Below are 135,491 nucleotides of genomic sequence, written 5' to 3'. Positions count from 1 at the left end.
ATCATAACGATAACTCCGAACTTTAACTGGAACGGAAAGTCCACCGCCCATGAAGCGCAATTAACTAGCCAACGTAGCTAAACTGTAGAAGACATCAACCGGAACACGGCATCTTATAAAGGAAGAAACTTCATCCTGGAAAATAAAACAGACCATAGGCCTAGGTGAAATAAACATGTCAGGACAGAATGTCCGGAAGCCATCTACGCAACTGACTCAACAGGTGACAAGTGACAGAAAACAATATAAATTGCAATAAATAACATGAAATACAATGGCAATGAAACAAACATTAGGACAATAAATACCTAAAACAAAATAACTTAAAAGGTTAATAATACATAGAGGTACTACCCCTGTAGTAAAAAAACCGCGAGAAAAACCCAAGGGAGGGAATAGGGCGGGCAATACTCGCCTCCGTGTCTTTAATAAAACTATGACTTTACGTCATGGAATAGGAAAATCATTTAGTTTTACAGCAAGACACGGAGGCTTCATATTGCAAGTTCAAAGCCTGTCTATAATAGAAGCAAACAGATTAGACGGAGGGCGAAAATAAAATTCTCTGAATGAATTAACACTCGACCAATCCGCCAAACGCATGACATCCTCTAATCTGGCCCCCGAAACCGCCAAGGCAGAGGCACCCCGTGCCGAGTGGGCCGTGAAGATAGAAGTTTCGATACCTGCAAGAGACATGACCCACTTAAGCCAACGCGCCAACGTAGGACTAGAAACTGGGCCAAAAGGATGTCGGATAGAAAGAAACAATTGGGAAACGGTAGAAGACCTGTGTGATAAGGTCCTGGATTCGTACTCCTTAAGGCAAGCCACAGGGCACAAGACCGGGGATGAAGGGAAACTGGGATAGGAGACAGATCTGATGTTAGTCTTAGTACGACGCGAAATGTTAAAGGTGACCCCATCCGGGGTAAACGAACGAGCGTCATAGTCCAGGGCTCTCACATCCGAGACCCTTTTACAAGAAATAAGGCAAAACAATGCCAACAACTTTGCGGATAATTGCCTAAGTGTAAGGGCAGAATTCTCGGGCCAAGAGGATAAAAAGGATGAGACCAGGGAGACGTCCCCTGTAGTGGAAAAACGAGGTCGAGGTGGGCGAGCCAACCGTGACCCACGCAAAAGGCGAGACACCGAAGGATGTTGACCAGCCGGCACACTATCGAACCCAGCATGGGAAGAAGAAATAGCGGACCTGAAAAGGTTGATGGTCCGATACACCTTCCCCGCCTCGAAGAGAGAGGTGAGGAACTCCAGTAGGTGGGCTACAGGTGCCGAAACGGGATCCAGGTCCCGTTCCACGCACCAATTAGCCCAAGTTCTCCAGGCTGCCCGGTAAGACTTTCTGGTACCGGGAGCCCATGCGTTATCCAGTAACTGTCGAGTTGCTGCCTAAATGCCCTCGACAGCCCCAGGTGTCCGGAGATCCGGCACGCCAACAACCGTATGGATCCGTCCAGGAGAAGTGGATGGTGTAGACCCTGAGGGTTGCGTAGGAGATCCAGACGGATCGGGAGGAGAAGAGGTACTTCCACCAGGATCCTCATCAGTGAAGGGAACCAGACTTGAGACCCCCAGAACGGAACCACCAACACCACATCCGCCAGGTGACGTTGGACCTGAAGAAGAGTCCTCGGGATCATCGAGAAAGGAGGGAAGGCGTAGAGGCGGGATATCGACCAATCCTGGAGAAACGCATCCACCGCTTCCGGATCCGGACGCCAGCTGAAAAACCGAGCGAGTTGTCTGTTGAGCCGAGAGGCAAAGAGATCGACCGACATCGGACCCCACATCTCCGAGATTGCTGAGAAAATCTGTGGATCCAGCTGCCAGTCGCTGCCATCCGCTAGGTAGCGTGAGTTCCAGTCTGCACGAACGTTGTTCAATCCCGGCAAGTATTCCACCTGTACCATGATGTCTTTGGACAGGCAAAACGACCAAAAATCCTTGGCCAACCGAGCCAAGGTTGCCGAGTGGGTACCTCCCAAACGATTGACATACCGGACCGCCGATATATTGTCCATCCGTAGCCTGATGCACGCGTTGGCGATCCCGTTGGAAAAACTCCAAACTGCAAACGAACCGGCTAGTAGTTCCAAGGCATTGATATGGAGGAGGGATTCCTCCGCCGACCAGGCACCCCCCGTGGAGACCCCCTGGGAGTGGGCGCCCCAGCCCTGGAGGCTCGCATCCGACTCAATGGTTATTTCCTGCAGAAATCGCTCTGCCGTTCCACGCCTCCAGATTGGCGATCCACCAACTCAACCCCTCTCGGGCCTCCGAGTCCAAGACCACTGCGTCCGCAAAGGAGGCACCGGTCCGCAGATCTTCAGCCATTGTAGAGCCCGGTAATGCAACGGGGCTGGAAACACGGCCTGAATCGACGAGGCTAACAAACCAATGATGCGAGCCAGGTGACGTAAGGAGAGGTTGGGCATGAGAAGAGCACGTCTCAATTCCTTGCGGATGGCTCGTAACTTCGCCGCCGGAAGGCTGAGGGATTCCGAGAGCGAGTCCACCATGAATCCCAGGAACTCCATCCTCTGGGATGGGATGAGAGAGGACTTCTTGTTGAGGAGGAAACCGAGGTCTGACAGCAGATTCCCTGTCCACTGGAGATGCTCCAGTAGACCCGTCCTGGATTCGTGCATCAACAAGATGTCGTCCAGATATATGATAAGACGCACGCCCCGTGTCCTCAACCATGACACGACCGGCCGTAGTAACTTGGTGAAACACCAAGGGGCGGATGACAGTCCGAACGGTAGACAGGTGAATCTCCAGATCTCGCCTCTCCACCGGAACCTGAGAAGATCCCTGGAATGACTGGCCACTGGGACCGTCAGGTAAGCATCTTTCAGATCCAGCTTTACCATCCAGTCCCCGGGGACTAGCAAATCCCGAAGGAGGTGGATCCCCTCCATCTTGAAATGCCGGTAGCGTACTACCGCATTTAGGGCGCGACGGTTGATGACAGGTCTCATCTGACCCCCTTTCTTCTGGACCAGGAAGATGTTGCTGAGCACCCCTCCCCCGAAAGGGGGCGCACGCTCTATCGCCTGTTTTTGCCTGAGAGAGACCAGTTCCACGTCCACCAACGCACAATCTGGGGTTGACAAGGGTATGGGTGGAGGGGAAGGGATTAGGGATGTGGAACCCGTGAGTTCTATGTGGAATCCCCTGACCGTTGAAAGTACCTATGGATCTGAGGTGATGAGGCCCCAAGCATGAGAAAAAAGATGGAGTCTGCCCCCTTCACAAGGGACCATAGAATCCCCAATCTGGGGAGGACTTACCCAAGGGTCTGCGGTAACTTGGATTTCCTCTGAAGGAACGCGACCTCCATTGATTTCCTCTGGTGGAGAAGAAAGGTGACGGGTTGCGGTGGTCCTGGAATGATGGTCGTTGACCACCAGCACCTCTGCTCGTGCCACGGGCCTGAAAGTTTGCACGGCCGGACAGGCGGCCCCTACCACTGCAGGCCCGATGAGAGACCCGTCCCTGGAATACTCTGCGCATAATGGTTTGGGCCTTGTCAAGCGCAGTAAAGGTACCCACAAAGCGGCTCATGTCTTTAATAAAAGAGTCTCCGAAGAGGAGACCCTGGGCGTCCTTACCCGCCTCAGTAAGAGACAAAATTTCCAACTTGGGGTCGATCTTGAACAAGATGGCCTTGCGCCTCTCGATTGCCAATGAGGTATTGGCGTTACCGGCAATACAAATTGCCCTTTGGGTCCAACCCCGTAGTTCCTCGGGGTCTATTGGAGAGCCCTGATTTCTAGCGGCTTCAGCTAATTCAAAAATCTTTGCCAATGGGCCAAAGACATCCAGAACCTTGTCCTGGCAGCTGCGCAGAGCTGAATCCAGACCCTTCTTAGGGTTCCAGCCGGTTTTGGCTAAGAATTGTGACATCTTGGGGTTAACTATGGGGGTGTCACACACTTTGTTAGGAACAATCGGCCTGGGGCACTTGGCCCTAAGCTTGTTCCGTGTCTCACGGTTAAGGGGGTGACGTACCCAGTGCTCTAAATAGGACCCCACGTGTTCAGTGGAGAGCCATTCCGCCGAGCGCGGATGATGCAGCGCCTCAGGGTCGAACATGGGTTCGTCTGACGCGTCAAGCAGAGCCTCTGAGCGAATGGCGTTAGAAGAGGATGCCGCATCCTTGGCAGAGGAGGCTGCAGTAGCGGATGCAGATGGACCCTGCACTGGTAGGGTTATAGCCTCCTCTGACCCGTAGTCAAAGTCCGCCATAGCCTCCTCGTCTGATGCTCTATCTGAGTCAGACATATCTGGTGATTGTGCTCTAGCGCACTTCCATGTCCGCGCCCGTTCTGCCTGGCGGGAAAAGGCTCTTTTCCGTGAACTATGCACGGTCTCTGGGGTGGCATGATGCGCACCAGTCAAAGTCCCCTGTGGCACAGGGGGTTCAATAAAGGTAGGCTGCGGAGACGTGTTATGGTCTGGCAAGGACCTGGTAGCTGGCTGGGTGGACAGAGCATGGGTAATGGTTTGTGACAGAATAGTCGACATGGAGCCCATGGCCGCCGTGATGGCGTCTGATACAGAGCGCTGCAGGGCCAGCGTCTGTGCATCCACATCCGAGTGATTGTGACCCTCAGGGGAGGAAGGGGGCATATTCACAGCAGAAGGGATAGGGGTAGACATGATAGTAATGCTACTAGCTAATGGAGCAAAGCGCAGGCTAAAACTAGATGCACCTGATGTAAGATGTGACCTCAGCAACACAGGCAGAGCAGGAGCCGCCGACCGCACAGGAGCAGACACAGGGCCGGAAGTGACGGAGGTACCGGAAGTAGCGCTGAGAAGCCCGCAAAATGCGGTAAGCTTAATACAGCACGGCCGCTGAGATCTCGCGGCCGGCCGGCCCACTGAGGGTATACCAATATGGCCGCCGAGATCTCGCGAGATCTCGTGGCCGAACTGACTACCGGAGGTGTTATGGAGATGTGCCGCTGGAATCCGAGGAGCCACCTGATCCAAAGGAGATTGCTCCGGTGAGTGAGGAGAAGGTGGGGGGCATGCGCCGCGCAAGCAATGACGATCGCCGCAGTGAGCGGCGCAAGTAGGGAAGGGGCAATGAAGCGCAAGCGGATGCAAAAAGGGCGCAGTGGATAAGCACAAGGTCCTATCGGCAGGGGTACAAGCGGGCAAAATCAAACAAGTTAGCGCTGCTAGCAAAGACAGGGTTAGTCACCCTGGGTACATAGCGCAAGCAACAGCAATAAATCACTGATAAGAAATCTCACAATGTACTTATCTGGTGGCAGCAGCAAAGAAAGAGGAAGAGCGGCCTATTATAGGGGCCAGTGGGGAGGGACATTGGTTGCTATGGTTCCTTGTATGTAAATTTTTTCTCTTTGCTGCTATTGGTGGTCAGTAAAGAAGGAGAAAGCAATACTCGCCTCCGTGTCTTGCTGTAAAACTCAAGATCAGTATAGGATAAGTAATGTATGTACACAGTGACTGCACCAGCAGAATAGTGAGTGCAGCTCTGGAGTATAATACAGGATGTAACTCAGGATCAGTACAGGATAAGTAATGTATGTACACAGTGACTGCACTAGCAGAATAGTGAGTGCAGCTCTGGAGTATAATACAGGATGTAACTCAGGATCAGTACAGGATAAGTAATGTATGTACACAGTGACTGCACCAGCAGAATAGTGAGTGCAGCTCTGGAGTATAATACAGGATGTGACCCAGGATCAGTACAGGATAAGTAATGTATGTACATGGTGACTGCACCAGCAGAATAGTGAGTGCAGCTCTGGAGTATAATACAGGATGTAATTCAAGATCAGTACAGGATAAGTAATGTATGTACACAGTGACTGCACCAGCAGAATAGTGAGTGCAGCTCTGGAGTATAATACAGGATGTAATTCAAGATCAGTACAGGATAAGTAATGTATGTACACAGTGACTGCACCAGCAGCATAGTGAGTACAGCTCTGGAGTATAATACAGGATGTAACTCAGGATCAGTAGAGGATAAGTAATGTATGTACACAGTGACTGCACCAGCAGAATAGTGAGTGCAGCTCTGGAGTATAATACAGGATGTGACCCAGGATCAGTACAGGATAAGTAATGTATGTACACAGTGACTGCACCAGCAGAATAGTGAGTGCAGCTCTGGAGTATATTACAGGATGTAACTCAGGATCAGTACAGGATGAGTAATGTATGTACACAGTGACTCCACCAGCAGAATAGTGAGTGCAGCTCTGGAGTATAATACAGGATGCAACCCAGGATCAGTACAGGATAAGTAATGTATGTACACAGTGACTGCACCATCAGAATAGTGAGTGCAGCTCTGGAGTATAATACAGGATGTAACTCAGGATCAGTACAGGATAAGTAATGTATGTACACAGTGACTGCACCAGCAGAATAGTGAGTGCAGCTCTGGAGTATAATACAGGATGTAACTCAGGATCAGTACAGGATAAGTAATGTATGTACACAGTGACTGTACCAGCAGAATAGTGAGTGCAGCTCTGGAGTATAATACAGGATGTAACTCAGGATCAGTACAGGATAAGTAATGTATGTACACAGTGACTGCACCAGCAGAATAGTGAGTGCAGCTGTGGAGTATAATACAGGATGTAACTCAGGATCAGTACAGGATAAGTAATGTATGTACACAGTGACTGCACCAGCAGAATAGTGAGTGCAGCTCTGGAGTATAATACAGGATGTAACTCAGGATCAGTACAGGATAAGTAATGTAATGTATGTACACAGTGACTCCACCAGCAGAATAGTGAGTGCAGCTCTGGAGTATAATACAGGATGTAACTCAGGATCAGTATATTATTATTCGTTTATATTTTAAAATTTGGGATTGTAGTGTATTTGATTACACTGTGATTTTACTACTACTACCTAAAGGGGTTATCACACGGAAAATATTCAACATTTTTCAAACCATGAATGCTTTTGTACTTGGATATGATTAAAAATTTAGTATAGTTGCTGAGTTTTTCCCTTACATGTATCTGTATAGCTCCCCCTGCCCAGCTCACTGAGATGGAAGCACATGCTCATTTCCAGCTTTAAAGGGGTTGTCCGGGTTCACAGCTGAACCCGGACATCCCTCCATTTTCACCCCGGCAGCCCCCCTGACTATAGCATTGGAGCAGTTCATGCTCCGATGCTCTCCTTTGCCCTGCGCTAAATCGCGCAGGGCAAAGGCATTTTTAGGAGTTCCGGTGACGTACCGGGGCTCTCCATGGGGCTGCCAGGAACCCTGGTGACGTCACCGGCACTGATGGGCGGGATTTAGCTCTGCCCTAGCCAGTAAAACAGCTAGGGCAGAGCTAAAGCCCGCCCCTCAGAGCCGGTGACGTCACCGAACACACTGCCGGGCGGAAGTTTCTGCCCGGCAGTGTGTTATTGAAAACAAAAAAGCCCGTGCCCTGCGCGATTTAGCGCAGGGCACGGGAGCGCATCGGAGCATGAGATGCTCCGATGCTAGCCTCAGGGGGGCTGTCTGGGTGAAAAAAAGGGTATGTCCGGGTTCAGCTCTGAACCCGGACAACCCCTTTAACCACTTCCTGACGAGGCCTAATTTTGTGAATCTGACCAGTGTCACTTTATGTGGTAATAGCTTTGGAACACTTTTACTTATCCAGCCATTCTGAGACTGTTTTCTCGTGACACATTGTACTTCATGATAGTCATAATTTTGAGTCAATATATTTCACCTTTATTTATGAAAAAATCCCAAATTTACCAACGATTTAGAAAAATTCGCAATTTTCAAAATTTAAATTTTTCTGCTTTTAAACAGAAAGTGATACCTCATAAAATATTATTAGGGTGAGAAGGTGAATAAGGCGGCACTGCTCACACTGAATACAGGGAGCCGAATCTGTGGTAAGGTAAACTTTATTCGTGGTGCTCAGCCTTAGAGAGGACAAGCCTGATCGATGCGCAGCAATGTAGAGAAATAAGAAAAAGATGCGCGGCGCTCAACGAAGTTGATAAATTGTTGCTGCTTTATTGTATCTTCATGAAGAAACAGTTACATGTAGGATCCTGGGGCAGACATTCTGTAGCAAGTGGTAGCGGCTATGGCCGCTTCGCGCGTATGATCGCGCTTCCTCTGGCCGCTGTGGACGTCATCGCGCATCCTCGCGCTTTATAGAGGCGGCGCTCAGTAGCCGGCATCACTGGCAACAGCTGTGCGCCGCAGGTTAGTGACAGTCCTACCCATAAAAATGCGAGAGGGGAGACAAGGTACATGCATATTCGCACAAGTGATAACAATTGGGGTCTTATTATGGTACATTATGCAGAAAGTGGTGAACGATCTATAGACCTGAATAAACCAGGGGCTAAGTAATGCATGAGAAGCGGATAAATCCAAAGACAAGTAACCCTATGGATCGCCAAAAGGTGCTGGCTGCAAACACGGACATTGTGCCCCATTAGAGGAAAACCGACATATCAACGTATTTTTTTTTTGCAATGTAATGTATAATGTCATGTTAATTCCTGTGTCCCAGGCCTGTTAGGGGTGTAATTTCTCCTCCCAAGCTGTAGAGGGAGCTAGGGAACCCTTTAGTATATATAGTTAGGCTTAGACAGGAAGGAGTTAGTTCAGTCTAACCCAGGAGGCTAAGTGGCTAGCCTGCCTGAGGTCCCTGAGCAATAGAAGCTCAGAAGTTAATCCAGGGGAAGACGTTCCCTCCTGAAGACATATAGCACCATATCAAGTACAGTGCAGCCAAGTAGAAAGCTGAAGGGCGGAAGGATATTTCCAGCAAGAAGATATATACCAGAGGAAGTTTTCCCTACCCAAGGATAAAGCCAGCAATAAGGCATACGGGCCTTGGAGGAAGACAGACAGGATCTGAGGAAAGTACAGCCTGATCTGTAAGTGTTATTCCCTCTGAGTATCTTGCAAAGATTTTGCCTGCCAATTGTATGAAGCAGGATCTGAGGAAAGTACAGCCTGATCTGTAAGTGTTATTCCCTCTGAGTATCTTGCAAAGATTTTGCCTGCCAATTGTATGAAGCCTGCCTGTATTCAACCTTATACATATGGAACTAACTAAAGACTGTACATGGTTGAACTGTTCAGTAAAATAAGTTCTGGTTCACTGCAACTGTTTGTACATCAATTCTTCCTACAATAAATCGGTGTGCCACCGTTACCGGCACTGGCGTCACGAACTTTAAGGGATCTTGCCACAGGCACACTAAACCTACAACACCCAGGGCACCTCACCTACCACCTGGCCTGGTCCCTGTACACAGAGAGTGACCCAGAGGATCCAAGTGCCAACCTCTCCATCACTGCTGTACGCCTGCCCAGGGAATATAAAAACTGTGAGTACCAAGAGCAACCCTCGGTTTGTTAACTACCCCTGTGACCTCACATTCGCTTACCCTGCAGGGCTGCGTACTGCAACTCTGCTTCAGGACTCAATGTGTGGAAGACTGGTGGAAGTGGTCAAAGTCCAGGGTACAAGAAGGCAGTGGTTGGCAAGCCACAAGCTCCTGTAGACTCTCAGGACAAGAGCATGGACTTTGCAGAAGTGGAAATGGCGAGCTGTGACCGCTCGAATAATCACCTGGAGGTGGCAGGAAATATGATAGCTAAAGTCACAAATGACAAGACCATTAGACAAGGTCAGGTCAAGTGGGTCCATAGTGAAGAATCCGGATCAAGGAGCGCAGGAAAGATAGGAGGATCAACATGAAAAAGTCAACCAGGCCTGGCATTGTACAAGGGTTGTCTAGAATCCACTAAAACATTGTTTTCACCTTTTTTCTGTCTATACTAATGTATACCCCCAGGATCAGTGGGTAAGTGCTCCATAGTGGAGTGCAGAGGCCGTCTGAGCAGCCGTGCGGGGAGGAAGATAATTGCAGTACAGCTTTGTCATTGTCTTCTCACTCAGGATTTTCAAGAGGGAAATTAATACCATAAAAATGACAGGACGATGCTCGGGAATTTAACCCTTTGTTGCTGGTCTTTAGAACCTGCATCTCTACTAGGTTTCCAGTCATTTAACATCTATAGGGCTCCTTGGCCTCCTGTGTCTGGTGCAGGACAGAATACTCCATGGATTAAGAGAGCATCTCATTGCTGTCCAAGGTCCTGAGCTCCCCTTGTGACAATAAGGACACCAAGCAGCACAGGTGGGACATCACTGTCTTCTCCAGCCAGAACAGTATCTATAAGTAGCCCACACAAGGTCAAAGGAAAAACGCAGAAGACATTTTATATTGGATTCTATTAATTTTTTGGAAACAACAAAAAGTATTGTGTGAAGAGAGGCTGGACTGCAGTGACCCGGAGCCATACAAGGGTCTAACATGGACCAGTGAAGTACCAGTAACTAAGAGTGGCATGGAGGTAGAGTAGTGCCAGTGAGTGAAGACGTACTGCTGTGACCTAGAGATGTACCTATGGTTAATCTTATAGCACATCACAGTACATTAATTGTTATACTGCAGTGATGTGAAGGCATCACCGGTGACTGAGGCTATACTGCAGTAATGTGGGGTATTACCAGTGACTGAGGTTATACTCCAGTGATATGGAGGTATTACCACTGACTGAGGCTATACTGCAGTGATGTGGGGTATTACCAGTGACTGAGGTTATACTGCAGTGATGTGTGGTATTACCAGTGACAGAGGTTATACTGCAGTGAAGTGGGGGTATCACCAGTGACTGAGGTTATACTGCAGTGATGTGGGGGTATCACCAGTGACTGAGGTTATACTGCAGTGATGTGGAGGCATCACCACCGACTGAGGTTATACTGCAGTGATGTGTGGTATTACCAGTGACTGAGGTTATACTGCAGTGATGTGTGGTATTACCAGTGACTGAGGTTATACTGCAGTGATGTGGGGTGTTACCAGTGACTGAGGTTAGACTGCAGTGATGTGGGGTATTACCAGTGACTGAGGTTATACTGCAGTGATGTGGGGTGTTACCAGTGACTGAGGTTATACTGCAGTGATGTGGGGGTATTACCAGTGACTGAGGTTATACTGCAGTGAAGTGGGGGTATTACCAGTGACTGATGTTATACTGCAGTGATGTGGGGGTATCACCAGTGACTGAGGTTACACTGCAGTGAAGTGGGGGTATTACCAGTGACTGATGTTATACTGCAGTGATGTGGGGGTATCACCAGTGACTGAGGTTATACTGCAGTGATGTGGGGGTATTACCAGTGACTGAGGTTATACTGCAGTGATGTGGAGGTATTACCAGTGACTGAGGTTATACTGCAGTGATGTGGGGGTATTACCAGTGACTGAGGTTATACTGCAGTGAAGTGGGGGTATTACCAGTGACTGATGTTATACTGCAGTGATGTGGGGGTATCACCAGTGACTGAGGTTACACTGCAGTGAAGTGGGGGTATTACCAGTGACTGATGTTATACTGCAGTGATGTGGGGGTATCACCAGTGACTGAGGTTATACTGCAGTGATGTGGGGGTATTACCAGTGACTGAGGTTATACTGCAGTGATGTGGAGGTATTACCAGTGACTGAGGCTATACTGCAGTGATGTGGGGTATCACCAGTGACTGAGGCTTTACTGCAGTGAAGTGGGGGTATTACCAGTGACTGATGTTATACTGCAGTGATGTGGGGGTATCACCAGTGACTGAGGTTATACTGCAGTGATGTAGGGGTATCACCAGTGACTGAGGTTATACTGCAGTGAAGTGTGGGTATCACCAGTGACTGAGGTTATACTGCAGTGAAGTGTGGGTATCACCAGTGACTGAGATTATACTGCAGTGATGTGGAGGTATCACCAGTGACTGAGGTTATACTGCAGTGATGTGGGGGTATTACCAGTGACTGAGGCTATACTGCAGTGATGTGGGGTGTTACCAGTGACTGAGGTTATACTGCAGTGATGTGGGGTATTACCAGTGACTGAGGTTATACTGCAGTGATGTGGGGGTATCACCAGTGACTGAGGTTATACTGCAGTGATGTAGGGGTATCACCAGTGACTGAGGTTATACTGCAGTGATGTGGGGGTATCACCAGTGACTGAGGTTATACTGCAGTGATGTAGGGGTATCACCAGTGACTGAGGTTATACTGCAGTGAAGTGTGAGTATCACCAGTGACTGAGGTTATACTGCAGTGAAGTGTGGGTATCACCAGTGACTGAGATTATACTGCAGTGATGTGGAGGTATCACCAGTGACTGAGGTTATACTGCAGTGATGTGGGGGTATTACCAGTGACTGAGGCTATACTGCAGTGATGTGGGGTGTTACCAGTGACTGAGGTTATACTGCAGTGATGTGGGGTATTACCAGTGACTGAGGCTTTACTGCAGTAATGTGGGGGTATACTGCAGTGATGTGGGGGTATTACCAGTGACTGAGGTTATACTGCAGTGATGTGGGGTGTTACCAGTGACTGAGGTTATACTGCAGTGATGTGGGGTATTACCAGTGACTGAGGCTTTACTGCAGTGATGTGGGGGTATACTGCAGTGATGTGGGGGTATTACCAGTGACTGAGGTTATACTGCAGTGATGTGGGGTATTACCAGTGACTGAGGTTATACTGCAGTGATGTGGGGTATTACCAGTGACTGAGGTTATACTGCAGTGATGTGGGGGTATTACCAGTGACTGAGGTTACACTGCAGTGATGTGGGGGTATCACCAGTGACTGAGGTTATACTGCAGTGATGTGGGGGTATTACCAGTGACTGAGGTTACACTGCAGTGATGTGGGGGTATCACCAGTGACTGAGGTTACACTGCAGTGATGTGGGGGTATCACCAGTGACTGAGGATACACTGCAGTGATGTGGGGGTATCACCAGTGACTGAGGTTATACAGTAATGTTTAGTATACTATTACCTATCCTCAGCTTCATGTTGGGGATATCCTTCATCCCACAGACCGTATCCAGGTCCTAATATCACAGTATGTGACTTCAGTCATCTTCATATAAAGGCTTCCTGCGTAGACGTCGCCCTATTCCTCCGGCAGGGAATATTTATACCGGGCCAGCAGTGTGGAGGTAATTAGAACAATGCTTCACCAGGAGACAGAGAAATAGGGTCATTTATTATAGCGGCATTTCCTGACCTATCCACACAGTTATCCTCCAGGGATGATGGGAAGTCATTATTGACTCTAGCACTTGCTGAACCAGCACCCAAGTAATGAAAACGATTGAAGGTGATTTGGTACCAGAGTGAAATTGACCAAAGCACAGAACATCTCCTACCCCCGGCTAGTCTTTTATCTATAAGAGCTTCTGGCTTTCCAGGATGCATCCCAAGAGCACACAATCCACAATAAGTGCCTGATAAATTAGAGGTATGTACGGTAGATATCGAAGGGACTGCTGCAGTGCCCACAGCCCACCATACAGTAGTCATTTTGGACACCCAGAAAAGCATATTTGGACCATTTTCTGCCATCAGGGGCCATTTTTTTATAACATGGATAAGACTGAGAGATGCCAGACTTCTATGAAAAAGTTGACCTGCATCCTATCGGTGCAGCCCAAACCAAGCCATCGTCATCCAAGAAGACTTTTTAAGGCCAAAGCCATGGATGACCAGTAACCCAGAAAATGGCATCTAAAATCCTCAAAGTATGGGCAGATATAGACTTATCCACAGACAGGTGGACATATACATTATACAAATTTTGGGCAAACCCAGCAGATCATGTCATGTGTATGAAGATGTCCCAAAATGGAAGAGGTAAGAACGATCAGCCATGTTGCCAAGAATCTGAGAGTCTCATTCCTTGCTCTATTGGGAACACTTGGAGTAGTATGTACAAAAATAAAATAAAATGGCTGAACGATCATTCACCTGATGGATGGCTATAGCACTGACCTATTCCGTACCACTTTACAGACATTATCATTACTAACTGTCCCCAATGGAGCTCACAATCTACGGTATGTCTTTGGAGTGTGGGAGGAAACCGGAGAACTCGTAAGGAAACGCACCCAAACACAGGGAGCACATACAAAGTCCATGCAGATGTTCAGACCCAAGACTCCAGCTCTGCAAGGCACCAGTGATAACCACTGAGCCACCATGTCTTCTAAGGTGTATGGCTGCTTAAAAGTTGGTGTTGGCTTGGTGGTCACACCCATAAGATTAGTAGCAGATGTTACCTAACCTTCAACATCACACTATAACAACCATGTTTTCCATGAAAAGCTCATACAGTGCAAAAATAGTGAAATTAAGAAAAATAGATGTAAGCTCATAAAATAGTCTTAAAGGGTTCTTTCAAGTGTTTGATATTGATGTCTACTCACAATATATGCCATCAATATCTGATTGTTGTCAGTCCAACACCAGGCACTCCCATCGATCAGCTGTTTGAAGAGGCTGAGGCGGTGAGCTTTGTGGTCTCCTCACACCATACCAGGAGCACTGTACATTGTATAGCGGCTGTGCTTGGTGTCACAGTCCAGGTCCATTCACTTGAATAGGACTGAGCAGTAAATAGGCCAAGTGACCAATGAATGTGATGTCACTGGCCTCCGCAATGCTTACCGGAGCGCTGCAGCTTCGTCAAACAGCTCATCAGCGGGAGTGCTGGAAGTGGGACCCCCCCCCCCAACGATCAGATATGAATGACCTATCTAGAGGATAGGTCACGAATATGGGAGCCCCTATATCTGCCCTGGGGCGGGTTCTTGACGATTTCAATACCTGTAAACCTAAGTACTTCACTTCTTGCTTCATGATCATGTTTTACATGTTGTATAAGGGGCGGGCAGCCCTTCTCAGAGGTGAGTGAGACCAGATGTTCTTTTATTCTCTCATTGAGACTCCTTATTGTTTTACCAATGTAGAACCTGCCACATATGCACAGTATGAGATAGACTCCGAATTTACTTTTGCAGGTAATCAGGGTGTCCACCGTATGTTGTAGACCCCCGAATACCAAGGTTTCCCATTGTGGATTAAACCTGCAGCAGGGGCAATTTCCACAACGGCGATTTCCCGTGGGACGCCACCCCGAAACCAGGTTTCTGTTTTTTTTCTCTAAAAAACGACTACGGACTAGTCTGTCTTTTAGTGTATGGCACTTTCTGAATGTTACTACACTGCGTGCAGAATTATTAGGCAAATGAGTATTTTGACCACATCATCCTCTTTATGCATGTTGTCTTACTCCAAGCTGTATAGGCTCGAAAGCCTACTACCAATTAAGCATATTAGGTGATGTGCATCTCTGTAATGAGAAGGGGTGTGGTCTAATGACATCAACACCCTATATCAGGTGTGCATAATTATTAGGCAACTTCCTTTCCTTTGGCAAAATGGGTCAAAAGAAGGACTTGACAGGCTCAGAAAAGTCAAAAATAGTGAGATATCTTGCAGAGGGATGCAGCACTCTTAAAATTGCAAAGCTTCTGAAGCGTGATCATCGAACAATCAAGCGTTTCATTCAAAATAGTCAACAGGGTCGCAAGAAGCGTGTGGAAAAACCAAGGTGCAAAATAACTGCCCATGAACTGAGAAAAGTCAAGCGTGCAGCTGCCAAGATGCCACTTGCCACCAGTTTGGCCATATTTCAGAGCTGCAACATCACTGGAGTGCCCAAAAGCACAAGGTGTGCAATACTCAGAGACATGGCCAAGGTAAGAAAGGCTGAAAGACGACCACCACTGAACAAGACACACAAGCTGAAACGTCAAGACTGGGCCAAGAAATATCTCAAGACTGATTTTTCTAAGGTTTTATGGACTGATGAAATGAGAGTGAGTCTTGATGGGCCAGATGGATGGGCCCGTGGCTGGATTGGTAAAGGGCAGAGAGCTCCAGTCCGACTCAGACGCCAGCAAGGTGGAGGTGGAGTACTGGTTTGGGCTGGTATCATCAAAGATGAGCTTGTGGGGCCTTTTCGGGTTGAGGATGGAGTCAAGCTCAACTCCCAGTCCTACTGGCAGTTTCTGGAAGACACCTTCTTCAAGCAGTGGTACAGGAAGAAGTCTGCATCCTTCAAGAAAAACATGATTTTCATGCAGGACAATGCTCCATCACACGCGTCCAAGTACTCCACAGCGTGGCTGGCAAGAAAGGGTATAAAAGAAGAAAATCTAATGACATGGCCTCCTTGTTCACCTAATCTGAACCCCATTGAGAACCTGTGGTCCATTATCAAATGTGAGATTTACAAGGAGGGAAAACAGTACACCTCTCTGAACAGTGTCTGGGAGGCTGTGGTTGCTGCTGCACGCAATGTTGATGGTGAACAGATCAAAACACTGACAGAATCCATGGATGGCAGGCTTTTGAGTGTCCTTGCAAAGAAAGGTGGCTATATTGGTCACTGATTTGTTTTTGAATGTCAGAAATGTATATTTGTGAATGTTGAGATGTTATATTGGTTTCACTGGTAAAAATAAATAATTGAAATGGGTATATATTTGTTTTTTGTTAAGTTGCCTAATAATTATGCACAGTAATAGTCACCTGCACACACAGATATCCCCCTAAAATAGCTAAAACTAAAAACAAACTAAAAACGACTTCCAAAAATATTCAGCTTTGATATTAATGAGTTTTTTGGGTTCATTGAGAACATGGTTAGAAACATAGAAACATAGAAAGTGTCGGCAGATAAGAACCATTTGGCCCATCTAGTCTGCCCAATATACTGAATACTATGGATAGCCCCCGGCCCTATCTTATATGACGGATGGCCTTATGCCTATCCCATGCATGCTTAAACCCCTTCACTGTATTTGCAGCTACCACTTCTGCAGGAAGGCTATTCCATGCATCCACTACTCTCTCAGTAAAGTAATACTTCCTTATATTACTTTTAAACCTTTGCCCCTCTAATTTAAAACTGTGTCCTCTTGTGGTAGTTTTTCTTCTTTTAAATATGCTCTCTTCCTTTACCGAGTTGATTCCCTTTATGTATTTAGCAGTTTCTATCATATCCCCTCTGTCTCTTCTTTCTTCCAAGCTATACATATTAAGGTCCTTTAACCTTTCCTGGTAAGTTTTATCCTGCAATCCATGTACTAGTTTAGTAGTTCTTCTCTGAACTCTCTCTAGAGTATCTATATCCTTCTGGAGATATGGCCTCCAGTACTGCGCACAATACTCCAAGTGAGGTCTCACCAGTGTTCTGTACAGCGGCATAAGCACTTCACTCTTTCTACTGCTTATACCTCTCCCTATACATCCAAGCATTCTGCTGGCATTTCGTGCTGCCCTATTACATTGTCTTCCCACCTTTAAGTCTTCTGAAATAATTACTCCTAAATCCCTTTCCTCAGATACTGAGGTCAGGACTGTGTCAAATATTCTATATTCTGCCCTTGGGTTTTTACGCCCCAGGTGCATTATCTTGCACTTATCCACATTAAATTTCAGTTGCCAGAGTTCTGACCATTCTTCTAGTTTTCCTAAATCCTTTTCCATTTGGCGTTTCCCTCCAGGAACATCAACCCTGTTACCTATCTTTGTGTCATCAGCAAAAAGACAAACCTTACCAGCGAGGCCTTTTGCAATATCACTTATGAAGATATTAAACAAAATTGGTCCCAGTACAGATCCCTGTGGAACCCCACTGGTAACATGACCTTGTTTTGAATGTTCTCCATTGACTACAACCCTCTGCTGTCTGTCACTCAGCCACTGCCTAATCCACTCAACAATATGGGAGTCCATGCTCAATGACTGCAGTTTATTGATAAGTCTTCTATGAGGGACAGTGTCAAAAGCCTTACTAAAATCTAGATATGCGATGTCTACTGCACCTCCACCGTCTATTATTTTATTCACCCAGTCAAAAAAATCTATAAGATTTGTTTGACATGATCTCCCTGAAGTAAACCCATGTTGTTTTTCATCTTGCAATCCATGGGATTTTAGATGTTCCACAATCCTATCCTTTAATAGGGTTTCCATTAATTTGCCTACTATTGATGTCAGACTCACTGGTCTATAGTTGCTCGATTCCTCCCTACTACCTTTCTTGTGAATGGGCACGACATTAGCCAATTTCCAATCTTCCGGGACGACTCCTGTTACTAATGATTGGTTAAATAAATCTGTTAACGGTTTTGCCAGCTCACCACTAAGCTCTTTTAATAATTTTGGGTGTATCTCATCAGGCCCCTGTGACTTATTTGTCTTCACCTTAGACAGCAAACTTAGAACATCTTCCTCTGTAAAGATACATGCATCAAACGATTTATTAGTCATCCTTTCTAGTGGAGGTCCTTCTCCTTTTTCTTTTGTAAAAACTGAACAGAAGTATTCATTAAGGCAGTCGGCTAGCCCTTTATTCTCTTCTACATACCTTCCGTCCTTTGTTTTTAATTTAGTTATTCCTTGTTTTAATTTCCTTTTTTCATTTATATATCTGAAGAATGTCTTATCCCCTTTTTTCATAGACTGAGCTAGTTTTTCTTCTGCCTGCGCTTTAGAAGTTCTTATAACTTGCTTGGCCTCTCTCTGCCTAATCTTGTAGATTTCCTTATCTTCATTGCTCTGTTTTTTTTTATAATTACAAAATGCTAGCTTTTTATTTTTAATGATTTGGGCCACTTCTGGTTGTTGTTCAATAATAAAATTAATCCTCAAAAATACAACTTGCCTAATAATTCTGCACTCCCTGTATAGGACGAGTGCCTCTGATGTCATTTAAACTCTTGTCACTCTCCAACAGATCCCAGTTGTCCTTTATAATCTTCTTAATTTGGTCAGCTAAAGGGCTAAACTTAAAGAGGACCTTTCAACGATCCTGACATTGTGAACTAAGCATACAGACATGTAGAGCGGCGCCCAGGGATCTCACTGCACTTACTATTATCCCTGGGCACCGCTCCGTTCTCCCGTTATGTCCTCCGGTATGTTCGGGGACTTGGTTATAGTAGGCAGAGTCTGCTGGGCGTCTCCTTCTCCTAGGCTGTAGCGCTGGCCAATCGCATCGCAGAGCTCACAGCCTGGGAGAAAAAAACCTCCCAGGCTGTGAGCTCTGCGCTGCAATTGGCCAGCACTACAGCCTAGGAGAAGGAGACGCCCAGCAGAACCCGCCTACTATAACCAAGTCCCCTAAGTCTCCGCCTACTATAACCAAGTCCCCGAACATACCGGAGGACATAACAGGAGAACGGAGCGGCGCCCAGGGATAATAGTAAGTGCAGTGCGATCCCTGGGCGCCGCTCTACATGTCTGTATACTTAGGTCACAATGGCAGGATCGGTGTAAGGTCCTCTTTAAAGCAAAACACAAAAGGATTTTTGTTCCTCTGTACTACTATCTTTTCTTCAGCCTGTTCTATTTTCGGTTTCTTTTTAAAGTCTAAATGAGTGGCTCTCATCATTGCGTCACTCAATAGACTACTAGGGTACCCTCTGATAATAGGCGATTTCTCAAATCCAAAGCCTGCTTCCTGTAATCCTCATCCCTTTTGTTGATGTGTCTCAACCTGATAAATTGTCCATAATGGACCGCTTTCTTCACGCTTAGCGGATGGTAACTGGAGTAATGTAGCAGCGAGTTGGAGGCTGTCGGTTTACGGTATCCCTCAGTCACCAATTCGCCATCCCTAGCAGATATGAGTACGTCCAAAAATTCGAGCTGCAGGCCTCCAAACTTATATGTAAACACCATGTTCATGTCATTAATCTGGTTGAGATGCTCAACAAACTGTTTAAAGGTATTTTCCGTGTCCGACCATATTATAAATATGTCGTCCACAATTCTATGGTATGTTTGTATGTAAGGAAGAAAAGGGTTAGTAACTGAATAAATGCATTTGTCCTCGAACCTAGCAAGGTACAAGTTTGCAAATGTGCATGCGACTGGCGTGCCCATTGCTGTGCCGAACTTTTGCCTGTACCACGCATCCCCGAACATGAAGGCATTGTGTTTGAGAACCAGACTAAGGCCTCTTTCAGACGGTCGTTGCGGGAAAATGTGCGGGTGCGTTGCGGGAACACCCGCGATTTTTCCGCGCGAGTGCAAAACATTGTAATGCGTTTTGCACTCGCGTGAGAAAAATCACGCATGTTTGGTACCCAAACCCGAACTTTTTCACAGAAGTTCAGGCTTGGGATCGGTGTTCTGTAGATTGTATTATTTCCCCTTATAACATGGTTATAAGGGAAAATAATAGCATTCTGAATACAGAATGCATAGTAAAACAGGGCTGGAGGGGTTAAAAAAAATATAATAATTATTTAACTCGCCTTAGTCCACTTGATCGCGATGCCGGCATCTCCTTCTGTCTCCTTTGCTGAACAGGACCTGTGGTGAGCATTCATTACAGGTAAAGGACCTGTGGTGACGTCACTCCGGTCATCACATGATCCATCACCATGGTAAAAGATCATGTGACGTACCATGTGATGACCAGAGTGACGTCACCACAGGTCCTTTACCTGTAATGAATGCTCACCACAGGTCCTGTTCAGCAAAGGAGACAGAAGGAGATGCCGGCATCGCGATCAAGTGAACTAAGGCGAGTTAAATAATTTTATTTATTTTTTTAACCCCTCCAGCCCTATTTTACTATGCATTCTGTATTCAGAATGCTATTATTTTCCCTTATAACCATGTTATAAGGGAAAATAATAATGATCGGGTCTCCATCCCGATCGTCTCCTAGCAACCGTGCGTGAAAATCGCACCGCATCCGCACTTGCTTGCGGATGCTTGCGATTTTCACGCAACCCCATTCACTTCTATGGGGCCTGCGTTGCGTGAAAAACGCACAATATAGAGCATGCTGCGATTTTCACGCAACGCACAAGTGATGCGTGAAAATCACCGCTCATGTGAACAGCCCCATAGAAATTAATGGGTCGGTATTCAGTGCGGGTGCAATACGTTCACCTACCGCAACCCCCCCAGCGCGGAATACTCGCCCGTGTGAAAGGGGCCTAAGAGAGTCACTGATGAAATCCCTAAAGACCTCACTTTTGTCTGTGTTACTAAGGATTTCTATGATGGCTTTTATGCCTTCATCCTGAGGGATGCACGTTGTGGGGATTCGCTCTGGTAGGCAGGGTAAGCGGACGCAGTACAGAGGCAAAAACAAGGTTGTAAACCAAAGTTCAGTGTTTATTCTCACACAGAAAAGAAACAAGCCAAAAGTAAGCGTTCATTTTTTGGTGCCACACAAAGTTCACAGTGCAAAAAGACTTCACCTGGTCAGCAGATGATTTTCACCCACAGTCCACAGCAGGCTTTAGAGGCCTGTTTCCCCAGCCTCAGTGTCTCAAACCACCGACTCCTCAGCTCCTCTGCCATGGAGGATAATCCACACCCAGCTGAGCTGCTGGCTGGGTTTTTAAACCCCAGCCCAAAACCTGGCCTGGACGTGGGGAACAGCCACCCACCCTGCTCTTTGGCTGCTCCCAATAAGAACCGGCCCGGATCGGCTTTTCAGCCACACTAAGAATAAACAGTGTCAGCAAGCACTAGCTGCAGGTGAGAAAATTAAATAACCGGTTCTTATCTCACCGAGGCCAGGAACCTCGGTGACACGTACCTTCCATCAATGACGGACCCTTGCGCCTTCCTACAACATGTACAGGCTTTCAACATCAAGGGACACTAATCGAAAATTCCCGCACCACTGCACGGACTGCAGTGTCCCTTTAAATAAAAAGGTGTGTCACCTCGGCTCCCGACCGACTCCAGCTTCACCGACTCACAGGACACCCTCCGCTCCGCTGATCACATGAAAGGTCGCAGGAGGAGACCCCCATCGACGCCCGCTCCGACACGCCGCAAAACGGGAGCGATTTCCCGCTTCTTCGCCTCCTCCAGTAAGACAGACGCTGACAAAGAAGGAGACGATTCTCCAAGGGTGGCGTCTAAGCAGGTCAGAGCAGCGTCCCCTATACAGCATAAGGACTCAGGCCCACAAGCCCCAGAGTCACCGCAGCAGCTGAGGGGTACACCTACCGGTTCACCGGCATCCCTTTGCTGCGGCAGCAAGCTCCGGCTCGTCGGCGGCTTCATCTCCGCCATATACAGGGTCGTCCTCAGCAGCACCTCAGGGACATTCCCCAAGAAGCCGCTGCTCCCAGGCCACGATCATTGAATCAGGGGCGTCCATGACACCACAAAGAGAAGATGAGGACTGGGACTGGAAGGTTCACCTCAAATCCCTCCCCACCAGGCATGAAATAGATGCCTTATTTTCCAGGCTGGAAACATCCCATAAAAGAGACATGGAGGCCTTGCAGCACGACTTGAAGCAGGTGGGTCAGAGGGTGGAGGAGGCTGAATCCATGCAAGATCAAGTACTGGGGGTCTTAGAATTACACCAGCAAGTCATCCAGACACACTCTGCTCAGATCCAAGATATCATCACACATCTGGACGACATTGAAAATAGAAATAGGAGGAATAACCTACGCATTAGAGGCCTCCCTGAAGATATTTTACCACAAGATCTTGAGAAATGGGCCATTTCTTTTTTCAATACATTACTGTCCAGAGATCTAGGACAATCCCTTAAAATAGATCGTATCCACAGAGCTCTCGGCCCTAAATTAAGCGATCCTAATCGCCCCAGAGATGTCATATGCCGTTTACATTTCTTTAAAGATAAGGAGGCCATCTTGAAAGCAGCCAGATCTGCAGGCAAAGTCATGCATGCTGACAAGGAAGTCATCATTCTACGGGATCCAGCCAGGCGCACCTTACAGCTACGCAAAGCGCTGAAACCGCTCTTGACAGCACTCAAAGCCAAGGACATTCCGTACAGATGGGGGCACCCATTTCAACTGTCTGCTTCTAAAGAAGGGAGGTCAGCTGTATTCAGATCCCTTGATGACCTCGCTAACCTCTGTGCAGCCTTTGATATCCCGCCCTTGGAGTTACCGGACTGGCCTAGTCCGAGGCAACCCATTCCCATTCCACAGAGGGAAAGATGGCAGATTGACTGTTGGGATATTTCTGCTCACTCACCTGAGGGGATCTACACCCTCTTGTTGCCTTCATTGTTCTATATTGTTATAGAAGTTATGTGCACACTATTATCTTGTGGATGGGTCTTCTAGACCTTCATTCACACCTGTCCTGTTACATCCAGCAAATGTTATGCTTGTGTTATTGTAAGCTGGAGTCCAGTAAGGAGACGGTCGGTCCTTGCTTTCTCCCTACCCCACTTAGGGACCGCGGCACACACCGCTGCGAACGACCTCAGTCGTCACTAGCACCTTTTGAACCGACGATGTTGGTTCTTCCAAATAATATTCACATGTTCTATATATGCACTACCTTGTGTTTTATTGTTCCCCTTTCTGTCTTCCCTCCCTTATGTGTTCCTCCCTATACCCCAACTGCATTCCTGATGGTTTTGAAAGGATCTGGAAGATTATGCTTTCCGCTCACTAATATTCCTCAAAATGGCACCCATATTGTTTTGCACTTTTAATGTTAGGGGCTTTAATAAGCCCGAGAAGCGTAGTCAGATTTTATACAGCCTCCATAAAAAGAGAGTTATGATTGCTATGATTCAGGAAACCCACTTTAAAGCAGGCGCTGTTCCCAAATATGCTAACCGTTATTATCAGAATTGGTTCCATGGTCCTAATCCCACCAGCAGGTCGGGGGGAGTTTCTATAGGACTCCACAAATCATTTAGCCATACAGTCTTATCTTCTGAGATAGACCTAAAGGGCAGGTTTGTTTTCATTAAGCTCTCTGTGGATCACTCTGTTATAACTGTAGCTAATGTCTATTTTCCTAACCAGGGACAGACAACCTATGGATCCAAGATTTTGAAAAAATTATCCAAATTTGCAGATGGTTCTCCGATCATACTTGGAGGCGACTTCAATCTAGTGATGGACCCGCTGTTGGATTCCTCATCTGGTAAGTCCTCAATCTCCCCGAGTTCTTTGCGCAGATTCAAATCTGAGCTCATGGCACTCCACCTGGTGGACTTATGGCGCATTTTGCATCCAGGTGTCAGGGATTATAGCTTCCACTCTCCAATCCACAACAGTTATGGTAGACTCGACCATATCTTTATATCTCAACAACTGTTGGATTCTGGGCCTAAATGCTCTATTGACACTCGCCTATGGTCTGATCATGCACCGCTGTGTGGTATTATTTCTTCCCAACCCTCCTGTCCCCGGCCCTTCTCATGGAGACTGAATGACAACCTGCTATCAGATATAGCCTGCTTAGCAGACATCCGGAAAGCTATCACGGACTTTACTGAAGATCATCTAACGGATTTGACTGCCCCCCCTATTAAATGGGAGGCCCTCAAATGCGTGCTTAGGGGGGTGTTTATTTCACATGGCTCCAGACCGAAAAAAGAACGCTCCCACAAATTGAAAGCTCTTCTATCTGATCTTGCCATAAAAGAAAATTTAAACAAAAATTCCCCTACTGACACCCTAAAATCAGATATTTCATCCAATGGGGGATCACACGTCTGGCCGTTTATCGGCGCTGTGACCCCCCCTTGGTGACAGGCCCACTTCCCCATATCTACCTACAACATATCTATTTACAACATTTTAGACTAGCCTGAATACGAATGCAAATGATGAGAATGGATTTACAATTCTGCTTTTTATATTGAATAAGACCTCAAATAACCTTTCCCTCAAATATATTTATATATATTTTATGTTGATTTTATAAGATGTTATGTATTTTATGCATTTTTACACATTTTTAAATTTAGTATTGCAAATCGACTTAGTAAAGACCTCTCCTTCACTGTCTATATTTATTATAATATCATGATAAAATGGAAAGAAAAAACGCATGGGTAACATAAAAAACGCATGCAAAACGCATTGATATCGCAATGTGTCTAAAACACATTCCAGTCCAGATTTTATAATGAACTCGTGGGGATATAAAAGGAAGTGATGTAGAACAGGGATTCAGCCACTGAGGAAGGGGAGTGAAGTCCCCGAAACGCGTCTGGCGTGAAACCCCTGTCTCAAGTATTAATCCGGACATGATAAAGACCATCTGATCGATTTTTCAAAATTGGAGCGCTCCATTTCTCTCGTTCTGCTGCGAGCACTATTACATCAGATACCGGAACAAAGCAGCGAAGTCCAGCGATATCTCTGGAGGAACACGTGACCTACAACAGAGAGCGAGGACGCCGGAAGTAAGTGCAGCAACGCGGTGCGGAAGGCTGGTGAGTGAAAGTGCCGGACACCTGGAGACACCGGTAAGCAACATCTCTCCACAGCCTGTGACCACCTTACACAATCCAACTACGGTGAGGAAACACCGAACGCTATATCTGGCGGACTTTATGTGTATCGAGATCTGAACACACAGACTCGAAAAGAGTCAGTACTATCCGGATGCTTACTGCCTGAATTTAAAGGAACATTGTCCCAAATTGATATATCTTACAAGCGGACATTGCCATTATAGCCAGTCATTAGGACAGGTTGCACACTATATATATCCAGGACTGATAGACAAGTGGAAAGCTGATTTGATTTTACTTTTTAGGGGGATATTTGATCTTTTATGTATTATTCTTGCATTTAGATATGTTATATTGTGGTGCTATAATTCTTGTGTTTTTATACTAATAAATGCTGATGTTGTGACCCACATAGTGAGTGCCAGTCCCTATTATCCAGATATTTCTTTAGTTCAGCATCAAATACTACAGATCCTCGACCAAAAATCCCTATGTTTTAGAGATAAAATTAGACACGGGTTCTTTGAATATGGTAATAAATGTGGTAGTTGGCTAGCTAGGGCCTTACATCCCCGAACTGCTCTGACTCACGTTCCATCAATCAATACAGGTGCAGGAGGTTCCGTACATAACCCAGTAGATATCACAGTGGAGTTTCAATCCTTTTATGCATCCTTATATAATCTCCCAGCATCTACTCTCCCACGGGAATCCTTTAGGGATGAAACTCGTGAATACCTAAACCAATTTGGCCCCACCCCCATATCTGATGAAGATGCAGCCACGTTGGAAGATGATTTTACCCTCCCTGAACTAGAATCAGTGATCAAGAATCTGAAGAATGGGAAATCCCCAGGCCCTGATGGATTGACCTCTCGGTTCTATAAAATCCTCCGAGAAGATCTTACACCCTTATTGGTGAAAACCTTTAATTCCATCTCACCGGATTTTCCATTTACACGGCAAGCTCTTCAGGCACATATCACAGTCATTCCTAAGCCAGGCAGGGACCCAGCTTCATGCTCTAATTATAGGCCTATTTCCTTGCTCAATGTGGATCTCAAAATGTATGCCAAGCTTTTGGCTTTGAGAATCCATCCACACATTCCAGGTTGTATCTACAAAGAGCAAGTAGGATTTGTACCAGGACGAGAAGCCCGAGATAATACACTTAAAACGCTAGGGCTGATAGCGAGGGCTCAGCAAACCAAAATCCCGCTATGCCTTCTCACTGTAGACGCTGAGAAGGCGTTTGATAGGGTAAGCTGGAGGTTCTTGGAGGAAACCCTGCGCCACATTGGCTTAGGAGACAAAATGATCCATAGGATATTAGCTCTTTACTCCTCCCCTTCAGCCTGTGTTCGTGTTAATGGGCTTCTGTCTGCCCCTTTTGAGATTCGGAATGGAACACGTCAAGGGTGCCCCATGTCGCCCTTTTTATACACTCTTGTGATGGAATCCCTTGCTAATGCTCTTCGGGCAAATCCTTCCATCTCGGGTCTCAAACTTGGTAATACGGAGCACAAACTGTCCCTGTTCGCAGATGACCTGCTTATATACTTAACCTCTCCCAGGATTGGCCTGCCCTCGATTCTCCGTGAATTTGATCTCTTTGGGCGCCTTAGTAACTTTAAAGTCAATGTGCAGAAATCAGAGATTTTAAACATAAACATGCCCCAACGGGAAGTAGATTCTTTAAAGGACTCTTTCTCCTTTAAGTGGACCTCCCAACATATTAAATATTTAGGAGTATACATTCCAGCAAACTTGACACATGTTTTTAAACTTAACTATTTACCCTTGCTTAGAGCTATTGAATCCAGTTTCCATAAATGGACTCCACTCCAGATCTCTTGGTTTGGGAGGATTAATGTGGTGAAAATGGACATTTTACCGCGCCTCCTATATTTGTTCCAGACGATCCCGTGTAAAATTCCTTTAACCTATTTTGCTAAGATCAGGAGAATGGTATCGGTTTTTGTATGGAAAACACCCAGGGCTAGACTTAGTTATAGCCTGATATCCCGTTCTAAAGCTTTGGGAGGTACGGGACTACCAAATTTTATCTCATATTATAGAGCGACAATCATGAATAGTGTGCTTGATTTATGTCACAACCGCTCTACTAAACTATGGGTGGAAATTGAGCACGAAATGACACCACATTTGGCCACTGGAATTTTTTGGTTGTCCCCTACTTCCTTGAATTTATTACCTAACTCGCAATCCCCGATGCTTCTATATACCTTGGCTAGGCTCTGGGCTAAATTTGCGGTCAAACTTAGTCTTATACATTCTCCTGGTCCTCTCATGACACTCTCGGGTCATGCAGATCTTCCCACAGGTTTAAGTCAGCTCCCAGCTCTGGGAGACCAGAATAGACATCCAATCAAATTGATAGATGTCTATAAGCAGAATGGTTTACTCCCTTTAGATGATCTCTCCCACATTATTCCTGCGGGCCCTGGATGCTGGCTCCTCTACTTTCAGTTGCGAAGCTTTATTAAATCCCTGATGCCTGGATTGCGGTCATGTCCCCCTTTAACTGAATTTGAGAAAATGTGCACAGCGAGGTCAGCTCCTGATCATGCTATATCTCTACTATACGCCATGTTGAACTCTGGGGAGAAAGAGGATTCTTCCACAGGCACTCAAGGAACTAAACTCAAATTCATATCTGATTGGGAATCGGAACTGGGATCTACCTTCTCTGCAGACCAATGGTCTAGATCATTTCTGTTCACTCATAAATTAACTGTGTCTTGTAATCTACAAGAACTCAACTATAAAATCCTTAGCAGATGGTATAGGACCCCAGTGCGATTACACCAATTTTATTCTCAGGTTCCTGATACATGCTGGAGGTGTCTTAATGCAAGAGGCTCCATGACACATATATGGTGGGACTGTCCAGGTGTGGCCCCCCTGTGGCGGGAGATCTTTGACTTATATAGTTTCTTATACAAAGCCACTATTACACCCTCACCTGCGATAGCTCTTCTATCCATGTTCTCAGGGAGGATTTCGCAGATTAAGAAGGGCGCACTTCGCTTGTTTATCTTAGCTATGAGACAGATAATTCCCCGTCAATGGAGGTCTACGGAGAGTCTTTTGAGAGTGACCTGGTCTAGCGCTCTGGATTCACTAGTTCATATGGAAGAGTTAGGCGCAGTGGATTCAGGATCTGCTTCGGCCTTCTGGGGGATTTGGGACCCATGGAATCAGTTTCGAACCTCCACATCTTTTCATGATTGGTTGACAACAGGTATTATCCCGGGTAATAGCTCCTAAATACTACACCAAACAGAATCTTCTATCCTATACACCTCCTTCCCCCCTTCCTTCTGTTTATGTCTTGTCTTGGTCTGTCATGTCTTGTGATGTCTCTCCTTGTCCTATGTGGTTGCTGGTCTGGAATTTGGAGAATATATACCATGGGTGCTCTTGGATTTATTTCCAGAAGTCCCCACGGGCTTGTTACTTGAAAATAATGTTCTGTAATGCTAATCATAGAATGTACTACTACCTCAGACTTATTTGTATGACCAGTTTTCGACCTTTGTAATTTTCATGTTTATGTATACATATTGGATATATTTATACATTACTCATTTATATGCTTTAATAAAATAATGATTGAACCGTAAATAAAAAGGTGTGTACCGCAACATAGGTCTGAGTAGCCAGTCGAGATATTTCGACAGTGGTTCGGTTACCGACCCAATCCCAGAGACAATGGGTCTGCCTGGGGGCCGGGTCAGCGACTTGTGCACCTTGGGCACAAAATACCAAGTAGTTTTTTTCAGAAAGAGGGGTATTAGTTTTTCAGCTACCTTGCGTGACAAGAAAAAACGTTATGGAGAGGAGATGTAAAAACAAAACAAAAAATTCATAAAAAATTGCAGGATCAGCCTCCTGGTGAAATTTTTCCAAAGACCAGCGCTTTAAAGGCACCGACTGAAGCATGGGTCAACTAGGCTGAATTATTTTGTCTACCTGTGATCATCATTGGGACCTTAGCTTTAAAGTGACCCTCTGGTTCAAGAAAATAAAATTAAAAATCACTTTACCTAGGGAACCAGCGGAACACTTCCCTCTTGTCCTCATTTTCAGCTGCAGATCCGTTCTTAGGCTCCTCTTCGGTCATCCAAGATGGCCACGCCACTTTTCAGATTACCTGGTGTACACTGTGCATTGGTAGCCCAAGATACTTCCTACTTTTCCCATCCTGCTCTTGGATTGGTCAGCATTGTTCAAGTGAACACAAGCACTGGCAGCAGAAAGTGTCTTGGACTGCCAAATGGACAGTATGCATCAGATAGTCTGAGAAGTGGTGCGGCCACCTTGGAAGGCAGAAGAGGGGCCCAAGAATAAGGGGATCTGCAGATGAAAAGGAGGTCACCATGGAAGTGTTCTGTTCATTCCCCAGTTTATGTGAATTTATGTTCTTGAACTAGAGGATGACTTTAAGGGTCCGTCAATTGATAATGTCCATCCAAAAACATTCAGTGACACTCATGGCTGAAGTTTTTTAGTGGCAAGGTTTGTTATATAGGATAATTTTGATTTTTTTTTTGTCTATACTAATTACTTCTTTTAGTCAGTATCAACAGTGTATCTGGACTTTTTCACCTAATCTGAAGCTACTGGTTGTTCTGGGGAAAGCTAAAGCATATTCTTTCTTAAATCTATTTGGCATAGGAAAATGGTCTAATTTTGATCAACCGGTTGTCCATTACTGTCCATCTTAAGAATTTTGAATTTTAATTACCCTCTCATTATGGACTTTCCTTAACTGTAGACGTCTTTGGTGTCAGAATGCAAATTAGCTCATCGTCCAAACAAGAGACTCCTTCAAAAGGAAGGAAAACCCACGTATAGCCTCTCGTAAGTACACGGCAGAATATTGGATGAGATGACTTAAGGTGGCCACACACATTAGACTAAAGTTGATTGAAACTGACTATTTCAACCAAAACAAACATTTGTTGGTTGAAATTTTATATCGATCAATCATCTTAGTCATCCATGTTTAATATTTTTGTCCGATAGTTAGACGAAAGATCTTTTGTGAAGGAAAGATCAGTCTTTGAAAGAACGTTCCCAGAAAGATCTTACATCCAACACCAGATTCCATTAAGCATATATCGGCAGTTTGAACAACTGTAAGGACTAAAGTGTGTATTGACAAGTCTGCAAAACGCATGTTCACCAGATGTTTGTTCAACTGGTGGTCAACCATCAACCAACTACCCAATGTGCATGGCCAGCTTTAGATGGAGCTCGGGGTTACAGAGTATTATTGAAGAGACTCACATGGAAACTTAGGCCTGGTCCAGGTGCCTCCAGATTTTGGATGTGTCCGGCCGACAGCAGGTTTAACTTACCCCAAACTCACAGCATCATAAATCCTTATGATTTTCCTTTGAGGAAAAAGTAAGCAAATTAACATATTTATTTATTTTATGCACTTATACAGCGCTGCTATATTCTGCAACGCTTTACAGACATCAGCATCCAACTGTCCCCAATGGGGCTCACAATCTAAGTTCCCTATCAGTATGTCTTTTAGGGTGTGGGAAGAAGCCGGAGAACCAGGAGGAAACCCACACAAACATGGGGAGAACATACTTTACTTCAGCCAAACCAGAGACTTTTCCAAAAGGAAGAGGGAAGCATCTTTAGCTCTTGTGAGATACTTGCCCCTTGTCAGTACAAGAACCCCCCAAAACAGCTGTCTACAGATGGGAGAGTCTGGATTTGGCTGACGAGTTAATTTGCATACTTTTCCCCCCATATAGCATTGCCCTGAAAATAAGTCACAGTAAAACCAATGGCTCTCATCAATGAGAACCAATACACCTCCAGAGTGGCTATTAGAATACAAGTACATATAACTTACTAATGACGGGGGCGTATGTGATCTCTGCACGGACAGATTACCATCTGTGGTGTCTGAGGCTAAGACACTCGTCTCACGCTGAGAAAATAAGACGCAACTTTATAGGCTTGTAAGAAGACTCCACGTTTTTGTTTTTTTTCATTTTCATAACATTAATGGGATTTTAGACGTCTTAGCAAAACACAACGTGATCCTGATGCTCGGAAACAGCTGCCAGGATTCTACGTGATTACATCTGACATTACTCCGCTTTATGGCTGATAATAGTGGAGATTACCATCGTGCGTTGGGCGGCAGCTGCTGGAGACAAGGACAATGATCTCGTTATTTTAATGGATCATCATTTTTCACAGATTTTCAGAGTTCTCAAGCTGCTCCACATTTTTGTGAAAATTGAGGTCAAAGTTCCCGGTGGTCTGAGCAATGAGGTTGCATTACTGTATCAACACAAGGGTAGGGAGCAGGTTGTATCCCGGTTATTGGGTAATGTTGGTGGTGGGCAAAGAGTACCTTCCTTAAAGCTTTGTGTTTTTTTTCTGTTTTTATGTAGTTTTTTTGAAGTCTCCAAAATTATAAAATATAGATCACTATAGGCTTCTCCTCATTTCAGACATGCAGTCGAGTAGTTGCACTGTTGTTAAGGGGCACACTCAATGGGTGGCAGTTTGTATGGCCACTTACGGGATAGCACTGCAGTGTATATACACTAGCATCAGTTGGGTGATTGCAAGTACTTAAGGGAAAAATATAAAAAAGGTGGGTAAAGGGGTTGGCCAACTTTTTTGGGGTTTATTAGCAGACCCCTCCATCCTGGCCAGACTAGCAAAGGGAAGCATATTTACCTGGCCCACCACTCCTTTGTTCCCTCTCGTATATCCCTTACTGTCAACACCAATGACTGGCTGCAGAGGTGACCTGCCCTTCTTGCATCGACATGATGCCAATGACTGGCTGCAGCGGCATCGAGGCAGGTGTTGACAGTGAAGGACCCGAGAGTGGCAGCCAGCGCGAAGGAGTCGGGACCAAGTGGTGTGGAGCACTTTAGTATGCTTCAATTTGCAGGTCTGGCCAGGAACACCAAACCCCCCATAAGGTGTCCAACCCCTTTAAGGGCTGCCGCTGGGGAAAAATAAATAAAAATAACCTGCAATAGGGCCCCTATAGACATAACTTTGCTCTAGCGTTTTTTTTCACCAATGAAAAAACACCATAGAAATTGCTTGCAGTTTTTGCTATACCGTATGTGTTTTTATGGCGTTTGTTCAATAACAATTTTTTTGTTCAGGTGTTTTATTCCTCTGTAAAGAAGGGGGTTAATTAAAGATGCCAAAAACCTCAAACTTGCTGTGTTTAAAAAATAAAAATAAATGGTAGTCTAAAAAAAAAAAAAAAAGACACTCTTGACACTAACAAATAAATTTAAAACCGTTAACGTGTGCGGAAAAGAAGTACTCTGTGTCTGGTCCTGAACTGCGCAATATGTAACTATGACAGGTAGGTAGTGTCCAGCAGAGGGATGTGATTGGAAGGTCAGGTTCACACAGTGCAGTAATGGATTTTATGGAAGTGCAACAGACGAGAGACGTTCAGTTGACTTTTATTTGTAAGTGCTTAAAAACATAGGAACAGTTCATGAACATTCGTAAACGTAAGCAACACTTATAAAATATAGATATACATATTTGGTAGAGCAATACAAGGAATCATTGACGACTCGTGTAAGTTCAAATACTGGCAGAAATTGGGCTTTTGCAGTTTTAAATTCATGACCTCTCATCAGATGACTCCCAACATTGCATCGCAAGGAGTAAAATGCTGAAAATGAGGATGTTCTGCAGATCTCCACGCTGACAAAAGACAACGCCAAAAGGGCTTAATGCTTAGTGGATGACCACTATGTGGTCTCAATCTCGTCTTGTACCTTATACCTATGTCTGGCTGTTCACATCAGATTAACGATGGCCAAATCCACAAATTTTGGTGGAACCTGCAGAGCATCTAAGGTCTATGGAGGCCTCTCCACTCCTCTGCTGGCAGACAGAGATGAGATGGTTCCGGTAGTTGTATATTCAACATGACCGATCCTTTTGTTCCCAGGAGACATGTCTCTTCTAGGAGTAGTATGGTAATGGCTTACTCCCCTCTCTCCAATGAGAAGGCATGCTAGCTGATGGCCAAACACTCATTCTAACCGTATCCTCCCATTCATATGTATGCATCTGTACTGAATGGGGAGAGGGTCACCTATGCTAACAAAAGGAATTGGGCAACTGAATCCAACATGCCCGATCCTCATCTTACCCGAAGTCAGCCACTGGGGAAGGGGAGTCTCCATACACATTAGATGGTCAGCCAGGTTTGGCCAATACACATCTAAGTCTTAAATAGGTTCTACCCACAAGATTTAGGAAATGGAGAAAAGCTTGAGATGAGTTGTACCACTAACCAAGCTTCCATGTGCCCACCTCCCAGTGCGAATTTGGCTTTGAGCAGAAGACTTGACTAGTCAGAGAATGGTTGCTATGGAGACATGGTCTGACAACCCTATAAAAAAGCTTGAGTTGTTAGGTAGAGGTAAAGAAGTTGTCGAAAGTTACACTGGGCCAGTTCTTGCAACAGTCTGGGGTGCTGATCAGATTTTTTTGGAGAACTTCTTTAATGCACTGCTCTGCAGTTTTCTCCTGCCCTTGTTAAACTTGGGTTTCATTACAAATCAATTGTAATCGCATGAGAACACAAAGCTACATTCACAAAAATACTATTTAGTTCTGTCAAATATATGAGCTACTTGGAAACAGCTTCTTTCTTTGATCTGCTACATTATGAGGTCTTGATTCAACCTCAACGGTTACCATGAAGTAGGAGAAGTTGACTAAAAATTGATCATGTGGTACAGAGAAGCCTATGCTGCACTGATCAGTGCCGGACTAGGTTTGTATATAGAGTCGAAAAATGGGCAAGAACTGGAACCATATCAGATACCCCAAAATGTCAATCTACAAGAGCTTCTACAACTTCTGGAAAGTAGGTAGTGCAAAAGGCAACCAAGTATACTTTTATACAGACAAGATTCTTAAAAGGAGTTGTCCAGGATTATAAAGAAAAAAGCAAGAAATAGGTCACAAAGCCGAACATAGTCACTACTAAGTGGCTACGTGAATGATGTGCATGATGTCATCGCTGCAGGACCAGTAGAAACCACCAGAGTAGATGCACTGAAGCAGAGGGGAGTAGAGGGGGGATTTAAAAGGGTGAGTTATGTTATGCCATTTCCTTTTAATCAAGCTTCCTAAAATCCCAGGCTACCACTTTGTTGGGACATGAGCTATGCTGGAGCTAGTATTTTTGTTCAGATCATCAATTCATTAGGTTTTAGTGAAAAAAATAAAAGATTCACTCTTCAAGTGATCATAAACAATCCTCAAGGAATACAAACTTTCAACATACTGCCAAGTCTTCCTGTCCTCTAATCTCAAAACAGACTGAAAATGAAATCCAACTTTATCATGTTCATGCCTACTTAGAGATATAACAAACCCTGTGGATTTCTTCTAATCATGGATGGATAGCAAGAACACCCACAGTGGTGCACACCGATCATACTTTTCCTACGAATGCACTGGTGTTTTCGAGCACCATAAATAAGGACCATCTATGAAGAAGACACTACGCGAATCCTTCAACTATTTCACCAAAGCCTCACGTCAACCAACTAAAGTTCTCGTTATCCTATTGTATCAGAGTTAGTATCAATTTCTGACAAAAAAAATCTGACTGTAAGAGGTCTCCAGTCACAGAGTTAGGGCTCATGCACACAACCGTAAGCCCTCCGAGACATACGGTCCGTGAGCGGGACATATGTCCCGGAGCGGCATACATCATGCGCACAGCATCATAAGTTACTACGATGCTGTGCGCACGATGTATGCTGCTCTGGGACATATGGCCCGCTCACGGACCGCATGTCTCGGAGGGCATACGGTTGTGTGCATGAGCCCTTAATCTAAACAGTATCTATAGTGAAAGAGAACAGTTTCTATACAATGATGGCGTTTGCTGTTGAATATCCAAGAGAAACCAAAGTAGTGTAATGGAGAACATGTGGAGTGGGCTGAGTGGAAGTGGACTTCAAGACAGAACCACTGTCGAAAAGAAATATACACTCCATTGAAAAACTGAAGACACTCCACATGGGGATTTCCTAGTGGATCCATCATCATCCCAAAGAGAAGGGACTTTTTGGCCCATAGTCAATAACTCGATTTTGCAAGAGGCTGCAAAAAATAGACTATGGCCTACAATTTCATAGTGGCAGATATGAATTTACCCATATGGACTCAAACATACAATTGCATAACATAGCCAAGGACGTAACTGGGGAACAAAAACTTGAATTTATTGTTAAGTAGACACTTTTAAACATCTGTAAACATCTTAAATATCAGATATCTACAGCCTGAAGGAAAAAAACAAAGCTTAAAATAAGAAGAACTCAGGAGAAATGACACAGTCTCCTTTATACAAAAGGTATAGAAAAAAAGGCAAGAGATATTCGTATACCGCCCAATATACACTACATCGTTAGAAGAAACTACAGTGACCTTGTAAATAGTGTTTGCTTTGTGCAACTAAAACACTCAAGGAACTTCCTATTCCAAATCCCCAATGTCCTCAAGAACGAATTCAGTCCCCAATTTCTGGACACGTTCATAAAACTTTTGAGCATAGCTCAGGATTTCGTACGGATCTTGAGTTGCCTTGTAGCTTCTACTCCAAATCACCTCCAGAGCTGCATTTACAATTCTGCTGGCAGCTGGTTGAATTTTTTTTTTTTGCTATATCAGATCCTTTACATTTATATAATAACTACATCTCCCAGAAAGCACCACAGCAAAACATGCATAGTACAGACACTGGACCAGCTGGTGGCAGTGGGGAGATGCTGTAAGGTCCTATAGCCTGAGAGTCAACAGGGCACCAGTAGAAGACTGAATGCAGCTCTGGAAGGGAGTAGAATATCATGGTATAATGGATGATTACGAGATATATCTGCAAAATAACCCAACATTGCGTGTACTGTGAATGTCAACTGAGGTCCATAGGTGGAGCTACAGTAGATCCCACAGGGTACATAATGGATTTGGAGAAAGCTCCTCTCCTCCATTGCCAATAAGATCTATCAATGAAGCCACAGTCACTCATGCACTGAAGATGCTGTAATACATTTCTTAGGAAAAGCTCCAAATAGCTAAGCTAGTAAAACCTTTGGTCCAGGTTCTGGTTGAAGGACAGATGTCCAACACGAGAAGCATGCCACTCTCTTCAGAGGACACTCCGATATGCTGAATGTATGAGAATACTTTTTGGGCGACATCACACTTTCAAAATATTAAAGTGGACTCCCCCCCCCCCCCCCCCATTAGCAACTACAGTCCGCAATCATCTATGTAGGTTCACCACCCGGGCACAAAACCAGTGATATAGAACGCTGCAAGATGACACACTAAAACCTTGCAACGCTTACCAGCAACCAATAGGTTTACATCAAAGAGGCAAGAGGGCGCCCCGAGGACAGTTGCAGGATGGTGCAGTGAGGTTGCTCCAACAGGTACACACACACATCATGAACTATGGTAGATGAACCTGCATGGTCCTCCAAGATAGTTGCCTGCTGCTGTAACATTTCTTGTATTGTTTTCAACCCCTTTGAATGACAACTCTGCTATTTACTACGGCACAGAATATTTACCCGAGTAACAGAGAAAACTGTGAGAAGTGTTGACACTCTTCAAACTTGTTGTACTGTCAACTGCCTGGACTGAATCCCAGACAACTACGTCACACTTGAGAAAGTTACTGCAAACACAATGGATGATCTTGCAACGATGATAGCAGTGAAGCAATGCGTGTATACCGAGATATGGAGAGTGTTTACGACGTCGCCTTCACACCTTTGTGGACGCAGAACGGTTCCCACTGTCTTTGGCCTGTGGAGAATAAGGAGCTGCTACAATCACTGCACCCAACGTGCATTAGCTGCTAAAATTAAAATATCAATGGCAAGTCATTCCTGGAAGGTTCTTCTGTCATATTCTAAGATGCCCAGCATCAGAAAAAGTTAAGACGTACGTTGGGAAAAGGGTTCATGTCAAGACTACAGAGCTGTTTGTCCTCTCTATACCCAAGATTTACACCAAGAGCAAGGAAACATGTCCCAGATTGTCCCAACATTGACCACGGATGGAGTCTACTTTTTCGTTTCCAGAGGGGCTTGGAGCAGAGCAGGTGCCTGGTCCATTATTCGCACCAGCAGCTTATCAATGTAGTCTTCTAACTCTTGTACATGGTGGTCCTTTTTCGACAACTCAGACTCACGTTGGAGCAGCATTTGGATCAGCTCATCGTGGGTAAGGTGGTAGTACTTGGCCGCTTGGTCTGGTAGACAAAGATCCTGAAGAGAAGGTAAAAAGAAAAATGTGATTACCAGAGTGAACCAAAGATACAAGATTCTTAACGGTAAGAGCAGCGAGACCATGGAACTCTCTGCCTGTGGAGGTGGTGAGTTCACTAAAAGAGTCCAAGAGGGGCCTGGATGTATTTCTGGAGTGTAATATTACAGGCTATAGCTACTAGAGAGGGGGCGTTGATCCAGGGAGTTATTCTGATGCCTGATCGGAGTCGCGATGGAATTTTTTCCTCTAAAGTGAGGAAAATTGGCTTCCAACACATGGGGGATCAACTTGAGGCTAACAGGCCAAACTGGATGGACAGATAGCTTCTAAGGCTCAGATAAGACATGTTACTAGGTTAAAGATGACACTGGGTGGAGTACCACCCCACATCACCTGTAGATAAGCACTGGTGGACTCTGGCTCATCTTAGAGATATTGGATTCTGAGAAAAAGGACAGAGTAATGATGTCAAAGAGATGGGAACAGGACCCCTCTATGTAAATTAAAACAAAAACAGAGCCACCCAATACTGCTGCTCCACGACATGATATATACGGCCAGGGCCCCTCTTTCTATCTCCATGACAGGATATATACACAGTCAGGGCCCCTCTATCTACCTACATGATATATACAGTCAGAGCCTCTCTCTCTCTCTCTCTCTCTCTCTCTCTACCTCCATGATATGATGTATGTGGTGAGTGTGCACCTTCAGACGCTCCTGCTCTTGTTTCTTAGGTGTGGCGTTCTGTCCGCCAGTCACAGACTTTAGCATTTCCAGCCCGCTGCTCAGCGCGGTGGTGATAGTCGGTCGCTGCGTCTTCTTTTCTGCCGTTGATGATTCGGAGTGAGTGGCGCTGATCGGTTTCACCGGGTGGGGACTGCAAGAGAGAAGAACCGCAGAGGTTTAATGTGATTTCCTATGGAGAGCTGTCACATATTTATACGTCTCCTTCCGGTGATGGAGATCTGATGAACACACATTCATGACTTTCCAACAACATCTCACACACGAGGACGTGGAAATAGGGGCCACTAAAATATATCTCCAGGTAATTCTACTGAAGTCACAGGGCTCACCGGGATTCCTCACTACAGATATACAGGGTAAGTGCACATTCCTTTAATTGTATATTGAACTATGCCATCATAACTGGTAGGGCCGCCACAAGGAGACCGCGGGAAGGGCCGCCGCCACAAGGAGACCGCGGGAAGGGCCGCCGCCACAAGGAGACCGCGGGAAGGGCCGCCGCCACAAGGAGACCGCGGGAAGGGCCGCCGCCACAAGGAGACCCCGCAAATTCACTGCACAGAATAAAACACATTTTACCCTTATTGACCGCCAATACGCCTTTTTACAGCAGTCACTAATGGGTCTTAGGCTAAGCCGCTATCTTTTTATGAGGGCCTAGTCTAAGTGCTACTCGCACATGAAAGCCGGGCTCCTGCTCTAATGGAATTAAATGGCAGAAGCACCAATCTGGACCGTGTGACCCAAACAGTGAGTGTGGCATCTAAGCAGTTCAGAGGGATTGAGATCCCTCAGTAAGGCATCGGCACCCCCAGGCCTGCCTACAGTGTAAGCCCATCAGGCTGTGCCTCTCCAAGTAAAAAAAATAAATATATGCATTTTCCATTAAAAAAAAATTCTGTGAAAGAAAAAAGGGGATCAAAAGTACCCCAAAACAGTACCAGTTCTGCAAAAATCAAGTCCTCACACAGCTCCATAGAAAGAAAAGAAAAAAAAAAAAAGTTATGGTTCTTGAGATGCAGCAAAGAAAAAAATTGAACAAAACATTGCTTGGTGACAGGTATTTTTGGATGTGTGGATACCAATGTTTATGTTTTTTCTTTATTTGTATTTGTGAAATGGGTAAAAGGGGGCAATTTGATAGGTGTTTTTTTTCACATCTTTTTTATAAAAATTTTCACTTTTGTTTTAACTTTATTTTTATACCCCCTAGGAGCCTTGAAGATGCAATTGTTGACCCGTTTATGCCATAGACAACAGTCAGGATTTAAATTCACCGGAATTTTTCGAATTACTAGCATGGGAGGAGACCTCGGCTCTTCTCAGTGGGAGTCTCCTTCACCCTGGCTGTGACGCTGTCCAATCGCAGCGGACTACTCCACGGCCAGGAATTAAAAGGCCAAGATCAGAGTAGGTCTCTGGATCACAGACACTGCGCGCCGTTTTCGACTGTATAAAACAGCAGTCACTCGCTGGCCACTGCACAGGCTCCGCTCCATGTGTAAGCTCCTGACTTCCGCCTTACATGTGCAGTGGATGTCGGGCTCATTGCCTCTAGCACAGGGCTGGCCAACATGCGGCCCTCCAGCTGTTCCAAAACTACAACTCCCACATTCCCAGTCTGCCTACAGCAGGGAATGGTGGGAGTTGTAGTTTTACAACAGCTGGAGAGCCACAGGTTGGCCAGCCCTGCTCTAGCACATAGTGAGAACATGACATTCTGATATTTGAAGGGGTTCTCCAAGACTGGGAACAGCAATAGTTGGAGGGGGCAGGCATGGTATGAAAATACTGACCTGCGAAGGAACAGCACATTACAAAGATCACTGCCGAGGCCACCGACGGGTTCGAAGTCGTGACAGATCACACTTCCAGTCTAAGTGATGGAGACCAAAGGTTGGTGCTGGGATGCTCTGAACAGGCAAGTGATTGTTATATATTTTAAGTTTAAACCCATGCCTGCCCCTTACTATTGGTTCTCAGTCTCGGAGCACACCGTAAAGTAGTCAGCATGTGATCCCTGTGAAAGTAGCATTTTCAGTGAGTGGCAGCACTGTGGGCAAACTGAAGTATCGCTAAAGGCCCCTTTACATGGGACGACAGAGCAGCAGATCATCGTTCCTTTCTGACAATCTGCTGCTCGCTGGTGGAGTAGACCGCTGCTATTACATGCGGCGATCACTACGCCATGGCTCTTCCCCATACTGACTCGTCGTTTGCCGACAGCAGATCGTGTTCACACAGCTCCATCTGCTGCCAGCAAATGATTTTTGTGTAAGCACAATCAGATTACCCGATGAACGAAAGTTTTTCTGCTCGTTTATCAGAAAATCGGCAGTACATTTACACCGCCAGATCGCTAATGAGCGTTCCTATGAGCGTTAGTTAGTGATCATCTTTAATATTCTCAGCCTGTGTAAAGGGCCCTTTAGTTCTTAGTGAAGCAAATCCTATTAGATAACTTACCACATTTCAATTAAAAAAAAAAAAAAATACATATAATTTTTTTTTTACGGGTCTGGTGTGGTCTGAGCTAAGGTCTGAACCAATTTACGGGTCTGGTCTGGGCTAAGGTCTGAACAGATTTACGGGTCTGGTGTGGTCTGAGCTAAGGTCTGAACCGATTTACTGGTCTGGTCTGGGCTAAGGTCTGAACCGATTTACGGGTCTGGTGTGGTCCGAGCTAAGGTCTGAACCGATTTACTGGTCTGGTCTGGGCTAAGGTCTGAACAGATTTACGGGTCTGGTGTGGTCTGAGCTAAGGTCTGAACCGATTTACTGGTCTGGTCTGGGCTAAGGTCTGAACCGATTTACGGGTCTGGTGTGGTCCGAGCTAAGGTCTGAACCGATTTACGGGTCTGGTGTGGTCCGAGCTAAGGTCTGAACCGATTTACGGGTCTGGTGTGGTCCGAGCTAAGGTCTGAACCGATTTACGGGTCTGGTCTGGTCCGAGCTAAGGTCTGAACCGATTTACGGGTCTGGTCTGGTCCGAGCTAAGGTCTGAACCGATTTACGGGTCTGGTCCGAGCTAAGGTCTGAACCGATTTACGGGTCTGGTCTGGGCTAAGGTCTGAATTGATTTACTGGTCTGGGGTCTGAACAGATTTACGGGTCTGGTCTGGGGTCTGAACAGATTTACGGGTCTGGTCTGGGGTCTGAACAAATTTACCTGTCTGGTCTAAGATCTTTATTGATTTACTGGTCGTGATCTGGGTCTGAATTGACTTACGGGTCCAGTGTGGGGTCTGAATACGCATGTTGCCTAGGGTCTGAATTGATCTGTCTGCCTATAAAGGGTAGGGATTAATGCAAAAACAAGGCCAAAGAACTTTGGCCAGCAAACTCTGCACTCATCAGAAGATGTCATCTTGGCAGTCTGACCATTGTGGTTGGAAAAGGAAAGAAACATCTGCAATCACAGAAGATGTCGGCTGTGAGCCACTGGCTATAACAGTAAGGCCAATTTCACACGGGCTTACCATCTGAGTTTAGAACCAACAGCACCCAGACTGAACACTGACCCATTCGGTTTCTGAGTGTAAAAAAAAATAAAATCATTTAAGTCTATATTTGCCCATTTTTTTCCCCTGCAAGACTAATTCATTCAAATGAACAGGTCTGCGGGAAAGACTGACCGTACACGGACTCAATCTGTGTGCGGTCTATTTTATAAGTCACCTGTGCTCACTTTGCAGAACATAGATAAGTTTGCTACCAACTTATCTGAAAGAGGCCTAAGGCTTTATTCACTTATCTGCATCTCAGGTACCATTTGGAGCCTCCGAAGATTCAACCAAGAAAAAAAAAAAACTTTGCACAGCACGCAACACAATTTTTTTTCAGTATAAATGACGGAAACCATGACGGATCCAGATGGACTAAGTCAATAAGGTCCGTCAAACTTTGTTGGGTTTTCTTCGCATCGGTCATTTACAGATGCAGCAAACAAGCTTGATGAGAGAAACCCATAGATATGTCCACCCTTAAAGACAACCTACATCTTTACAACCAAATTCTTTTTTGATTGTCGGAAAACATCTAAGATGAATAATGAAGCAACTTGGCAATAGATCCCAATTAAAATTGTTCTACTGGTTTGCTTCCACAGCTCCTATACAACAGAACTGTGTGTCTCCATGGTAACAGACAACAAAAATTATTTCCAGTTGCCCCCTACTTTATGCTAAGGATAATTTATGCATATACATTAGCAAGAAGATGGCAAATAGATCGGACTGTAACTGAAGAATCAGACTACACAGTTTGTTTGTTGTCTGTTACCATGCAGATACATCAGGTGTCTCCAGAAGTAGAAGAAACAAAAGAAAAACTGTAGTAAATTTATAATGAACACCTATTGCAAAGTTGCATCACCGTTAGTTTTAGACACACCAAGAGAATATATAGCCTTACCAGGTACAAGCAGGTTTCTGGGAAGATTTTAGCCGAGAAGACTGTAAAATTGTGAATTTCTAAATGTTTAGAGGTGGACATGAGCTGAAAAGATGCATTGGGGACCTTTGGTCGTAGGTGTTATTACTATGTCCTCACCGCACACAGAGCTACATTTTGGGGTGAATTTTTCATCGGTTGGATCAACTACACTGCAGTACAAACTACCAAGACGAATGTCCCTACGGGACTGAAGGCTTAACCATCTGTGTATCATTAATAAAAAGGTCTCATTTGAAAATGTAGCGGCCAGAAAATGAAACCTTCTTAAAAATATGACTAGAATTAAGTCTCCTTGGAGATAATGTCCACCTTTGCTAGGCAACGAGAGAGGTTAGAACTTTAGTGCAAAATTATCAAAAGTCACTGGGAACTTTTTGAAACACTTTAGCACAAAAACTAACCTAAATAGTTTAGTAAATATGGGTCAGAAGATCAGTGTGGCCTTGGTGCCTCACGTTATTTCATTTGAAGAACAAATTAACACCCAAGAATAAAAATTCTGTGTGCCACCCTAGCGCCGATGCAGTTACAGGTTTGTCCGTCCTGTCTTTCCTGATCCAGAGCTCCTGATGAACCCAAAGGTAAAATGCGTAGAGCACAGAAAAGGATCCTCATTGCAGACATAGCGCACCTTTTAGGGCAGATATAGGGCAATTAGTCGTTAAATTTGTTGCCAGGTGTCTGAGCACATGAAGGGGGAAGAAGGAACGTGTACACCATGAATGGCAGTACAGGGATTAAAAGGTCCTTCTGGTGTTTGAGTGTCCCGCTCCATAGCTCAGAGCACTCTGGGAACTCTTGCTATTTGAACATCTGTACATATAGTGGCTGATACCATCCCATTATCACTCTGCGCTACAGCAGACGTAATGGGTATCGGAGTTACAGTGGACTCTGTCTGTGCAGCTATACACTGCAGGCCATTATACATGGTAGCCACTGGATATTACATAGAGCTGCACACAGGACCAGTCTTTCGGCTATTATTTATATATGTTCAGATTCCAATACTATATCCAACTACTACGTGTCCACCCCAGACACATAGGTGGAGCACATATTCAGCTCCACCAAACAATGACTACCTAGAGACGTGTGTCCGAATGTCCAACTTTCTGGCCGCAGTTTAGAGAAGGTGCTTTCATGGTTCACCAAAACAATTTGCTATGGACAAACAGCAAGGTCTACGAGTAACTACGTTGGTTATATTCGTTCAAGCGCATGACAAAGCTTTATTTCAACCCAATCAAAACCTTTTGAATGAAATGGAACACCTACCATGATCCAGGACTTCATAGCCAACATCACTTGCCCACCTCACTGATGCTCTTGAATCAAAAAGATAGCAGCAAAGAGGAGGAAGAGTACTCCAAGTGATAAATATCTAGGGCATATCATTGGGAAGTCACTCTCAGGTAAAGTACTGGTGCTATCTTTCTAATTTTACTTGGCTTTAGGGTAGAAACAAAGGAGTACTTGATCGGTGGTGGTGGTCACAGTAGTTAAACCCCCACTGATAAGACATTAAAAAGGTATACCTTATGTATATATGTCTGTGCCATAAATGGCCATATTCATGCCATAACTGCTGGATCATACGAAAGTTCTTATTTCCCTAGAAATAAAATAGACAAGTACACAGATCCTCTAAAAAAGTATGGGTACAGAAACCGTGCATGCTTGCAGGAACAACAAGGTGAAAGATCTCCTTCTCAACTAGTTATGTACATAAGGCAAACAAACAGTCTACTGTTCATGTCCAAATCTTTAGTTGAGATGACTCCAACAAGTGTATTTTGCATTGCTGTGAATATCACCTATAATTTTTTTTATTTCTAAAACATACCCCCGACATTGTCTGTGGGACCTGAGCACTTGCCTGTAGTCATTTCTCAATTGGAAGACACGTCTTCAAATTGTCCAGAAATGTGAACTCAGGTCTGATTTTCGAGCTTCTTTTCATATTTTTTAGCGATTTGTATAGACAGAACCCAACACTCTGCTTAGACAGGATATATATAAAAAGTATGGCCACTACTGTAACTAAAAGCAACCCACCAGTCCAATCCTAAAATGTGACTATTCATGACAAACTTATAGTCAACATAGCTAGTGTCCTTCATCATCGTTGCCTGTCTGTCCAAGGGTAGTGAAGAGGGGTTGTATTTGACTTTCCTACAAAGCTTTGGCTGTTGATGTCCGAGATGGTGGTGGCCATCTTGAAAGGAATCAGATGGGCACCAGAATGTAAGAACGAAAGCAGCATGGTAGCACCAGAGGGCAAAAAGGTATGTTGACTATACATGTGCCATTTACAGGTTCAGCCTGTAAGGTTCACGTTAATTGTTGCCTTTTAATTACGGAGTGGCTAGCTGTTACTTAACACCAAGCTGTGGGAACCTGGAATTACTGCAATTTTTATATGGTTCAATATTTAATCCTAGTGTCGTCACATTGACCAAGCGCAGACATGTAGATAATTAACCATCTTCACTGAAGGAAAATATACACACAGCAATTCCTGCCTAAGACTACTTGCATGCTCTCCACATACTCAGCCACGCTTTGCACAGTCCATATTCTCATCACACACAACACAATCCAAGTTTCCCGATAGCTCACCTGATCTTTAGTGGCATAAATGGATTGTCAGCTTTCTGTGTCTCCAGAGGCAGAATCGGAGGGGCAGCTGTTGTCACACCACCGGCTACAGGAGAGAGCAAGCCCGACAAAGTTGCTGTGTGGGTATTGGTTGTTGTAGTGGCACCAGAGGTTGTCAGAAGCATGATTGGAGAGGGGAAGTTTGATGGCTTAGGGTTTGGGGCTATTGCTAGGGAAGGAGTGGAGAAGGCCAGAGGTGGACTGCCATGCAGGTAAGGAGCTTTCATATCAGATGGGGGAACAGCAGGTGGAAAATTTCTAAGAGCTGCATGAGCATGAAGGTCTTTGAAGCTTGTATCTTCTTGTAGTGAAGACTCGGAACTCTGACTACTTTGAGGGCGTTCATCCATAGTAAATGGGTTTTTGTAACTTAAAGGTGTTCTGTCAACTGGGGTAAAGGGATTTCCTGGTGATGGCAAATTTTCTACATTATTTTGGTCTAACTGGTCAGAATTTGTTCTCCAGAAGTCCTCATTCTTAAAGTCTACAATGATATCTGCTGACCAAGAAGACTGTTGGCTATCATCTCTTAAAGCTTTAGCTTCATACTCAAGCCTAGCATCTTGTAACTCAATTGGTAGTGGACTATTGGATTCTACCCCCATTAGGATTAGTACATCTTCGTTATTATTCTGTTCTGGCTCAGTTCTTTCTCCAGTATTCATATTGCTTACATTTCTGCCATCTGAAAGGGCAATATCACCCTGACTCGTTGGCACATTCTGTTTGGTGCCCACTTTCATCCTACGTGAAGGTATCTGTTCCTCTAGGGCAGACCAAAACACAAAGTCAGACTGGTCACCCTTTTTAGAGAGACTAGACAATTCAGACCTATATACTTTTTGTATTTTTGACGATGGCATCGGTTTTTGGAAGTTGAAGTCATTGTCATACTGTTTGGTGTCCCCCAATGTTAAGTTGAATGGCTTGGATGAACTATGGTTAATTAACTCCAATTTATCAGAGCCTTCATGAACACTTGAAAGGTCTGTGCCTAGTGAGACACTCGATGGGCAAGTCCTGAACTGCTCTGTTGGCGTTACTTCATTTACATCTAACAGGTGTTCCCCATTAAGAGCACCCAAATCATTATTTTCTTCCCTTAGATTAGTCAAAAGGCCCTCAGTGGTGGATTCGGTGTCTTCAGTAAAAGCTCCTAACACTGGGCTCCTTATCTCAATTACAGGACAACAGGCCACTGGAGAGACCATTTGTTTGCTAACCCCCATGTTTTGCTCCTGCATATGTTCCTCTGGGTTCTCCATTTGTTTTCCAGTGGTGTCCTGATGGCTTGTTTGTTGGTAATTATAATCTTCAGTCTCTATCTGTTCAACCGAAGATGACAGCATGAGCCGAGGGGGCTTGGATGGTGCTACAGACCCTACATTGACACTAATGGCCTGTTCTTTAATTATCCCCTCAACCTTTTCAGTAACCATGACTTCTGGCTCATCCCTTATCCTTTCGGGATTGTGTACGGTTGAGAATTGTTCAACTGCCTCTTTGGACACCTGCGTGCTATATACGTCAATACCACTTTCTGCCACTTCTAGAATGAGAGCCATGGCAACGGTGTCCTTTGTTAGGATCGGAGATTCTTGCCTTGCCATCTCTTCCACACCAACTATATTCTGCCCCATCTGTAGAAGAGGTTGGACAGATGCTACCCTGTTCTTGGAAGAGGCAGGTAGTGGAGTATCTACATGCTGACAAGAATGGTTAAATGTATTCTGATCTTTACATGTTTCTGTAGGCAAATTATCATATTCTTTAAGTCCCATCGACCTGGTAAATGGAATATTTGTTGGAGAGAAATTGGTTAAAAGGGGAGATGGTTCGAGTTCACTAGATTTCTTTGCATCATTTTTCAATAGGTCTGGCCAACATGTGTCAAAATTAGAGTTATTTGACTTCAGTTTATGCCATTCATTACCATCAGGGGGTGTTAACATGCCAGTCATGGTTTCCAGTTTGCCAAAAGAAGACAATGGATAGTTCTCTGAGGCACTTGTGATGGTGATGTTAGAGTCTTCAGGTTCTGGGGACTGTTGGCAACTGCTAGATGAAGGCTGCAATCGACTTGAAGCAAGAGCATCAAATTGTTCTTCCCATCCTGTGAACATTGGAGGTTCTGATGAAGAGCTTTGGGTCAGACGCAATTCAGGGCGATCAACGACCACTTCGAAGTTGTCACTTTTTCCTTGGTACGAGTATATATTCATATCTTCTGTAGAGCAGGAGGTGGTCAATGGACTGTGTTCCTCCACAAGAGAAGAGCCCCATTCAGCAGCTTCTGAGGTAGCAATAGACCCAGAGGGGAAACTAGAGAAAAAGTGAGTAGGTGAAGAAGTATTTAGTAACTGGTCAGAAAGGAAGTCCTCAAAGAAAGGGTTGTTCTGTAGAGAGTTCAGAAATGGGTTGCTAGCAGACAGGCTCCCAAAGACACCACTAGGAGAAGCTCTATGAAGGTTAGTTCTAGGCAAAGCAGATGCATCTAATAAAGATGTAGGTTGGGCAAAAAGGCATTGGGAATACTGGGAAGAAGCAGAGGAGCTGGTTTCTACCTGAGGAGACACATCCAGGCTGTGGAGGAAGACAAAACAGTCCTCCGGGTTAGTGCCAAACAACAACATGGACTATGTTACGCTTGCACAAACTTATGTTTGATTGGAACTTAAGTATGTAACAGGTTCTGAAGAGTAGGGAGTGTAGTCAGGTGTCTCTGAACATGAGTGGTTGGGGTATAGTGCAATTAACAGTGCAAGCCAATCAGAGGCCTCATACAAATGTGCCTTCAAGTACAGTATATACTCTACTAGAAGACAAATCTTGATTAAGCATGAAAAAAAAAAAAAATCACATACAACAGCAGGAACATGAAATACCATGGTAACATTATAATTCTCTTTGTGCCAATGTAAAGGGGCCCATACGCTATAGATGGCAGGAATAGCTAGGACAACAGCTGTCTCCACCATAAATATGCAGGGGAATAGAGGCACCATACACATTAGAAATTAGTTGATAGATCTTTTGTCTGGTAATAATCGTTAAGGACACCATACACATTAGACTATTGTTAGCCAAAAATGTAAATCGTATGCTCCAAATCTCCAATCTGACATGAAGTCAGCAGAGAGAACTTCAACGCCCAATCCTTTTGTTTTCTCACTCTTAGCTGAGCCAAGTATGTACAGCAGAGTTGGGGGAAATGGCTCTATTTTGGCTGACCACTATTGAAGTTGTATGGGCACTTTTAGAAGCTGGTTCATGCTACTGTAAAGATCTCATAAATCCACAGAAGGCTGTTGGTAAAGCTATTCCTCTTGTCTCCACCACAAACATATCTCCTGACTCACCCTGTACACGTTTGGTTTGGCAAAGTGTGTACATGTTAATGGAAGAGGAGAAAGCGCTGGCCAGACACTACTGGTGGTGACTTATCTCCTAGGAGAACATAAGAATCAGTAGAAAATATTCAGTTTGCCCGTTTCTTCTCTGCACTGACATATCATCTGTCGGTGGATAATTGGGAGCTCCCCGTACACATTACATCATGGGTGTCAAACATGCGGCCCGCAATGAATATCTTTGCGGCCCGGCAAAGATGCAGCATCGCAGACTGCTATGTATGAGCCGGGAGAGAGGAGGGGCTGGAGTCCGTAACTAGGGGCGGGGCCCGGTGCAGTCACTGTACTCTTACACCGGGCCCCGCCGCTCACCAAAGTATTTATAAACGTGAATCCTTATCCTGTTATTAAGTTGGACTAACGCTGCCCTCTCCCATGTTCCCATGTATCCCCATAGCACTTATAGCAGGCAGAGCGGACGGCAGCAGTAACGTCACTCACTGACGTCGAGCGCCTGCTCCGCCCACTTTATGAATGAAGCAGGCGGAGCAGACGCGCGACGTCAGTGAGTGACGTTACTGGTGCCGTCCGCTCTGCCTGCTATGGAAGCGTGTTCGTAAGTGCTGTGGGGATACAGGGGAACATGGGAACATGGGAGAGGGCAGCGTTAGTTCAACTTAATAACAGGATAAGGATTCACGTTTATAAATACTTCGGTGAGCAGAGGGCCGGTGTATTGGGGGACACTTATGAGGGGGATCTGTGGATGACATATAGCAGTGTCATCCACAGATCCCCCCCATAACAGTTCCATCCACAGATCCCCCCACCTCATAACAATGCCATCCACAGATATCCCACCCCATAGCAGTACCATCCACAGATATCGCACCCCATAACAGTTCCATCCACAGATCCCCCCACCTCATAACCATGCCATCTAAAGATATCCCACCCCATAACAATGCCATCCACAGATATCCCACCCCATAACAATGCCATCCACAGATATCCCACCCCATAACAATGCCATCCACAGATATCCCACCCCATAACAATGCCATCCACAGATATCCCACCCCATAACAATGCCATCCACAGATATCCCACCCCATAACAGTTCCCTCCACAGATCCCCCACCTCATAACAATGCCATCCACAGATCCCCCCCATAACAATGCCATCCACAGATATCCCACCCCATAGCAGTACCATCCACAGATCCCCATAACAGTGCCATCCACAGATCCCCCATAACAGTGCCATCCACAGATCCCCCATAACAGTGCCATCCACAGATCCCCCATAACAGTGCCATCCACAGATCCCCCATAACAGTGCCATCCACAGATCCCCCATAACAGTGCCATCCACAGATCCCCATAACAGTGCCATCCACAGATCCCCCATAACAGTGCCATCCACAGATCCCCCATAACAGTGCCATCCACAGATCCCCCATAACAGCGCCATCCACAGATCCCCATAACAGCGCCATCCACAGATCCCCCATAACAGCGCCATCCACAGATCCCCCATAACAGCGCCATCCACAGATCCCCCATAACAGCGCCATCCACAGATCCCCCATAACAGCGCCATCCACAGATCCCCCATAACAGCGCCATCCACAGATCCCCCATAACAGCGCCATCCACAGATCCCCCATAACAGCGCCATCCACAGATCCCCCATAACAGCGCCATCCACAGATCCCCCATAACAGCGCCATCCACAGATCCCCATAACACAGTGCCATCCACAGATCCCCCACATGACAGTGCGTCATCCACAGATCCCCCATAATAGTGTCATGCACAGACCACAATTAATTCAAAGCCCACCAAAAGCACAACTTTTGGTTAAAAATATTTTTTTCTTATTTTCCCTCCTCAAAAACCTAGGTGCGTCTTATAGTGAAGTTTAATATTTGTATATATATATAGGTCTCACTTGTGTTATTGGGCAACGGGATGTTGGGGGTCAGCAGTCATGAAACAACAATGTTGTTCTATGAAAATGTACGATTTTTTATTTTTTTTTGATGCGGCCCACAAACTTAAATTTTGTTTTTTTGGCCCATGTTGCCTTTGAGTTTGACATGCTTGCATTACATTGTCAGCTGACACGAATCTTCCTGGTCAGTTCAGCAGACAATACACTTGGTGACATTTAAACACAGAGCTATCCCTGGTAAGTAAAGGTGGAGATACACATTAGAAGTAGGCTGATGGTTGACCAATTACTGAAAGGAGCAATGGTCCGGTGAACGATCGTTTTGTAGATTTAGACAGACCTATTCTAGTCCATGCTACCACTACAGCCGTTCACATTGACCATACACACCAGGTGAAGGACAAGGGTGAAGGACCAGGTGAACTACCAGTCTCAACTATTGGGCAACAATTATCTTCTTTTCAACAATCGACTAGTGAATGATGAATATGGCCATCTTTGTGAGAAGAGACATTTGTTATAGAAGGATAAATGTTCCTTCACAAATAATCATTTGTATATCGGCCGAGTGACCTGAATACAGTCAACCACAAGCAACTACCAAAGGAAAATTTCAACCACGGCTGCCTTCAGGTGATGACCATCTGTCGGATAGAAAGATTGCTGGCTGCTAAATTTCACCCGACGATCCTTCATTATGGTTGGACATCTAAATCATCTATGTACTTCCGTGTATGGCCACCTTAAAGGCTATGTATACCTTCGGAGGCAATTTTTGTTTACGATTGCATTTTACTCATTTTTGGCTAAAAATATTTTTATATAATATTGGCCTTTTCTATTAGTGTGCCTGATACTTCCACTTTGTGTCATCTAATAACTCCATCTCTAAACTACTGAGAGGTCATAAACACTTATAGAAGACACATTCTTATCAGTAAGATAAGAACTGAACTATAATGAATATTTCTAATGTCATAAAGAAGAGATAAGGAGCCCCTCAGCTCCAGAAAAGACAGAAAATCCAGAGGCTGCTAGTAGAGCATCTCAGCTGTGTACAGAAAAAAGGGCTCCATATTTTTTTTAATAAAGACCAATTGAAAAAATTAGAGTTCAAAATGAGTACAATGCAATAATAAAATAAAATGCCTCCAAAGGTGTAAATAGCCTTTAAGCTGTGACTAATCAACTGCGGGAATAGAAGATTGGGCATGGAGAGACAGAGAGCGAGAGAGAACACCCCCAAACACATTGCCAGAGGGTTCCAACAACTTTTATCCAATGTGTATGGACACCTTAAGCCATTAGGCAGTGGAATACCACCCACAAAGAGGATTGAGCATGTTCATGAGGGACAGAGAGGACATCCCCATACACCGAGAGCTCGGACAACTTTCATCTAATATGTACGGGCAACTATTGACCAGATCGAAGACTGTGGAAATCAATGGCCGAGCTGGATTCACAACTGGACCCTTACAATTTAAGAAATGTGTTGTTTCCTAGTCGAGGCTGAACTAGTGGATATAACTGCACTCAATACCTGGTGTCCATTACAACGCTTCCACCCACTTCAGCACCAGGACTGCAGAGAAGTCTCCACATAATAGATGAGGATTCCGCCCCCCCCCCCCCCCCATACAAAGCACCGTATTTGTCCATGGACTGTCCTGCCTCAGCCTGAACGGGGATGATGTAGACCACCAGACAAAGCCCATGGACCGTGACTCAGATCTCCTAATCCTGGACACCTTCACCAGATACACTTGTGCCGTCTCGTCTCCATCTGGAAGACGTAATAAAACAGGCCTGATCCTAAGTGTATTCAAATGTGCGTTAATTAAAGGAAGCGGATGCCGCGTTCTAATCCGGTAATTACAGCGGCGTTCCGTAAATGACATCCTCCCTTAATGGCCCTGCTCTTTGTGTGACTGAACCCTGCAATTACACAATTGTTACTGATAATCCGACTATTCCACAGCAGCTTCCCGCGTACACCAGGCCTGTAGTAAAGCCGCGGCGCAGCATCTCAAGAACATTTACGCCAATCTTGTGTCTTAAGAAAAGCCTCGCTTGTGCTAAGTGTTGCTACTTCTAAGGGTCCGTTCACATGACGGGTTTTACAGGGTAACTTTATGCCTCCCATACATCTCAATGGGGGACAGCGCTGAGGATTAAAGCTGTGACGGGTCGTGTCCTTCCATTGAGATGTATAGGAGGCAGAGGGCACGTTTTCGGCACCAAAATTGTGCTGTCAAATCTGCTGTGTGAACGGCCCCTAAAGAGTCTTTCCAAAAGCTGCAGTTTTCAGTGGGAGAAGCTTTTGGAAAAGTGGAAGAATAAGAACTTTTCTATAACTTCACTCAGAAAGTGGCACAAATTATAGCGCATTAACCCCTTGAGGAAAAGACAATTTTCCCTATTCGTTTTTTTAACTCCCTGCCTTCCCAGAGCCATAATTTTTTTTATTTTTCGGTTGATCTGAGGCCTTGTTTTCAGCAGGACACGTTGTACTTTCCGTTTAGTCCCCGTTCAGGATGCATCGGATGTCTTCCATTCTGGCAGTATTCCGTTTTGGAACCGGAGCCAAAACTGCTGTAAGGTGCGGTTTTGTGTCCGGTCATAAAAACGGATCCATCGCTGAAAACATTTTAAGACCATGGTGAAGGATCAGGGGTTTTTTTTGTTTAAAAAAAAAAAAAAAAACACGGATCCATCACCCATTGGACTTTCAATGTATTTAGTGACGGATGCGTTTTTTCCCCCCCCCCGTTTTGATTGCACACAATCGCATCCTAACGGAACGGATGCATCCTAATGTGCAAAATCAAAACAGATCCGTTTAATTCCGGTATTGAGATCCTCTGCCGGATCTCCATACCGTAATTAACAACGCAAGTGTGAAACAGGCCTAACAGGAACACTTTCTATTGCATGCGATGTAGTGGAAAGCTGGAAAAAAAATTCCAAATTGGGGGAAATTATAAAAAAGAAAAAATATAAAAATTCCACCATAGCTTTCTGGGATTTGTTTCTACGCCATTCCGCATGTTGTAAAACGGACCCGTTTCCGTCATTCTCTGGGTCGGTACAATTACAGCGATACCACATTTTAGGCCCCTTTCACACGTGAAGTGAACGCGTAGCACCCGCACGGAACCCTGACCCATTCATTTCTATGGGTCTGTGTACACGAGCGTTGTTTTTCATGTATCAGTTCTGCGTTGCCCAAGAATCGCAGCACGTTCTATATTGTGCGTTTTTCACCAAGCCCCGGCCCCACAGAAGTGAATGGGGCTTCCGTGAAAAACGCATTGCATCCTGATGGAATGAGATTTTCAATGATAGTTGCTAGGAGATGTTGTTTGTAAACTTTCCGTTTTTTTTCTTTGCATCGCCATATTGTGACCCCCATAACTTTTTATAGTGGTGTCCATGGACCTGTGTGAGGGCTCGTTTTTTGCATAGTTTTTATTGATACCATTTTTCACCATATCTGTCAATTAACCCTGTGCGCGCTCAGCGGAGGGGCTCAGTGTAATCAATGTGCCGACATTTGTGAGGCTACTAAAGGGTTAATGAGCTGGAAAACAGGGCAGAGGAGGATGTGAGTAATGGAAGGGAAGTGACATCAATGCGGGTGTGGTAACCAGCAGGTAGCGGGGTGCGGACAATAACAGAACAGAGTCCAAAATCATCATCACTTTAGCGCTCCAGCTTCTGTGACACTACAACAACCAGCATGCCCACTTGCTCAGCCGTTTTCGGAACTTCTATAGTAGTGAATGGAGCACCAGAGGAGTTGTAGTTTCACGACAGCCGGAGTGACAGAGTTTGCTGTGTAACATATCCGCAGGAGACACGGATGACTTTCCTGGAGCCCGCCGCGGCATGTACTCTAGCGGACTGAAGCCGCCCATAGACGGACATTTATCTGAATAGCAGAATCCATTCTCAGCACTGACTGAACACGCCAACATTTATAAACTGCTAAGAGGAATAACAGAGGAACGGCCTAATGCAAAGCTCTAAGAAAAGATGCTCCGGAATTGTCCTTTCACAGCAAACACAAGGAAAGCCGACTCATTCCCACCGATTTAGGGTTTGCCAGCCCGAGTAGCAAGAAGTAATTCTGGATACACGGAAATATCTCCGCCAAACAGACCAAGCCAATAGAAAACAACCCAGCTATACAGGTAAGGCATGTCCAAACGTTCCAGATCGCTGTAGATTTCAGGAAGGAAAACCGTGGTGGAACACAGCAGCAGCAAAGCCGATGACATTTCTAGAAAACGTCATCAGAAATTTCCGCACTACAAATGACTTCATTGATTTAAAAAATTGGTAGCAGGTCCATTTCTGACCGATTGGCTGCAGAAGACTTTGACAAGATCGATCTTTCAGATCTTGATGCGTATCACCGGTGTGTCCACAGCAAAATAAAGAGACATCTCCTCACCCACCAATCCTCAGGAGCTCCGTGGTAACATCTCCATGGTCCTCGGTCAGTTTTTTGTTTCCCGAATGCCAACAGCAATGTGTCCGCGCACACACACACACAGTCACGTGTCGACACATTGTCGATGGGGGCCAGGAGACAAAAATAGGCAGGGGACCACAGAAACATCACCACGGGAGCACCAGGAGGGCACATAGCGTCAATGACGTTCCACACAAGAGAAAACCGCAGCAAAATCTGATGTGAATTTGGTGATGAAGATCCTCTGCCAGCTCTAGAAGTTGGAGGACAGTTTTGACCTTTTCACTTGTCAACTACCCCATCAATTTCCAGAATAGAGGTTCTTCAATGCTTTCACATTGAAGTGGGATAATGGAAAATACCAAACCAATGTCCACGGGGTAAAGAAGCTTTAAAAAATGGCGCAACCCGTTTGTTAAAGAAATTGGTGAACATCGTATCACAAGGACCCATATAGGCTTTAGTCTTTTAAAGTGTTTCTAGACAGAAGGTGGAAAGAATAAAAAGAATAAGAACTACCCACCTTGGTTTTTGTTGAGTCTCCTTGGCATCTTTTGATCCAAACCAGGAGCCGACCTTGCCTCTCTCCTCAGAGCTTGTCGACACATACGGATTTGGTTCATCGAGACTCTTGTTACCAGGATCGTTCTTCCCAATTCCAGGCTGAAGACCGATCTTGGGTTTCTCTTCTTTAGCCTTTGCTTCTTGACTTTTATTCTTGGACACATCCTCGGAAAACACCATAGGGGTCGTAATTTGAATTGGTTTGGTCTCCACTCGTACTGGGTCGTTCGTTGGCTTTGGTTGAGGCAACGGTTTCGAGGAGACATTTTGCCCCTCTGCAGTAGGACCTGTTGGTTTATGCTCCAGTTTCTCTGAGCTATGGCTTGGTCCTCTGATAACTTCTGTCACCTCCTCTGCTTTCTTCGCTATATTCTGAAATGACATGGATGCAGGGGAAGATTTCTCTAGAGAATGGACTGGCTTTGGAGAAGGCACTTCTGCGTAGACATGGCTTCCGTTGATGCATACAGAAGACTTGGAGATGGGGCTACCCTTTGGCTTTAGGTTCTGCACAGACTTTGGTTCTGGGAAAAGCTTTAATTGGCTGACTTCGTCACTGAATGCTCTCTTGTGCTTCATCCTGGGTGAAGCTTCATGATCTTTAACTAAGATATAAAAGGCATCAGGAGAATTATACCATTGGTTAAGTAATTTTTACATTCCTATCATTTTATACAACGCCAGTACATATACACTGATCAGCTATGACCTTAAAATACCAGCAGCCAATTAGACATGGACTCCACAAGATCTATGAGGAGCCCTGTGGCATCTGGCACCAAGTTCTCCAAGTCCTGTAAGTAGCTCAATGCGGCCTCCATGGATCAGACTTGCTTTTCTACTACATCCCACAGATGACAACCAGATTGAGTCATCACCTTGATCTATTTGTGATGTTTCTTATTCATGGACAGTTTTTGCAGTGTTGCCAGGGCATTATCCTGCTGAAAGAGGCCACTACCATTAGGGGGCACTAGTGCTATGAAGAGGGATACCAAAGCAGGTGGTGCATATCATCTCCATATAAGGCCCAGACTCAAGGTTTCCAGCAGAACTTTGTCCAGAGCATCACACTGCCTCTGCCGTTTTTAATTTTTCCCATAGTGTACGGTCATGAAATCCCCAAGGTAAGTGATGCACACGCAACCGTCCGCATGATGTGAACTTGAGTTACCAGACCAGGCAACCTCCTTCCATTGCTCCAGTTCTGGTGCTTATAGGTGATTTTGGACATGGGTAGGGATAAGCAGGGCCCCTCTGATCGCTCTGGGGCAACATTGCCCATTATACAGCAAGCTGCAGTGTCTTGACACCTTGCTCTCATAGACAGCAGTAACATTGTCAGGAACTTGCTCTACAGTGGGATCGGAGCAGCTGGGCTAGCCTTCTTTACCCCACACATGCCTTTGAGTCCATGAGCGCTCCTTCTTTGGACCTCTTTTGGTAGGCACCAACAACTACATACAGGGAACGCCCCACAAGACCAGTTGTCCTGGAGGTGATCTGACACCACTGTCTACAGTAGTGTTCCTCAGCTCCAGTCCTCAGGGCCCACCTGCAGGTCATGTTTTCAGGATTTTCTTAGTATTGGGCAGGCGTTATAATTAGTGTCAATGCATCCGGACTTACTCCAGGTATTCATTCTGTGGGATATTCTCAAATCTGGACTGGCAGGTGGGTCCTGAGGACTTGAGTTGAGGAACTCTGGTCTACTGTACAGATCACAATTTGGCCCTGGTAAGAATCCCTCAGATCCTCAAGCTTGCCAATTTCAACTTCAAGAAGTGCCTGTTCGCCTGCTGACTAATCCCAACCAGCCTCCCCCACCCAGACAGAAGCCATTGTCTCCAGATAATCAATGTCATTTCCTTCACTCGTCTAAACTAGTGGTTTTAGCGTTATGGCTGATTGGTGTATATAGTGCCATATATGGCAGGGCTTATAGGACACCACGTGGATCCACCATCTAATGCATCCACCATCTAATGCATGAAGAACATAGACAAAAAAAAATGCACCATTTGCGAATTTTTTTTTTCCACAAAAAAATAAAAAAAACACATAGGATCAATACTAAATTGTCATCAGTTCTTCTTAGGAAATTAGGACAGCTCCAGGAAATAGCCAAATGCTGTTAAAAAAAAACTGGGTCGACAGAGGATCCAAGACGGACTCCAAGCAGCAGCTCCATTACTATGTAATACGTACATTTTGGACTGCAGAAAAGAAGACTGCCATACCCATACCTGCAGTTAGAGGGCCACAGACAGTACAACAGGGCCTAGCTCTTCTGCTAGAAGTCTCCTAATGCCACAGATGAAATACCATAAGTGGTCCTTCTCCACAGATCTCGTCAATGCGTGAAATGCATCGTCATTATGAAAACAGATTTACAATACCGAGGTTCTCAAACTGATTAAAATCTGATTAATATGGCAAAAAGGACTTTAGAAAAACAGGATTCCAAAGCCACCTCAAAACCAGAAAGAGATCCAGCAAGTAACATAAAGACGTATAAAAAAAACAACACACAGATTCTTCTTGAAGCGGTTGAATTAAAGAAAGTTTTTATGCTACTCTCTGGATCTCTTTCTGGATTTTGAGAAGTCTTGTATGTGAACACACCGAGGTGGATCCGTGACAAGTCTACTTTTTGGTGCAGGAGCACACAACTTCATTCCAAAGCCACCTCCTGCACTCAGACATAATTTGTCAGTAGGTTAAAAAAAGGGTATCCAAGAGTATAAAGTGTCCCCCCATGTAATATGCTTACCCCGCTCCCTGCGCCGCCGCTTCTCCCTGTACACAGATGAAAACATCCGGTGTCGGGGGGAGCAGCTAATGGCAGGCGGGGATGGGGACGAACCTCCCTAGCATCGCGGGTGACGGTAGAGAGAGGCTCGTCCCGGTCCCGCCTGCCATTAGCTGCTTTCCCCCGACACCGGATGTTTTCATCTGTGTACAGGGAGAAGCAGCGGCGGCGGTGCGGGGACAAGGACGGCCGCAAAGAGGGGGGGGGGGTAAGTATATTCCATGTGGGGGGCCCGACACTTTATACTCTTGGATAACCCCTTTAACAGGATCAAGCTAAAGACCATCATGTCGGACAGGGTTCTAGCAGTTGTGTGCACTATTAATCAGATTTTTCTTCACACAAGGACATTTACCAGTAGGTTCGTTGGAAAGGCTGCCGTTTCTGGAAGCAGGCTTTTTGACGATATCTGGAAGAACTATCGAGATTCCAGCACTGGTGGGAATCGTGCCACTTGTTGAGGAGATGGTGCTATCTGACCCCAGAGAAGTATTGGACCTTGTTAGAGAGCTTTTCCTTAGCCGTCCTTTAAAGAAGGCAGCTGCCTTGGACTTTGGCTTCTTCTCATCCTCCTCGTCACTGTCCAACCGGCCGATGCTGCTTGGCACGATGGCTGAAGAGGATTCCATTTGGGAAAGTTTCTTGACTTTCAACTTGTCCTTCAGTTTCCCAAAAGGAGTCTTGGGTTTGTCTTTGATGGAAAGGTCAAACATGCTGGCTGTCAGATTGTTCCTGGTGAACTGAATGGACACCTGGATCTCTCCACGTTCCTTTTCTTTTTTTCCGGGCTTTGAACGGAGCTTGTACCACCTGCGATAAGGACACAAAAGGTCAGCGGTTGGAAGTGAACACCGGCTCTCCAGAAGATGTCGCCAAATCTTGGCAAACTAGTGTTAGTCTCAATTTACAAAACATAAAAACAGGCCGACTGTAACCTGGATGACACTGACACAACAGAGCCACCGAGGTATCAGGAAAAATTCTATGGCATCAAATAACAAAAGGTTAACGACTGTTACAAAGATCGTTACCTCAGTCACACAGCAGTACCGTACACCAGCTATAGAGGTATACTATAGATACCCCGGTCACACAGCAGTACCGGGCACCAGCTATAGAGGTATACTGTAGATACCCCTGTCACACAGCAGTACCGTACACCAGCTATAGATTTATACTGTAGATACCTCAGTCACACAGCAGTACCGTACACCAGCTATAGAGGTATACTATAGATACCCCGGTCACACAGCAGTACCGTACACCAGCTATAAAGGTATACTATAGATACCCCGGTCACACAGCAGTACCGTACACCAGCTATAGATTTATACTATAGATACCCCAGTCACACAGCAGTACCGTACACCAGCTATAGATTTATACTGTAGATACCTCAGTCACACAGCAGTACCGTACACCAGCTATAGAGGTATACTATAGATACCCCGGTCACACAGCAGTACCGTACACCAGCTATAGATTTATACTGTAGATACCTCAGTCACACAGCAGTACCGTACACCAGCTATAGAGGTATACTATAGATACCCCGGTCACACAGCAGTACGTACACCAGCTATAGATTTATACTGTAGATACCTCAGTCACACAGCAGTACCGTACACCAGCTATAGAGGTATACTATAGATACCCCGGTCACACAGCAGTACCGTACACCAGCTATAGATTTATACTATAGATACCCCGGTCACACAGCAGTACCGTACACGAGCTACAGATTTATACTGTAGATACCTCAGTCACACAGCAGTACCGTACACCAGCTATAAAGGTATACTATAGATACCCCGGTCACACAGCAGTACCGTACACCAGCTATAGATTTATACTATAGATACCCCAGTCACACAGCAGTACCGTACACCAGCTATAGATTTATACTGTAGATACCTCAGTCACACAGCAGTACCGTACACCAGCTATAGAGGTATACTATAGATACCCCGGTCACACAGCAGTACCGTACACCAGCTATAGAGGTATACTATAGATACCCCGGTCACACAGCAGTACCGTACACCAGCTATAGATTTATACTATAGATACCCCGGTCACACAGCAGTACCGTACACGAGCTACAGATTTATACTGTAGATACCTCAGTCACACAGCAGTACCGTACACCAGCTATAGAGGTATACTATAGATACCCCGGTCACACAGCAGTACCGTACACCAGCTATAGATTTATACTGTAGATACCCCGGTCACACAGCAGTACCGTACACCAGCTATAGATTTATACTATAGATACCCCTGTCACACAGCAGTACCGGACACCAGCTATAGATTTATACTGTAGATACCCCTGTCACACAGCAGTACGTACACCAGCTATAGATTTATACTGTAGATACCCCGGTCACACAGCAGTACCGTACACCAGCTATAGATTTATACTATAGATACCCCTGTCACACAGCAGTACCGTACACCAGCTATAGATTTATACTGTAGATACCCCGGTCACACAGCAGTACCGTACACCAGCTATAGATTTATACTATAGATACCCCTGTCACACAGCAGTACCGTACACCAGCTATAGATTTATACTGTAGATACCCCGGTCACACAGCAGTACCGTACACAAGCTATAGATTTATACTATAGATACCCCTGTCACACAGCAGTACCGTACACCAGCTATAGATTTATACTGTAGATACCCCGGTCACACAGCAGTACCGTACACCAGCTATAGAGGTATACTATAGATACCCCGGTCACACAGCAGTACTGTACACCAGCTATAGATTTATACTGTAGATACCCCGGTCACACAGCAGTACCGTACACCAGCTATAGAGGTATACTGTAGATACCCCGGTCACACAGCAGTACTGGATTATATAATGCCTCTGAAGCCATCAGACAGCACAGGCCACATATTTACCTTTAGGCCCATATTTACCTTTAGTCTATTACATGTCAAAGGCTTTTAAAGACTGAGCCAAGACAAGCACAAGAATCTCCTGGTAAATGGCACGTGCTGTGTGCCAACCTATCTGTGGGCAACAACCTATAAAGGGTTAAACTGCAAATTCACCACGTACGCAAAAGGTCCACAAAATCTGCAAGAATTAAATAAGGTGAGGGTTCTGAGGTGGGTGCATACACCCCCCCCCCCCCCAGGGGGGGCATTCACACAGCATTCTGGGCAGTCAGAAGCAGCGGCTGCTCCATGAAACTGCTGATGCCACTGGGTGAAGAGGAGTTAATATTTCTATACAATTAATGATGACGACTATCCCGATGACAGGTCGGTCACATGTGGCCACAACTGCTGACAGCACAGGAGATAACTTCTGCCGAGGACGGGGTATTGCTGAATCAGCCCGGCCAGATGGTGAGCTGCAGCCAGGATGATAACATGAAGACCGCAGTAACGTAATGGGTGCAGGGCATTTACATCAGGTTATGGGGGGCCCATATACCGTACAATGGCGATAGATCAGGTTCCTGCTGCACCAGTGGACTGCCAAAACACGGGGCAGTGAGTGTTGTCATAGGGATAGCGCTGCTCCAGGAAGATCTTAGAGGAGCCCGATTTATTCCTGGCTCTCATCACCAGTTTCCAGATACAATGTCCGTCCAGCCGTCCATGGTTTAGTCGTCAGTTCCTGCATGATCAGCACTGAACCTACGCCCTCAAAGTGTTTCCCACCCCGACAAGCGGCATCCGGGGACCTCCCACCCCGACAAGCGGCTTCCGGGGACCTCCCACCCCGACAAGCGGCATCCGGGGACCTCCCACCCCGACAAGCGGCATCCGGGGACCTCCCACCCCGACAAGCGGCATCCGGGGACCTCCCACCCCGACAAGCGGCATCCGGGGACCTCCCACCCCGACAAGCGGCATCCGGGGACCTCCCACCCCGACAAGCGGCATCCGGCGGTCCCACCCTCGCAGCCAGCATTCGGCTCCCCCACCCCGACAAGCGGCATCCAGGGACCTCCCACCCTCACAGCCGGCATCTCCACCCTGACAAGTGGCATCCGGCGCCCCCACCCTCGCAGCCGGCATCGAGCGCCCCCACCCTCGCAGCCGGCATCTGATGAGGCACCATCATAGGGGTAGTTTTTGGCACTGCAGTAAAGATACGTTTTATGATATCAACCCATCTTTATACAAATAAAATTCTAATATCCGGCCGCTAATCATCGTGCAATACATTCACAAACATTTGACATGTGACCACACCTAGGAAAGCTTGTGAGCTGCTCACCCCAGTTTTATTTTACTTTGCATGCTATCACTTAGGGTTGGGCGATATAGACGATATGCGATATAAACGATATAAACTATATAAATCTGGCCAACGATAGAGATTTTGTTTATATCGCCATATCGTAGTAGAACATGGCATGCGCCGCTCTCGGCACTTACCATGTTCTCCTGAGCCGGCACAGTGGAGAAGGAGGGAGTCCCTCCCTCCCCACTGTGTGCGGCTGCCGCTGACCACCAATGAGAACAGAGAGGAGGAGGAGGGGAGGGACTGTGGCCACTGCACCACCAATGAGCACAGACTAGGAGGAGGAGGGGGGGGGGGGGGGGGGGGACTGTGGCCACTGCACCACCAATGAGCACAGACTAGGAGGAGGAGGGGGGGGGGGGGCCTGTGGCCACTGCACCACCAATGAGAACAGAGAGGAGGAGGAGGGGGGGGACTGTGGCCACTGCACCACCAATGAGAACAGAGAGGAGGAGGAGGGGGGGGGGGGGGACTGTGGCCACTGCACCACCAATGAGAACAGAGAGGAGGAGGAGGGGGGGGGACTGTGGCCACTGCACCACCAATGAGAACAGAGAGGAGGAGGAGGGGGGGGGGGGGGGACTGTGGCCACTGCACCACCAATGAGAACAGAGAGGAGGAGGAGGGGGGGGGGGGGGGGACTGTGGCCACTGCACCACCAATGAGAACAGAGAGGAGGAGGAGGGGGGGGGGGGGGGGGGGGGACTGTGGCCACTGCACCACCAATGAGAACAGAGAGGAGGAGGAGGGGGGGGGGGGGGGACTGTGGCCACTGCACCACCAATGAGAACAGAGAGGAGGAGGAGGGGGGGGGGGGGGACTGTGGCCACTGCACCACCAATGAGAACAGAGAGGAGGAGGAGGGGGGGGGGGGGGGGGGACTGTGGCCACTGCACCACCAATGAGAACAGAGAGGAGGAGGAGGGGGGGGGGGGGGGGCTGTGGCCACTGCACCACCAATGAGCACAGACTAGGAGGAGGAGGGGGGGGGGGGCTGTGGCCACTGCACCACCAATGAGAACAGAGAGGAGGAGGAGGAGGGGGGGGGGGGGGGACTGTGGCCACTGCACCACCAATGAGCACATAGAGGAGGCGGAGGGGAGGGACTGAACACAAACGTAGCTTCCATGTGTCCCGGCCATATCCCATACCAGGCCTCTATTACCTCTATTACTGCGCACAGTGATCTGCCGCAATTAACCCCTCAGGTCCTGAGGGGTTAATTGCGGCGAATCACGGCGTGCAGTCAGAGACCAGGTATGGGATATGGCCGGCACATGCAGGCTACGTTTGTATTCGGGCATATTAACTATATTCATTGGTGGCAAATTTTAACCCCCTCCCCCCCCGAAATATAGAATATATTGCCATATATATCGCACATGTTTAAAATTATATCGCAATATAGATTTTAGGCCATATCGCCCACCCCTACTATCACTCCATTAGGCTGGTTTCTCAACCATAAGAAGCTGACTGGGATCTCATAAGCATTGAAAATGAAATATAAAACATGCATCTCCATGGTAACAGACAACAAACCCCGTGTAGTCTGATACTGCAGTTTCCCTTCTGCCCCCATCTCTTTCTTAAAGTTGGCTATACAGATTGGATAAACGACAACCACACCGGTCGATTATGGTGGGACTGGCCAACCATTTAATATACACAGCGGCCACCTGACGGCTGATGTTGGGGGAGATAAAGGTCAGGCAGTGGGATTTTAGCTGCCTGATCATTTTACTTTCATGGAGGTTAGTGGCTGCCAGGTGTGTCTGGCAGCAACTTTCACCCCTCTCCTCATACATGGGCATGTGTGTGGGTGGGAGGGGGTGGTAGAGACAGCCGTCCGAGAGCAAGCCATCTAATGTCTAAGACCAAACCTTTAGATGAGCTGATTTCAGGCCAGAACGGTATAACAAGTCGAATGGCACACGTGTAAGGGATCTTTTTGGACAGGTGAAACACGATAGCTAGTATGACACTTTACACTAGGCAACGATTGGGAAAGAGCATTGCTATGGATAATCGCCCGGACGATCATTGGCCCTTGTAAAAGGGCCCCAACATACAACTGGTCTATTAGCAGGAGGAAAAGGTATCAGTTAGAAGGCAGTTTGACTGCTGGATCAGACTACACAGGTTTGTTTGTAGTCTGTTACCATGAAGACAAACCAAGCACAAAACGGTAGGACATTTTTAATAAAGACTATTTGCAAAGTTGTTTTATTTTTCATTTTAGATGCTAAGAGATGGTTAAGAAGTGGCAGGGCCTTTAATACAGCCAGTGTCCTGGGCTAGGAAGACTGCAGAACCTGTCATAAGATTATAGGTATTGGGCTCATCTTCATGATAAAGTAGGGACTACTCTATGCCCCTCTTTCTTGCACCAGCCTGCCCTTCATAACCTCCCACCACAGGCAATCCCATAAAGAGGTCTCCACCCATGATTTCAATGGATGCCTAACATTTTAGGAAAACAAGGACCAAGCTCAGCTTGCCTCTGGAGAAGCGGATGGACCCTATAGTAGACTCAAAGAACTGAAGAACCCTTATTAAGCCTCATATGGCTGATAGGTAGAAATAGAACACAACACCATGATTACTTCCACACACGATCCTTCCCAAACAAACGGCATCAACAAGAGCTATGCATGACGCAGCTCCCGTTCGCTCTATCTGGGTCACACAGCTACCACTCTGTGGTCAGAGGTCGGCATTAGACACTTCCTTCACAGCACACTTACACAACTACTAATGACACTGCACAGGAAACCTCTGCAAGAAGCAATGACCCATATGTCACAATTCATGTGATGGGTGCTTCTTCTGCAGAACTATTACTAGTAAAGGGATTTATTGTAACTTCCCTCAAAGATCATGATGGGAATCTCCTTGGCAGTAACCATAGTAAACGGGGACAGCATCCATACAAAGCAAATATCAGACCAGCAGGGCTCTGGCTGGGCCACTCAAGGACAGTCAGTTGTCTTGGTTGTGCGCTTAGGGTCATTGTCTTGTAGGAAGGTGAACTTTTGACCTAGTCTGAGGTCCAGAGCACTCTGCATCAGGTTTTCATTAAGAATATCTCCATTCAGCTTTCCCTTAACTCTGACCAGTCTCCCTGTCCAAGCTGGTGAAATACACCCCCACAATATGATGCTACCACCACCATTCCTCACTGTAGGGACCTGATTTCCTCCAGAAGTGACGTTTAGATTTGAGGCCAAAAAGTTCAATCGTGGTTTTATCAGACCAGAGAATCTGTTTTCTCATAGTCGGAGGTCCTTTAAGTGCTTTTTGCAAACTCCAGGCGGCTTTCATGTGTTTTTACTGAGGAGAGGCCACTCTGTCATAAAGCTGAAGCAATGGTTGACCTTCTGCAAGTTACTCCCATCGGCACACAGGATCTTTGGAGCTCAGCCAGAGTGACCATTGAGTTCTTGTTCACCTCCTTTACCAAGACCCTTCTCCCCCGATTACTTAGTTTGGTGGGCAGCCAGCTCTAGGAAAAGTCATGGTTGTTCCGAACTTCCATGTAAGAATCATTGAGGCCACTGTGTTCTTGGGACCTTTCAGTGCAGTTTTTGTCCCCTTCTTCAGATCTGTGTCTCCACACAATCCTCCTCATGGCAGTTCTCTCCTCCTCATGGCTTGGGGTTTGCTCTGATATGTATTGTCAGCTGCGAGGTCTTATATAGACAGAGCTGTGTCTTTCCAAATCATGTCCAGTCTACTGAATGTACCACAGGTGACTCCAGATCAAGGTGTAGAAACATCTCAAAGATGATCCAGAGAAATGGGAGGCTCCAGAGTGAAATGTCAAGTGACATAGCAAAGGGTCTGAAAACTTATGTCCATGAGAATTTTTTAATTTATTTTTTTTTAAGTGCAGAATAGTGAGGGAACTAGGCAGCAACATAACTCCCTCCATAATCCTCTCTGCCAATCAGCAATCCAAGAGGACCGGTGATGTCACCATTGGACAATACAACATACATGGACCGAACTGATGTCACCTGCTCCATAAGGGTCAATATATCAGTCATGTCCCAGGATATCGGGGGTCACCCCATACAGAAGAGATAACACAGAAGAGGTCACCATCTGGACCTGTGAGTACCATATTGGCCAAGCCAATATAACGTGGACATCCTACCCATAGTAATTACAGACTCAAATTTGATTGCTGCCTGCCCATTTTGACCCGCAGCCATTCCTCCTAACTTCCCAGCTGGCATGTGTTTTCAACGGGAAGCGGTTTACCTCCTGCAGGAACGAAGGAATAGACATGTTGAAATCCAACATGCCCGATTCTTCAATTTATTCCCATGCAGATCCTCCTGGACGCTGTAAATGATGTGCGGCCGCTCGTCGACCAGCGGTCAGATCTGACTGCAGTGAGATACGTTCACCCCATCCACCGTCCTCCAGCTGATGTTTAGGTTTGGTCGCTTCCTGTGGTCGCCTGTAACAGGAAGATCTGCAACCTAAAAATAGGATCCTATAGATAGCAGATGGGGAAGACGGGGAGGACTCACTCTCTGAACATGTGCCCAGGACACAAAAAACAAATACCTAAAAGAGAAGCCATGGACGATCCCCAGCAGTCACACACCACACAAGATCGGGAAAGTGGTCACCACTCAAAAAGTAACAATCACTGATCCACAGGTTACATGCTGGACCACTGGAGGCCGACTGATCCCCAAAACAGAGGCTCCCAAAACCCTCAAGGACAATCATAGATTTTCCTCTAAAAATTTTTTTCTGGCAAACACTTATTTTTCTGTCGACAGACGGGGTGCACTGTATATAAAGGGGTGCTCTGTATATCCTGAAAACCCCCCCTCTTCAGAAAAGCCTACCACCTGCAATGAGCATGCTGCCCCCATACAACCAGATGGGCAACTTTTACCTTCACCTACTGTGTCCTTCCCTTGTAGATTGTAAGCTCTTGTGGACAGGGTCTTCTCCCCACTGTACAAGTTTCATGTTTACTGTATTTGTATTTCTATATTATTTATGTGAACCCGCTCCATGGAATTAATGGCGATTTCAAATAAATAATAATACTTTTAATAATCTGCCATATTGGATTTGTAGATAGTCTTTAGGTGTTTTAGGAGAAAACTCATTTGAGGTTATGGCCTTCACAGACTAACCATGAACGGCAGGCCGCCCAGGAAATGGCTCCTGAACTCCCTAATGTATGGCCACTGTGTACACAGGACCGCTGCTGAGTAATGCCCCCTCCCCTCACCCAGCGTGTCAGCATTATTTCAATTTACATAAGACGAAATCTGAGGCGCGGGATAAAATGTACCTCGCACCTCAGCCCAGTGCACTAGGACGAGGCAATACAGTGGTATCTCATTGGGGTGCACCTAAAGGCCCCGTCCACCTTCATAATTCATACCTTCAAATGTTTCTTTAATAACATTTTGTAATTTAGCACAAACCAGTAAAACAGCACGACCAGGACGGGTACAGAGGTAAGTGACCAGGGGGTCACCAATGGGATGGGGGAGGGAGAACAAAGCAAGATAATGTCCACTGCTACGTGATGCACTTTAATAACCTGATCCATGTCCACGACACAAGTCCAGGCCTGGAGAAAGAAGAGATGTCACCTGAAACGAATCTGTTGTGTCACCAGATTTGACTTAGGGTTAATCCTAAGAACGTTATCCTTGCAGCTTCCTCGTCTTCAGGGAAGGGTGGTCAGGGTGGCCCGCTCAGGGTTAGGATGGAGATCAGGCAAAGGTCAGGTCAGGGGTAGCAAAGGATCAAATCCGGGAAACTGGCAGAATTTGGTACATGGGCAGAGAAATTTGCCTGTGAGGATGAGAGGAACGCTGGCAGACAGGCCCACCATGGAGGAGGAGGAGGAGGAGAACACCGGTGGGTTTGAGCCGCTGGGAAACAGAGGTGGCCATGGACCACCGCCATAACAATGACATCATCACCATGTGACCAAAGAGCCCTTGTACTACAGCTTCCTACGACCCAGAGCACAAGGAGTAACGTCAGCATCCATGAGGGACATGGCAAGATGTGTGATTGTCAGGGGTTAAAGGGGTAGGCCGATCTCACACATTGGTGGTGTATCGCTAGGACATAGGTGCAAGCAAGAGGTGGGACCGGCGTCTCTCTCTCTAGAAAGCGAAGGAGAACATACCGCACATGCATGCCAGGCTCTCCAGTCACTTCTATCGGCGCTCGGGTGCCGGCCGGGCCCGTGGTGCGGCCCACAAATTGCAGTCCGCATTGCACAGGCACTGACTGTAGGGCTGCCGCATGCGGAGCGCGGACCCATTCACAGCGTGCACTACTTTTTTGTGATGTGGAGGTACGGACACCAACCCCACGGAAGCACTGCGTAGTGCTTCCGTGCCTCCGTTCCGCACCGACCTTCCCGATTTCGGACCCGTGATGGGTGCACACTACTGGTGCCCATGTGCTGTGGACCCGTTGTTTGCAGGCTGCAATAAGGACACGGCCGTGTGCACAAGCAATAAAGGCAAATGTAGATCTCACTGCGCAAGCGCAGCCTCCTCTCAATTCACCTCCATGAAAGTTCCGGAAATCGCTAAGCCAGCACTCGCCTATGTGCAGAGGCACCTCCATAACAAATCTAAACAAGAGGAGCTGCAGTGTAGAGCATGGGGGAAAATGGACAAAACCCAGACTGCGATTTGCTGCCTTATACTCCAGACACATCTAGAGCTGCAGCAACATTTCATCGACCTTCCTGTTACTAGAGAGAAGCACATTGTGGAAGCTGAGAAGACAGTTTAGAGCTGAGCCATCGGGTGATGTGTCTGACATCAGGGCGGAGCTAAACCGCGGTCTGTTTCCATGGGCAACCAGAAGAAATTTTCAATGCAGCTCTATATGTGACTGGAGAAAAAAAAAAAAATTCAGGAAAAAAAAAACAAAAACTAAAAATAAGCAAAATTACTTGACAATTCTTGTGGTATGACGCCCACTGCTGACTTCTGCGCGCCCCCCCCCCCCGCCCGCTGTATACTGGATCAGCAGGATTCCCGGATTAAAAAGGAACTTTGGCCCCATCAGACCGCAGGAGCGTAAAGGCTCGGCACCATTTGAAAGATCTCCGCTTGCTGTCCAGCAAGGTTTCCAGCATCTTTGCAAAAAATTCTTTCCAGGGGGCACGTCCCCGCTCCTGTGGACCCCCGTAATCAGCGGTTAAGCTCTGCTGGCTATGAGAGTCCAGGTAAAGGTCTGGGAAGGCATGCTTAGACTTGTAGTCCTCCACGCACTGCAAAATCACGGGCAAGGAAACATGAACGGTGTGAATTCCTCCCCCTCCCCCCAGTCCTTTTATTAGCACCATGCGGTCAGACCAGATCTCTACCCCCCCCCCCCCCAAAATACGTCCGTCTTAAAGGGCAACTCCACCCGAAACTCATACTCTCCCCACAGCTTTATTAGCAGTTACTTTCCATAAAATCCCCACCCTTAATTCAGTACAGCAAGAGCCGGAGGAACTGACGGCAGTTGTCAGAGTTGTCGGAGACCCCCTCCCCGCCCACCTGGTAGACAGTACTAAAGTCCCATCATCTGATGGTCCAGAACTTTGGAAGTGCATTAGACTTTCTGTGCTTTTCGATGACGTCTGGTTATCAGATGATCCGGATTATCTGGCAGGCGATGGGTGTAGGGTCGGGCATTTCGCCCCCAGGCCTGTTTGTTTCGTGTTTTAGGCAGAGATCACACGCGTTTCTTGGCTGGAAGCAGCAGGTATGCGACACGGGGCCTGGGAACGCTTTACGAGCGATGGAACTTAAAAGGGAAGGAAAATAGGAAAAACCTGCGGAGACAGCTGGAAACAAAAGGGAGCGCGCCCCTCCTAACCTATCAGTCCCCAACACCCGGCCGCTGGGGGGGGCGCAGGGATTTACCAGAAAGTCCCACATTTCACCCTGCAGCTGCCAGAAAATCCAAAGTGATCAGCAGCGGGGGAGGGGGATGTGCTGACATGAGGGTTGTAGTCCCGGGGCGGACGTGTGTCATGGGCCCGGAGCGTGTAAGGACGAGCACCGTGTCCTCTGATGCATGGATCCGGTTACTCGCGGAGCCCAAGGGCGCAGGGCGTCATCCACATTCAGGGTTAATCCAGCGCCCTATACGACAACGTACGCACAGTTGTAGCAGAGCGGAGTTTGTCATTGAACTTGTTTACTAGGCTGACGTGCAGTCCTGTGTAACACCACATAGCACACAGCTGCAGTCCCATGTAAGACGAGGCGATACCAGTGCAACATGATCCGGACCATAATAGTAAAAATGACACTGTCAGCTCTGCTACATCTGAACCATTAGAGTCCACAGAACCCATACTGCCACCTCCTACTTAACCGTGGGGGGGGGGGGGGGGTGACCGCCACATTGGATATATTATCAAACCTTAACCAGACCTGTCAGGTGCCGGATTATCGGACATTGCGGATTATCAGACCGCCATTAAAAAGGAAAAAAAATAAAAAAATAACTTGTGAATTACCGGGGTATTCCACCCATTGACGTTGATGGCACAACCCTAGTATAGGAAGAACTGGGGTGCAACGAACTCAAGCGTCACATCTGCCATAACAGTCGGTGGTCGGGATACCCCTTTAACCCCCGTGTGGCCATGCAAGGGAGTCACATTTGTTCTGCTCGGTCCAGGTCATGCGACATCCTGAATCATCATGCAGCTGAATGCAAAGTGCCGGATTATCAGGCTCTCTGCAGACCAAGGCCAGAATTAGGAGGATTCTGAAACCCATGAACATTAGTGAGGCGTGAGGCACCTCGAAGGGAGGTAAATGGTTGAAATTAGAATTTCGTCCCAAGAACTACAGCCCCCCCCACTGCCTGATGCCTGACAACCCTGAGACGTGTCTTTACAGGTCAGGAACAGTCTGTTTCTGGGAGGCGCAGTCTAAACATAGGGAGCGGGAAGGCGCCGCACAGGAGCGAGAGCTCGGAGCCCAGTGTGGAATGTCTCAGGAGGACGAGAGACGGACTGGAAAATTCCAGCCGAGTGCAGAAAGACCGACACCAGTAACAAAGGTTATTGCACAACCAGGACTAAAAGGGTTTGGTGGAGTGCCCCCTTCTAGAGACCACAAATGAGACTCCAGAAGCCCAGAACACCTTCCATATTACAAGACCGTCTGATAATCCGGCACCGCTTAGACCCCATCGATGCCAGATTACAGGAATGTCACCGCTTCATGGATCCGAGGTCCCAGGGATTAGTGTGACCTCTTTCATCGCTTTTGAAAATAGAGAAGAGAAAGAACCAGCTGAAGGGGAGAAGACGAGGAAGAGTCACGTGTAAACCCCGCCGCCAGGGAGGAAAGCCCCCGACTTCTCAGCAGACAAGAAAATCCTTCCCAACGATCAAACCCAAAGTGCGGAGTCCTCCCTGCAAACTCCATCAAGAAAAGTCATCCTCCAGTGACTGCTGAGATACACGGTGGAGGATATTAACACAGGGTATCCTAAAATCACAATGACCCTCCCATTAGGTCTCTATGGGGAAGGGGGGAATTCCACGTACTCACAAACAAAGCATAGCTCTACAAATCTATGACTGATTATACTGCCCCCCATGTCCAAGAATATAACTACTATAATACTGCCTCCTATGTACAAGAATATAACTACTATAATACTGCTCCTATGTACAAGACTATAACTACTATAATGCTGCTCCTATGTACAAGAATATAACTACTATAATACTGCCTCCTATGTACAAGAATATAACTACTATAATACTGCTCCTATGTACAAGAATATAACTACTATAATACTGTCTACTATGTACAAGAATATAACTACTATAATACTGCTCCTATGTACAAGAATATAACTACTATAATACTGCCTCCTATGTACAAGAATATAACTACTATAATACTGCTCCTATGTACAAGAATATAACTACTATAATACTGCTCCTATGTACAAGAATATAACTACTATAATACTGCTCCTATGTACAAGAATATAACTACTATAATACTGCTCTTATGTACAAGAATATAACTACTATAATACTGCTCCTATGTACAAGAATATAACTACTATAATACTGCTCCTATGTACAAGAATATAACTACTATAATACTGCTCCTATGTACTAGAATGTAACTACTATAATACTGCTCCTATGTACAAGAATATAACTACTATAATACTGCCACCTATGTACAAGAATGTAACTACTATAATACTGCCTCCTATGTACAAGAATATAACTACTATAATACTGCTCCTATGTACAAGAATATAACTACTATAATACTGCTCCTATGTACAGGAATATAACTACTATAATACTGCTTCTATGTACAAGAATATAACTACTATAATACTGCCACCTATGTACAAGAATGTAACTACTATAATACTGCCTCCTATGTACAAGAATATAACTACTATAATACTGCTCCTATGTACAAGAATATAACTACTATAATACTGCCTCCTATGTACAAGAATATAACTACTATAATACTGCTCCTATGTACAAGAATATAACTACTATAATACTGCCCCTATGTACAAGAATATAACTACTATAATACTGCTCCTATATACAAGAATATAACTACTATAATACTGCCTCCTATATACAAGAATATAACTACTATAATACTGCTCCTATGTACAGGAATATAACTACTATAATACTGCTTCTATGTACAAGAATATAACTACTATAATACTGCCACCTATGTACAAGAATATAACTACTATAATACTGCCTCCTATGTACAAGAATATAACTACTATAATACTGCTCCTATGTACAAGAATATAACTACTATAATACTGCTCCTATGTACAAGAATATAACTACTATAATACTGCTCCTATGTACTAGAATGTAACTACTATAATACTGCTCCTATGTACAAGAATATAACTACTATAATACTGCCACCTATGTACAAGAATGTAACTACTATAATACTGCCTCCTATGTACAAGAATATAACTACTATAATACTGCTCCTATGTACAAGAATATAACTACTATAATACTGCTCCTATGTACAAGAATATAACTACTATAATACTGCCTCCTATGTACAAGAATATAACTACTATAATACTGCTCCTATGTACAGGAATATAACTACTATAATACTGCTTCTATGTACAAGAATATAACTACTATAATACTGCCACCTATGTACAAGAATGTAACTACTATAATACTGCCTCCTATGTACAAGAATATAACTACTATAATACTGCTCCTATGTACAAGAATATAACTACTATAATACTGCTTCTATGTACAAGAATATAACTACTATAATACTGCCACCTATGTACAAGAATGTAACTACTATAATACTGCCTCCTATGTACAAGAATGTAACTACTATAATACCGCCCTATATGAAGAATAATATAACCTGTATGACATGTATACCCTTTCTTTGTAGTATTGCTGGCGGTCAGAAGAACTTGGATAGGTAATAAGTGTATGGCCTGTGTCCGGTAAAGTAAAAGTGCCGCCCTCCGGCTGATCACATAAGTAGGTTAGAAGGGAACAGACAACTGATTGTTTGTGCGGATTATTTCTGTATGTGTCATGTGGGCGGCTGGTAACGGACTGCATCATCTGGGAAAGCTGGGTTAATGGACTTGATGTGGGAAAGCAGGCTGTAATCAGGTGTCACTAAGCTTTCCCAGATACAGATAAGCCGGGGGTCAGAACAGGCTGGGCCCTGAGCAGACACACACACACGGGTTTGGTTTTGCGAGCGCGCTGGCTCGGTCAGCAGACATTCCTGGCCCCGTCCTAATAAATAGCCAGACCAAAATAGAGCGAGCATCTCCTCTCCGCTTCCTGCCCGCTCCAGTCACATAGGAGCAGGGCGCAGGCAGCACAAAGGACGCGCTCCAAGAAAAGCAAGGCTCCCTCGTCTCCTGAGCCCTTCCCAAAACCACTCACCGAGGCCATGAGGGGGTCGACCAGACCAACCCTGAGCAAAGGATTCTGGGATGGACGCTGGAATCTACGCTCAGCCCACCCCAGGTACAAAACGAAACCTCAAACAACAACATGTAACCTAAATTCAAGATGAGGGATCCCGCGACACAACACAGATGTGAACAGAGTCTTCGGGTACTTTCACACCCGCGGCAGAGGATTCCGGCAGGCAGTTCTGTCGCCGGATCCGTCAAAACGTATGCAAAGTGATGGCATTTGTCAGGCAGATCAGGATCCCGATCCGTCTGACAAATGCATTGAAACGCCGGATCCGGCTCTCTGGTGTCCTCCGGAAAAACGGACATTCAGAGGAACGGCCGCCCCCATCACACATGGGGCGAGATTTACAAAACTGGCTTAGTTACTCATAGCAACCAATCGGATTCCACCTTTCATTTCTCAGAGCTCCTTTGGAAAATGAAAGGTGGAATCTGATTGGTTGCTATGGGTAACTAATTCAGTTCTGCTTTACACCAGTTTTGACACTCCTACAGGGGCTCTCCTTTCTGGTTCGTGGGGGTATGAGCCTCAAACATGGGCCCCGTCCCTCCATGACATCCATACGCCCCAAATTGGGCATATGGTCAGGGGTTGTTTGCATGAGAGAAATAAGCCTGATCTCATCACCCATAGCAACCACAGTGCAGCTTTCACTTTCACAGAAAACTGGTTGCCATCAGCAACCAGTCTTGATAAATGAGGACTGGCCACTCATGGCACCAATGAAAATCAGAGGGGAATTCATCAAAACCGATTGAAAAGGAAAAATGGCTTAGTTGCCCATAGCAACCAATCAGATTCCACCTTTCATTTACCAAAGGAGCTGTGAAAAATGAAAGGTGGAATCTTATTGGTTGTTTTGGGCAACTAAGCCAGTTTCCCTTGACACCAGTTTGATAAACCCCTCCCACAGAGTCCTCTGCTCCGCCCTGCATCACAGCCTCCAATGATAAACCCCTCCCACAGACCTCTGCTCCGCCCTGCATCACAGCCTCCACTCTCCTCTCCTGGGTGGTCACCCCTCCAGACATGTACTACTTGTAGGTGCAGCCTGAAGATATTTAGGGCGATAAGCCCTAAAATGGACAGCAAATCATTTCATTTTAGGTCGAGGGGGTTCCACAGAGACCCCTATAAACATTAAAAAGCTGAACTGAGTTAACCCTTTAAGCCGGGACTCTATGGAAACACTGCATGGGATACAGGAGAACTACTATTAAAATATTAATGACTGAGGGCCTATAGACGCCCAGGAGGACAGTCACCTGGAACGATATGATCATTTCCCCCAAAAAGGGAAATCAAAGAGACATAGATCATCCTAGTTTCATAAGAAACTCAGCTCTGCTACATCCCCTGACACAGACTATGATCCAGTGTCACGCACTGCCCCATCTTCACGATTACTGAAGATGATGGCAATGAACAGCGGCCATGTTGACATGAGTCCACAAAAGATTAAGGAAACACTGTAGATTCCAGGGCACATCCTGGTCCATAGAAAACCTATTTAAAGGGGAACTCCACCCTTCATAAACCTGAAACTTCTGGCTATTCTGATCTCCCAACCCTCACAGGGTTAACGCAGCAGATGGGGGTGTTCTTATAGACAGTGGACATATTGGCCAGATGGGAGTGATAAGAAATGAGGTTGTCCCTCATAAGGCCGTTGGATTTTGAGACAAATGTTGTCAGGTAACTAGTATCATGTAGGTTAGATGACTCCTACAGACACATCATAATCGCTTGGTTCTAGTGATGTCACCAAGGTAGATGGGGCTTGGCAACAGCTCTTCTGAGGGTCACCAGACCAGAGATGACCACAATGTTCTTGACTGTTACAAAGACCAACATGGTGGTGGTTGGTTTTGCCGATACAGCGACAGGACTTCCGCCCCCTTTATTTTGCCACAAATCGGTTGAGTTTCGTGGACCAGCTTCACACCTGAACTCTGCCTCTAGAAAGGACTATGGACCACAGGATGGCAGTAAACCACCATGTTGGAGTCACTATGAGGAACATTCGTCCCTCAGAAGTGGTGGCCGAGGTTACTTGTAGCCTGATAGAGTTATAAGGGGCAGAGATGCTGGTTGATACCGCCTGAAATGAGCGCCAATGATGAATGGCTACTTACTGGTTCCTCTGCGAGCGGCCCTCCTGGTACACCTCCTGTAGAGGAAGGCTGACCTTCCCCAGGAACTGGTCCATACCAATGAGGGCTCGATGCATCACTATAAGCTGAAGCTCGCAGTTCTCCCCTCTTTCCATGGCTCCAGGGGAAAGCTCGAAGGAACATTCCTCCTTCCATTCTGGAGATCCCGTGGTCTTCTCTACTACTGAGGTGCTGTACTTCTCACGTCCAACCTGGATCAAGGTGTAGGCATCACTGGTGCCATGCTTCCCCTTAGCACGCAGCCCTCGGGCTTGCAGGATAGTGACTTGCACATGGGTGGGGAGCCAACCCAATTCGGGTTCGGGTCGTAGAAACATCTGGAGGATGGGTGTAAGCGAGTCCTGGAACCAGATGTACCTGAAACAAGAGAGGGCTAAGGTAAACCATACAAGATGACCATGTCGACTTACCTCAAAAATCGCTCCACAAGTTACGCAAGATTACTTGGTTACTCCATGTCACAGTGCACTATGGAGACATGTCTGTGTGTAAGGTCCACAAGCCCACAATGAATGGCACATGGGACAATATTACTAACATGTGAAGTCCACTGGGAGGCAAGTCCACCTTGGAACGTCCATGGGGCAAAAGGACCACCATTTTCTTCTAGTTTATGGTCAGTTAGGTAAGGTTTCACATATGACCAGATTCCACCCCCCATGTCCACTACTGCAAGAGCCTCAGTACCTACCCCCAGTGCACTGTGTGTATAGCGGAGGCCCACCACCTACCCCCAGTGCACTGTGTGTATAGCGGAGCCCCACCACCTACCCCCAGTGCACTGTGTGTATAGCGGAGCCCCACCACCTACCCCCAGTGCACTGTGTGTATAGCGGAGCCCCACCACCTACCCCCAGTGCACTGTGTGTATAGCGGAGCCCCACCACCTACCCCCAGTGCACTGTGTGTATAGCGGAGCCCCACCACCTACCCCCAGTGCACTGTGTGTATAGCGGAGCCCCACCACCTACCCCCAGTGCACTGTGTGTATAGCGGAGCCCCACCACCTACCCCCAGTGCACTGTGTGTATAGCGGAGCCCCACCACCTACCCCCAGTGCACTGTGTGTATAGCGGAGCCCCACCACCTACCCCCAGTGCTCTGTGTGTATAGCGGAGCCCCACCACCTACCCCCAGTGCACTGTGTGTATAGCGGAGCCCCACCACCTACCCCCAGTGCACTGTGTGTATAGCGGAGCCCCACCACCTAACCCCAGTGCTCTGTGTGTATAGCGGAGCCCCACCACCTACCCCCAGTGCTCTGTGTGTATAGCGGAGCCCCACCACCTACCCCCAGTGCTCTGTGTGTATAGCGGAGCCCCACCACCTACCCCCAGTGCACTGTGTGTATAGCGGAGCCCCACCACCTACCCCCAGTGCACTGTGTGTATAGCGGAGCCCCACCACCTACCCCCAGTGCACTGTGTGTATAGCGGAGCCCCACCACCTACCCCCAGTGCACTGTGTGTATAGCGGAGCCCCACCACCTAACCCCAGTGCTCTGTGTGTATGGCGGAGCCCCACCACCTACCCCCAGTGCACTGTGTGTATAGCGGAGCCCCACCACCTACCCCCAGTGCTCTGAATGATGCAGCACTTATCGCAGGCGGCACCAGCACCCTGCCGGCGGGGCTCACCTCTCAGTTGCAGCACATTGCGCCGGTCTGGCGGGGTCCGGGGGCACAGCAGGCGGGTCCTGCAGCTCCTACTGCAAAACTTTGTTGTGTGTCTGCTGCTCAGAAGAAGAGGAGGAGGAGAGAGGGAGGGGGAGGGGAGGAGATCTGCAGCAGAGGAGGGTGCTCTGCAGTGCCGGCCACAGCTCACTGCAGGAGGGGCTGCTCATTACTGCTGCACCCGTCACTGCACCTCCCCCTCCTGTACCCCAGTCACTGCACCTCCCCCTCCTGTACCCCCAGTCACTGCACCTCCCCTTGTACCCCCAGTCACTGCACCTCCCCCTCACTGTTTCCTTGTCACTGCACCTCCCCCTTGTACCCCCAGTCACTGCACCTCCCCCTTGTACCCCCTGTCACTGCACCTCCCCCTTGTACCCCCAGTCACTGCACCTCCCCCTCCTGTACCCCCAGTCACTGCACCTCCCCTTGTACCCCCAGTCACTGCACCTCCCCCTCACTGTTTCCTTGTCACTGCACCTCCCCCTTGTACCCCCAGTCACTGCACCTCCCCCTTGTACCCCCTGTCACTGCACCTCCCCCTTGTACCCCCAGTCACTACACCTCCCCCTTGTACCCCCAGTCACTACACCTCCCCCTTGTACCCCCAGTCACTGCACCTCCCCCTTGTACCCCCAGTCACTGCACCTCCCCCTTGTACCCCCAGTCACTGCACCGCCCCCTTGTACCCCCAGTCACTGCACCTGCACCCTAATCGCTGCACCTCCTCTGCATGCACCCCAGTCACTGCACCTCCCCTCCCTGCACCCCAGTCACTGAACCTCCCCTTTTGTACCCCAGCCACTGCACCTCCCCTCGCTGCACCCCAGTCAATGCACCTCCCCCTCCCTGCACCCCAGTCAATGCACCTCCCCCTCCCTGCACCCCAGTCACTGCACCTCCCCTCGCTGCACCCCAGTCAATGCACCTCCCCCTCCCTGCACCCCAGTCAATGCACCTCCCCCTCCCTGCACCCCAGTCACTGCACCTCCCCAACATGTAACCCTAGTATCACTAATACCGCCCCTATACTGTTATGTGGGCCTATACCTCATACTGTACGGCCTCGTGCACACTGCTGTATTATAAATCCATGTTATATATATATACACTGCTCAAAAAAATAAACACAAAAATAACACATCCTAGATCTGAATTAATTAAATATTCTTCTGAAATACTTTGTTCTTTACATAGTTGAATGTGCTGACAACAAAATCACACAAAAATTCAATAAAATGGAAATCAAATTTTTCAACCCATGGAGGTCTGGATTTGGAGTCACCCTCAAAATTAAAGTGGAAAAACACACTACAGGCTGATCCAACTTTGATGTAATGTCCTTAAAACAAGTCAGAATGAGGCTCAGTAGTGTGTGTGGCCTCCACGTGCCTGTATGACCTCCCTACAACGCCTGTGCATGCTCCTGATGAGGTGGCGGACGGTCTCCTGAGGGATCTCCTCCCAGACCTGGACTAAAGCATCTCCCAACTCCTGGACAGTCTGTGGTGCAACGTGACGTTGGTGGATAGAGCGAGACATGATGTCCCAGATGTGCTCAATTGGATTCAGGTCTGGGGAACGGACGGGCCAGTCCATAGCATCAATGCCTTCGTCTTGCAGGAACTGCTGACACACTCCAGCCACATGAGGTCTAGCATTGTCTTGCATTAGGAGGAACCCAGGGCCAACCGTACCAGCATATGGTCTCACAAGGGGTCTGAGGATCTCATCTCGGTACCTAATGGCAGTCAGGCTACCTCTGGCGAGCATATGGAGGGCTGTGCGGCCCTCCAAAGAAATGCCACCCCACACCATTACTGACCCAATGCCAAACCGGTCATGCTGGAGGATGTTGCAGGCAGCAGAACGTTCTCCACGGCGTCTCCAGACTCTGTCACGTCTGTCACATGTGCTCAGTGTGAACCTGCTTTCATCTGTGAAGAGCACTGGGCGCCAGTGGCGAATTTGCCAATCTTGGTGTTCTCTGGCAAATGCCAAACGTCCTGCACAGTGTTGGGCTGTAAGCACAACCCCCACCTGTGGACGTCGGGCCCTCATATCACCCTCATGGAGTCTGTTTCTGACCGTTTGAGCAGACACATGCACATTTGTGGCCTGCTGGAGGTCATTTTGCAGGGCTCTGGCAGTGCTCCTCCTGTTCCTCCTTGCACAAAGGCGGAGGTAGCGGTCCTGCTGCTGGGTTGTTGCCCTCCTACGGCCTCCTCCACGTCTCCTGATGTACTGGCCTGTCTCCTGGTAGCGCCTCCATGCTCTGGACACTACGCTGACAGACACAGCAAACCTTCTTGCCACAGCTCGCATTGATGTGCCATCCTGGATAAGCTGCACTACCTGAGCCACTTGTGTGGGTTGTAGACTCCGTCTCATGCTACCACTAGAGTGAAAGCACCGCCAGCATTCAAAAGTGACCAAAACATCAGCCAGGAAGCATAGGAACTGAGAAGTGGTCTGTGATCACCACCTGCAGAACCACTCCTTTATTGGGGGTGTCTTGCTAATTGCCTATAATTTCCACCTGTTGTCTATCGCATTTGCACAACAGCATGTGAAATTGATTGTCACTCAGTGTTGCTTCCTAAGTGGACAGTTTGATTTCACAGAAGTGTGATTGACTTGGAGTTACATTGTGTTGTTTAGGTGTTCCCTTTATTTTTTTTGAGCAGTGTATATATATACAGTACAGACCAAAAGTTTGGACACACCTTCTCATTCAAAGAGTTTTCTTTATTTTCATGACTATGAAAATTGTAGATTCACACTGAAGGCATCAAAACTATGAATTAACACATGTGGAATTATATGCATAACAAACAAGTGTGAAACAACTGAAAATATGTCATATTCTAGGTTCTTCAAAGTAGCCACCTCTGGCTTTGATTACTGCTTTGCACACTCTTGGCATTCTCTTGATGAGCTTCAAGAGGTAGTCCCCTGAAATGGTTTTCACTTCACAGGTGTGCCCTGTCAGGTTTAATAAGTGGGATTTCTTGCCTTATAAATGGGGTTGGGACCATCAGTTGCGTTGAGGAGAAGTCAGGTGGATACACAGCTGATAGTCCTACTGAATGGACTGTTAGAATTTGTATTATAGCAAGAAAAAAGCAGCTAAGTAAAGAAAAACGAGTGGCCATCATTACTTTAAGAAATGAAGGTCAGTCAGTCAGCCGAAAAATTGGGAAAACTTTGAAAGTAAGGGCTATTTGACCATGAAGGAGAGTGATGGGGTGCTGCGCCAGATGACCTGGCCTCCACAGTCACCGGACCTGAACCCAATTGAGATGGTTTGGAGTGAGCTGGACCGCAGAGTGAAGGCAAAAGGGCCAACAAGTGCTAAGCATCTCTGGGAACTCCTTCAAGACTGTTGGAAGACCATTTCAGGGGACTACCTCTTGAAGCTCATCAAGAGAATGCCAAGAGTGTGCAAAGCAGTAATCAAAGCAAAAGGTGGCTACTTTGAAGAACCTAGAATATGACATATTTTCAGTTGTTTCACACTTGTTTGTTATGTATATAATTCCACATGTGTTAATTCATAGTTTTGATGCCTTCATAGTCATGAAAATAAAGAAAACTCTTTGAATGAGAAGGTGTGTCCAAACTTTTGGTCTGTACTGTATATATATCTGTAATACCGCCCCTATACTGTTATGTGAGCCTATTCATATGCTGCCCTGTGCAAGACAATAACACAAATTGAATTTAGGCTTATCTTACTCCAATAGTCGCCGTGGCCCCTGTCACTTCTGTGACCACCCTCAAATTCATCAGCACCCCAGACAACTGCCAATGAAACCTCCAAGGCTCCTGATTGGACAAAAACACGGGAAGCCGCACGCACCTTATTACACCCTCCCCTAACAGCAGTCACTCCCTCAGCACCATGAGGAGCGACAGACACATTTCATCCCCGCCCCCTGTGATGACAGTATTTATTACATGGGCAACTGGTCGTCTACATGTAGTACCTCCACCAGTGTGTCATACCGCCTATAGTGCCACTGTGCAGTGCCCATATATACAGAATAAGAGCAGATACTGAGGATTACACCCAGTATACAGGAGAAGTGCCACTGTGCAGTGCCCATATATACAGAATAAGAGCAGATACTGAGGATTACACCCGGTATACAGGAGAAGTGGTACTGTGCAGTGTCCATATATACAGAATAAGAGCAGATACTGAGAATTACACCCAGTATATAGGAGAAGTGGTACTGTGCAGTGTATATATATACAGAATAAGTGTAATGACCGGTGTCACGCAAAGGGAGGGAAATGGGAAGGCCCTGTCCAAGGGAGAGGGAAAGGTGGTGACCCCTAACTCACCTTGCGGCTGGCACCTGACTGCCCTGACGTCCCTAGACGGGTTCCTCACCCGTACGCCGATCACGTGCCTAAACCCTGGCTTTCCCTAAGATGAGCCCTATGTAGTGAACGGGGCGGTGGGATCACTTGTCCGCACCACTGACAGTAAGAGGGAAACACTAGGGAGAAGACAGACAATACAGACAAACATATAATCCCAGGTGGGCGACAACCGCAGACCACAAAGGCCCAACAGGGATCCGGAGGGTAACGTTCTGGAACAACAACCAGAGAACGCAGCTACTCAGCTCCAGTGGGTCAGTATAGAAGTCCAGGCAGGAAGCTCTATATCTGGCAACCAGAGAAGTGGGAGATGGGAATATAAGGAGGTTGGGAGTGCTGGACAAGAAACAGCTGAGGAGAAGAAGCTACGGATCCCTGAGTGAGCCAAAAAGGATTGCAAGGCAAACCCAGAAAGCTACCATTACGAAACAGCACTGTCTTTGTACATCGAACGCGCAGCCACCCGCTGCGACTTCCTGACCCTGGGTATAACGGAGTCAGGCGTGGCTCTTGACACCCTCGTGACAGTACCCCCCTCTCTACGAGGGGCCTCCGGACACTCAGGACTAGGTCTCTCAGGATGAGAGGCATGAAAAGCCCGAACTAACCTGTCGGCGTTTACCTCAGACGCAGGAACCCACATTCTTTCCTCGGGACCGTAACCTCTCCAATGCACCAGATATTGAAGAGAACGGCGGACCCGACAAGAATCAACAATTTTGGATATTTGAAACTTTAGATTACCATCCACAACAACAGGAGGAGGTGGCAGCGGTGATGGTTCTAGAGGTGGAACATACTTTTTGAGTAACGATTTATGGAAGACGTTATGAATTTTAAAAGTCTGAGGTAGCTCCAGGCGAAAAGCCACGGGGTTGATGATGGCTACTATTTTGTAAGGACCAATAAACCTAGGACCCAGTTTCCAAGAGGGAACCTTTAATTTAATATTCCTAGTAGACAACCACACATAGTCATTCACTCCTAGGTCCGGACCTGGCGACCGTCTCTTATCAGCCATGCATTTATATTTATCGGAAACAGGCGTCGTTCCACTAGAGAACAAAAAAGAATGGCGCACCATAGGGTAATAACGTTAAAAGATAAATAAAATAGGTATCTCCGCTGGGGAGGCTCACCTGATGGAGTTGTGCTAGTTTAGGCACAACTCTAATGAGGACATATATCGAATTGCCATAAGCTCCTTGCAATGGATGGTATGCAGCCCGGGATGGATGCTCCTGTTCAGGGATGCCTGGAATCCCGCAGAAAGCCAGTAGTTCAAATAAAAGAAAAAAGTATCCCACGGCGCAAGATCACCCAATGGTTGGAGTAATAACGATTCTTGTTTATTTAGGCAAGTGGTACAACGCGTTTCGGGGTTTAACCCCTTCTTCAGGTACAATTGTCTTGCAAGACAATTGTACCTGAAGAAGGGGTTAAACCCCGAAACGCATTGTACCACTTGCCTAAATAAACAAGAATCGTTATTACTCCAACCATTGGGTGATCTTGCGCCGTGGGATACTTTTTTCTTTTATTTGATGCATTTATATTTACCTCCCATATTTTGGAAGACATATATATGGGAGGGACACATATATGTTGGAAGACAGCAGGAGCATTGGTCAGACCGAAAGGCATGACTAGATTTTCATAATGCCCCTCAGGGGTGTTAAAGGCTGTCTTCCACTCATCCCCTTCCTTGATACGAATCAGATTGTAGGCCCCCCTAAGATCAAGTTTGGAGAACCACCTAGCACCCGCAATCTGGTTAAACAGGTCAGGAATGAGAGGAAGAGGGTATGGGTCTCGGATGGTTATCCGGTTAAATTTGCGGAAATCTAGGCAAGGACGCAGGCCCCCCATCTTTCTTTTTAACGAAGAAAAACCCTGCAGCCATGGGTGAAGAAGAGGGTCTGATGTGTCCCTTAGCCAAGCTCTCTGAGATATAATCTTTCATGGCTTGTCTCTCCGGACCCGAAAGATTATATAACCTGGTCTTGGGTAATTTTGCACCGGGAATCAGGTTAACCGGGCAATCATAAGGACGGTGAGGTGGTAACTTCTGACAACCCTTTTCAGAAAAAGCGTCCTCAAAGTCCGAAACAAATGTAGATAGAGTAGCTATGGAAGCGACTAAGCAATTGCTATTTAAGCAATTTTCTCTGCACTGCTCACTCCACTCCAATATCTCCCTGGCCTGCCAATCCACCACTGGATTGTGCGCTACCAACCAGGGAAGACCCAACACCACCGGAGTGGGAAGCCCCTCCAGAACATAACATGAAAGCCACTCGTTATGGTGGTCCCCTACCCGAAGGTGTAAGTTATGGACAATGTGAGTGAGGTTTCTCTGAGACAGAGGGGCAGAATCAATAGCGAATATGGGAATAGGTCTCTGTAGCGTACAGAGAGACAAACCCATAGTGTGGGCAAAATGGGCATCTATCAAATTTACTCCTGCTCCACTGTCTAGAAAAAGAGAAATAGTCTCCGTCTTAACGCCAAAAACAACAACCGCTGGCAACACAAATTGCTTCGTATGGAGGAAACGTATACCCCCCGGCTGACATCCTCCACACAGCCTGGGGTTAGTAGTTTTCCGACGGTCTTTTGTTTTTGAGGAAGGAAGGACAGACATTAATAAAATGACCCCTCTCCCCACAGAAAAAACAAACCCCACGCCTACGGCGAGCCTCAGGAGGACGGACCTGACGAGTAGTTCCTCCTAGCTGCATAGGCTCGTCTAAGTCCGTACAGACTAACTGCTGCTTGGGAGGGGTTACCAATTGCTCCGGATTTTTCAATCTGTTTCTAAGACGTCTATCTATTCGGATAGAAAGGGACATAACAGCATCCAGGGAAAAGGGGGTCTCATACAGCGCAAGCGCATCCTTAACCCTTTCGGATAACCGAGAGCAGAACTGACTCCTGAGAGCCGGGTCGTTCCATTGGGTATCCGTAGCCCACCTACGGAACTCTGAGCAATACTCCTCTACTGGCCGCTCTCCTTGTAAGAGTCTCCGTAATCTTGATTCAGCCAGTGCAACTCGGTCAGGGTCATCATATATGAGACCCAAGGCCCCGAAAAACTCATCCACTGACCGAAGAGCCTGGGAATCAGTGGGTAAAGAGAACGCCCAGGACTGCGGGTCCCCCTTCAGCAGGGAAATAACAACCCCCACCCGCTGTTCTTCATTACCAGAGGAGTAAGGGCGCAGTTTAAAATATAATTTACAGGCCTCACGGAATGTCAAAAACTTGTCCCTTCCCCCAGAAAATCTGTCAGGGAGAGGGACCTCGGGTTCCGCAACAACTTGGTTACCAGTAGCAACCGCTGGGCTTGCGGTCAGTTGTAATTGCTGCTGTTGCTGGAGGACCGACGCCTTCAATCCTGCCACCTCCAAAGACAGGCCTTGAAGTTGCTTTGACAAAGCAGCAATTGGATCCATACTGGATTCTAAGTAGGTAGAAAGAAAAAGGTTTTGTTTTTGTTTTTTTTTGTTTTTTTACCTACACAAAATAAGGGCCAGATATAATGTAATGACCGGCGTCACGCAAAGGGAGGGAAATGGGAAGGCACTGCCCAAGGGAGAGGGAAAGGTGGTGACCCCTAACTCCCCTTGCGGCTGGCACCTGACTGCCCTGACGTCCCTAGACGGGTTCCTCACCCGTACGCCGATCACGTGCCTAAACCCTGGCTTTCCCTAAGATTAACCCTGAGTAGTGAACGGGGCGGTGGGATCGCTAGTCCGCACCACTGACACTAAGAGAAAAACACCAAGGAGAGGACAGACAATACAGACAAACATATAATCCCAGGTGGGCGACAACAGCAGACCACTAAGGCCCAACAGGGATCCGGAGGGTAACGTTCTGGAACAACAACCAGGGAACACAGCTACACAGCTCCAGTGGGTCAGTATAGAAGTCCAGGCAGGAAGCTCTATATCTGGCAACCAGAGAAGTGGGAGATGGGAATATAAGGAGGTTGGGAGTGCTGGACAAGAAACAGCTGAGGAGGAGAAGCTACGGATCCCTGAGTGAGCCAAAAGGGTTGCAAGGCAAACCCAGAAAGCTACCATAAAGAAACAGCACTGTCTTTATACATAGAGCGCGCAGCCACCCGCTGCGACTTCCTGACCCCGGGTATAACGGAGTCAGACGTGGCTCTTGACACCCTCGTGACAATAAGAGCAGATACTGAGGAACTCTTTTAATTTTATACAAAAATACAAAAACTTTGCCATAAAATTTCCAAACAAGATATAAAACAAGGTATAAAGTATATACACTTACCCTACTGGCCCAGCTACATGCATACTATCTCATTCATACCTACTAAATAGAGAAAATGAAAAGAGAAAAAGAAACCTAGCCTAACCTAAACATCCGATCCGGCTGAACCCTGACTATATACAAATTTATACAAATAGTTTATAACCGAAAATAAATTACAACTTATCACAATAAATAATCAACACAAATTAAATAATCATAATAGAAATATCAAATAACAATTTTTTTTTATATATATATTTTTTTATTATTTTTTTATTTTTTTTTATATTATTATTATATTTTTTTTAATATTTTTTTTTATTTTTATACACACACACACACACATTTATGAGAAAACCTATACTATCCCTACCAATCTATCTATCCCATCACCTTCACCCAGGGCCAACCTCCGCCTCTTGTCCCTCCATGAGGCCAGCCCTTCCACCACCACCCACACCCAGCCCCTCGTCTCATGTCCTCCTATGTCCGCATAGTCCAGGGCTGGATGCAGGCCTCCCCACACAAAAATATGAACCCCCCCACCCCATCCCACCCAACCTAACTACACCCCACTTACCCTATCATACAATATATACATCTTATAACAACCATATCAATCTATACAAACCAATATTAAAATCCACCCGAAGGCCCAAGTTCAGTCATTTGCAAACCTTTCTTCAAAAACTCATCTTAAATACAAAACAAAAACCTAATGTGAAAGCCTCAGCCCAACACCAGGAAAAGTGCTACTGAGGCTAAGGCACATCAAGGGTGAAGCCTCTCCAGAGGTAAGAGACCCCATCCGTACCCACCTTCTCGCACTCAAGAGAGCGAACCTTCGCCAGGTCACCTAGAATGTTCCTACACACCTCTTCCACAGGGAGGACTTTCTGCTGGGTTGAAACTAAACACTGTGCGTTCCATGTGAAGTACCTGATCACTATGCTAACTATAAAAGCTGTGCATGGGTCCCTTCCTCCCAAACCTTTGAATGCTCCATAAGCCCATTCCGCATAGGAGAGGTTGGCTAGCCTAGGCCAGCCAATGGATGCACCCACCCGTTTGTATACCTCTGTATTAAAGGGACACTGAAGCAGGAAGTGCTCCATACTTTCCAGTATGTCGCCACACTCCTCCCGGGGACAACCCCTTTCATCAGAGTTCCTGTACTTCAAGTTGTCCCTTACATACAGCTTCCCGTGAAAGCAGCGCCAAGCCAAGTCCCAAAACTTCAAGGGGATCCTTGCCGAATTTAACAACTGTAACCCCTTGTCTAGATCCCGGCTTGGGCAATCCTTAGGGGCCAGCGGCTTCCAGAAGCGGGTCAACAAGACCCTCTCGTCAAGGGATCTCCTTGACTGGGTCTTGATTTCCCTCACTCCCAAACCCCACTGGAGGATCACCTTCAGAATCGGGGTGACATAAGCCGGAAGATATCCGTGAGGTGTACGCAAATCCTTCACTTGCCCTCCTGTCTCCCACTCCTGGAAGAAAGGCCGAAATCAACCCCTGCAAGAGACTACCCACGGAGGAGCCCTCTCTTTCCAGAGGTTTGCCAGGTTGATCTTAACAAAGGTGTTCACAAGGAACACCACTGGGTTGACCATACCCAACCCCCCTAATCTCCTCGTACGGTATGTCACCTCTCTCTTGACTAGGTTCAGCCTATTCCCCCATAACAGTTGAAAGAACAGACTGTAAACCCGAGTCCAGAGAGGTTCTGGCAAGACACATACACTGGCCAAATAGATAAGCAAAGGGAGAAGGTAAGTCTTGATCAGGTTCACCCTTTCCCTGAGGGTCAAAGACCAACCCTTCCACTGGTCAACCTTCTGAGCGGCGATCGTGAGCCTGCTGTCCCAATTTTGGGTGGGATAATCCCCATGGCCGAATTGAACGCCTAGGACTTTGGCTGACGACTGGGGCTCTGGGAGGGTGTCCGGGAGACCGAAAGATGGATCACCCCCTCCCAGCCAGAGACTCTCACACTTATCCCTGTTAATCATGGACCCGGAGACTTCCGAGTAGCGTTCTACCTCCGACATCACGTATTCCGCCTCCCCTCCCGAGGACACGAAAACAGTGACGTCATCGGCATACGCCACCACCCTCAGAGTGGCTTCTGGCTCCTCCAGACTCATCCTGACTCCCGCTAACGGTCCCCGATCAATCCTCCTAATAAAAGGATCAATCGCAAACACGTATAAGAGCGGGCTCAATGGACAACCCTGGCGGACTCCAGACCCGACCTCAAAAGGGCTGCCAGACCAACCGTTCACCAGCGGGAAACTCTCTGCCCCTGCATACAAGATCTTTAGCCAATCGACAAACCCTCCCGGCAGGCCATATTTCAGAAGGACTGCCCAGAGGTATTCGTGGTTAACCCGATCAAAAGCCTTTGCCTGATCTAAAGCCAGCATGTACCCCTTCCAGCTACCCGCCCTACTCTGCTCCACTGCCTCTCGGATACCGAGCACAGCACTAAACGTGCTTCGGCCTGGAACTGAGCAATGTTGGGTCTCCGAAAGGAGCCGGGGTGCAAACTGCACCAACCGTTTAAACAGTATCTTGGCCAGGATCTTTCTGTCCGTATTGAGAAGCGCTATGGGACGCCAATTCTCAATACGGCTCGGATCTTTACCCTTTGATATAAGGATCAGAGCTGACCTCCTCATTGACTTCGGCAGAGCACCCGAGGAAAGGCACTCATTGAATACCTTAGTCAAGAGGGGAACCAAGGAGTCCTTAAAGGTCTTATAAAACTCGGATGTTAAGCCATCCGGGCCTGGCGACTTCTTTAGGGCAAGCCCTTCGATCGCCAGGCTGACTTTCTCTTCTCCTATTTCTTCTATCAAAACGCCAAGAGAGAGGTCTACTCTTGACTCAGGGATGGTTTCAGCCAGGAAAGCCAAAATCCTGTCCCGATTCAGATCCTTCTTCCTCAAGAGGCACGAGTAGAAGGACTTGACGATTTCCAAGATCCCTGATCTGGACCTATCCAGAGATCCCGTACCATCGACCAGTCCCGTCAGCAACTTACTTTTCACTGACATCTTACAGTTTCTGTAAGGGTCGGGCGAGCGGTACTTCCCGAAATCCCTCTCAAAAACCAAAGATGTGTGCCTATCGTACTGGCACCTCTTAAGCAAAGATTTCACCCTGGAGATATCCTCTCGGCTACCTCCAGTCGAGACCAGTTGTTCGAGTTTCCTCCTCAGACCCTGATACAAGCGGTACCTGTCCGGGGACCTGAGGCTCGAGAACTGGCGGAAGAATTTTGCCACCCGATCTTTGAATATCTCCCACCACTCAGACTTAGTGTCACAAAGATCCAGCAACTCTACCTGACTCTGAAGGAAGTCCTTAAAGGATTGTCTCACCTCTGCTTCCTCCAGGAGGGCCGAATTTAGCTTCCAATAGCCTCTTCCCATTTGGGGGGATTCTGCAACATTCAAAGAGAACATAATCATACAGTGATCGGAGAATTCCACCTCTACCACCTCTAAAGGTGAAAAGGTAGTCTCCTCCTTTAAATAAAACCTGTCTATTCTAATCTGACTACCTCTATAATAAGTGAAACCACCGTGGCCTGGGGTGTGCCTAATGTGGACATCCACCAGGCGAGCCTCGCTAGCTATGCTATTCAGGGATACACTATCATAAGCCAGCCGGTTTCTGGCGCCTCCCCGGTCTTGGGACCTTGTGACTGTATTAAAGTCCCCGCCAAAGACCACCTGCCGACTCGTAAAAAGGAAAGGTTTGATCCTCATAAAGAGACGCTTCCGATCCCACCTGGTTTGGGGACCATAGATGTTTATCAGGCGAAGCTCTTGACCCTTCATGAGGACATCTAGAATCAAACACCTCCCCATTTCTAACTCAATCACTCGTCGGCTTTCTACTGGTGCGGTAAAAAGAACCGCGACTCCGCTATACGGCTCAGCCGAAAGAGACCAATATGATGGACCACACCTCCACTCCTTTTTTGCTTTATACACAGCCGCCAAATCTGGCAGCCTGGTCTCTTGCAAAAATAAAATGTCAGCTTCAACCCGGCTGAGAAAATCAAAGGCTGCAAACCTAGCCGCATCTGATTTAATACTGGCGACATTAATGGTCGCCAGCGCCAACGGAGTGAGTGCCGCCATACAGAGTGATTAAGTTAGACGGCCTTCTTCCTTCCCTTCCCCTTCTTGTTCTTCTTCTTACCCCTCTTGGGGCTACCCCCTAAGGTGGCACGATCTCTTTTGAGAGAGACAGTGGTGTCCATCTCATTAGTCACCACCGCCTCCCCCTTCGCACCACCCTTGTCATTCCCATTCCCAGTGTCTGGACACGCCCCACCTCCCGAGGACCTTGCATCCTCACCGGAGGGAGGCGCGGGCCCTTCCAGAGGCTCCTTCTCTTGCCCCTCCGGCCACCCACCTTGAACCTCCTCCCCGGAAGAAGAGGAGGCGGAGATCTCATCCAAGGTGAGGTACCGGTTGGAAAGATCCAGGGGAAGAGAGTCAGGATTAGAGAGGTCCAGGGGGGAGCTGGCTTTGCCTTCCACAGGCACTCTAGTCGGGCTAGATCTTTTTTTGGTCAGACGTTTCCTTCTTATTCTTTTAGACTCTGTCTCACTCCCCTCTGTTGCACTCTCGTAGCAAGAGGACAGAGTCACCTCGGAACGGTCTAGTCTCCTGAGTTCCTCATTCCCCTCGATATCCCCCAGGGTCTCAGCTCTAGGAGAGGCATTCTCCTGGGAGGGCCTCCCGGCTCGCCTCCGCGCGTGCACGAGCCACGTTGGCGATAGAGCGAGGGCAACGACTGAACGGGTGCCCTAGCTCACCACACAGGTTGCATCTAATCTGCCCACAAGATGCAGCTAGATGGCCTTCACCCCCGCACAACGCGCACCTCTGCACTTGGCAGCTGGCGCTGAAGTGCGAAGGGCTGCCGCACTTGTAACACAGCTTAGGCTGCCCCCTGTAGAACACCATGATCCTATCCCGACCAAGGAAAGCAGATGATGGTATGTGGGAAACCGACCCCCCTGAATGTTTCAACTTAATCTGAAACGTCCAGGCACCCGACCAGATGCCAAACTCATCCAGGTTCTTGCTAGGAAGACCCTGGACGTCCCCGTACCTGCTCAACCAGGTCAAGATGTCAACACAAGAAAGTGACTCGTTACGGGTGAGAACGGTCACCTTCTTGACCTCATTCTGGCGGGTTATCGCTTGCACAAAAAAACCCTGCCAGTCCGGCTGGTCTTTTGCCAGTTCATACCCAGACCAAAAAAGTTCAAGACCCTCTGGCCGGGCAAAACTGACATCAAACTCCCGGGTGCCATACGGATGTATCAGGGCAAAGATGTCACATGCCCTGATGCCCATCCGAAAGAGAAGCTCTTCCACCATCTTCCTAGTAGGGCACGCTTCATTGCCTCTCCACTTCAGACAGACAACATTCCGCCTGGTTGACCCGGGGCCGGTTGTGGGTGAGTACCAGGTGGTCTCGCCCCCGCCTTGCTCTCGGAAGGCACGCAGGCCATGCCTGTCTATCCAGAAGGATAGATCCACCTGCTGCCCCCCTACTGTAATGGAAAACTCCCCTCTCCTAAGAGCCTCTAGAAGTTGCCGCTGCAAGTTACCGTCACCAGACATTGGTAATGGGGAGGACAATGGGGACCACTCCCCTCCCCCACTGCGCCGGCAACCACACCGGCATAACTTCTGCCAGGCGTAACCGACGCAGGAGGGGCAGCCGGACCGGGCCCACCCCCACCCCCCCCAGACCTATCTACAGCAGGTGCCACTCCAGACCCCTCTGAAGGGGCTACATGAGGCGCACCGACAGTGGGCGGCCGACCTCCAACATTCACCCCTCCATCAGGGCCCAGGGCAACACCACTAACAGAAACTGCATTTACACAAGTGACCACTTCTTCAGTGGCCACTACCGCACTCTCCCCTCCCCCCACACACACTGCTGGGCCAGAGGGGACCGAGGTCACATTATTTGTTTTGTCCAGCATTTCCTTGCTGGACACATTTTTAACAGTCTTTCCTGATTTTTCGGGCCGGCGGGCTGTAGAACCACTGGTCCCAGCCACGCCGGCCTTATCCACTTGACAGACAGTGCAGGAGGGAGGGGCGGTGCGCACCACACTCGCATCAGGACCGCCCCCTCCCTCTCTGCCTACAGACACACTGCTTTGGGTTCCTTTGTGGATATCCGAAGCCCCACCCGCTCCACCCCTGACCACTCCCACTGCGCCTCCACTCCCCGCCGCCACGACAATACCAGCGGAAGGGACTGAAGCGGAGCAGACCGGGGCAGAGGAGACCGGAACCCCGGCAGGGATTTGGGCATACAACCTGGGAGGGGCGGAGGCAGCCACCTCGCACCCTCCCCCTGCAACTCCGGATCGGGACACCACTGTACCCGCGGCCGCACCCCCCCCACCCACAGCCATCTCCACCACCCCCAGCCCCCCGTCCCCCACCGCCATGCCAAAACCGACAGGGGGGACTGCAGGGCGCACGGGAGCGGCAAAGCAGACCGGGGCAGAGGAGGCAGACCCCAGAACAGGGATCCCGGCAACGACCTCTGCAAGGGGGGCAGTGGCAGCCACACCGCCCCGCCGCACCTCCACCTGGCACTTGTCCAGTGCCCCAGCAAAGGCGGGCGGAGCCATCCGACCACCAACCATGTCCCCCTCGCCGCCCGCCCCGGGAGCCTTCCTGTCTGGCCCCTCCTGCTTCTCCACACCGCCCCTGTTACCGCAAACAGGGACGGCGTCCTGCACCATCTCTGCCACGTCTGTCTCCCCACTCCTACGCACCGATCCCACAGCAGAGACCGGGCCAGGGAGGATGGTGGGGCTCATGCCCTGAGCTGGCTTTTCAGCTGGCCCAGGGCACGCAGGGTGGGTCACATACACATACCTCACCTCTGGCTTTAATGTCTTTGCCTTTCTCTTCTTTCCCATCGGCTCATCTTCGGGTAATTCATCACCAAAGCAAATGTCCTCACGAATTTTGGGGGACTCCAGGTGGCGTATTTCGGCCATAAGCTGCCCCCCAACTCCGCTGTTCTCACTGTACTCGCCTTCCTCGTCAGAACTAGTGGAGGGCAGGCATACCTGCTCTGCGGTGATGCCAGTTTCCGCAGGTTGCCCCCCCATGTCCGACTCTTCCTCCTCACTAGAGGAGTCATCTTCTTGCTGTTTTTGGTTTCCAGCCATTTCATTAAACCTTTGATCATTCATGAGTTTTTCCTTAAAGGGACCACTGTTATCCAGAATGGCCCCCATTCTTTCCTGCAGCTCTTTAATCACTTCTTTTAAGACTTTTATATTTCTTGATATTTCTGGCCTGTTTTTTCTGGCTGCTTTGTCCACCTTCCCCCTCTCAAGCTTTAGGTTCTCCCTCACCATCTTGAGGGTCCTATTCGCTTCCTCGTACTCCCGGAGGTAGGCCGTGATCCGGGAGCTGTAAACGGCGATTAGTTCCCGGTGCTTCATGTTGCCCCAGTCAGCCTCAATCGGAACCGTCCCATCCCCAGGAGCACTCCGCCTACCTCTTTGAGGGCTACTGTCCGCCCTCCTGGAACTGCCGGCGATGGACACGGCTTCACCTCCGGGGGCTGCAGGGGCCGCTGCACCACGACTCCTGCTGGATCTTCTGACCCCCGAGGCGGAAGATGGAACTGAGGCCGGTAGCTCACCTCCCCTACCTCCCGCCGGCCTACCCCGGGAAGCAAGATCCTGGGTCTTCAGTCGCTTCATGGCCCAGGACCCTACCAGCTCCCTGGGGAGAGAGAGGCAGGGCCTGGGCTGGGAAAGGTGGAAAAATCCCTGGAAGTGGCTGCACAATCAGCAGGAGCTCCTCCAAACACGACCACACCCGTCCACTGACTCCTGCACACTGAGGATTACACCCGGTATACAGGACAGGAGAAGTGGTACTGTGCAGTGTATATATATACAGAATAAGAGCAGATACTGAGGATTACACCCAGTATACAGGAGAAGTGGTACTGTGCAGTGTATATATACAGAATAAGAGCAGATACTGAGGATTACACCCAGTATACAGGACAGGAGAAGTGGTACTGTGCAGTGTATATATATACAGAATAAGAGCAGATACTGAGGATTACACCCGGTATACAGGAGAAGTGGTACTGTGCAGTGTATATATATACAGAATAAGAGCAGATACTGAGGATTACACCCAGTATACAGGACAGGAGAAGTGGTACTGTGCAGTGTATATATACAGAATAAGAGCAGATACTGAGGATTACACCCGGTATACAGGAGAAGTGGTACTGTGCAGTGTATATATATACAGAATAAGAGCAGATACTGAGGATTACACCCAGTATACAGGACAGGAGAAGTGGTACTGTGCAGTGTATATATACAGAATAAGAGCAGATACTGAGGGTTACACCCGGTATACAGGAGAAGTGGTACTGTGCAGTGTATATATACAGAATAAGAGCAGATACTGAGGATTACACCCAGTATACAGGAGAAGTGGTACTGTGCAGTGTATATATACAGAATAAGAGCAGATACTGAGGATTACACCCAGTATATACAGGAGAAGTGGTACTGTGCAGTGTATATATATACAGAATAAGAGCAGATACTGAGAATTACACCCAGTATACAGGAGAAGTGGTACTGTGCAGTGTATATATATACAGAATAAGAGCAGATACTGAGGATTACACCCAGTATACAGGAGAAGTGGTACTGTGCAGTGTATATATATACAGAATAAGAGCAGATACTGAGGATTACACCCAGTATACAGGAGAAGTGGTACTGTGCAGTGTATATATATACAGAATAAGAGCAGATACTGAGGATTACACCCGGTATACAGGAGAAGTGGTACTGTGCAGTGTGAGGACAGTCTGTCTAGTTGTTGAAGCCTTTGTCCTTTCCTTGCAGATTGATCTTCAGTACATGCTAATCCTTGGTGCACTGACCTTCATCTATGATGGGTGACACTGAATAAGGACACAGCTAGTGTTTGCTGACTGAACATAAACTCCTCAGTATGAAGCAGGTCTTGATAGATCTGTTGGTGCATTGGGTAACAGAAGGGGCCCAAATGGGGAGACCCCCCCCCCCCATATTAATTAAAATATTCCACTTATATCAGTCAGTGCAGCATCTATAGCACTGAGTGTAAGCCCCTTTGGGGCTCGTAGTCTAATCTACTAAATAAATCTATCATGTGGTTGGAAAGACCCAGAAGGAACCCTCAGATAAGAAGGGGGAGTATATACACAGTATATACAGGCCATGCAGATCCATGTTTATGACATCCAGTCAGGAGTCCACAATGTGTCATGCAGCATGGTCCGGGGACTACCCTGGTGTGCAGGTACATGTCTATAGATGAGTAAGCCCAAAGTCACCCAACAGAGTCATTATCATGCCCTGGACTTAAAGGGGTTTTGTATAAAGGAGTAAATCTTAGACTTGAAACATTACATAATTTTAAAGGTTTAAAAGTCTGTGCTGGTTCATTACTTTTTGTATCTTTATAGTGGTCACTCCTCTATGTTTCTGATACAGATCTTCAAATTTCCTGCATAGAAAAAGCATAGAATTTTGCTTCTTGCGGCAACCACCAAGGGGAGCTCAGGAGCTTACTGTATACAGTGTGACACAGTGAGGGGTTGTGTCTGGCAAGGCAGGTATTTTCCTCCCAGCATGTTCGGCTGTGCTGGTTTCCAACCAGGTGAGGTCAAATACCGGACTGGAGTCTAAGTGCCGGTCCGGGTTTTGACAGCACCTGGCTGTCCTTAAATAGGCAGCTGGGCTCAGCAGAGATGTCTCTGTTTTTGGGCATCTAAAGCTTTGTGCCGTGCTGGAGGCTGAGAGCCACACGCTGGGAAAACAGGCCCCCTAAAGCCTGCTGTGGACTACTGGAGGCAGAAATGTCAGCAAGGTGACTTGTGTTATATGAACTTTCCATTGTATGTGAATTAAAACCAAGACTACAAAGTTACGTGCTGTTTTGTGCAATTGTCTCAATTGTGAATAAACACTGACGTTTTGAGTTAAGTACTTCTATTCTGCCTCTGTACTGCGCCCGCTTACCCTATCTACCAGAGCGAAACCCCACAATTGGTGGAGGATGCGGGCAAGAGCAGTGAGGCTGGCGTGAATGCCAATATTTTTGGTTTATGCATTTTTCAGGCACGGTTGTATGTCGTACATTAAACCAGCTGTATTTCAACCCGTGCCCCACGACAAAATGGAGGCTGTTGTGAATGTCCTCATGGAGGCTAATCTGCAGCAGTGAGAGACCAACCTGCAGCAACGCGAGGCTAATAAGCAGCAGCAGGAGACTAACCAGTTGCTGCTACAACACGTGATGGCTTTGCAGACAGCAGGAGCAACCCCGGGCGTCCACGATGCCCGGAAAGCCGTCCGTGCCGCAATTCCTAAGATGACCCACGCAGACGACATCGAAACCTACCTGGCGATGTACGAGAAAGTGGCCATCAGGGAAAAGCTACCCCGTGACCAGTTGGCTGAGGTCGTCACTCCAATCCTGGCATCTGATTCCCAGCGGGTGTATTTCGACTTGCCGGACGATCAAGCGGCCGACTGCCAAAAAGTAAAGGGTGAGATTTTGGCAAGACTGGGGGTGAATGTGTTGCTCCAGGCCCAGTGTGTGCATCAGTGGGGGTTTAAGCTGGCTGAGCCAGCATTATGACTTACTCTACCTCTTGCAAAAGTGGCTACAGCCTGATGTGCTGAGTCCCACGGCTATGCTGGATAGACTACTGGCCGATATGTTCTGGAGGGCTCTGCCACCCCCTCTCCAGCACTGGATCGGCCAGGTGTCTCCTGGCAACTCCCTAGAAATGGTGGATCTGGTGGAGCATTATGAGGCTTCTAAGACTGTTACAGGGGGTTCTTTTGGGAGGGGGGCAGTCAAACCCCATAAATCTCCATCCCAGACCCGGCGACCAACCAAACCCACCCGGGGTGTACCCTCTACGGACCCGGCTCCTATAGTCTGCTGACAGTGTCAAGAGCTGGGCCATGTAAGAGCTGACTGTCCCCATCAGGTGGAACCCAAGGATACTAACTATGGCCTTCATCAGTCGCTATATGCCATGAAGCTGTGTGCAGCAGGTACCCCAAAAACTCTAAACCACCTGTGCCAGGTGGAGGTAGGAGACACTCCAGCGGAGGCTCTGCTAGACTCAGGGAGTCTGGTGTCCGTAGTAAGGGCTCCCCTGGTACGGTTAGCGGAGTATACTGGCCGAAAAGTTCGGGTCATGTGCATCCATGGAGGCTTAAAAGACTATCCCACCGCCCTGGTATCTCTAACCACAGGGGCTGGCAGATGGACTCACAAAGTGGAAATTGCCCCAAATTTACACTACGAACTTATAATAGGGAGAGACTTCCAGGGCTTCCCGGCACTGTAGCCTGCTATGAGAGTGACTAATACCCATGAGACAAAGGTAACCCTAGCAGAGTGGCCCGGCTCAGGGGGGAGACCAGAACCCTTGGAACCTGAGACCGAAGGGCCAGCGGTAGGGGTGATGGTGGGGGACGTGGAGGACTTGCCGCCGGGTCCTGAATTGGCAGACCTCAATGTCTCCGGGGATAATTTTGGTAACGTCGGCACCCAACCCTATCCTGCGCCTAGTGCAGTACGCAGCCCTGCAGGGTGAGCGAATGTGAGGTCACGGTTAATAGGCAAAACGAGGGTTGCTCTTGGTACTCACAGTTTATAGAAGACCCTGGGCAAGTGTACAGCAGTGATGGAGAGGTTGGCACATGGATCCTCTGGGGCACTCTGTGTGTATAGGGACCAGGCCAGGTGGTAGGTGAGGTGCCCTGGGTGTTGTAGGTTTAGTGTGCCTGTGGCAAGATCCCTTAAAGTTTGTGACGCCAGTGCCGGTAACGGTGGCACACTGATTTCTTGCAGTAATAAGTGAGGAACACACGTTGCAGTGAACCAAAACTTCTCTTTACTGAACAGGTTAACTATTTACAGTCTTTTGGTCAGTTCCACAGGTAAAAAGTTGTGCAGCACGCCAGACCTGCAGGGTATTGCGATTGTGAGGTCACGGTTATGGGCAATCGAGGGTTACTCACTGTATTGGAGAACCCTGGGCAGGCATGCGGCAGTGAAGGAGAGGTAGACACAAGTTCCTCAGGGGCACACTCTGTATGTAGGGACCAGGCCTGATGGTGGATGAGGTGCCCTGGATGTTACAGGTATTTTGAGTGCCTGGGGCAAGGTCCCTTTAAGGATCGTGACCCCAGTGCCTGTAACGGTGGCACACCGATTTATAGGAGCAGTAATTGAGGTACACAGATGGTATGATGAACCAAACGTTGCTTTACTAAAAACAGTCCAAACTTTGTACATACAGTTGGTAATGATGCAGTCCCTTTTAGCATATGTTCCACAAGCAGGCTTACATTCAATAATGGCAGGTATAATCTTGCAAGATACTTGGAGGGTATACAATTAATGCTTCACAGACCAGGCTGCACTATCTCCACAGCTATTCTGGCTGGCTGTATCCCAAGGCCCGGATGCCTAAATGCTGGCTTTAATCCTTGGTAGATAAATCTTCCTCCAGTATTGACCCTTGCTCTCACTTTATAGTACCTCTGCCCATCAGCTTACTTATCTGAGCTGGTTGTACTGGCCTTGCTTGGCTTGAGGGTGTCTGCAGGTTTCTCCCAGGAGGCAAACTCTTCTCATGGGGTGACTCTTCTGAGCTAACTGTGGCTCACTTTATCAACAGGCAGGCTATCATTCTTCACTAGCCTCCTGGTAGCAACTAGCAGCCAGGACTATCTAGCTGCATGTCAGGAGGAGGCCCTCAGCATATCTCTGGCTAAGATGCCCTCTCACTTCTGTGTCCACAGACTCCTGACTACAGACTGACTCCTCCCTGTCTGGGTCTGAACATTTATACTAGGGGCTCCCTATCTCCCTCTAGTGTCTAGGATGCCTAACTACACCGTCATCGGCCTGCTATGCATGTCACAGGGGAACAATATACACAAAAGCACATAGAAAATACATTAAAGTACATGGTTAAATATAATATAACTGTCCCTTAGGAGTAGGAGTAACACGTGACCCAATTGACCCTTGTGTAGTGCCCACCCCTACCTAGTGAGACACTAAATACCCCCATGCTACAACGTTGCCCGTCCTCGGCGCAACATAAAGGGGCCCTGCCCAGCTGGAGACTGCATCTGGAAGACAAAAATAATGCAAAGCAGGAACATACATCTACATTTGCAAATACATATATATATATATCAGGCAGTTCTGCTGGCTTAGGAGCAAGTACGGTGAAAAGGGGCGTCGCTCTCTTCTCTCAGGATAGTATAAGGGAACAGGGGGCGCTGACCTGGTGCAGCGTATCAAGAAATACCAGGATAGTCCATAATAAAATTGAAGTGCAATTGTCCTTAATAAAACACAGTAGTCCATAGAAAATGCAAACATCAAATAACAATTCTTGGAGGCTCAAGGTATATAAATGAGTCCGTGCCCAGGTTTCCTTCTTGTGATTAGTTAATGCAAGTGTTAAATATAGTTACCCTCCAACCATGAATATAGTGCAGAAGAACAGAATCTAAGAGGCTCACATCCATTGGAGTCCATCTCTGGGTGCATTTCCTTAAAGTAGAAAGATCTCAGAGGCTCATGTGCATTAGAGTCTATCCCTGGGCGCATTTCCTTGGAATTTAAGTTGCATAATAAAAGTCACAGCACATAAAAGTAATCCACATTATTTAAAATGCAATGTCCCTTAATCAACCTAAAAAGGGGGTTAAAAAGGGTTAAAGGTGCAAACAAGAATGAGCACAACTTGGCTTTTTAGTTCTGGAAGCAGGCAGGAAATCCTGTTAACAATATGGCCTTGATGCCTTTGGTATTTTCAGTGGCTGACCACTACCACTGAGCCGTGGGAAACTAGCAGCAGCAAACATGGGCCAAAACAAAGGACTCCTGTCCTGAAAGGGTTAATCCACTTTGATAGGGTCCCTTGGCAAAAAGTAATCACGTAGTGGCCTGGCAGGCCTACTCACAGGGGCATGTCAAATCCACTTGGCATAACAGTGGTATTCTCTGGTTCCATTTGCAAATTGGGCCTGTATTGGGATTCGACAGACGGATGGGCCCACAAAACGGTCTTGGGGGGCAACTGCAGCATAAAGGACCCCTAATTAGTATTGGCCCCATAGGCCTAGGGGTAATTACAGTTGGTGACCGCATCGGTCCAGGCATAATAATCGTGGGCTGCTGCACTGGTCTGGGTACCGCTGTTGCAAGCGGTTCTGTGGGTTCAGGGGTGACCGCTTCTACACGGCGGTGCACGGCATAAGAGGGCCGCCTTGGGGGCCTTACTGCAGCTGCAGACACTATAGGTGGCCGACTGGCAGGGACAGGTACCCTTACCTCAGACCCAGCGATGTCCGAGTACTGGAGTCTCCTTTCCTCCTTCTTCGGTGGAGTCCGGATCCTGGCGGTAGCAAGCCGGCGCAGGCCTCGCAGCTGTTCCTCTAGTCGGACAATCTGGTCATCCCGTCTCTCGGGCTCAGCGTCGCTGTCTTCCGATGACGCTGTCGGCACAGGTGGAGTAGTTGGCACATCCGGCGCAGCCGCTGTAGTTTCAGGTGAGGCGTTGGGTCTTTTCCCTTTTCGGATGTTATCCAGGGTAGCATAGAATTGCTACAAGTTTTCTAACTCTATTAGAGTCTTCTCCCGGCGGGGCAGCAGGTTGCCAGAAGACATTAGGGCCGATGAAGGAGCCTCGCTCCTGAAAAGCGTTATGGGCCGGTTCTAGAGAGCGCTCAGGTTTGCGCTCGCAGCCAGAGTAGTCTTCTTCTTCTTCCCAGTCCTCCGGTCTCTTCTTGGGATGGGTCACAGCAGTGGTGTAGGGGCCTCGCAGGTCCTCGGCAGGGGTAAACTCCACCTCCTCTCCCTCGCGGAGGTTGTGCATGTGCTCCGGGAGGTAGATCCGCTTGACGGACCTCCGGTTAACATAAAGATCCCTGCCGGTAGTGTAGTCCTTAAGGAAGCCGAAGCCTCACGCCTTGCCAAAGACCACTACCAGCCCCTTTCTCCTTTCCAGGTGGGGTTGGTTGTCAGTGTGGCGCTTACTTTGCCAGTTCCTCGAAGTAAATCTTAGTTTTAGTCGTCTTCTTTTCTTCTTTATTGCGGCCTCCCGTATCTCCGCCATCAACGCCGACCATTTAAACGAGGGCTGGTAAAAGTCTCTCCATGAGCCATAGTAGGTCTCGGGCTGCGTCCTTGGTGGCGGGCAGGTGGGTTTCTCCGATCCCAGAGAGTAGGCCGGTGGAGCGTCCTCTTGCTCCATATCAGTAGGATTCATTTTTAAATCGCCAGGTGCCGACATCCCTGCAGCGCAGTCTTCACTGGTCAACATGCTCGATCCTTCTCTGGAGAGCGATAGGGCGGCACCAATAATTGTAGTCAGATCCTCCCATTGCTCCTGGAGGCCGCCCCCCCAGGTACTCTAGCATAGTGGAGGCGGAGTCCATGTTAGCAGACATGCAAATGTCCAGACAGGGCGGTGGCGCGGACATATAGCCTTTCCCGCACTTTTCAGCAGAAGGCACCAATTTTTACCGCCAAGAAGATATGAAGATGACGCAGCAGTTAAATCCAAGCAGGTTAAGCGGCCATCTTTAAGCAAAAACGCTGTCTATTCACTGACAGCAAGCGGTGGCTTAAATAAACGGCAAACAGTCCGTGCAATATACAGTTCTTCACACCGCAAATTTTACAGTCCTTCGGCCCAGCAATTTCAAATAAACAAGTCGGGCTTAGTCACTTTATGGGTATATAACACAGTTTTTATATTCCACAATGGCGCAGAAATGATCGCATCCTGTTCGTGACGCCAATTTATGCAGCACGCCAGACCTGCAGGGTATTGCGATTGTGAGGTCACGGTTATGGGCAATCGAGGGTTACTCACTGTATTGGAGAACCCTGGGCAGGCATGCGGCAGTGAAGGAGAGGTAGACACAAGTTCCTCTGGGGCACACTCTGTATGTAGGGACCAGGCCTGATGGTGGATGAGGTGCCCTGGATGTTACAGGTATTTTGAGTGCCTAGGGCAAGGTCCCTTTAAGGATCGTGATGCCAGTGCCTGTAACGGTGGCACACCGATTTATAGGAGCAGTAATTGAGGTACACAGATGGTATGATGAACCAAACGTTGCTTTACTTAAAACAGTCCAAACTTTGTACATACAGTTGGTAATGATGCAGTCCCTTTTAGCATATGTTCCACAAGCAGGCTTACATTCAATAATGGCAGGTATAATCTTGCAAGATACTTGGAGGGTATACAATTAATGCTTCACAGACCAGGCTGCACTATCTCCACAGCTATTCTAGCTGGCTGTATCCCAAGGCCCGGATGCCTAAATGCCGGCTTTAATCCTTGGTAGTTAATCTTCCTCCAGTATTGACCCTTGCTCTCACTTTATAGTACCTCTGCCCATCAGCTTACTTATCTGAGCTGGTTGTACTGGCCTTGCTTGGCTTCAGGGTGTCTGCAGGTTTCTCCCAGGAGGCAAACTCTTCTCAAGGGGTGACTCTTCTGAGCTAACTGTGGCTCACTTTATCAACAGGCAGGCTATCATTCTTCACTAGCCTCCTGGTAGCAACTAGCAGCCAGGACTATCTAGCTGCATGTCAGGAGGAGGCCCTCAGCATATCTCTGGCTAAGATGCCCTCTCACTTCTGTGTCCACAGACTCCTGACTACAGACTGACTCCTCCCTGTCTGGGTCTGAACATTTATACTAGGGGCTCCCTATCTCCCTCTAGTGTCTAGGATGCCTAACTACACCCTCATAGGCCTGCTATGCATGTCACAGGGGAACAATATACACAAAAGCACATAGAAAATACATTAAAGTACATGGTTAAATATAATATCACTGTCCCTTAGGAGTAGGAGTAACACGTGACCCAATTGACCCTTGTGTAGTACCCACCCCTACCTAGTGGGACACTACAGTTGTGACAGGCAGGCTTTACATCAAATGGCAGGCACAATGTTCTTTGCAAGATACTCAGAGGGTTAAACACTTACAGATCAGGCTGCACCTTTCCTCAGAATCCTGTCTGTCTTTCTCCCAAGGCCCGTATGCCCTATTGCTGGCTTTATCCTTGGTTAGGGAAAACTTCCTCTCGTATATGACTCCTTGCTTTATTTAGATCCTTCTGCCCTTCAGCTCTCTGTTTGGCTGGAATAAGCTTGGCTCTGCACTGTACTTTTCTAGGAACTTGTTTTTTTCAGGAGGAAGGCTCTTCTCCTGGTGGCAAGCTAGAAGCCTGGGCTATCTAACTGCATGTCAGAAGCTGCTCCTCAGCTACTCTCTGGCTAAGGTGACTCTTGGCTTCTGTACACACTGTCCTATCTCTCTGGTCTGGACCTGGCTATTTATACTAGGGGGTTCCCTAGCTCCCTCTACTGTCTAGGAGGAGGAACTACAACCCTAACAGGCCTGGTACACAGGAAATAACATAACATGACAATTCACATTAAAATGCAATATAAAATACAATAACAATGTTACGCAGGAGGTGGAGAACAACGTGGCCCAATTGACCCTTGTGTAGTGCCCACCCTTACGTAATGGGACACTACACTAGGAAAATGTGTTAATACTAGAAGGTGAACCACAACAACCTGGGGCAGAGTCAGTGTTTCCCCAGTTTTGTGGTTCATCAGGATATATTGTATCGGGTAAACCAGCTACGGGGTGAGCCTATTGAACAGTTGGTTTTCCCCAAGGCTTATCTGTCACGGCCTTTGGTGTGCGCCGTGACACGGTTGCCGTGCATGCTGTTGCCAGCGGCAACCTGTTGTGGTTACAGCTTGTAGGTGCCTCCTCTTTTTTCTTTGGGCCTTCCCTGTCTGGTGCCGGAGGGGTTAATTTTCTAGCTGGTTGTGATTTAGGTGTGTCCTGGGTGTGGAAATGAGGTTTATGTTACCTGTGGCTTCCTGGCTGGAGTCAGTGGTACTCCAGCCTTGTTTGGTGATGGAGCTCTGCTCCTTTCCTGGGTGAACCTGCCCAGTCCTTGAGGGCCACCTTGTTGGACATAAATTGTCTTCCCATTCTATCCTCCATGTTCCCCTTCCTTACCTGTGTGGGTTTATATTTAGGGTGTGGTGTCTTGTCTTGTTTTTGTAACATGTCTGACCAGTTGGTGTTTTATGTCTGGCATGTATGCAAGTTGTACCGTTTGTTGTGCCTCCGGAAAGGGGCTCCATGGTTTCCCGGAGGGGTGAACCAGAATTCAAGTCTGTGAGCTGTTGCTGGAATGCTGGTTCCTGTGTGTCAGTACATACTGCATCCGTTTGGTGTTTGGATTGCAGTACGTTTGTATGGGTTCCAGTTTACCTTGGTGTGGTCTTCTGTTGTGCCATCCAGCAGCTGCGGCAGGTAAGTTACCATGCCATCCTGGGTTCTTGGTTCAGTGGTTATCCCCGCCACTGGATACTTACCTGCCATTCCACTTGGCTTCCTCTCCATGCTGTTAGGCCTGCAGAGATTCCTGCTCTTCCATGTCTTGGAAGAACAGGTTGTCTCTCCCCTGCTCCTATGTGAGGGATTATCAGGGCGACTCAGGGTCCTAGGTATCCTGGGTATGAGCCGTCCTACCATCCAGGTCCGCTCATACAGTGAGGAGTTAGGGCGAGGGTTAGGGACCCTTTAGGAGGTGACCTGCTCCCTTATCCCGGCATCCTGGCCTAATGCTTCCCCGCATTCCCATTATCATATGGTGGGGAGTTTCCCCCACTCCCCACCGTGACATTATCGCAAGCTTGTATTAGATCTAGCCCACAAACACGTTCTCGGGGGTCACCTGGGGCTGCAGAAAACTCATGATCGTATTCTACAGCGGTTTTACTGGCCCAGCATATTCAAAGAAGTGGAAGAGTTTTGCAAGTCTTGCCCGATCTGCCAGATAACTAGCCCCAGCCACATTTCCGTAGTCCCCTAGTACCTCTCCCGATTATCGAAGTACCATTTGACTGAATAGCTATGGACCTCAAAAGCCCAGTACCGAAGTCCGCCAGAGGGCATTAACACATCTTAGTCATTCTAGACTACGCCACTCGGTACCCGGAGGCGGTGCCTCTGCGACATACCTCGGCCAAACTCATAGCTAATGAGTTATTGGAGATGTTTTCCTGAGTATGACTACCTAAAGAGGTTCTGACCGACCAAGGGACCCCTTTTATGTCCAAGGTGATGAGGGAACTCTGTAAGTTGCTGCACATAAAACAACTACGGATGTCTGTTTACCATCCACAAACGGACGGTCTGGTAGAACGGTTTAACCAAACATTAAAAAATATGTTGAAAAAGTGTCTAAAGATGGGAAGGACTGGGACCTCCTTCTGCCTTATCTTATGTTCGCAGTGCGAGAGGTACCCCAGGCCTCTACTGGGTTCTCGCCCTTCGAACTGGTATATGGCAGACACCCTCGCGGTCTCTTGGACGTGGCCAAAGAGGCGTGGGAACAACAACCCACTCCACATAAAAGTGTCATTGAGTATGTTACCTAGATGCAAGATTGGATAGAGACAGTGTTGCCTCTTGTTAGGGAGCACATGGAGGCATCGGCAGGCTTGGGTCCGGATCTTTAACCCGGGTGATCGGGTTTTGGTTCTGGTGCCAACCGTGGACAGTAAGTTCCTGGCTAGGTGGCAGGGCCCCTATGAGGTACTCGAGAAAATTAGAGATGTAAACTACAAGGTACACTAGCCAGGGCGGCAAAAGCCGGAGCAGGTGTACCATGTGAATCTGCTCAAACCTTGGAAAGATAGGGAGACTGGTACTGACAACAGCCCGCGGCTGGGTTTTCTAGGAGAAGAGGTACCAGCCCCTCTATTTGATGCAAGAGAGGCAGCTGCCACAGTAAAAATTGCTGACAGCCTCTCCTCTAAACAGAATCAGGAGGCCAGGGAGTTCGTTAGTTGGAACACGGATGTGTTCTCGGACCTCCCTGGACACACTTCCATAATCCAGCGCGAAATTGTCACTGAGCCTCAGGCAAAAATCCGATTAAAACCATACCAGGTACCCGAGGCTCGGCGACAAGCCATATCGGAGAAGGTGCAGCTAATGTTGCAGCTAGATGTCATTCAGGAGTCAAAAAGTGAATGGGCCAGTCCTATAGTATTGATACCCAAGCCGGACGGGACGTTGCGGTTTTGTAACGACTTTCGAAAACTTAACAAGGTTTCCAAATACGATGCGTATCCCATGTCCTGGGTGGATGAGCTCATTGAGAGGTTAGGACAAGCCCGGTATTTTTCTGTTTTGGACCTCACGAAAGGGTACTGGCAGGTGGCATGAACGGAGGCTGCCAAAGAGAAAACTGCCTTCATCATGCCTGAGGGGCTGTATCAATATAAGGTCTTACCCTTTGGTCTGCATGTGCCCCACTTTTCAGCGACTAATCGACATCGTGCTTCGTCCACATCGTCGGTACGCTTCATCTTACCTGGACGATATTGTCATCCACAGTACCGACTGGGAAAGTCACCTACCCAAAGTGCAGGCTGTAGTGGACTCCCTTTGGAAAGCTGGCCTAACCGCTAACCCAAAAAAATGTGCGATAGGGTTAGTATCTGGGGTACGTCATTGGGTGCAGAGTCATCAAACCCCAAGTGAACAAAATAGAGGCGATAAGGAATTGGCCCGACCTGTCACCACTAGGCAAATAAGGTCATTCCTGGGAATGGTGGGCTATTCCATAAGGTCTGTTTCCCACTTTGATACTCTAGCCGTGCCCTTGACAGGCCTCTTTAAGGGACGAAAATCAGTGATGGTTCGGTGGGATGATTGGGCGGAAGAGGCTTTTGCCGCTTTGAAGTTGGCCTTGTGTGGGTCACCGGCTTTGGTTACGCCCGCCTTCAAGAGGGAGTTCGTAGTACAAACGGATGCCTCCGAAGTAGGCCTCGGTGCTGTACTGTCTCAGGAAGTCAACGGGGAGGAGCATCCCGTTGTCTTCCTAAGCCGCAAGCTCACCCCAGCGGAGACCCGGTACAGTATAGTGGAGAGAGAGAGTGCCTGGCTATCAAGTGGGCACTCAAGTCTCTCCGCTACTATTTGTTGGGGAGAAAGTTCCACCTGGTGACCGACTACTCCCCTCTCAAGTGGATGAGCCAGGCCAACTTTGTGCCTTGCTGGAGGGCTGAGAGCCGCACGCTGGGGAAACAGGCCCCCTAAAGACTGCTGTGGACTACTGGAGGCAGAACTGCCAGCAAGGTGACTTGTGTTATATGGACTTTCCATTGTGTGTGAATTAACACCAAGACTGCAAAGTTACGTGCTGTTTTGTACAATTGCCTCGTGTGAATAAACACTGACGTGTTCAGTTAAGAACTTGTGTTTTGCCTCTGTACTGTGCCAGCTTACCCTATCTACCAGAGCGAAACCCCACAACAGATATATGCATCCACCTCTAGAGGGCGCTCAGGAGATTACTGTATATAGATATATGCAGTATTATTCACAATGCAACAAAACTGCAGCGCTCACCTGTGTACTTTGTTGGGAGGCATGGAAAAAGCCTGGACACCGCTGTACAGCAAATTGAAAAAGGTTGTAAAATCCAGCATCCCATATAAAAGATGATCTTTATTAATTGCGGTAAAATCCAGACATCAAACACTTGTACAGTCTACGCGTTTCGGACCTCTGTATACCGGTCCTTCATCATGACATATTAAAGTGAAAAGAAACCCCTTCCTTTTAAGCATGTGTTGGACCACAGCTAATTAAGTGTTCCCATCACATGCTCACTATGGGAGGGGAAACCACAAACACCTGAAAAAAGCCGTCCCGAGGGATCTAGCATTTTATTTATATTGTAAAACGAAGTCATGTTTTTTTATTCAGACCGTTGGGAGCAAAACTCCATAACTTAAACATCCAAAAAGCCTCCCTGCTTAAGAGCTTTTGTTTGTGGTCACCCCCTCTAATCGGTGCGAATACCCTCTCTATTCCCTGTACCGCAAACACCGATGTATCCCCGTTGTGAATAGTAGCAAAATGCAGGCTTGCAGCTGAAACATTGCGTGTCCTGAAACGGGGAATATCGGATAGAGGTTTCAGTACTCTAACTTTAATCTGTTTGGTCGTACAACCCACATAGTGTAGATGACAGTCTTTACACGTGATCACATATATCGCAAACTCCGTATTACAATTTCGATATGGTCGAAGCACATGGCTTCCTCCATTCACTGTGGAGGCAACGTCTGACAGACTGGAAGGTGATTGCAACAAATGCATCTATTACTTCCACATTTATAACGGCCTTTGTAAGAAAGCCAGGTATGGTTTGGTGTTGGACGGTCAAACAATACACTCGGGCTGATCTTGCGTCCTATAGTAGGGGCTCTGCGTGCAGCACGTCTTACTCCCGCTGATACTGGATCTCTCCAATCTTTGTCATCATTGAGTACTGGTCAATGACGTTGGATAATCCTGCAGATCTCCTGAAATTCTCCACTATAGCCTGTAACAAAAACAGTAGGTTTTTCTTTTAACTTATTTATCGTATTCGTTTTTTTTCTAGGATTTTTTTCTTTTTCTTTTTACTGGAAGTGTCCTTAGTATTATAAGGGAACACCACCAAGAGATAAAGCCCATCGTCTGGCATTTTCCATGGACTCTACTGTACACGGTCTTGCCTGCAGTCTAGTTGCTGTTTTTTCTGCTTCCTGTATAAAAGTGGATATATTGGAGCAATTGCGTCTTACTCTAAACATTTCCCCCCTAAGTATATTTGTTATAACATGCGGTGGATGGCAAGAAGAAGCCAAGAGGGTGGTAGCACCCACAGCCTTTTTCCTAAAAGTGGATGCCAATACCTTGGTGGTAATATTGTCAGCCTGTACATTTAGATCCAGGAAAACAATAGATCTGGGGTCACATTGTAGACAAAATTTTAGTTTCAAAAAGCATTTATTGAGTTTTGTATGTTGAACATAAAAAGCAATTACATGGATAAATGATAAAACACATAACATAAAACAAAAATGTCTCTTGGAGTTATACATGGTATGTATCATAATAAGCAATGTACTTTTAGATAGGAAGTAAATAATTTAATGTGGAGAGAAAAGTGTGTCAGTTTCATACATCAATCTGATAACACATGAAATCAGAGGGAAATACTGTAACGGATATCTGGAGAGTGAGGGGAAGCTATCCAGGGTTCCCAAACTTTCTCAAAGGTGGCAAATGTGTCAGTACGAATAGCTGAAAGCTTTTCAAATAATAATATTTTATTGACCCTGTCTAAAACAGCTTGGAAGGATAATGAGTTTGAGCGCCATTTAAAGGCGATATGAATCCTAGCTGCTAGGAGTATGAATTGGGCAATTTGAATCTGTCAAAGGAAAGTCTGTGAGGTTTATCTCCTAGTAGACAGAAAGTCACTGTCTTGGGAAAGGAACAATCTAATACTGATGAAATTAGATTAGTCACTTTGCTCCAGAATCTCCCAGCTACATGGCATGACCACCACGTGTGTAACATAGACCCCACCTCACCGCAACCTCTGAAACACAGTGGGGAAACCTCTGGGTAAATACAGTGTAGGCGAGCAGGAACCATGTAGATCCTATGAAGTACCTTTATAGAGGTTTCGGCCAAAGTGACCTGCCAAGAACCCTTCGTGAGGGTTGTTGAACGGTCAGACCACTTGGAGGGTGTAAATTCTCGATTCAAATCCTCTTCCCAAGCCTTCATGTATGGCATCTTATGATCTACTGGGACTGAATTGAGTGCCTCGTACATTCTAGATAGTAACCCCTTTCTATATAGTGAAAAATTAATTGAACATTCAAATGGTGTTAGCTCTACAGGGCGGTCAGATGGCAGTATTGATCTAAAAAAAGAAAATATTTGGTTCATGGTAAGATACTCCCTAATGGGGGGCGAGAACTTCTCTCTAAAGTCCGCAATTGAGATCAGTTTGCCTTTAGTCAAAAACCTAAGCAGTGAACTTAAGTTATTGTTCACCCACCAATCTAAGATGTGTGGTTGAATACCCGGCAGGAAAGCAGGGTTTCCCAACAGGTTTTCCGGTGGTGAAGGTTTGGCCTGCAGTTTATACTTAAATCTGACCGACCTCCAGAGCATTATAGAATAATATGACAGTAAAGAGTTAACACGCAGGACCTGAGGTATGGGGGAGGTTGACCAAATCAAAGCTTTCCAAGTGTAGGGTTTAAAATTATTAAGTTCTAGCCCAATCCAGATAGGGTGCTCTCGTGGGTTTAGAAGGGATAGAAACATCTGGGATAATCTTGCTGCTCTATAATATTTCACAAAATCAGGCACCGATAAGCCCCCCTGGGATCTATGTCTACATATCGTAACTCTAGCTATACGCTGCCTTTTATTCGCCCAGATAAACCTCATCACATCTCTCTGTAAGGACCCAAGATCCCCTATAGGAACTGGTATTGGTAAGGTTCTAAATAGATATAGCAGCCTAGGGAGAATCATCATTTTAATTATGTTTATTCTACCTATCCAAGATGTCTGCAAGGGCTGCCAAGTCAATAAGTCCTGTCGTATCTTGCGGTAAATGGGTAAGTAATTTATTTTATAGACCGAGTCCAGACTACTTGGCATCTGGATCCCCAAATATGAGAGGTGCTGAGGTCTGTATTGAAAGGGGAAACTATGCAGTAACGCCAACCTAGTGGAGGCAGGTGTATTGCATAGAAGCAGTTTGGACTTGGAGTGATTAATAGCTAGGCCTGAAGCTTTAGTGAAAGACTCTAGTAGCTTTAAGAGGGAGGGGAAAGAAACGATAGGATTAGTGATGGTTAATAAGAGATCATCTGCAAACAGACTTAGTTTGTATTCTGCCCCCCCAATTGAGTAACCCGTTATGTCAGCATGTGTTCTAATATGGATAGCCAGGGGTTCTATGGCTAGGGCAAACAAAGCTGGGGAAAGAGGGCATCCTTGCCTCGTACCTCTTTTAATGGATATGGGAGAGGGTCTAGTGGTGGGGAGCTTAAGGTAGGCCTCTGGGTTAGAGTAGATTGCTTGAATAGCAGCCAACAAATGGCCATTAATACCCATCTTTGAAAGAACTTTGTAAAGGTAGTTCCAGGTGACAGTATCAAAGGCCTTTTCAATGTCCAGGGCTAGGAGTGCTAAAGGGGTTTTATTCTTGTTAGATGATTGTATGACGTTTAGAATCTTCCTTATATTATCAGGGGCTTCCCTTCCTGGTATAAACCCAACCTGATCCTTATGCACTAGTGTAGGGAGGGAATTTTTAAGCCTATTAGCTAATATAGAGGTAAAAATTTTATTGTCGATGTTTAAAAGAGAAATTGGCCTGTAGTTGGATGGGAGTAGTGGGTCTCTATTAGGTTTAGGGATAACCGTGATTGATGCTTTTAGAAACTCTTCTGGAGGAGTGGACCCTTGCATTAGTTGGTTACAGTAATTTGTTATATGAGGGATAATATGGTGGCAGAATTTTTTATAATATAATGCAGAATACCCGTCTGGGCCTGGGGCTTTGCCTAATTTTAGGGAGTTAATAGTATAGGTCACTTCTTCTTTAGCAATAGGGTTACTTAGTTCAGTTTGAGCTTCTGGGGTTAATGAGGGAAGTCGAATAGATTCTAGAAAATTATAAATCCCTCTATTCTCAGGGACAGAATAGAGGGATTTATAATAATTTTGGAAGGTTGTATAGATGGTGTCTGGATTAGAGGTGATTTGGCCTGGTCTTGTACGTATCTGAAAAACCTGGTTGGTCCTCTGTTTAGTCTTAAGTTGGTTTGCTAGTAGCTTGTCCGGTTTATTTGCATACTTGTAATAAAATGAGTTGGTCCATCTAAGAGCTTTTTCAGTATTGTCCGAGAGAACCATATTCAGTTGCTGTTTAACTTCTTTTATTGCTCTGAGAAGGTATAACGAGGGGGATCTTTGGTGGGCCCAGACCAACCTATTCATTTTGGCCTCCAAACCTAACTGAGCTTGGGTCCTTTCCTTCTTCCTCTTGGAGGCAACTCTTATTAACCTACCCCTCATAAAGGCTTTGTGGGTCAGCCAAAGTGTTATAGGGTTAACTTCAGGGGTATTGTTTTCAGTGAAGAAATTTTCAAGGTCTTCCTGTAACTGGGAAAATATGATCGGATTTGTAAGGATAGACTCATTTAACCTCCAGTGATAAGGGGTATTCGTTTGCTGGGATGTCATAAATTCTGAAATAACTATATCATGGTCTGACCATGACGACACAACATGCCTAGAGTAAGACATGTATGGTAATATGGAGGTGGAAGCCAATATCATGTCTATACGAGTATAGATCTGATGGGCAGGTGAGTAATATGTATATCCCCTCTGTGGACCATTGTGCTCCCTCCACGTGTCCACCAGAGATAATGATTGCATAACCTGATCGATCAGCTTCATCTGAGTTACTGAGCGTGGGGTAGTGGGGGGAACAGAACGATCCAATACAGGATGGAATGTGAAATTAAAATCCCCACACCATATTAATTTCTGGAATGTGAGAGTCTCAATTACTTTGCTTAAAGTCTCAAAAAAGGGTATAGGGTTATCTGTGGGGGCATAGGAGTTAACAATGCAGAATGATTCTTCTTGGTGGGTTCCAACCAAAATCACATACCTCCCGTTAGGGTCAACACATGTCTGAGTCCCAGTAAAAGAAAAAGAATTTCTTAGTAAAATAATAACTCCTCTACATTTTGATGTAAAGGAAGAGGAATGAAAGCTAGAGTATTGTGGGTGAAAGTATTTCGGGTGTGATGTTGGTGTGAAATACGTCTCTCGGAGACAGATGACGTCAGGCGCATGTTTAAGATAAGTTGCAAAGGCAGTTTTCCTTTTCCTAGGGGAATTGAAACCCCTAACATTGTGAGTTATTAGCTTACACATAGTAGTATGTAGGGGACAAATCTCTATAGTGGTGTCGCCGGACGTCACCCCCTCCCCGAGACACTCCCACCCCGGCCTTCCCTCTCATTCCAGTACGTACAATGACCCTCATGACAGTACAATCCAAGAGTAAAACATCAATACAGTAAAACATCATAACATCCTGAGTGAACAGGAAATGTAAAGTGAGACTAAACGGCCCCATCTTTAAAATAAAACATGGCGGGAAATAGGAGAAAGGAGCCAACATATTAACGGCCGGCAGTACCCTCTCGCAATATCCCATAATCAGGGACAACATGAAAGTCTGCAATATCGAGACCCTGTAGCAATAAAACTGGCCCGATGTAGAAATTAGGGGTATAGAACTAAAGACCCCGTAAGCGGTCCTTATAGATAATCATGACTGTTACCACTCTCTGGATGAACCAAGGTGAAAAGTCAGGTGTTCCGCAGTCTAGTTGAGCCACTTGAGGTTGATGGAACTTTTGTCTAGACTCTTGCAGGTCTCTGCGGTTTCGGCGAAGAGGATGGTAAGTCTTGCTGTTCATGCGGGAATCCGGCCTGCCGTAGTGCCTCTAGGCCCTCCGCCACAGTATGGATTGTGTGAGAGCGTGAGTTCAGCTGGAAAGATAAGTTGAAGGGAAATCCCCACCTGTATCTGATATTATTCTTCTGTAGGGCTTGAGTTACCGGCCTCATTTCCCTGCGCATACGGAGTGTGGATGGCGCGAGGTCAGCATAGAGGTGGACTGACTGTGGAAGACCAGGTAGGTCAGGATTGTCCCTCGCAGCTGCGAGTACCTTGTCCCTTGTGTCAGGGTGGTGGAACTTCAGGATTACATCCCTAGGTAGGTCTGGGTTCCGAGGTTTCCCCAGAGATCTGTGAACGCGATCCATTTTTAGAAAATGCGGTTCAGATTGAGGGAGTAAAGTAGTGAACAACGCGGACAGAGTGGATTGCAGATCGTTAAACGATTCAGGCAGCCCTCTAACTCTTAGGTTACCCCTCCAGGACCTGTTCTCGAGGTCTTCTATTTTGAGTTCCAGCTCAGCCAGTTGACTGTCGTGGGAATTAATGTCCTCCCGGTCCCGGCCTAGTGCGTCAGACAAATCGTCTGTTCTCGCTTCCAGGTCTGAGACCCTGTTACCCAGATCTTGTATCTGGCGTGTAAAGTCCGAGACCGCTTGAGATAACTCGGTTTTAAATAGAGCCGCAATATTCTTATATAAGTCTTCCTGACCCACCTGTCGGTCTGCTGTTTCTTGGGGTGGATCACCACCATCCGATGAAGCTGGACTGGCGGGAGTAGCTGGTGCGTCCGCCATGACAGTTTGTCTGGTCAGTCGGAAGATCTCCGGCAAAGTCTGTGACGGGACTGGAGTGCCCGGTATTCTAGTCTTCCCCTTGGTGCGGGTCATCTTCGGGGACCCCTGCATCAAATTTCAGGCTAATTGGAGCCTGATAACAGGCGCTTTGTGAAGGGTTTTCTCGATGTGCGGAGCGGAGCTCACTGAAGCATGACCCCCTCGTGAGCCGCGCGCATGCGCCCCCGTAGACTAAATTTTAAAGGCACAATACCCTGATTTAGAAACTTCAAAAAGTGGTATGCTTGCTACTTTTCCTTACCACACTATTAACAAACACAATGTAACGACCATGCCATTTATTACATCTCTGAAAAAAAAAAATGTTTCTCCCACCATGCCATAAAAATATTGGCTATTGATGGTGAGAATTTGGCCCCCATAGAGACTCCAGAGACCTGGAGATAAAAGTAACATAAAAAAATTATGTTTCAGCAAAAAATGAATCGCCATAGACAAAAAGTCCTGGAGTTCCGCTGTATAGCTGCTACAGGTAGCCAAATACCACCGTACAGACTCAATCCCAAGATGGTGGGGAATGTTTGTGTATAATTATGGAACGTCAGCAGTTATCCACACATAGTCATCCTTCCACATAAAATCCTCAAAGGATTGTAATACCGCACATGTGTCTTTCAGAAAACCTGGCAAAGGCTGCAGGAGGGAATCCACCCACTCGGAGAACCTTTCTGAGTATGAGCCGGCGCCAGAGACGATCGGTCTCATAGGTGGTGGAAACCCTCCTTTGTGGACCTTTGGTAACGCAAGAAAAATGGAAATAACCGGGTGTTCAACATAAATATACTGAAAAATACTCAAAAATAAACCCTTTTCTAAGATCCCTTTGAGTTCTTGCTGATAATGAGGGAGTGGATTTCTTTTCAATGGCAAATATGTTGTAGTATCGCTCAGCATAGTAATAATTTGGGATTTATAGACACTGCTGTCCAACATTACCACCGCTCCCCCCCTTATCAGCTTCCTTGATAATTATAGCCCAGAGCACATCGTATTCCTCCTTGGTCATGTTATTTTTTGTGTTTAATGTTGTTATTTAAAATACATAGATCTTTCTCTACTAAGTCCTGGAAACGATCAAGAGCCGAGGTCTTGAATGGATAGGATAAAAAACGTTGAAGTATTCTGTTGTAAATTGTCCTCCGGCTCTTGACGTGTCTCCTGGAGAGAGGCTAAATCTACAGGCTGACAATATTACCACCAAGGTATTGGCATCCACTTTTAGGAAAAAGGCTGTGGGTGCTACCACCATCTTGGCTACTTCTTGCCATCCACCGCATGTTATAACAAATATACTTAGGGGGGAAATGTTTAGAGTAAGACGCAGTTGCTCCAATATATCCACTTTTATACAGGAAGCAGAAAAAACAGCAACTAGACTGCAGGCAAGACCGTGTACAGTCCATAGAGAATGCCAGACGATGGGCTTTATCTCTTGATAGAAAAATTGTGGTGTTCCCTTATAATACTAAGGACAAGAGGACACTTGTTACTGGCACATTAGGGGGGGCCTCTTGTTACTGGCACATTAGGGGGGCCTCTTGTTACTGGCACATTAGGGGGGGCCTCTTGTTACTGGCACATTAGGGGAGCCTCTTGTTACTGGCACATTAGGGGGGCCTCTTGTTACTGGCACATTGGGGGGGGGCTCTTGTTACTGGCACATTGGGGGGGGCTCTTGTTACTGGCACATTAGGGGGGGGCCTCTTGTTACTGGCACATTAGGGGGGCCTCTTGTTACTGGCACATTAGGGGGGCCTCTTGTTACTGGCACATTAGGGGGGGCCTCTTGTTACTGGCACATTAGGGGGGCCTCTTGTTACTGGCACATTAGGGGAGCCTCTTGTTACTGGCACATTAGGGGGGCCTCTTGTTACTGGCACATTGGGGGGGGCCTCTTGTTACTGGCACATTGGGGGGGGCTCTTGTTACTGGCACATTAGGGGGGCCTCTTGTTACTGGCACATTAGGGGGGCCTCTTGTTACTGGCACATTAGGGGGGCCTCTTGTTACTGGCACATTAGGGGGGGGGCCTCTTGTTACTGGCACATTAGGGGGGCCTCTTGTTACTGGCACATTAGGGGGGCCTCTTGTTACTGGCACATTAGGGGGGCCTCTTGTTACTGGCACATTAGGGGGGGCCTCTTGTTACTGGCACATTATTGGGGGCACTATAGGGGCATCTACTGAGGCCACAAAGAAGGGGTATTTTATATGGGGGGCTCTGTACAGTAGCATTTTATACTGGGACACATTATGGTGAGTACTATGGGGTCATCTACGGGGTGCACTAAGAAGGGGTATTTTATACTTGCAAATTATGAGTGACACTGAGGGCATCTACTGGGGCACTATATATGGGGCATTTTGTACTGGTACATTATGGGGGGCACTAGGAGGGAGGGGGGAGAGTAGCACTATGGAGGCATTTACTGGGGGCACTATATAGGGGTATTTTATACTGGCACATTATGAGGGCACTATGGGGACATTAGCTCAACTGGGGGCATTACAAGGGGGTATTTTTTGCACTGTCACATTATAAGGAGAATTATTACTACTGGGGGGGGGGCATTACAAGGGGGTATTTTTTGCACTGTCTATTATAAGGAGAATTATTACTACTGGGGGGGGGGGGGGGGCATTATGGTGGGCTTTATTACTCCCCCATGGTATGACCCCCTAGTAGCAGCACCAGCCTTTCCCTGATCTGCTATCCCTCTGCCCCTTCTCCAAATCCTTATTATGAAATCTTTCTCATTAGGATAAAACACAACATCAGCTCCGCCGAGCCCCCGGCCAAAGTGTGGAAGTGACGTCCGAGATCCCCAAGGGCCAAGCCAAGTAACTGTAAGTTTTCATGTGAAATATGTTTGTTATACACCTATAGCCTACACTGTGCCCCACAATATACAGTATACCGCTACACTGTGCAGTCTTGTGGCGGCGGAGAAAAAATGATCTGAAAGTGCCCCTCCTGAGACCAGGCTCTGGATCCGCCACTGGTTGTGCCCCCGACTGTCTGAATAAAAAACATGACTTAGTTTTACAATATAAATAAAATGTTTTTAACAAGCTAGATCCCTCGGGACTCGGCATTAATGCATTTCAATGGAAATGAATGCCGGATACGGCATTCCGACAAGTGTTTAGGATTTTTGGCCGGAGAGAAAACTGCAGTATGCTGTGGTATTTTCTCCAGCCAAAAAACGTAAGAGGAACTGAACTGATGCGTCCTGATGCATACTGAACGGAATACTCTCCATTCAGAATGCATTAGGATAAAACTGATCAGTTTTTTTCTGGTATTGAGCCCAGAGGACGGAACCCAATACCGGAAAAGTTTAACGCAAGTGTGAAAGTACCCTTAGTTTTACAATATAAATAAAATGTTTTTAACAAGCTAGATCCCTCGGGATGACTTTTTTCAGGTGTTTGTGGTTTCCCCTCGAAGTGAGCATGTGATGGGAACACTTAATTAGCTGTGGTCCAACACATGCTTAAAAGGAAGGGGTTTCTTTTCACTTGTATATGTCATGATGAAGGACCGGTATACAGATATATGCAGACACCACTAGAGGGAGCTCAGGAGATTACTGTATACAGATATATGCAGACACCACTAGAGGGAGCTCAAGAGATTACTGTATACAGATATATACAGCCACCACTAGAGGGAGCTCAGGAGATTACTGTATATAAGATATATGCAGACACCACTAGAGGGAGCTCAGGAGATTACTGTATAAAGATATATGCAGACACCACTAGAGGGAGCTCAGGAGATTACTGTATATAGATATATACAGCTACCACTAGGGGGCGCTCAGGAGATTACTGTATACAGATATATGCAGACACCACTAGAGGGAGCTCAGGAGATTACTGTATACAGATATATGCAGACACCACTAGGTGGAGCTCAGGAGATTACTGTATATAAGATATATGCAGCCACCACTAGAGGGAGCTCAGGAGATTACTGTATATAGATATATGCAGCCACCACTAGAGGGAGCTCAGGAGATTACTGTATACAGATATATGCAGACACCACTAGAGGGAGCTCAAGAGATTACTGTATACAGATATATACAGACTACACTAGAGGGAGCTCAGGAGATTACTGTATATAAGATATATGCAGACACCACTAGAGGGAGCTCAGGAGATTACTGTATAAAGATATATGCAGACACCACTAGAGGGAGCTCAAGAGATTACTGTATACAGATATATACAGACTACACTAGAGGGAGCTCAGGAGATTACTGTATATAAGTATATGCAGCTACCACTAGAGGGAGCTCAGGAGATTACTGTATATAGATATATACAGCCACCACTAGAGGGAGCTCAGGAGATTACTGTATACAGATATATGCAGCTACCACTAGAGGGAGCTCAGGAGATTACTGTATATAGATATATGCAGCCACCACTAGAGGGAGCTCAGGAGCTTACTGTATACAGATATATGCAGACACCACTAGGGGGAGCTCAGGAGATTACTGTATACAGATATATTCAGCCACCACTAGAGGGAGCTCAGGACATTACTATATATAGATATATGCAGACACCACTAGAGGGAGCTCAGGAGATTACTGTATATAGATATATGCAGCCACCACTAGAGGGAGCTCAGGAGATTACTGTATACAGATATATGCAGCCACCACTAGAGGGAGCTCAGGAGATTACTGTATATAGATATATGCAGCCACCACTTGAGAGAGCTCAGGACATTACTGTATATAGATATATGCAGACACCACTAGAGGGAGCTCAGGAGATTACTGTATATAGATATATGCAGCCACCACTAGAGGGAGCTCAGGAGATTACTGTATACCAATATATGTATCCACCTCTAAAGGAGCTCAGTGTATATAGATATATGTAGACATAACTAGGGGAGCTGAGGAGCACACTGAATACCGATATATTGAGACACCACTAGAGGAGCCCAGGAGATTACTGCATACAGATATATACAGACTCCACTAGAAGGAGCTCAGGAGATTACTGTATATAGATATATGCAGCCACCACTAGAGGGAGCTCAGGAGATTACTGTATATAGATATATGCAGCCACCACTAGAGGGAGCTCAGGAGATTTCTGTATATAGATATATGCAGCCACCACTAGAGGGAGCTCAGGAGATTACTGTATATAGATATATGCAGACACCACTAGAGGGAGCTCAGGAGCTTACTGTATACAGATATATACAGTCACCACTAGAGGGAGCTCAGGAGATTACTGTATACAGATATATACAGCCACCACTAGAGGGAGCTCAGGAGCTAACTGTATATAGATATATGCAGCCACCACTAGAGGGAGCTCAGGAGATTACTGTATACAGATATATGCAGACACCACTAGAGGGAGCTCAAGAGATTACTGTATACAGATATATACAGACTACACTAGAGGGAGCTCGGGAGATTACTGCATACAGATATATACAGCCACCACTAGAGGGAGCTCAGGAGATTACTGTATATAGATATATGCAGACACCACTAGGGGGAGCTTTGAGGCTTACTATATATAGATATATGCAGCCACCACTAGAGGGAGCTCAGGAGATTACTGTATACAGATATATGCAGCCACCACTAGAGGGAGTTAAGGAGATTACTGTATATAGATATATGCAGCCACCACTAGAGGGAGCTCAGGAGATTACTGTATATAGATATATGCAGCCACCACTAGAGGGCGCTCAGGAGATTACTGTATAAAGATATATGCAGACACCACTAGAGGGAGCTCAGGAGATTACTGTATATAGATATATGCAGCCACCATTAGAGTGAGCTCAGGAGCTTACTATAGATAGATATATGCAGACACCACTAGGAGGAGCTCAGGAGATTACTGTATATAGATATATGCAGACACCACTAGGGGGAGCTTTGAGGCTTACTATATATAGATATATGCAGACACCACTAGAGGGAGCTCAGGACATTACTGTATATAGATATATGCAGCCACCACTAGAGGGAGCTCAGAAGATTACTGTATATAGATATATGCAGACACCACTAGGGGGAGCTTAGGGGCTTACTATATATAGATATATGCAGCCACCACTAGAGGGCGCTCAGGAGATTACAGGTTAGCCCTGTTCCTGCCAACCTTTTGGCATCCATATTTCCTACTGGAGCACCTAGGCATCTTCCTGGACCATGTGACGTCTCATTCATTGGTCACATGGCCTAGGCGCTGCTAAGGCCTATTCAAGTGAATGGGGCTGAGCCGCAATACCAAGCACAACCACTATCAAATGGACGCCACTGCTCCTGGTAAGCTGCAAGCAGGCCGCAGCGCTCACAAGACCCCGCCCCCCGCCACCCCGGTCAATCTCATACTGATTACCCAACCTGAAGATAGGACATCAATATGAAAATCCCAGAGAATCTCTTCAAACATTTAGTACAGCCATTGATTTCACTAAAATCTACCTCTATTGCGCCACCTGCTGTTTGTTCTTTTCCTTATTTCTCTGTCCACCGCAGTGACATCATTGAGGTGGTCGCACATGCTCATTTCCCTCCTTTAGCTGACACCAGCTGGATCTAATGTTAGAAGCTGTGACAGTTACAGGGAGAGAGCTGCAGCAGAAAGGACACTCCCTCTGAGCTGTGATAGGGAGAGAGCTGCAGCATGAAAGACACCCCCCCCCCCCCAGATAAATGACATGCCCCCTGAGAAAGGACATGCCTCCTTAGGTGCCAGCTTGAAATAAATTTAGCAGAGCAATTGGGCAATGAATGGGGAGACCTCTGGATCAATGATATGTCTGATTTTCGTTTCTTACATTAACCATGGGAGAACGTCTTTCAATAAAAAAAAAAAAAGGTTTTCATCTTTAGTCCCGCTTGAAACTGAGGTCCTTCAACTATTTTAGTAATACACTGAAATACTAGGACAGGCCAGGCGTCTTTTATTTCACTCCCCACGTTCAAATTTAATGAGTAGGGAGGGGTTAAATATGTACGATTCTGTTTTTGTAGTGTTTATCTGCCTCTGCACATAAGTAACGCAGGGGCTGTTGACCAGTTGCGGTCTTGCTCCCTAGGGTTTGTACTGCAAGTAGCTAAGCAAAGCGGGCTGGTTTCGAGGTTAGGACTCACTGTCCATGTCCGTCCCTACCTACAGGCGTTACACTGTGAGTTGACGTGGACCAATGCCCGCTAGCTCCTACACCACCATCGCGCTATAATAGTACGGCTGTTTGCCATAACGACCCACTTAACGCAGCCTAGTATTACAGCACAGGGTGGAAAGGGGTTGAGCTTGATATTAAAAATTGGAAAATCCCTTTAATCAAAGCTGAGGAAATCGGATTGAGCACATGACGTATACCTCAGTAGCGGCACACGATGCATGCCACTGGTTTCCGACTCCTGGTAAACACGTGCGTTTACATTCCTTGTTTCCTATATCTCCTCCCAACAGCTTGAAAACAGCCCCAAACAAATCTGTCTGTTCAGTCTGAGGTAATCCGAGGTGATGGAGACAGAAGTTTTTCATGAAGTTCTCCGCGCGCCCCCCCATTACTCTCATTATTTGTGTTCCTTCCTTCCAGAAAGCGGAGTATTTAGCCAATATTCCCATTTAATGAAGTGAGTTACTTCATTAATATCAGGGAAGTACACAGAAAGCAGATGGCTCCATAGACTTGACACATTCTCTCAGTTATGAGCGTGTCGAAAACAAAATCACGGAAATTATCGGCAGCTTCTTCACCTCAGGAACCATGAAAGTAATGGCAGTGGAGGGCTGTGTACGTGGCCCTCACATTGCAGATCATTCACAACACTCGCTAAATTCAGTTTCCTGAACCAAGCAGGACAGAGGTGTCCCATCACTTTAAGGCAGGGGTGGGGAACCTACGGCCGTATATGCAGCCCGTGGGACTATTTCATGTGGCCCCCTGACAGAAAATGCTAATGACCCCTGCCATTATGGAAGCGGTCATTATCATGCAGGAGGCACAGGAAGGTGAGGACAGCGCTGCACTGGCTGTACTCACCTGCCCTGGTCTTCTTCTGGCCCCACGCTGTGTCCTGACACATACAGTGACGTAGTGCACATAGATGCTGTGCGCTGTCAGGTCACAGTACAGCGCGGCAGGAAGAAGACCGAGGAGGGTAAGTGAATCTGCCAAGAGGCAGCGCCGTCCGAAGGTAATTTTATTATTTTATTTATTTTACATGTCTGATCTGAAGTCTGATTGGGGCTTATCTGAGGGTGGGGACGGTCTGATCTGAGGCTGGGGGGCCTTTTAAGGGTCTGATCTGAGGCTGGAAGGTCTGATCTGAGGCTAGGGGGTCTGATGGGGGCCGATCTGAGGCTAGGGAAGGTCTGATGGGGGTCTGATCGGAGGTTGGGTGGTCTGATGGGGGTGTGATCTGAGGCTGGGGGGTCTTATGGGGGCTGATCTGAGGCTGGGGGGTCTTATGGGGGCTGATCTGAGGGTAGGGAGGGTCTGATGGGGGTGTGATCTGAGGTTAGGAGGTCTGATGGGAGTATAATCTGAGGCTGGGGGTCTGCTCTAAGGCTGGGGAGGGTCTGATGAGGGTCTGATCTGAGGCTGATGTAGGCTGGGAGGTCTAATAGGAGGCTGATGGAGGTGGGGGGCAGATCCGAGGCTGAGAAAGGGACAAAGGTAGGGACAGTGGCAGGGAGAGTGAAAGCCGGGTGAACCTCTCTCTGGACCCCTCTGGGCAGTGGCGTACTGCCAATATAGGCAGACCACGCCGTTGCTATGGGGCCCGTGGCACAGGGGGGCCCGGAGCACATGGAAGGCTCCGCCCCCTACTCTGCACAAGACAGTGACAGTTTATTCATAGTTTGAGGCGGTGTGTTCCAACTCCACCCATTGTTCGGGCTGCGGCTCCCTCCCCGGCAAGGATCCTGCTGCTGATTGGCCAGTGTATCAGGCAGCAGGAGCAGCGCAGCCAGGCACACATAGAGACTAGGGTGGCCACTGGCCTCACGGACCTCGCCGACCACGCCCCCAAAACCTATAAACCACGCCAACCGCCCCCATCGCCTGCCGGGAACCGGGTGGAGGAGACGTAAGAACTTGTGGAGGGGCCTGGGGTATCCTGGAGGGGCCGGGGGGTGTGGAGCCAGCCAGTCCCCCCTTCACAGTAGTAGTTATTCACCCCTTCTAGCAGTCCCCCGAGGGGTTAATAAATACTGTGAAGGACCTTCACATAAACCCTTTTCAGCAGTCCCTCATTCACAGTATTTAACCCCTTTCAGTCCCCTCTTCACACTTATTTATTTCCCCCTTTCAGCTGTTCCCAGGACCCACACAGTAGTTATTATTAACCCCTTTTTCAAAATTACCAGCGCCTGCCCTTCCCCCCTTTGAGCAATCCCCAACGGCCCACAGCACAGACCAGGGAGTACCTCAGCGCAGCTGCGCTCCTCAGAGTCTGTTCCTCCACTTCCTGAGTGGCCGCGCCTGCACAAACCAGAATTGACTGGCGCGATGCAGGCGCTGCGGGACGTGATGTGAGTGATCCTTTAAGTGCCCTGTACTCGTCGAATCTAGAGTCGCCGATGACCACAAAAAAGGAGGACTTCTGGCCGTCCGTCCTGGCCTTGTGCCTGACGGGGGACCAGGAGTCTAAAAACCGGACGTCTGGCCACCCTAATAGAGGAGTGCACCCGGCGTGGCAGAGTTATCCTCTGCGCTCACATGCTGCCCGCCCTCAAGACAGTCATCAGCCAGTGAGTGCCCCCCAGCCCTGGCCCACACAGAAGTGTGCCATAGTAAGAGGACAGCAGCAGACTTCATATATGGTATAGGTTGGATATGGGTATTCTTGATAGGGGGGGGGGCAGCAGCAAGCAGTGGGGTTTGGGGGGAAGGGGGCCCTGTAGGATCATAGAGGACTCAGGAGGACAGTGTGCTTTCCTCCTACTCCTCCCACACTGTCCTCCTGATCCTATAATGCCCCCCAAAATGCCCAAGGCCAGGCACCTTACTTACCTCATTCCCCAGCACCCGCATTGCTCCTGATGCCCACACAGCCGCCACTGCCTCCCTCCCGTCGCGCAGATTAATGCATCCAGCGACATAGGGGGGAGCAGCCAATAGCAGGCCACAATGGGAACGAGCCTCCCTAGCATCGCGGGTGACGCTAGGGAGGCTCATTTCCGACGCAGCCTGCTATTGTCTGCACCCCCCCATTGGGCATAAGTATTAACTGTATGCGGTGCCTGGGCGTTTTGGGGGGCATAATAGGGGTTAGATAGCCTCTTTAACCCTTAGGATACCGGAGGGTTTTTTCGTTTTTGCATTTTATTTTTCCTTCCTTGAGCCATAACTTTTTTCTTTTTCCATTCACATAGATGTCTGAGGGCTTTTTTTGCTGTGGGAGAAGTTGTACTTTAATATGGCATACAATGTAGTGTGAAACGGGCAACAAAAATTCAAATGGGGTGGAGTTTGAAGAAAAAACACCACTATTTTTCCACCTTTTTATGGGTTTTGTTCCTACGGCATTCCCTTTGTGGCAAAACTGACCTGTGCCCTTGATTCTCTGGGTCAGTGCTATTACAGGACGCACCAGAGTTGGTTGAGTGGCTCACTCAGCCTTCCTCTTCTGCACCCTCCTCATCCTCTGTATCTGCACCCTCCTCACTCTCTGCTGTGTGCGCCCCCAAAGACACCACCACCACCACCATAGCCCCTCCACTTGAGTCAGAGGAATTATTTTCCCATTCATTCCCAGACCTTACCGATGAGCAGCCATTCTTGGCATCGGATGAGGAGGTAGCAACGGCCGCCACCCAGCGGTCTGACGACAGTGCCCAGATCAGCCCAAGGAGGGTGGTCCCCGCTGCCTACTACAAGATCTCTAATGTCAGTTGTGGTGAAGGTGACGATAATGACGTGTTGATGGAGGTCACGTGGGGGCCCACAAGAGAGGAAGAGGAGGTGAGTTCAGAGGGAGAGACAGAGCAGCAGAGAGGGAGGAGAAGGAGGAGAAGCAGGGAGAGCTCGCAGGGCACAGGAGGCGAAAAGCAGACTGCAAATGTATCTGGAGCGAGCCATCCACCATGCATGGTCACATCTTGTGCTCCCAGGACGCCGGCACATGGCTCCGCAGTGTGGGCTTTTTTTTTAAAGTGTCAGCTGCTGACAATAGTGTTATCTGCAGCCTGTGCTGTCAACGCATACAGTTGTGTTCAAAATTATTCAACCCCCACTGAAATTGAGTGTTTTGGCCCCAGTTTGACATTGATTTTGATCATTTCAGTCGTCTTGTTTACAATTAAATCAAAGAGGCCCTTGTAAGTCAGACAAGTGTAAAGGCCGATTAATTGGCCTGTATTTGTGGGAGCGGCGCCCTGCCCTATATCTGGCACGCACCTTTCTCCAGAGGGGACGGACGGCAGCAGTGTTCCTGTTACAGCCGGCGGCGTCAGCATCTCCTAGGCGACTGAGCGTCACTTCCGGTCGGCGCTTCCTCCTGCAGTCCGGCGTCCTGTTCCTCCTCGTGCGGCGCGTGAGTAGCTGCTGCCTCAGCGCAGTGTCGGCTCCTTAGTCCGGTCGGTGGGGTCGGTCCCTCTAAGGTATGAGAGAGACATCCCCACACCGGAACGGCAGTCTGGCAGCACGCCCCGCTCCCACGTGACTTGCACGCAGGTAGCAGGAGTCAGCGGGACTCCGTTCGTATATTTGCTGGGGCTACTCGCATTAGGCTCTATCTTTCTGCATTGGGGGAGGCTTGTAAGGGAGTAAGGACGGGGGGAGGGGGGGGAATGTCTATGAGAAGGCTAGTCTTTGAGGGCGGAGTTTCAATCTGCCTGATTAATCACAGCCTAGCTGTTTTTAACTTTTCTGTCAAGACGAATTTTGTATAATCACCATGACTGTTATATGGGGGGCAGAGTCTGGCACGGGCCGCCGCGCTGTCAGTTAGGTAGGGGGTTAATGCCATACAGCGTGATGGTGATGAGTAGTTGGGGGTAGTACCCCCAGTAACAGACGCCCCTAGACGTAGGCCAGCAGGGGCACGCCAGACCCTTCACATTGTATGGCATTTCATTGTTCTGTTTCAGATGGGCAGGTTTCTCATTTGCCTGTCTTCATACACTTGTCGCAATTTGCTTGCTACGTAGATAGCTGGGTTTTATTTTTGGCATATGCCCGTCAGCCGTTCAGCCAACTCCGTGAGAACCCCGGCAATCTGACAATCGTGTCTCGTCACCCAGCTTCGGGCCACCTGAACGCAGGCGCAAGCATTGTTAAAAAAAATAAAATAATAAATACTTATTCTGCTTAATTCATGCGGACAGGTCTATGACAGGTCTATCTCCACGGTTGGTTCCTTGTGTTCTTCTCATGTCAGCTTCGTGTCCTGTTTCCGGTAAGGTCCTCCTTCTTTGTCTCCAATTTATTTTCCACTGTCACACGTCTCCTCTTTCTCCGTACCTGTCAGGTGGTCACCAGGGTCAGTTACCTTTGCATGATGTTTTCTGCAGTGGCGGTGGTGGTATCTAGGCACGGGTGGTAGTCAAATCGTTGCTAAACAGTGGTAGTGACGGTCTTTTTGCTTGCTTTACAGTCACAGAGAGCATGTCAGCTAGGTTGCCGGAAGACAAGTTGGTTAGGGTCCGCGCAGCCATTCACAGTTTCGGCACCGGTAGGGTCACCACCAAGGTGCAACTGCAGTCGTTGTTAGGCATGTAAATTTTGCGATGCGCGTCATTCCTCAGGGTAGGTTTTCGTAGCCAGATTGTTACCACTCCCACTGTCATAACTATCATCCAGACATGTCTCAGTTACTCCCACTGTCATAGCTATCATCCAGCCATGTCTCAGTTATTCCCACTGTCACAGCTATCATCCAGCCATGTCTCAGTTATTCCCACTGTCATAGCTATCATCCAGCCGTGTCTCAGTTATTCCCACTGTCATAGCTATCATCCAGCCATGTCTCAGTTACTCCCACTGTCATAGCTATCATCCAGCCATGTCTCAGTTATTCCCACTGTCACAGCTATCATCCAGCCATGTCTCAGTTACTCCCACTGTCATAGCTATCATCCAGCCATGTCTCAGTTACTCCCACTGTCATAGCTATCATCCAGCCGTGTCTCAGTTATTCCCACTGTCATAGCTATCATCCAGCCATGTCTCAGTTACTCCCACTGTCATAGCTATCATCCAGCCGTGTCTCAGTTACTCCCACTGTCATAGCTATCATCCAGCCGTGTCTCAGTTATTCCCACTGTCATAGCTATCATCCAGCCATGTCTCAGTTATTCCCACTGTCATAGCTATCATCCAGCCGTGTCTCAGTTACTCCCCCTGTCATAGCTATCATCCAGCCGTGTCTCAGTTACTCCCACTGTCATAGCTATCATCCAGCCGTGTCTCAGTTATTCCCACTGTCATAGCTATCATCCAGCCATGTCTCAGTTATTCCCACTGTCATAGCTATCATCCAGCCGTGTCTCAGTTACTCCCACTGTCATAGCTATCATCCAGCCGTGTCTCAGTTATTCCCACTGTCATAGTTATCATCCAGCCATGTCTCAGTTATTCCCACTGTCACAGCTATCATCCAGCCATGTCTCAGTTACTCCCACTGTCATAGCTATCATCCAGCCGTGCCTCAGTTATTCCCACTGTCATAGCTATCATCCAGCCATGTCTCAGTTATTCCCACTGTCATAGCTATCCTCCAGCCGTGTCTCAGTTATTCCCACGGTCATAGCTATCATCCAGCCATGTCTCAGTTATTCCCACGGTCATAGCTATCATCCAGCCGTGTCTCAGTTATTCCCACGGTCATAGCTATCATCCAGCCGTGTCTCAGTTATTCCCACGGTCATAGCTATCATCCAGCCGTGTCTCAGTTATTCCCACTGTCATAGCTATCATCCAGCCATGTCTCAGTTATTCCCACTGTCATAGCTATCATCCAGCCGTGTCTCAGTTATTCCCACGGTCAGAGCTATCATCCAGCCATGTCTCAGTTATTCCCACTGTCATAGCTATCATCCAGCCATGTCTCAGTTATTCCCACTGTCATAGCTATCATCCAGCCATGTCTCAGTTATTCCCACTGTCATAGCTATCATCCAGCCATGTCTCAGTTATTCCCACTGTCATAGCTATCATCCAGCCATGTCTCAGTTACTCCCACTGTCATAGCTATCCTCCAGCCGTGTCTCAGTTATTCCCACGGTCATAGCTATCATCCAGCCATGTCTCAGTTATTCCCACTGTCATAGCTATCATCCAGCCGTGTCTCAGTTATTCCCACGGTCATAGCTATCATCCAGCCATGTCTCAGTTATTCCCACTGTCATAGCTATCATCCAGCCATGTCTCAGTTATTCCCACTGTCATAGCGATCATCCAGCCATGTCTCAGTTATTCCCACTGTCATAGCTATCATCCAGCCATGTCTCAGTTATTCCCCCAGTCATAGCGATCATCCAGCCATGTCTCAGTTATTCCCCCAGTCATAGCTATCATCCAGCCATGTCTCAGTTATTCCCCCAGTCATAGCTATCATCCAGCCATGTCTCAGTTATTCCCACTGTCATAGCTATCATCCAGCCATGTCTCAGTTATTCCCACTGTCATAGCTATCATCCAGCCATGTCTCAGTTATTCCCCCTGTCATAGCTATCATCCAGCCATGTATCAGTTATTCCCACTGTCATAGATATCATCCAGCCATGTCTCAGTTATTCCCACTGTCATAGCTATCATCCAGCCATGTCTCAGTTATTCCCACTGTCATAGCTATCATCCAGCCATGTCTCAGTTATTCCCACTGTCATAGCTATCATCCAGCCATGTCTCAGTTATTCCCACTGTCATAGCTATCATCCAGCCATGCCTCAGTTATTCCCCCAGTCATAGCTATCATCCAGCCATGTCTCAGTTATTCCCACTGTCATAGCTATCATCCAGCCATGTCTCAGTTATTCCCCCAGTCATAGCTATCATCCAGCCATGTCTCAGTTATTCCCACTGTCATAGCTATCATCCAGCCATGTCTCAGTTATTCCCACTGTCATATCTATCATCCAGCCATGGCTCAGTTATTCCCACTGTCATAGCTATCATCCAGCCATGTCTCAGTTATTCCCCCTGTCATAGCTATCATCCAGCCATGTATCAGTTATTCCCCCTGTCATAGCTATCATCCAGCCATGTATCAGTTATTCCCACTGTCATAGATATCATCCAGCCATGTCTCAGTTATTCCCACTGTCATAGCTATCATCCAGCCATGTCTCAGTTATTCCCACTGTCATAGCTATCATCCAGCCATGTCTCAGTTATTCCCACTGTCATAGCTATCATCCAGCCATGTCTCAGTTATTCCCACTGTCATAGCTATCATCCAGCCATGTCTCAGTTATTCCCACTGTCATAGCTATCATCCAGCCATGTCTCAGTTACTCCCACTGTCATAGCTATCCTCCAGCCGTGTCTCAGTTATTCCCACGGTCATAGCTATCATCCAGCCATGTCTCAGTTATTCCCACTGTCATAGCTATCATCCAGCCGTGTCTCAGTTATTCCCACGGTCATAGCTATCATCCAGCCGTGTCTCAGTTATTCCCACTGTCATAGCTATCATCCAGCCATGTCTCAGTTATTCCCACTGTCATAGCGATCATCCAGCCATGTCTCAGTTATTCCCACTGCCATAGCTATCATCCAGCCATGTCTCAGTTATTCCCCCAGTCATAGCGATCATCCAGCCATGTCTCAGTTATTCCCCCAGTCATAGCTATCATCCAGCCATGTCTCAGTTATTCCCCCAGTCATAGCTATCATCCAGCCATGTCTCAGTTATTCCCACTGTCATAGCTATCATCCAGCCATGTCTCAGTTATTCCCACTGTCATAGCTATCATCCAGCCATGTCTCAGTTATTCCCCCTGTCATAGCTATCATCCAGCCATGTATCAGTTATTCCCACTGTCATAGATATCATCCAGCCATGTCTCAGTTATTCCCACTGTCATAGCTATCATCCAGCCATGTCTCAGTTATTCCCCCTGTCATAGCTATCATCCAGCCATGTATCAGTTATTCCCACTGTCATAGATATCATCCAGCCATGTCTCAGTTATTCCCACTGTCATAGCTATCATCCAGCCATGTCTCAGTTATTCCCACTGTCATAGCTATCATCCAGCCATGCCTCAGTTATTCCCTGTCAGGATAGTCCAGTGTTCCTGGACAGTCAAGCGCAAGCGGATTTGAGCATGTGGGACCACTTCTTGAGTCATGGGAATGGCGTGTCCATGTTTGTCCCGGCGGTCTCCCACAACTCCCCCGTCATATTCTCCAACAGCGGGGTCAGCACTGGTTTCGCTGCTATTTTTGGCTTTCATTGGCTGAATAGGGCGTGGCCGGAGGAGTTTTGCGAGGCCACGGGAATTTCCAGTCAACGGAGGCTAGGGACCTGTATCCCGTGGTGGCAGCAGCGCATGTTTAGGGTAACCATTGGACAGGCCGTACTGTGGTCTAAATGACCAAGACCTCCCAGTCAGGTCCCCCTACCCAGGTCAAATTCTTCCCCCACGTCTCACAAATGGGGTCCGGTCCACGTCCTGCAGGGATTGTCAGGGGCACTGGCCGGTCGCGGCACTAACACCCCACTGCTACCCTTCGGGACAGCAGCGTTGTCCACCTCCCAGTTCATAGCGCATGCGCGTATACTGGCGGTCAATCTAGGTTTTGACCCCCTCACGGTGTCAGGGCATTCGTTCAGGATTGGGGCAGCCTCGGCCGCTTCAGGAATCAGGTGCCAGCACACATTATCCGTAAGTTGGGCCGGTGGCGTTCGTCCTGTTACAGCCTTTATGTTCCGAACCCCGTTAGCGAGATTTCTTGCGCCTTTCAGAATTTGGCGTTGTAATACGTCAATGAACACGCTTTGTTTTTTCATGCTGGGTTTTTGGCCTCTTTCAGGTGTACTCTCGACGGAAGCGGTTATGGCACAACTCAAGCCGCTAGTTCTGTTGGGGCGTACATCAGGGGGTAGGTTCTTTCACACATAGCCCCGACCACAAATATAACATAACATTTATAATGAAATAACCACAAATGTCTTCTCTGTGCTCACATCATTATCAGTTTTATTCAACCCCCAAGTGACATTCAATCTTAGTACTTAGTACAACATCCTTTTCCAGTTATAACAGCTTGTAAACGTGAAGCATAGCTTGACACAAGTGTCTTGCAGCGATCTACGGGTATCTTCGCCCATTCTTCATGGGCAAAAGCCTCCAGCTCTGTCACATTCTTAGGCTTGCGCGCTGCAACTGCTTTCTTTAAGTCCCACCAGAGGTTCTCAATCGGATTTAAGTCTGGTGACTGCGATGGCCACTTCAAAATGTTCCAGCCTTTAATCTGCAGCCATGCTCTAGTGGACTTGGAGGTATGCTTGGATCATTGTCCTGTTGAAAGGTCCAACATCTCCCAAGCCTCAGGTTTGTGACGGACTGGATCACATTTTCATCCAATATCTCCTGGTACTGAAGAGAATTCATGGTACCTTGCACACGCTGAAGCTTCCCTGTACCTGTAGAAGCAAAACAGCCCCAAAGCATGATTGACCCCCCGCCATGCTTCACAGTAGGTAAGGTGTTCTTTTCTTCATAGGCCTTTTTCTTCCTCCTCCAAACATAGCGTTGATCCATGGGCCCAAACAGTTCTCATTTTGTTTCATCAGTCCACAGAACACTTTTGTGGTTTGTCCACATGACTTTTGGCATACTGCAGTCGACTCTTCTTATTCTTTGGAGACAGCAAGGGGGTGCGCCTGGGAGTTCTGGCATGGAGGCCTTCATTACGCAGTGTGCGCCTTATTGTCTGAGCTGAAACTTCAGTACCCACATCTGACAAATCTTTTTTCAGTTCCTCAGCGGTCACACAGGGACTTTTCTCCACTTTGCGCTTCAGGTAGCGCACAGCAGGCGAAGTCAGCATCTTCTTTCTGCCACGACCAGGTAGCGTTCCAACAGTGCCCTTTGCCTTGAATTTGCGAATGATGCTTCCTATGGTGTCTCTTGGTATGTTTAACATCTTTGCAATCTTCTTATAGCCATTGCCCTTCCTGTGAAGAGAAATCACCTCTTCTCTTGTCTTCCTGGACCATTCTCTTGACTTCACCATGTTTGTAAACACACCAGTAAATGTCTAGAAGGAGCTGAGTATCACAGTCCTTTTACATCTGCCGAATTGGTGCTTATTAGGCTTGATTGCTGCTCCTTGACATCCACAGGTGTTTTCAATACCTGATCAAAAACACTTGAATGAACCTCTGTTCTTAAGAGTGGTAGTCTTTAAGGGGTTGAATAATTGTGTCAATGAAAAAAAACATTTAATACTGTATTACAAAAACAATTGATGTCATTTTAGTTGCATTTGGTTCTTTAAAAAGTCCTTGTAAGATTTAATTCTGAACACAATTACAAATGTACACTAAATTCCCTAAAACCCTTTACAGCATTGGGGGTTGAATAATTTTGAACACAACTGTACGTTGTGGTAAGCCCAACACTCACCTAGGGACGACCGCCTTAAGAAGGCACCTGGCCTCCCATCACCGAGCCCAGTGGGAGCAATCCCGTCAGAACCCACAAAGCCACACTCCACGTCCTACCTCTTCTCCTTCGCCTCTCTCCTCCCATTTGTCCTCCACTCCACCTTCCACCGTGCCATCGTCGCATTCATCTGGCAGAAGGCAGGCTTCCGTGGCCCAAATGTTCGAGCGTAAAAAGTTGATGACGCCGGATAACCCTCTTGCCCAACGGCTGACCGCTGGCTTGTCGGAACTGCTAGTCCGCCAACTACTGCCATATAAACTGGTGGACTTGGAGGCCTTTAGAAAATTTGTGGCCATTAGCACACCGCAATGGAAGGTCCCGGAAGGAAATAATTCTCCCAGAAGGGCATCCCAGAGCTATACGGCCACGTTCAGCGGCAAGTGAATATATCTATGGCACACAGTGTCGGTGCCAAGATACATCTTACCACAGACACGTGGTCTAGCAAACATGGGCAGGGAAGGTGCATAACTTTTAGATAGAAGCATAGTATTGAGGATGTGCGATCCAGTTCTTTTTCTTATATTTAATACGTTTTGTATAATCTATGTTCTTTTCCCCACTGATATCAGCACTCCTCCCCATTCAGCCCAGGTGCTTTTAATTAGCAGTAGTCTGCATAAGGGTATAAAATCCTACCTCTCAGTTGGAGTTCCTGAGAGTGTGTGATAAGGTGAGTTCCACACCTGTTCACATGGTGCAGTACTGCGCGGCGGCCATTTTTTGCTTTGGTGCTGTCCGGATGGGTTGGTGGGGCCCAGTGCCAAGGTGGCTTTTCCAGACAGCGGGGGTGCTGTTTGGCTTCTGGGTCCTGCTGCCTGCTGGGGCGGTGCTGTTGCGTTGGTGGTCGCCGTGCAGTGCTGCCCCAAATTTAGGTTAGGGTCCCATTCAAAGAGGCAACCTTGTCGCGGTGAGTGGGCCTATGCTTTTTGATCAAATTGACCTCAGCCGTGTTAGCCCCCCCATATCAAAATTTTTGAACAAAACAAATGCAATTG

General features: G+C 47.2%; 1 protein-coding gene across 4 annotated transcripts; it reads right to left on the bottom strand.

Annotated features, from left to right (window-relative positions):
- Positions 1-35,019: 35,019 nt before the first annotated feature.
- On the bottom strand, positions 35,020-95,060 carry RAB11FIP5 (RAB11 family interacting protein 5). Of its 4 annotated transcripts, XM_040419344.1 has the most exons (9): positions 78,730-78,847; positions 77,054-77,449; positions 58,966-59,420; positions 55,758-56,403; positions 47,381-47,769; positions 45,409-45,493; positions 38,257-38,461; positions 36,750-37,580; positions 35,020-36,382 (listed from the first exon to the last, which is right to left on the bottom strand). In XM_040419344.1, exons 2-8 carry the CDS (start codon positions 77,407-77,409, stop codon positions 37,377-37,379), a joined length of 2,340 nt encoding a protein of 779 aa, XP_040275278.1. In that variant the 5' UTR covers positions 77,410-77,449; positions 78,730-78,847; the 3' UTR covers positions 35,020-36,382; positions 36,750-37,376. The 4 variants fall into 4 exon arrangements, with proteins under 4 accessions (XP_040275278.1, XP_040275276.1, XP_040275275.1 ...); XM_040419342.1 differs by lacking the exon at positions 78,730-78,847 and adding an exon at positions 95,014-95,060 and having other exon boundaries at positions 45,409-47,769; XM_040419341.1 differs by having other exon boundaries at positions 45,409-47,769.
- Positions 95,061-135,491: the final 40,431 nt, after the last annotated feature.

Source organism: Bufo bufo, chromosome 2, assembly GCF_905171765.1.
Source record: "Bufo bufo chromosome 2, aBufBuf1.1, whole genome shotgun sequence".
Taxonomy (NCBI): Eukaryota; Metazoa; Chordata; class Amphibia; order Anura; family Bufonidae; genus Bufo; species Bufo bufo.
Note: the sequence above shows the minus strand (reverse complement) of the source record. Positions and strands in the feature narration are given on the sequence as shown.

What these genes read in the sequence shown, in the direction of transcription:
- RAB11FIP5 (XM_040419342.1), bottom strand. Translation starts at nt 77,409, where the DNA reads ATGTTTCTACGACCCGAACCCGAATTGGGTTGGCTCCCCACCCATGTG. An exon ending in GGCCGCTCGCAGAGGAACCA is followed by an intron (nt 59,421 to 77,053) that starts GTAAGTAGCCAT and finishes TCCTTATCGCAG; the next exon opens with GTGGTACAAGCTCCGTTCAA. An exon ending in CCTTTCCAACGAACCTACTG is followed by an intron (nt 56,404 to 58,965) that starts GTAAATGTCCTT and finishes TTTATATCTTAG; the next exon opens with TTAAAGATCATGAAGCTTCA.